The sequence below is a fragment of the Gorilla gorilla genome, chromosome 5, assembly GCF_029281585.2.
Source record: "Gorilla gorilla gorilla isolate KB3781 chromosome 5, NHGRI_mGorGor1-v2.1_pri, whole genome shotgun sequence".
NCBI lineage: Eukaryota > Metazoa > Chordata > Mammalia > Primates > Hominidae > Gorilla > Gorilla gorilla.
In genome coordinates this window covers 190297297-190441475 of record NC_073229.2, presented here as the reverse complement: position 1 = coordinate 190441475, position 144179 = coordinate 190297297, and the positions used below count along the sequence as shown (strand labels likewise).

The 144179-nt window shown below is 40.9% G+C and overlaps 2 protein-coding genes and 1 non-coding gene across 3 annotated transcripts; all 3 read right to left on the bottom strand.

Annotated features, from left to right (window-relative positions):
* Positions 1-10583: 10583 nt before the first annotated feature.
* On the bottom strand, positions 10584-10655 carry LOC115935153 (small nucleolar RNA SNORD45). The gene has a single exon (XR_004070853.2). It is a non-coding gene; the product is annotated as a small nucleolar RNA SNORD45 (small nucleolar RNA).
* A 33334-nt stretch (positions 10656-43989) lies between these two features.
* Positions 43990-93292, bottom strand: LOC101130026 (glyceraldehyde-3-phosphate dehydrogenase-like). The gene is made up of 3 exons (XM_055391032.2): positions 93033-93292; positions 51455-51776; positions 43990-45868 (listed from the first exon to the last, which is right to left on the bottom strand). The coding sequence occupies exons 1-3, from the start codon at positions 93290-93292 to the stop codon at positions 44984-44986; spliced, it is 1467 nt and encodes a 488-aa protein (XP_055247007.2). The 3' UTR covers positions 43990-44983.
* A 29543-nt stretch (positions 93293-122835) lies between these two features.
* On the bottom strand, positions 122836-124349 carry LOC101128722 (putative uncharacterized protein FLJ36797). The gene has a single exon (XM_004044935.5). The coding sequence runs from the start codon at positions 124323-124325 to the stop codon at positions 123621-123623; it is 705 nt and encodes a 234-aa protein (XP_004044983.3). The 5' UTR covers positions 124326-124349; the 3' UTR covers positions 122836-123620.
* Between the last annotated feature and the right edge of the window lie 19830 nt (positions 124350-144179).

Genomic DNA, 144179 nt, shown 5'->3' with positions numbered 1-144179 from the left:
TTGCCCAACTCAAGGTCATGAAGAGTTATTGCTATAGTTTCTTCTAAGAGTTTTATATGTTTGCCTCTTACATGTTGATTTTAGATACATTTTGAGTTGATTTTTGTGTGTGGTGTGAGGAAGTTTCCAACTTCATTCTTTTAGATGCTGATATCTTATTTTCTCAGCATCATTTGTGGAAAAGACACATTTTTCCCCATTATATTGCCTTGGCATTCTTGTTAAAATTAATCAGAAAATGTACTCAATTTCATGTAGTTTCCTCAACTTTTTACTCGCCTTCACAGTTCACCTGATTTTATGACTTTTCAGAGTCCATAAGTAGTTACCTTTTTTGTTTTGTCCAGAGGCTTAATTTTTAAACTTGACAGGAAAATAGTTACACAGTCATGTGTAGGAACCTTGCCCCTCTCTGCTCCACAAAACATCCACACAACAACCTGCCCCCAAATGCTTAGAGCCCCATTTTTAAAATAATTGCCAAAGTTTGGAAGCAACCAAGAGAGTTGTCAACGTCTGGCCCATCAGGCAGCTCCGTGGAAAAGACCCATTATCTTTAATTGCTCTGATGCAGAGCTTGCTCAGTGGTGATAGCCCTATCCTCAGAGCATTTGTCAAAACAATAAATACAGTTGTTTAATATCATAGTTGTACGAGATGGCAATACCAGTTTGGACAAAAAAGCCAAAGAAGGGGATTTCTAACTTTGCTTTTGAACTTAGACAATCTTGTTGTTAGGTCTTAGCTGTGAATGGGCAGAACCGATCCAAAGAAGCATAACAAAATATTTGAGAATGAAACTGAGATTAGAAACTCTGCCCATAAATAAACAAGACTAAAGACTAAGTTTGTGGTCAGAATCTAACTGGGCTAATTGCCTATTAAAACAAAAGCATCAATATTCTTCAGAGGATTGTAACGGGACTCAGAATCAATGTATCACTCAAATAGCTATTAAACAATCCAAAATTTTATACAAAGAATTAGAAAAAAATGTGACTAATTTTCAAGTAAAAAAACAATAAACAGATGTCAACCCCAAGATGTACAGATGTTAACATTATTAGACCAGGACTTTATAGCAACTATTGTTACTATGCTTTATAAAGTAATGGTAAATAAATTGGAATAATCAGAATGATAGTAGTGACCACAGGAAAAAACAGAAATTATTAAAAGGAGCCAAAATAAAAACTTAGACCTGAAAAACAAATAAACCAAAGTTAAAAATACACTGGATGAGTTCAATAGCAGAATGGAGAAAACAGAATAAAGTGTCAGATAATCTAAAGGTAAATCAATAAAAATAATCCAATCTGAAGGACAAAGAGAAACATTATTGAAAAACATGACAAGATGCAGGAAACAATAAGCAGATATCAAAAGGTCTAAAATATGTGTCACTGAAGTTCCTGAGGATCAGAAAAAGAGATTGGTGCAGAAAAAACATTTGAAGAAATAATGGCTAAAAATGTTCCCAATTTGGTGAAATATATACTCAAAGAAACCAATTATAATAAAATTGTTGAAATCCAAATATGAAGAAAAATTCTTTAAAGCAGCTAGAGAAAAATGGCACATCCAGGGAGATAATAATTTGAATGATTAGATGTCACATTAGGAACTGTGAAGACCAGAAGATGTTAAAACAACATATTTACTGAAAGAAAAGAACTGTCAATCCAGAATTCTATATTGAGCAAAAATATCCTTCAGGGACAAGCATGGTGGGTTATGCTTTGAGCAATGTTTTCTTAGATATGGCACCAAAAGCACAAGTAACAACAGCAAAAAAAAAATAATAATAATAAATTGTAATTCATTAAAATTTAAAACATTAGGCATCCAAAGACATCACCAAAAACATGGAAAGATAACCTATAAAATGGAAGAAACATTTGCAAATCATTTACTGCATAAGAGATTTGCATCTAGAATATATGAAGAACTCTAACAACTCAACAATAAAAGGTAGCCCGTTTTTTTTTAAGTGGCCAAAGGATTTTAACAGCACTTTGGGACGCTGAGGCAGGTGGATCACTTGAGGCTAGGAGTTCGAGACCAGCCTGGCCACCATGGCAAAACCCCGTCTCTACTAAAAACACAAAAATGAGCCAGGTGTGTCGGTGCACACTTGTAATCCCAGCTACTTGGGAGGCTGAGGCATGAGAATCACTTGAACCTGGGAGGCAGAGGTTGCAGTGAGCCGAGATTGTGCCACTGCACTCCAGCCTGGGCAACAGAGTGAGACTCTTTGTCATTCTCTCTCTCTCTCTCTTTAAGGAATTCAGGAATAAAGCAATGTCAAGATAGTCTCAGATGAAAGAAAATAAGAAAACATCACCTGCAGACCCACTCTACGAGAAACGCAAAATGAAGCTCTTCATGCTGCAGAAAAACGACACTTGAGAGAAGCTTGGCTTTTCAGTAATAAAGGGAAGTCAATGATAAATAGCTAGGATAATATTTTTTTCCTCTGAACTTCTCTCAAATACTTATGACTATTAAAAGCAAAAATTATAATACTGCCTGGTGGGGTTTTCAATGTGTGTAGACATAATCTATGATGTCTATAGCATACCGGTCAATGCGGGTGGTGGTCGTAGAGGGTCCAATATGTCTGCAAGTTTTCTTTGTTTTACTTAAAGTGAGACAAGTTAACTCTAAGTCAAATGTGAAAAATTAGTTATGCATATTTTAACCTATAGAGCAAATGCTAAAACATGTATAGGATGTAGCTGAAAAGTCCATAGATGAATTAAAATGAAATACTAAAAAAATTAAATTATCCAAAAGGAAGGAGGAAACAGGGATCCAGTAAACCAAACCGGAGGGAACAAATGGAAAATAAGTAATAAAATGGAAGTCCTAAACCAACCATATTCGTACTTACAGTAAATGTTAATAGTCTAAACATGCTAATGAAAAGCCAGAGATTGTTGGTATGGATAAAAAATAATAGCATACTATATGCTGACTACAAGAGACATGTTTAGGCCGGGCGCAGTGGCTCACACCTGTAATCCCAGCACTTCGGGAGGCCGAGGCTGGTGGATCAACTGAGGTCAGGAGTTCAAGACCAGCCTGACCAAAATGGAAAAACCCCATCTCTACTAAAAATACAAAAATTAGCTGGGCGTGGTGGCAGGTGCCTGTAATTCCAGCTACTTGGGAGGCTGAAACAGGAGAATGAGAATCACTTGAACCCTGGAGGCAGAGGTTGCAGTGAGTGCTGGGCAACAGAGTGAGACTCTGCCTCAAAAAAAAAAAAAAAAAAAAAAAAAGAAAAAAAAGAAAGTAAAAGACATGCTTTAAATATAAAGACAAAGGTAGGTTGAAAGAAATGGACCAGAAAAGACATACCATGAGCAAATGACATGGATAAAAGGCTGGAGTGGCAAATGTAGTATCAGAGCGTTACTAGAGACATTTCATTATCATAATCATAAAGTGACAATTCATCAAGAAGATTTAGCAATTAACTATGTGCATGTGCTTAATACACAGCCTTAGATACATAAAGCAAAATGAAAAGAACTAGGAAATACTGACAACTTCACAATTATAACTAAGAATTTTTTAATATATCTCTTTCTGCAACTGATAGAACAAATTGACAAAAAATCAGTAAAGACAGGGACGACCTGAACAACACAACCAACCACTTTGATCTCATTGCTATTTATAGAACACTACATTCAGCAACTGCAGAATACACATTTTTTTTTCCAATGCACGTAATACATTTGCTAACACCGACAAGCTGGTGGACATAAAACAAGCCTCATTAAAAGCACTGAAGTCCTGCAAAGTATATTTTCTGAACACAATGGAATTTATTTAGAAATTAGTAACAAGATATCTAGAAAAACCCTTTAAATATCTGACAATTAAAGAACACACTTCTAAATAGTTCATAGGCCAAAAATGAAATCAAGGGGAAACTAGCAAATATTTTGATATGCATGACAACAAAAATCCAACATATTAAAATCTGTAGGATGCAGCTGAAGCAATGTTTAGAGAGCTTTGTCACTTTAAATGCTGATATAAGGAATGTGAACTTCGGGATTGAGATTTGGAATTAGTAGTCATTTGCAGCCAGGTGTAATGGATCAACAAATACTTCACAATGAGAAAAAGCAGAAGCCAAACGTGCACCTCGAGAAACATCAGCTCTAACGAGATCACAAAGATAGCAAGATAGGTACAGGAGAAGCAGGTGAGTGCAGTAAGTCCTATCAGCCTCTGACTTCATCCCACCAGCAATCGAGGCAAACAGGTTATTATCCTCATGGTATAAATACAGCCATGAGCCTGTAGCTGCAATAGTCAAAAAGGCCACACGATGGCGCGACAACACCAGCAAAGCTGCTTATGCCTTTGCATTTTTAATTTCGCTGTGTTAGTGCACCCTCCTCTGTGTGTGCACAGAATTTATCAATTTATTAAACCGCTTACAGGTCCAACCAGTACTCACTGAGCTGCTACTACATGCCAGGTACTGTGCTACTACTGTGAACAAGACAATTGCCTTCCCAGGAGTGGGGTTGGGGTATAGAAAAAAAAAAAAAGGAAGTCAAAAGGGATAATCTCAGAGTGTGGTAAAGGGTTTGAGAAAAACAGATGGAGAAGCAGAGACCTGGACCAAGATATGGCACAACCACGTGGTCAGGACGACAAGAAGTGACTGCCCCTCACATCTTACTCATAACTGCAGTGGGACAAACTCCACGCCCACGTGGAGCACCTAGGTTCAAACTCACATTTACTGTTTCTGGTCAGCTTTCTGCACACTTCAGTAAACAACTTATTTTGCCTATCTGTGATTCTGACATTGTTTCTTATGTATGAATCCAATCTATCTATATATCTATCTACCTATCTATATACCCATCCCCCATCGATCCATCCATCCATCTATCCATCCATATCCATCCACCCATCCATGTATCCATATCCATCCATCCATGCATCTATCCATCCATCCATCCATCCACCCATCCATATCTATCCATCCATCTATCCATCCATCCAGCCAGCCTTCCAGTCAGCCACCTAAGCAGTCAGTCAGCCAGCCAGCGGCCATCAGTTTGTCACCATCGATCTATTCTATGTTAGGTAGAACACTACTTTTCCGCATTAGCTACCCAATAACTTAGCTCCTGGGACCTCATTCTAGCTGAGGACCTACCTCCACCTGAGTCTGCTCCAGAACTGGAGTGGTGAGCACTCTGCTCTATTGTGTGCGGATTCTTTGAGGCAAGCAAAATTCAGAGTTTGCGGATGGGTAAATTGGAATGGGTGCAGTGACAGAAGAGTGGAGAAAAAGAAAGCATATTTAATGAATTGCAGGTGAAGAAACTGGGCTGTTATCTGGAGAGAGGAAACCTCAGGGTTGCAGGGGGAGATCAGGGAGAGGTGAGAGCCTTCAGAGTCTGGGGTGGTGGTGCAGGGGCCAGGGAGGATCTCACAGGGCAGAGCAAAAGGAGCCATGGGAAGGCAGCGTGGATGGAATGAATAGGCGCTCCCCGACATCGGCAGCCACATAAAGGTGCGCTGAAGGGCACATGGGGCAGGAAGAGCCCACCGCCAGCACTGCAGGGCCTAGGGTGGCACCAGCCAGAGATACTGGCGGCAGTGGAGGAGACAGTGGATCGCTATTGAACCAGATAACTTTTTAGATTTCTTATGATTCTGAAATTCTCTGATTTCTTAAAAGAAATTGAGCCAGTCTGGAGAGAGTAGGAAGAAGGGTCAAGAAAAGACACCAAACAAGTTGGCAAAGTTGGAGTGAGGCAAGAAAGTACAAAATGGAGTCACGAAGCCCAGGGCAGCAGACTTGGGGGGTGCTTAGAGGTTCTTGGTGATGTCAAGGTTGACAAACAGAAGACAGAGCAATGCCTCAGCTATAGCAGTGGTCACCGGACCTCTGGGTTTCCACACAAAGGAGGGTTAGAGCCAGACTGCGAGGGCTGAAGAGAGAGAGGATGGTGCAGGGGGTAGACAGGGGCCTGCTCTTCGTTAACTTGTGCATGTGGCAAAGGAACAAGATAGACCTGGATGATGAGCTGGCAGGAAGGTGCAAAGGTGTGTTTATCTGCATGTTTGTTTGTTTGTTGTTTAAGTATTTTGCAAGCAATGTACTTAGCAGAGTAGAAAGTCAGGGAGATGTAAGTGACCACTGGAGATGCAAGCAACGTGGAAACATTCAATCTCTCAAGAAGAAGCCTGGGGATAGCATGGGGTATTATGTCAACATCAGATCTTGGCAAAGCAAAGGTCTGTCTGGGACGTTACCATGGCAAGATCGAGGGAAAAGGCAGCTGAGAAGCAAGTGAAGAATGGACTTGGAATGTAAAACAGAGCTGAGCCTGCATTTCAGCCCTGGCTCAACTTCTTCCAATTGTGGGATCTTGGACAAGTCACATAAGGAAAGGAATCTATGTTTCTTGTTTGTCAGATAATCAAATGATTGCTGCTATTTATTGTTTATTAAGTCTCAGCCCTACACAAAGTAAGTGCTTTTTATGTATCAGCTCAAGAATTCTTCTATTAACAACTCTATGGAGCTGGTGAAAGGATTTCCCAAGGTCACAAAACTGATGGATGCCTGTTCCTCTAACAACTAGGATTCAGGGCCTCCTTAGTTATTTGCCTTTCACAGTTGTTGCAAAAATTAAGAAATAACAAATATTCAAAGTTGTCATTCTTATAGTGGGATCATGGCCTTCCATAATCTGACAAATGTGCCTCTATTAATGTAGCCCAACATTTTCAGTAATTATGCTTTCTAGTAAACAACTGTTACACTTCAAGGGCATTTGGTTGATTTTAAAAAATCTATGCAACAAGTTTCTTGTAAATCACTTAAAAAAGAAAGGAAATGGAATTATTCATTATTAATGTGTGTGATGCCCTCTCACATTTTAAGCAGACTCTGAATAAAGTGCCCTTAGTGGAAAAGAGAATTTTACTACTGCTAACCTGAAATCTTACCTCAGCCTCCACCATTTTTAAAAAAATTTGTTTTGTTTTCTTTCAGTCTTCTGATAATGCAATATCTTTCTTCTAAGGTTATTCCCTGAGCCTTCATCTCTGTGTTTGAGAACTGACAACATTTAAACTTTGCCTCCTTTTCTTCCTCTTGGTACTCAAAGCTGGGATCAATATATCTCTCTCATTGACCCATGTTTTCAGAAGCCTTTGTGATCCTGAGCAGTGCACACATTATCTCAAATACTGCAAGACCTTGAAGTTGGACCATTTCTGGGTGATATAGTTTGGATGTCCCCTCCAAATCTCATGTTGAGATGTAATCCTCAGTATTGGAGGTAGGTCCTGGTGGCAGATGTTTGGGTCATGGGAGTGGATTCCTCATGAATGGCTTGGTACTATCCTCCCAAGTGTGAGTGAGTTCCTGTGAGATCTGATTGTTTAGAAGCATATGGTACCTCCCCCTCACCCTCTCTTTTGCTCCTACTCTTGCCATGTGGAACTTGTGCTCACACTTTACCTTCCACATGATTAGAAGCTTCTTGAGGCTTCTCCAGAAGCCAAGCAGATGCAATCACCATGCCTCCTGTATAGACTACAGAACCATGAGCCAATTAAACTTTTCTCTATAAATTACCCAGCTTCAGGTACTTCTTTATAGCAATGTGAGAATGGGCGAACACAGAAAATTGGTACCAAGGAGTGAGGTGTTGCTATAAAGATACCCGAAAATGTGAAAGCAACTTTGGAATTGGTTAATAGGCAGAGGATGGAAAAGTTTGGAGGGCTCAGAAGAAGAAAGGAAGATGAGGTAAAGTTTGGAACTTCTTAGAGACTGGTTAAATGGTTGTGACCAAAATGCTGATAGTGATAATAACTTGGCTGTATTGTGTTCATGCCCCAGGGATTTATGGAAGTTTGAACTTAAAAGTGATGACTTAGGGTATCTGGAGGAAGAAATTTCTAAGCAATAAAGTGTTAAACATGTGACTTGGCTGCCTCTAACCTGGCTGCTTCTAACAGCCTATGCTCAGATATGGGAGCAAAGAAATGACTTAAAGTTGTAAGTTATATTTAAAGTGGAAGCAGTGTGTAAAAGTTTGGAAAATTTGTAGCCTGGCCACATGACAGAGAAAGAAAAAGCATTATCAGGAGAGGAATCAAAGTGGGCTATGGAGCAACAACTTGCTAGAAAGATTTGCATGACTGAAAGGGAGCAAGGTGCTGACAGCCAAGACAATGGAGAAAAGGCCTCAAAGACATTTCAGAGTTGTTCTAGACAGCCCCACCTATCACAGGTCCAGAGGTCTAGGAGGGAAGAATGGTTCTGTGGGCTAGGCCCAGGACCCCAATACCCTACACAGCCTTGGGACACTGGTCCCCACATCCTGGCTGCTCTGGCTGTTGTTATAAAGGGCAGGAGCCATAAGCCTTTGTGTTTCTGTGTGGTGTTAAGCCTGAAGGCACACAGAATGTAAGACTGAAGAATGCTTGGCAGCCTCCCCTTAGATTTCAATGGAGGTATGGAAAAGTCTGGGTTCCTGGCAGAAGTCTGCTGCAGGGGTGGAGCCCTCATGGAGAGCTTTTACTAGGGTAGTGTCAAGGGGAAATGTGTGGTTGGAGACCCCACAAAGAGTCCCCACTGGAGCACTGCCTGGTGGAGCTGTGGGAAAGAGGCTCTGTACTCCAGACCCCAGTATGGTAGATCCATCAGCAGCTTGCACCCTGCACCTGGAAAAGCTGCAGGCACTCAACTCCAGCCTCTGAGAGAAGCTGTAGGGGCTATGCCCTGTAAAGATACAGGGATGGAGCTACTCAAAGCCTTGGGAGACCATCCCTTGCACCTGTGTGCCCTGGATGTGGGACATGGAGTCGAACGAGATTATTTTGGAGCTTTAAGATTTAATGACTCTCCTCCTGGCTTTTAGGCTTGTGTGGGGTCTATAGCCCTTTTCTTTCAGCCAATTTCTACCTTTTGGAACAGGAATATTTACCCAATTCTAGTACTCCCATTGTATCTCAGAAGTAAATAACTTCTTGTGATTTTACAGACTCACAGGTGGAAGGAACTCATCTGGACATGGGACTTTTCAGTTAAAGCTGGAATGAGTTAAGACTTTGGAGGACTATTGAGAAGAGATTATTTTGCAATGTGAGAAGGACCTGAGATTTGGGAGGCCAGGGGCAGAATGATATAGTTTGGATGGTCCCTCTAAATCTTATGTTGAGATGTAATCCTCAGTCTTGGATCTGGTGGAAGGTGTTTGGGTCTTAGGGGTGGATTTCTCATGAATGGTTTGGTGCTGTCCTCATGAGAATGAGTGAGCTATTGTGAGATGTAGTTGTTTAAAAGTGTGTGGCACCTGCCCCCACCCCACTCTCTCTCTTGCTCCTGCTCTCATTATATGTGAGATGTCTACTCCCCCTTTGCCTTCTGTCATGATTGTTAGCTTCCTGAGTCCCTCACCAGAAGCACATCAGATGCTGGCCCCACACTTTCTGTACAGCCTGCAGAACCATGAGCCAATTAAACCTCTGTTCTTTATAAATTACCCAGCCTCAGGTATTTCATTACAGCAATGCAAGAATACCTGAACACACTGGGTTTCTAATCCCCTTTTGTGGATTTGCTTGTGTATCTTTCTGAACGACCTTGATTATATTCTATGGCTTATTAATGGTTTACCAATTAGAACCACACTAATCTGTTTGATCATGCATGCAATGTGCCTGCTGAAAAACAAGGTTTCAGGGTTTCAAATAGAGAGACTTACTTGTCTTACCTTTTCTCACAATCAACCATCCCTATATAGGCTCTGGTGTTTCCTCCAACGTCTACAGTATGTTTGAGGAATAAAGAAAATGAAATAACAGTCAAGGAAAAATTATGAGGCATTTCTTTTTTCAAAATATGCAATTAAAGCAAAAAGTACAAAATGCAATTTTCAGATTGGTAAGGTAATTTGTGTTTCCACAGTCCAAGTGTTATAATTATTTTTTAAGCTCACACTGTAGTGCTTTTATTCATTTACTCAAACTTGTTCTGAGCCCCTAATATGTGTCAGCCACCAAGGATTACATTATTAGCAAAAACTAAATAAAAATAAAAATAGCTGGGCATGGTGGCTCATGCCTGTAATCTTAGCACTATGGGAGGCCAAGACAGGTGGATCATTTGATGAAACACAGTCTCTACAGAAAATACAAAAATCAGCCAGGCATGGTGACCCTCACCTGTAGTCCCAGCTCCTCAGGAGGCTGAGGTGGACGGATCACCTGAACCCGGGAGGTGGAGGTTGCAGTGAGCCAAGATTGTGCCACTGCACTGCAGCCTGGCTGATAGAGTGTCAAAAAAAAAAAAAAAAAAGGAAATGATGCATGTGTTCACGAAGCTCACAATCAAATGGGTGAGGCCAATTGTTAGTCAAATAATCTCTTAAAGAAATCTCACCTTGTAGCTGTGACGAGAACAGAGCAGTGGCCCAGGTCAGTGGTGACTTATCACAGTAGAAGTGGTGGCCACTCAAGGAACTGATGAAGGAACTGAAATCTGATGGATGAGCATAGCTGAGCCTTTGTTTTCCCCCAAAGTCTCAGTATAATTTTGGAACTCACATCAACTTTGGATTCAGCTAATACATGCCACGACATCACTGACCACTGATCCTTTTAGAACCTTTGCACCTCACTTTGGGCTCAGTTTTCCTGGTTTATTTCCCATGCATCTTTTCTGCAGATTACTAGTAGCTGTTTTGAAGGAAGATAAATAAAAACCAGAATCCATCTAGTTCCCCGTATTTCCCTAAAACGACTAACCATCCCTAGAGTTTTCAGCAGAACTTTTCCCTATGATTGCACTTAGAGAGTACTTTATAACGATAGTACTGTCTTTATTTTAAAGTAATGCGAACAACTTTATTTCCAATTACAAAAATCAGGGATCCCCAACATCCAGGTGACAGACTGGTACTGGTCTGTGGCCTGTTAGGAACTGGGCTGCACAGCAGGAGGTGAGTGGTGGGACAAGTGAGCGAAGCTGAGCTCCACCTCCTGTCAGACCAGTGGCAACATCAGATTCTCATAGGAGCACGAACCCTATTGTGAACTGGGCATGCAAGGAATCTAGCTTGCATGCTCCTTGTGAGAATCTAATGATAAACGTAATGTGCTTGAATCATCCTGAAACCGTCCCTCCCACTCCTGGTCCGTGGAAAAATTGTCTTTCACGAAACCTGTCCTGGTGCCCAAAAGGTTGGGGATTGCTGACATAGATGATGCATATCTATGGGGAAAATCCCAGCCTAACAGAAACTTAAAAAAAAAGAAATTAAAATCACTTCAAAACTTGTAACCCATTGTTAACACTTCAGTAAACTTCCTTTCCCAAATCTCTCTTTGCACAAGTACAGACACATCCACGTCAATCGCATCTCATTTTGCGTGGCAGCTTTCTTCATGATGTAACATGCCATGGAGTTCTTGCCACGCCAATGCAATCAGTGAACATCGTTCTCTCCATGGTTGGGTCATTTCCCTCCAGGGAAATGGACATGAATTGGCAGGTGGCCAGCCCCATGCTGATGGACATGAATTGACTTCCAATTTTCTGTTATTTCAAATAAAGCTAAGATTCAAATCTTTGCACATACACCTTTGTTTTCTTGTTTGATTATCTCTTATGGGCAAATTGCTAGATTCTTCTAATACTTAAACACATGCAAAGGAGGCAATGGGTAGGCCTCACTTCAATTCAGCCTAGTGAGACATTTCCACCCTCACTGCCTTCCCCGGCTGCCATCTATGATCCTGGGAGTACGTCCAGTGAAACTGACCCATTAGCGAAGGCTGCGTTTCAGATGCTGAGAAGTTACGAGACACATTCTCATCCCTTGAGAAGATTAAACATCGAGCGGCTCCAGGGCCTTCTTATTAGTGGATCACCAGTTTTTCTTGTTCCGCCTCTCTTTCTGTGTTGTAGCAGATATGGAATTTCATTTAGGAGAATGTTAGGAGAAAAAGAGGGGTTCCAGGAAGATGAGGATATTCGGAGTGGAGATACCTGGATATTCCAACAGGATGAGGACGTCTCTGGCCCAGGAGTTCCGCAGGCTGCCAGGTCACGGATACCCACACAGGGGTGTGTTCGCGTGGCTTCTCGCTGGGCTATGGAGATTCTTGACCCAGCCTCTCTGACCACCAGGCCTATGGGAGAAGTTGTGTTGTCTCATTCCCTGCAAGGGGTCAATTCGTAGGTGAAATGTTAGGATCGGTTACTTTATGCCACCATTTTTCTTGCAACTCTCTCTGTCCACGGTGCTTAGCTAGATCATTTACCACATCTAAGGCGGGTTCCTGCTGGCTTCTCTGGTTCGAGACGGTGTAGCTCGGAGGTCTGCACAATCCCGGAGCAGCCATCCGGGGCAGCCGCCAGAGGGAGCCCCCACTTGCCTCGGAAGTCTTGGTGTACGCGGCGAACAGCCTTAAGGTTCTACAGAATTTATTCACCAGAGCAAGCAACTTCCCTGGCTTTTTCCAAAGTTTAACATGAAGGCACCACATTATTATTATTTTTTAGTTGCAAAATTGAATTGGAAACTTCTATTTTTCAATTGTCGTAAAAGTGTTTGTTTTGGCCGGGCGCGGTGGCTCACGCCTGTAATCCCAGCACCTTGGGAGCCCGAGGTGGGTGGATCACGAGGTCAGGAGTTAAAGAGCAGCCTGGCCAAGATGGTGAAACCCCGTCTCTGCTAAAAATACAAAAATTAGCCGGGCTTGGTGGCGCGTCACTGTAATCCCAGCTGGTCGGGAGGCGGAGGCAGAGAATTGCTTGAACCCGGGAGGCGGAGGTTGCAGTGAGCTGAGATGGTGCCACTGCACTCCAGCCTGGGCGGCAGAGGGAGACTCTGTCTCAAAAAAAAAAAAAAAAAAAAAAGAAAAAAGAAAAAAGAAAAAGTGTTTGTTTTACAGAAAGGAGTTGCATACATAATTCGGTTTTAAAATGTGTGATGAAGATAGGCTGAGTTTGTTGAACTGTACTCTGTTGAAGTATGTGATGTGACTCTGTTTCTCAAATTCCCTAACATTTTAGGAGAAAAACTTATCCAGTATTTTCTAGTGGGATTGCGTCAGAATTCTAGTGCTGACTCTGTGCAGACCTTGGTCAGAATAACTGGAGATATTTTTGTTATGTTATTGGTTAAGAGCAGCGCTACAGCTGTTGTTATTTAATAGTTTGGTTTCAGATTTATAAACAACCACCCTTCTGGGAGTGACAATGCGTGTTCTGCCTATCTTCTTAATCTCTGCCTCCGTGGGGCAGTTGTGATCTCCACTGCACGGTGCGATCCCTTGGATGCAGACGTGAGAGTAACACAGTCTTCTGCACGACGGGAGGTTAGTGGATCATAACGGTCAGATAAAGCCTCCAGATTTGGCCTCATTTCTGTTGCTTCCAGTTTTGAGTAATTACGAATAATGTTGACATAAACACGCATGTCCAGGTTTTTCAGTTAAAGATAAGCTTTTCATTTCTCTGGGACAGATATGTAGAAATGGGGTCCTTAGAAGGCTGGGCCTTACATAAGCAAATATTCACCTCCATAAGAAATCATCTGCCTTCAAGACAAGAAATAAGCAAAATCAGAGGTGAACTGAAGGAAACTGGGACAAGAGAAACCACTCAAAAGATCAATAAATCCAGGAGCTGTTTTTTTTTTAAATTAATAAAGTAGATAGATCACTAGCTAGGTTAATAAAGAAGAAAAGAGAGAAGATTTAAATAAACATAATCAAAAACAAGAGGGATATTACCACTGACCTCACAGAAATACAAATAACAGAGAATATTATGAACACCTCTATGCACATAAGCCAAAAAATCTAGAAGAAATAGATAAGTTCCTGGACACATACACCCTCCCAAGACTGAACCAGGAAGAAACTGAATCCCTGAACAGAGCAATAACGAGGTCTGAAACTGATTGGTAATAAATAGCCTGCCAACCAAGAAAAGCCCAGGACCAGATGGATTCACAACTGAATTCTACCAGATGTACAAAGAAGAGCTAGCGCCATTCCTGCAGAAACTATTCTAAAAGAACTGAGCAGAAGGGATTCATCCCTAAATCATTCTATGGGCCAGCATTATCCTGATACCAAAACCTGGAAGAGACACAACAAAAAAAAAGAAAACTTCAGGCTAATATCCTTGATGAACATTGATGCAAAAATCTTCAACAAAATACTGGTAAACCAAACCGAGTAGCACATCAAAAAGTTTATCCACCATGATCAACTAAGCTTTATCCCTGGGATACAAGATTGCAATGTTCAACATAGGCAAATCAAGAAATGTGATTCATCACACAAACACAACTAAAGACAAAAAACACATGATTACCTCAATACATGCAGAAAAGGCTTTCAAAAAAATTCAACACCCCTTCATGTTAAAAACTCTCAATAAACTATGTATTGAAGGAACATACCTCAAAATAATAAGAGCCATCTATGACAAACCCACAACCAACATCATACTGAATGGACAACAGCTGGAAGCATTCCCCTTGAAAACTGGCACAAGGCAAACATGCCTTCTTTTACCACTCCTATTCAACATAGTATTAGAAGTGTTAGCCAGGGCAATCAGGCAAGAGAAAGAAGTAAATTACACCCAAAAAGGAAGAGAGAAAGCCAAACTATCCCTGTTTGCAGATGACATGATCTTTATCTATAAAACCCCCATAGTCTTGGCCCAAAAGCTCCTACAGCTGATAAACAACTTCCGCAAAGTCTCAGGATACAAAATTCATGTGCAAAAATCACTAACATTTCTATACAACAACAACAGTCAAGCTGAGAGCCAAATCAGGAGCAAACTCCCATTCACAATTGCCACACACACACAAAATAAAATACCTAGGAATACAACTAACCAGGAAGGTGAAAGATCTCTACAAGGATAACTACAAAACACTGCTCAAAGAAATCAGAGATGACACAAGTGGAAAAACAGTCCATGCTCATGGATAGGAAGAATCAATATCATTAAAATGGCCATACCACCCAAAGCAATTTACAGATTCAATGCTATTCGTACTAAACTACCATCAACATTTTTCATGGAACTAGAAAAACACTATTTTAAAATTCATTTTGAACCAAAAAAGACTCCGAATATCCAAGGCAATCCTAAGCAGAAAGAACAAAGCTAGAAGCATCATGTTACTTGACTTCAAACTATACTACAGGGCTACAGTAACCCAAACAGCATGGTAATGGTACAAAAACAGACAGATAGACCAATGAAACAGAAAAGAGAACTGAGAAATAAGCCTGCACACCTACAACCCTCTGATCTTCAACAAATGTGACAAAAACAAGCAATGGGGAAAGTATTCCCTATTCAATAAATAGTGCTGGGATAACTGGCTAGCCATATGCAGAAGATTGAAACTGAATCCCTTCCTTACACCATATACAAAAATTAAATAAATGGTGCTGGGATAAATGGCTAGCCATATGCAGAAGATTAAAACTGGATCCCTTCCTTAGACCACACACAAAAATTAACTCAAGATGGATTAAAGACTTAAACATAACACCCAAAAGTATAAAAACTTTGGAAGACCACCTAGGCATTACCATTCTGGACATAAGAATGGGCAAAGATTTCATGGCAAAGACACCAAAGCAATTGCAAAAAAGCAAAAATTGGCATATGGAATCTAATTAAACTAAAGAGTTTCTGCACAACAAACTATCAACAGAGTGCACAGACAGTCTATAGAATGGAGGAAAATTTCTGCAAACTATGCATCTTACAAAGGTCTAATATCCAGCATCTATAAAGATCTTAAACAAATTTACAAGAAAAAAGTAAACAATACCATTAAAAAGTAGGCAAAGGACATGAACAGCCATTTTTCAAAAGAAGACATACATGCAGCTAAGAAGCATATGAGAAAAAGCTCAGGTCACAGATCATTAGAGGAATGCAAATCAAAACCACAATGACATACTATCTCACACTAGTCAGAATGGCTATTGAAAAGTCAAAAAATAACAGATGTTGGCGAGGTTACAGAGAAAAAGGAATGCTTATACACTGTTGGTGTCAGTGTAAATTCGTTCAACCATTGTGAAAGATACAATAGTGTGGCAGTTCCTCGAAGACCTAAAAACAGAAATACCATTCTACCCAATGATCCCATTACTGGATATCATTACTGGGTATATATCTGAGAGCCAAATCAGGAGCAAACTCCCATTCACAACTGCCACACACACAAAATAAAATACCTAGGAATACAACTAACCGGGAAGGTGAGAGATCTCTACAAGGACAACTACAAAACACTGCTCAAAGAAATCAGAGATGACACAAATGGAAAAACATTCCATGCTCGTGAATAGGAAGAATAAATATCATTAAAATGGCCATACTGCCCAAAGCAATATAAATCATTCTATTGTAAAGACACTTGCACATGTATATTCACTGCAGCACTACTCACAAAAAGCATGGAATCAACGTAACTGTGCATCATTAGTAGACTGGATACAGAGAATATGCAGTATATACACCATAGACGGTGACGCAGCCATACAAAAGAATGAGATCATGTCCTTTCCAGGAACACGGATGGAGCTGCAGGGCATCATCCTTAGCAAACTAATGCAGGAACAGAAAACCAAATACTGCATGCTCTTACTTGTAAGAGGGAGCTAAATGATGAGAACACATGAAACAAATGGAGGGGAACAACACACACTGGGGCCTATTGTAGGATGGAGGGTGGAAGGAGGGAAATGATCAGGAAAAATAGCTATTGGATACTAGGCTTAGTACCTGGGTGAGGAAATAATCTGTACAACAAATCCCCTATGACACAAATTTTCCTATATAACACATGTACCCCTGAACTTAAAATAAAAGTTAAATTAAAAACAGAAAGAAATCATTTGCCTTCTTTAATCACACTCCATTCTTTATCAGTACTCTTTCCTTAGGTGACTTCATTAATTCCCAGAGCTGTAAATGTCATTTGCAAATTGAGAAGACTCCAATTATATCCCTAACTCAGATATTTCTTTTGAAATGAAGTCTGACTATTACATCATCTTAGGAATACCTCTTACTGGACGTTTCACAGGCAACTCAAATGTAACCTGTTTAAAATGGAATTCCTGATTCCTCCTCCCAAACTGCTTCCTCGCCATCTCAGTAAGTGGCATCACCAACCACACACCCAGTTTCTCAAACTAGATGGTCACCCCTGATTACCTTTTCCCATCATCCTATTCTTTAGTCAGTTTTGTGGTTTCAAGCTTTAAAAGATATCTTAAAACTCCCAATTTCCCCTATAGCCATTGCCACCACCTTCATCTATACCATCAGCTGAGAGCGGGCTCAGAGGAGCCTGAGTCAAGGAGAGTCTTTGTCTAAGGATAGCAGAGTGCAGAGATGTGTCCATCGGAGACCCTGAGCCTCAGATGAGCTCTCTGAGGGACCGTGTTTACCAACCCTGGAGTACACCTACCTCTGGCATTCTTGCTATGTGAGATTATAAAGCCCCTTATTATTTTATACTTTAAGTCAGCTTGAGTCAAGTTGTTATTGTTGTTGCTTTGATTGTAGTTTTTTTGTTACTTACAGACAAAAGCATTCCAACTGGTAAAACACAGCTTGCCAGAAAGTAAACAGATATAATTTTAGATAAATAAAAACATGCTCCCATATTAATGGTATTAGCACGTAAAGTTAACTTGCTGAAGAGGATTTTTTAAAATTATACATATGTGTTCCTTTAAAAAATATCAATGGCCTTTATGGATGAGATATCACATATATTGAAATGTACCAATATATATGCATAGTAGGTAAAATGTTAATATATTTTACTTTAATTGTATTACAACTGCAAAGTATTTTCCAATAACATGTTCTGTTCGATTTTCCTTACCCTATGAAGTAGGCAGTGCACGTTTTATTATTAAATATAATAATTTTTATCTACTCTTCAAATATTTATTAAGGACCTACTATGTGTCAAGCATCGTGCTAGGTGCTGGGCACAATGTTAAACAAGACAGTCTGAGCCCAACTCTAAGAGAACTTGCTCTACAGCAAACAAACAAGGCTGTCATTATAGAATGTGGGAGATGGAACTAACTTCATAGAGTGTGATGTTTTCTTAGACACAAAACATGAAAAAGGCTAGTCATACAAATTGTTTGGATAAGAGAAATCCAGACAGAGGAAACAGCTTGTATGAAGAACCCTTCAGTTAAAAAAAAATGTAGCATATGTGGCATATTCTAGGAACCAACTAAATGTCATGTGAGTGAGTTGAGGGAAAGAGTAGATTATGATGAGGTTAGAGAGATAAGATCGGTAAAAACCTGTAAGACATGCAGGGTTGTAAAAGTCATGATAAGAAATTTGGGAAATCATTGAGTAGTTTTCAGGAAAGAAAAAGAGGATAACTGAAGACACAGTAATAAGTATGGAAAGACCTGTTGGGTGTTGGCATTCATCTCCATGAAGGATGAGAGGACACGTTGGACACATGGAGACAGAACCAAGAGGAGGATTGGGATCATTCAGGAAGTTGATTGACCAGGTTTGCTTGGAATTGGATGTGAACCTGAAAACAAAGGGGGAATTTGTGTGCAATGGCTAGGTTTAACTGAATGAATGGTGCCCTGTATACTGAGGAGGGGTCTGGGTGCTGGCTGTACATTTCAAAGAGTTTCTTTTCAGAAATGCTGAGTTTGAGATGGCAGTGATATCACATCAGTTGGATATAAAAGTTTGAAGCTTGGAAGAAAGTCTGGGCTAGAGATTAACATTAGAGTTCATGGCATAAAGATGATAATTAAATTCCTAGGAAAAATGAGAAAGCTTAGGATCACAAAATATTTAGGGTTCAAAAGGGGAGGAGAATCTCACCAAGAAGACAGACGAGGAGTAACTATCCAGGTGAAAGGAAACCCAGAATAGAGCAAAATGGCAGAAGCCAGAAAGGATGGTATTTTTAGGATGGAGTCTCAGCTATGAAGACTGCTACCTGAGGTAAGATCAGGACAGAAATTTGATAAAATGGAGGCTATGCATGACAAGTGGCATATTGGGGGTGGAAGCTAAACGAAAGGATGAAGAGAAATAAACCAGTGGTGAAAAGGAAGGCAGCATTTGTAGATCAATCTTTGAAAAGCTGTGCTATGGTTTGAATGTATTCCCCAAATTTCATGTGTTGAAAATGTAATCTCCAAACTCATGTGTTGATTGCAGGTAGGGCCTTTGGAAGGTAATTAGGATTAGATGAGGTCATCAGGGTGGAGCCCCTAAGATGGGATTGATGGCTTTTTAAGGAAGGGAGGCCTGAGCTAACAGTCACCCTCTTCCCCTTTCGCCATGTGATGCCCTCTACCATGTTACGATGTAGCAAGAGGCTCTCACAAGATGCCAGTGCCATGCTCTTAGACTTCCCAGCCTCCAGAACTGTAAGAAGTACAATTCTTTTGCTTTTAAACTATTGTGGTAGTCTGTGGTATTCTGTTATAGCAATGCAAAATGGACTAAGATAGTTTGTCTATGAAGAAAACAGAAATGGGGTGTAAAATCAAGGTACAGAGTTTTAAACAGAGTTATACTGGAGATTGACTTTGTCTTGATGGGAATCATCCATTAGAAATGGAGAAATTTCTGGCCAGATACAGTGGTTCATGCCTGTAATCCCAGCACTTTGGGAGGCCAAGGCAGATGGATTGCCTGAGGTCAGGAGTTCAAGACCAGTCTGACCAACATGGTGAAACCCGATCTCTACTAAAAATACAAAAGAATTAGCCAGGCATGGTGGCCTGTGCCTGTAATCCCAGCTACGTGAACCAGGGAGGTGGAGGTTGCATTGAGCTGAGATCGCACCCCTGCACTCCAGCCTGGGTAATAGAGCAAGACTCAGTCTAAAAAAAAACAACAAAAAAAGAAATATAGAAATTTCTAATGCAGTAGAGAGCCAGGATGATCACAGAGCTGCTGTCCTTGAGAATGTGTCCATGATGGGACATAATAAATGGATGCAATTGATTATCTGCTGTTGACAACCAGCTCACTAAATCTCAATGCAATGCTGAATGAACTGTGATAATGCCCCTTTTACCAATTAAGAAACTGAGTTTTAAAGAGGTTAAATAATTTGCCCAAAGTTGTAACTTGGAAAGCAGGATTCAGAGCCAGTTTGTTCAACTCCAGTATTTTTTCCTCATTTTCCACGCAGGGGCCTGCCCTATAAACGTGAGAGCATTTTATGAACATTTGGGATGGGCACATCCGTACAAGTTTTCTCAGCAATGGTGGTGGCAGGGAAGAAGGAGAAACACCCTATTCTTGCTTATGCTTCATCCCCTGTTTCCCCAGCAGAGTGCACTGGGGCTGGGTGCTGCTGCTACCGCGTGCGACCGGAGTGAGAAAGATCAGAGTAAAGGAGAGACAGGCACACTTGGGTCCATACTGTTTTCCAGGCCACTGACTGAAGGAGCTTCTGCAGACTTCAGTGGAAGATTGTGGTGGAAACTAGAGGACCTGAAATAGAACCTTCAGCAGATTGAAAGTCCTTTGGTTATTTGAGATGGGAATGTATGGCAAGTTTTAAAGTGGAATAGCTTCAAATATACTAACAAAAGTTTGAGGTAATGCATTTTAAATTTCCCCTTGAATACTTTTCCAAGCCTACAGTGACTCTGACTTAATTCTAAGGTACTTTATACATAAACCCATGATTAGGGTTGTGTGTGTGTCATTTTTGGGTGCCCTTTAGAAAACATATCTGTACTCATGATTCCTTTCACCCTCCGTGCTTCCCTTTCCTCCTTCTTTCTCTGGCAAACAAAAGGTACACTGGGCAACTGGGTACTTTTTATCTTTTTAATCTATACCACTCTCTTGACCCATCAATTTTTTCTAGGCCTGTCTTTGTTATGAAGAGACACTCAAATTAAAAAAGGATAATTCCAAATATTTGTCAAACAAAAATATGCAAATCTGAGAGCTATATCTCAGGGTAGTCTGTGCTTCCCCTCAGCTTTTAGAAAGTGGGGAAGGCCCCCTGGGCAGGTAGCTCTGTGGTGACAGAGGAACAAAGCCAGGTACCTCAGATGGAGGCTGCCAGGTCTTTTGACTGCTCCTAGGTTTCCATGTGGTGTCTGTTCGTGGTCAAACCATTTGCTAAATTTTGGATGCTACCTGAGATTTTCCAAAAAGAGGCTGACTTACCTTGGGATATAAATTTAATTTCTACAATGAGGACCTTCCCTCCGTCCACTGGCTGAATTCCTTGAAACTCAGAGACAAAATCATCATTAGCCTGCCCATGTACTTTTTTAGAGCAAGCCTTTAGTTTCACACACAAAACCACACAGACTGAAAATATCATTAGAATCAGTTTCACCTTAAAACCTAAGCAGACGGTGGGAACTCTGTGTGAGGCACAGACAGGTCATTGTCACCTGCATTTGACCCGAAAGTCATGTCATGTAAGTTGGTGCTAAAGGAACATATTTGTGACAAAGATTCTCTTTGGAGAACCTTTAGCTCTCTCGGGCCAAATCCATTCCAATGCTAGCCACGTGGCCTTCCAGGAGCTAGAGCAGTCCCTGGGTGAGGCTCAGGAGGGGGTCTGAACAATACTCGGCCAGATAGAGATGATCTACCAAACTACAAAACAACAACAACAACAACAACAAACCATTTTGTTGTCATCAACCAATTTTTCCATATGGCTACATTTTCAGTTAGAGTTTGAAAAATAATTGAGCTTTGGTGGTAAGAGTCTTCTCTGAGTGTAACATATACATTAACTGTGACCGCCCTCTCCTGCCATTCCCGGACACACACACACAACCACGCACACCCACACACACAACCACACACACCCACACACAACCACACACACCCACACACAACCACACACACCCCCACACACAACCACACACACCCACACAACCACACACCTCACACACAACCACACACACATCCCATACCCAACCACACACCATCACATACAATACACACACACAAACCACACACAACACAAACAATCCACACACAACCCCACACACAACCACACACCCCGCACACAACCACACTCCCCCACACAACACACACACAACCACACTCACCCCCCACCCCCCCACACACACCCCTGGGGGCAGTCTAGTTGGGCCCCGGGTAATGATTCCTTCCTCATCAAGAAGCGGAGTGTTTTTGTCAGGCATGGATGGGGTGGAATGGGCCTTGGGGGAATATTCAGATTCCTAAGGTCTGAGCTGCACCTGAGACCCCCTGTATCTGCAGACTCTCCTGTACTCCTCTTCCTGGGCCTCACTCGTGGACTGCTCTAGTTCCTGGGAGGCCTTTCGGCTGTGGTGGGAATGCATTTGGTCTGAGGGAGCTAACAGTTCTCCAAAGACCCCCTTTCCCTGGGCAAGAGATGGGTCCCAAGGCCCAGCTTAGAGCCTGTCCTGAGCTCACGTTCCGCTGCCGTCCCTTCCCTTCCCTGTTGGGACTCACTCTTCAAGTCCAGTGTGTTCTTCGTTGTTTAGAGAGTTAATAATCCACCTAGTGCTAAATGGGCAGCCGGGCAGAGAGAATGCTGTGTTTCCTTCCCTCCTGGCCCTGTGTCTGGCTCTGCATGCCCTGCAGTCAGGGGAGTCATGGGGCTTGGCTCCCACCAGGAGACGAGGCGATGTCTGCCACTTTCAGGCCTGGTCTCTAAAACATCACCCAAATGCAGAGGACCCAAGGAACTTGAGACTCTAGGGAACAGAAGAGCCACTAGGAAGAAGAGAGCTGGGCCCCGAAGGACAGTGTGCAGCCCCAACTCGACGCCAGCCAGCATAAGGCGAAACCGTAGCTGTTAGAGCAGTGAGACAGCCTAAACTAACATAGTGGCCATGTTGTCTGAACCAGAACTAAGGATTTATGATCCAATAGAATGTGCTAAAAGGAGCGATGAGGCAGAACTTTAAAATGAGGGCTGTGCTCGACGATCCAGGACACAGCATCTAAATAGGTGTGAATAACACACCTCTGCTTAGTCCTCACCAGCTGAACTGAGCCAGGAGAAATGAGTTGGATGTTGGTCATCAGGAAACACATTGAAAGTAGACTGGGAACAATTACTCAAGTCTTCCCATTGTTCTATCTTGTTTCTAATAAAATATTTTAATGCACTTTGCCTTTTGATAGTCCTTATGGCATTTGGATTATATTTCACTGTAAAGTTCCTTTTCTTCAATTTATCTGACTAGGCAACCCTAGGAAGCCTAAAACACTATGCTGCCTAGGAATAGCGTTCTCCTCTATCTCCCTGCTACTCACCGTGTGGTCCCCAGAATACAGCGTCAGCATCACCAGGGAGCTGGTTAGAGGGGCAGAATATCTGATCTCACCCCAGACCTGCTGAATCAGAACCTACTTTTCAACAAGAGACTCAGGTGATTTGAATGCCAATTAAATTTGAATTTTTATTTTTTTTTTCTGTCTTACAACACCTTATAACATCATGGTATCTGGTCACCCATTTCATGGACTGAGAAATTGAGGCACTGAGAAAATATATTTTCTCCCAAGACAATGAGCTTATCCCTAGACTTAAAGTACTTTAATTTTATTATTTTTTAATAAAACACAGCTCCTGCTTTATTGGATTATATGGTTGACATAGATTTACATCAACCCTCATCATGCGTTCACATAGAAAAGCAATGGCCATAAACAATACCCAGGCAGTATGTAAGCTGGTAAGTGAGCACACGCCCAGCTGTGGCACTGCTGTAAGTCCCGCCATCACCTCATTGCCTTTCTCTGGCTCTTGGAAGCATATCTTCGACTGGCTCGAATCCACAGTAAGTTGGTTTGTGTTTCTTTTTGTGAGAGTACAGAACAGTCTGGAAACCGCCAGCGAGCCCCTGATTCCCTGAAATGTGGCTGTTGGATGACCTGTTTTGCGTGCTCCCTGTTGGCAGCTGTTGCAGGCATGGGGTCCTCCTAAAGAGCTCGCTCTGAGCGTGGTATCCCACCTGAGCTTGGGACAGAGCAGATTTCTCTGCCTTAATTCTCCTTAAAAGAAAAAGCGATCAAAAGGTTTGAACAATCGCAGGTTTCCACCTCTAAATTGTCCCTGAATGTGTATTTGGAGTCTTGTAAAAATGGCCAGTTATATGAAATGATTGGTTTGGGGGGATGCTGGAGGTATTTACTTTTCCAAGTGGAGATTCCACCTGCATTTATGAAAAAATCTAATGGCTGTGTCTCTTAAAACATACGGCCTTCTTTCTTCCACAAAAAAAGGTGTGAGTCAGCACTTTATCAACCATAACAGCTATGGGGCAGCTTACAGAGTTTTGGAAAGGTACAGCGTTTTAAAATATTGATTCTAAAACTCAGATTTTTTCAAACCTGTCTCAACAGTCAATAAAATTGGTCAGAGGAGCCTGCTAAGCAGCCCAGCAGAATTCTTAAAGAGATGTAAGGGTTTCATCATCTGTTAGAAACAGATGCAGACGAGAAAGAGAAAGCAAAATAGAAGGTTCGGGAAGACATATTACTGGAGGCTCTTCGATTTAGGATAGGACATGGAAAGGACTTTGAGGTAATAGAAGTCCCATAACAAACATGACATCAATTTTCCAGGACTAGCATTTATAATAAAATGCCTGTGTTTGTAAATAACCTTAAAATTTAGAAATTGCTCGCATATTCATTATTGTTTCTAACCCTTATTCTGGAAGTCAGCACTTGCTATTCTAAATTTACAGATGCATAAACAAATTTATGTAGGATAAGTGGCTTGCCTGTCTAATTCATAAGCAGCAGGTCTGTAGAATCACTTGTTATTTTTAAAGTGTATGTTTTGAATGATCTGTCACTTTTCTGTCAGCCATAGAATCTGCCCACTTATGAATATGAGGTATGGCTGAAAAATGTAAGGGCAGAATATACCGCATGTTTAATAGCAGTTAGATTTTTTTTTTAAAAACGCTTGATACAGGTAAAAACGCCATCTTAAAAAATCAGATGGGTATGTTACTCCATTGTTACTAAGCAGTATTAAATCTAATTCCCCCTTTCAATACAGAGAATGTGGCACGACTGAAAACAAAATTCTATTTATTGACTTTGGAAGTCTGAGAATAAATGTGTCTGTATCTGCATATGTATACTTACATAGCATATGTACAATTACACTGGATATGTATATGTGCATGCAAACACATGTGTATGTTGAATATGTACAGTCATCCCTCAGGATCTGCAGGGGATTGGCTTCAGGACTCCTTGCGGTTACCAAAATCCACAGGTGCTCACCGTCCTGATATAAAGTCGTGTAGGATTTGCATGTAATCTATGTACATCCTCTTGTATATTTTAAATAATCTCTAGATTACTTGTAATAGCTAACACAATGTGAGTGCTATGTAAATAGTTTTTATGTTGTATTGTTTTTTACATTTGTATTATTTCTTATTGTTGCATTGTTATTATTGATTGATTAATTTTTTTGATCTGCAGTTTGTCAAATTCATGGATGTGGAAACTTTGAATACAGAGGGCTGACTGTATGTGCACACTGTGTACATATATGCACATGTATATGTATGTCATATGTTTATATGTACATGTGTATTATACATGTATAGGAAACAGCAACTCATGAACTTTTTAAACTTTGTCTATTTTATTTTCTTAATTGGCAAATAGTAATTGTACATATTCTTGGGTACATAGTGATGCTTTGATGTATAATGTACAGGGATCAGATCAGGGTAATTGGCATATCCATCATCTCAAACATTTATCATTTCTTCATGTTGGGAACATTCAACATCCTCTTCCAGCTATTTGAAGCTATGACTGTTAACTCTGGTCATCCTGTAGTGGCATAGAACACTCAGACTTATTCCTCCTGTCTAGCTATGATTTTGTGTCCTTTAACAAATCTCCCCCATCCTTCCTCCCTCCATCCTTCCCAGCCTCTAGCATCCTCTGTTCTACTTTTTGCTTCTGTGAGATGCACTTTTTTTTTTTTGGCTTCCACATATAAGTGAGAACATGTGGTGTTTAATCTTCCGTTCCTCGCTTATTTCATTTAACATAATGCCTTCAGGCTCATCCATGTTGCTCCAAATCACAGGATTTTATTGTTTGTTATGGCTCAGTAGTATCCCATTGTGTATATATGCCACATTTTCTTTATCCATTCGTCTGTTGATGGACACCTAGGTTGGTTCCATATCTTGGCTATTGTGAATAGTGCTGTAATAATCATGAGGGTGCAGATATCTCTCCAATATACTGATTTTCTTTCCTTTGGGTAAATGCCCAGTAGTGGGATTGCTAGATCATAAGGTTGTTTTATTTGTAGTTTGTTGAGAAACCTCCATACTGTTCTCCATAGGGGTTGCACTGGCTTACATTTTCATCAACAGTGTGTGAGAGTTTTCTTTTCTTCACATTCTTGCCAGCATTTGTTGTTTTTTGTCTTTTTGATAACAGCCATCCTAACTGGGGTGAGATGATATCTCATTGTGGTTTTGATTTGCATTTCCCTGATGATTACTGATGTTGAACATTTTAAAATACATTTGTTGGCTATCTGTACGTCTTCTTTTGAGAAATGTTTGTTCAGCTCATTTGCCCACTTTTAAATTGAATTAATTATTTTATTAATGTTGAGATGCTTGAGCTCCTTGTATATTCTGGATATTATCCCCCTGTTGGATGTGTAATTTCCAGATATTTTCTCCCATACTGTAGGCTGTGTTTTCAGTCTGTTGATTGCAGGATACAAAATGAATATACAAAAATCAGAAGCATTGCTATACATGAACAATAAGCTAGCTGAAAAAGAAATCAAGGCTGGGTGTGGTGGCTCATGCCTGTAATCCCAGCACTTTGGGAGGCCAAGGTGGGTGGATCATGAGGTCAGGAGATCGAGATCATCCTGACCAACATGGTGAAAGCCTGTTTCTACTAAAAATACAAAAAAATTAGCCAGGCATGGTGGTGGCCACCTGTAGTCCCAGTCACTCAGGAGGCTGAGGTAGGAGAATTGCTTGAACACAGGAGGCGGAGGTTGCAGTGAGCCAAGATCGCACCACTGCACTCCAGCGAGACTCTGTCTCAAAACAAACAAACAAACAAACAAAAAATCAATAAGGCAATTGTATTTAAAATAGCTATAAAAAATAAAATCCCTAGGAACAAATTAACCAAGGAGGTGAAAATGACCTCTACAAGGAAAACTACAAAACACTGAGGAAAGAAATTCCAAAGGATACAAATGGAAAGACATCCCATGCTCTTGAATTGGAGGCATTAATATTATTAAAAAGACAATACTACCCAAAGCAATCTACAGAGTTAGTGCAATCCTTATCAGAATAACAATGGCATACTTCCCAGAAATAGAAAAAAAAAATCTAAAATTTGAATGGAACCACAAAAAAAGCCTGAAGAGCCAAAGCAATCCTAACCAAAATGAGCAAAGCTGGAAGCATCACACTACCTGACTTCAAAATATACTACAAAGCTGTAGAAACCAAAATAGCATGGTACTGGCCTAAAAACCGACACATAGACCAATGGAACAGAATAGAGAACCCAGAAGTTAATCCATGTATCTTTAGCCAACTGATTTTTGACAAAGGTGCCAAGAATACTCATTGAGGAAAGGACAGTCTTTTCATTAAATGCCAGGTAAACCTGCATACCCACACGCAGGAGAATGAAACTAGACCCCCACCTCTCACCCTGTACAAAAACTAACTCAAAATGGATCAAAGGCCTAAATGTAAGACCTGAAACTAAAACCACTGGAAGAATACACAGGTAAAATGCTTCAGAAAATTGGACTGGGAAAATATTTTATGAATAAGATGTCAAAAGTACTGTCAACAAAAGCAAAAATAAGCAAATGGGATGATATGAAACTATAAAGCTTCTGCACAGCAAAGGAAACTCATGCGCTTTTTGTGTGTGTGTGTGTGTGTGTATGTGTGTGTGTGTGTGTGTGACAGAGTCTCCCTCTATCCCCCAGGCTGGAGTGCAGTGGCATGATCTCGGCTCACTGCAACCTCCACCTCCTGGGTTCAAGTGATTCTCATGCCTCAGCCTCCAGAGTAGCTGGGATTACAGGCAACTACCACTACGCCCAGCAAATTTTTGTATTTTTAGTAGAGATGAGGTTTTGCCATGTTGGCTAGGCTGGTCTTGAACTCCTGACCTCAGGTAATCCACCTGCCTCGGCCTCCCAAAGTGCTGGGATTACAAGCATGAGCCACGGCACCCGGCGGAAACTCACGCACTTTTGTAAGGATACAAGCAGCAGGACTCTTTGCCATGGTAGCGCTCTGAAAATTTGAAATCCTTATATTAATCTTTACTATTTTAGAGATTAACTTATACAGAATTTAAAAATATAATTCAAGTGGGTAATGTAACTACTTGGTGAAGAATTCTAAGCCTAAGGAGCTTTTTGGTATATTTGCCATGGCTTCGTTTTTAGTTGGTGCCTTAAAATCTGCACTGTCCATTACTCTAAACAAGTGTGTAAGTTTCAGCAAACTATGCAGTATGGGCATTGACTTATTGGTCTGTTTAAAAACTAACAATCCACACTGCAAACTCCACTTATGACAATGTGGCATGAAGGAAACTTTTGATGTCTTCCAAGATAATTGAAGCGTGGAGTTCATGTAGTATGTGTGTTTCAGGACTCCAGACTGTCTCCAGGTAGAAGAGCTAGCCAAAAGTTAATTTTTCTTCCTTTCATGTCTTCGGATTTTTTTTCTATATTTTCCTCTTGTTTTGCTATTTAAATATCTTGATCCTTTTAGGTCAGAGATATTAGTCCTGTGACACTTTCCTCCCCAAATTTAGAGGGCTGCATTTTAAATGCATTGTCAGGATTCCAAACTAAAATAGTACTAAAGAAAAGGTCTGTGCTTCTAAAATGTTCAAGTTTCTTAAAATTGATAGGACCATGTGGTTGAGTAATATTAATTTGTTTATGAATTCAAAATATATTGAGTCCTACCACATGCTGGGAGCTGTTCTGGGGGATGTTGGCACAGGATGAATATGCAGTCTGCTTATAACGACTAATACTCTAGTGGGAGACTTACTTGCAAATGAGGCGTTGGCTGTGGACAGTGTTGCACTGGGGTGTGCAAGAAGCATCTTGGACACTACTGAGCCATCATCACTTTTACTGGCAGCTGACTCGCTGCTCAGGGAGAGAAAGGATGTGGTAGCTCCACGCATGCGTGCCACATGTGATGTGTTTCACTCCATGTGAGGCACTTGAAACTTCAAGACCTAATTTGAGTCTCCACAGTCTTGACAATTAGATGATATTTTCATCTGTGTTTATAGATTTGGGCCAAGATGATAGTGGTGTCATACAAGTCACTTAGCCAGTCAATGTGAAGTCAGTATTCAAGTCCTGGCCTAAAATGCCAAGATCAAAATTCTACTTCCTAATTTTTATTTTTAATGTTTATTTTTTCTGTTATAGAAGTAAAAGTGTTCATTTAAAAATTCAGAAAAATATGAGGAAGGAAAAAAGATACAAATTTCTACCAAATAGTCTTTTCTTACAGAATTTTAATGTGTCTATATTTTATGTTCATAACTTTTTAATTCTGGTGCCCATGTGGGCCACTTGCATTTATAGAAGTACAATCTAGTAACCAAAAATAATTTGAAAGGAAAGGAAATCCAGCATCTAATAGCTTTTCTTGAAATACTCTAAAAGAGATCAAATTCGTAGCCTGTGGCCACACTGATCCCTCCCACAACGCTTTGGAGTCTTATTTGTTAAATGCGGTTATGGTGCATGTGCTGGGTCCCCTAAAGGTGCGTTAAACATTCAAACCGTGTATTTGTGCACGGCCTAGGGCAGCCTCAAAGCTTCTGTATTCATCCATTTTCTCCTCTTTGAGAGGAGCCTAATGATGCCTAATGAGATAATGTATGAATCATGCTCGACAGTGGGGACTCAATACATGTTGTTCTATTCCTGGTTTCCTTTCACTCCTCTCAAAATGTTTCATGTCAAAAAATACTTACTGTATAATACATTGACAAAAAAAATGTAGGTCACAGCCCCTCAGGAACATTCTAGTTAGGGAGAAAATTACACACATTACACACAAGAGAGTCAAACAGCAAACCTTAAATGTCTCTGATCATGAAAGGAGGGTCAGGGTCATCCCTCGATTCATATAAGGTCCAGACATCGTCCTCTCCATTGAAGCAATTCACTGAACTCTCAGGCTCCAATGGGGTGGTTGTATGCTGAAAAAGTCCAAGCACCTGCACTTGCAATTGAAGGTTGTACTGGTTTCAAAAGTATCCCTCAAAAATTCATGTTCACCATGACCCTTAGAATGAGACCTTATTTGAAATAGGGTTTTTGAGGTATAATCGGTCAAGATATGGTGAGGTCATACTGGATTAAGGTGGGTCCTGATCCAGTGACTGGTGTACTTGTAAGAAGAGGGAGATGAGACACAGACACACAGAGGGGCACCCCAGGCAAAGACACAGAAACATACCGGGAGAGCACATTTGGCAGTGGGGGCAGAGGTTGGAGAGATGCAGTCACACACCAAGAATCACCAAGGATTTCCAGCAACACCAGAAGCTGGAAGAGGCAGGAAGGATCCTCCCCTGGAGCCTTCAGAGAGAGCATGACCCTGCGGACACCTTGATTTTGAACTTCCAGCCTCTATTCAGGTTGTGGTACTTTGTTACAGTGGCTCTAGAAACAGCTACAGAGGTGTTGTTCTCTGCCACAGTTCCAACCATGCCTCCAGCACTGCTACCCTGTCCTCCACAAGGCTACATTGTCCTGGAGCATGGACACTTCCAGGTACCTCCAGGCCTTGTTCATGGTGCTTTTTATACCTAGACGGAACTTCTCTTCCCTTGCTCTCTTCCACTCACACTTCTAGCTTTTTGATTTATTTAGGGGCTGTACACAAAACCCAGGAGAAGGAATTAAGAGCAATTTTTTCAAAAGCGAGACTCTCATTTTTGGTGGATGTATATCTTTCGTTAGGGATGTTTTGTACAGTTGTTGGAAGAACTTTTTGATCCTGTTAGCCATAAATAGCCATGATGTTCTTTAGCGTTTAACCAATGGAGAGGTAATAGCCTATATAATCCTTTATTTAGTCAGTCAGGAAGAATGGTGCTCCATGTGAGATGTTTTATTGCTTTTTACAGACTTTGGTGGGGGGATTCTTAGAAGGTGTTTGAATGCATGTGTTTTAAATGTTTCCCAAGTGTGCAGCTATTGTAGTAACGTAATGCTATTTGGCAAACTAGCCCGTATCTCAGTGCTGAAAGCAATAACCGTTGGTCACCTCCTGTTCTGTGGTATGGATGGGGCTCAGCTGGACAGTTCTGTTCACTTCACTTGTGTTACTCATGTGGCTGCAAGATGACTTCACTCACATATTTGGTGCTTCTGTTGGAATGGCTGTCATTGCTGACAGCTGGCCAAATATTTTTTCTCCACGTGGTCTCTCCAGCAGCCTAGACACTCCTCTTTACATGGTGTCAGACTTCAGTTGCTTCTTAGCGAGCAACTAAAGAGGGTTTAGGAATGCACTCATCCACACTGTTGTGTTCTTGGCCGGTCATGAATTCTCTGCACTGCTCATTTGTTGGTCTGGTAGGAAGGCCCAGTGCAAGCAACCTTGAACCAAATCTCCATTTTAGCTGGTCTTGGAACCCAAAATTGGCTTTGTGAGTTTGTCTAGTTTACTAAGCTAAAATCACCTTGGCCGCTCTCTGTGTTGTAATCAATCCAGAATTACTTTCTGAGGAAAACTTTGAATCTGTCTTTGCATACTGCCTCTGAACTCCTTCCTGGGAAAGAGAAATGCCTTGGGTTGAATTAATTTGACCCCAAATAGAATTTAATTTACTAAAATGTGTTTTGGTTATTGTACCTTAAATTGACAGTAAAGGGCACCATTTTCCATACAAGCTTTTCTTACAGTGCCAATGTTGTTATGTACCTTGTTTACTATGTGACAGGGAATCATCTCTATGTTCTGGAGAAATATATGTCAGGGCTTAGTTAAATTAATCTGTGCTTCTCTGGAACAACTAGTGTTTTTAAAAAAAAAAAACCTTTTTTTTTGTTTTGTTTTGCATTGCCAATTGGGTAATAGATTGTTTTTCCTCTTTTCTTCGGCTGGTTGCAAGTACAATTCCCAGTTTCCAAGTGTTCAGAAATATATGATACATATTTTGAGTACCGGCTGCACTCTAACTTTTATCTTACGTTTTCTCTCCTATTGTCTGATGTCCTTACATTCCTATTAGTCATTTCCAATGATATGTGTATCTTTTCTTTGTCCTTTTGTTCTTATAACTTCTTGTATAATTTCTTAGACATGGTAAATGCTTTATTGTACATGTTCATTGCCTATTAACTGCTTAATGTCTTCAACTGTCCTAGGGTGTGCTTTAAAAGTCACTTTTGTCCCAGAGATGTTCTCCTCTTGCTTGGCTACCTAGAAATGTTTAATTGCTTTTCAAATAACAGTTCAAAGATGGTGGATAACCTTCGTGAAGTTTTTGTAACTCTAAGAAAGAGACAGGTACTTCTTCTCCTGTGCTCCCTGTTTTCATTCCTCACCTCCCAGCCTAAATGCTTGACTCATAATTATTGCATAACAAATATTGTAGTGATGGCAGTGGCGGCCTGTCTCGAGCAGCGGTAGCTGGTCTCGAGCAGCTGCTACCATCACACTGGCGGCAGCAGAGAGGCATAGCCAGGGCTGCACGCTCTGTAGAGCTGGCAGGAGCCACAGACAAGTGGGAGCCCCACCCCCTCCAAGTTGGTGGGGCAGGAGCTCCCTGGGTGCAGTGGCAGCCACCCAAATCCTGGCTGCAGATTCGGGCCTCTGGCTCCACAGAGCCAGCTCCATGCCTCCTCAGCCCCCTTGGCATTTAGGGTGCCAATGAGCATAGGAGAGAAGCTGAGGGTATGCGGAGGGCAGCTTGGCACTGGCCTACAGGCGCCCCTTGGCACCTACAGCCTGGGTGCCATGAAAGGCAGCAAGAGGCAGACAAGTTCTTGGGTAGAAAGGGGCAGGTCCCTGGTGAAGCGCCACCTTCAGGCCAGGGAGAGACTGAAGACTGGGGGCTGGGCTGCTGGTCCTGCAGACTGGAGTGTGAACTTGCAGTGCTTTTTCCGCACTGCCCATGGCTATCCATGGACCAATCAGCAAGCACTTCCACCCCTCTGAGGTCCATAAAAGCTCCGGGCTCAGCCACAACTGAGCAGACATGGGAATGACCAGCTGCAGAGAGGAGCTACCCTCTCCAGGGTTTCCTCTGAGCTATTCTGTCACTCAATAAAGCTCTTCTTCACCTTGCTCACCTTCCACTTGTCTGCATACGTAGTTCTTCCTGGATGCAGGGCAAGAACTTGGGACCAGCTGAATGGCAGGGCTGAAAGAGCTATAACACAAACAGGGCTGAAACACACCCCTTGCTCGCCATGTTGTGGGTGAAGAAAAAGAGAAAAGAGCTGTGGCCCTTCAGGGACCCCAGACTTGGGAGCTCCTTAAACCAGGGCTGTGACTCCCTCTTTGGGGCCCTGTTGTTCCTGGAGTCTCCAGGCTTCTGGGCACCACTGCATTCCCTAGTGGCACCTGTGGAAGCTGCTTGTGGTGCACCTAGTCCAGCTGCAGCCTTGCAAAGAGCTGGCACCCATGCCAGCACCTGGAGCTGCCCACTGTGCTGCAGCAGCCAGAATGCCTGACTGTGCACCATGGACAGACCCCATGCTTGCTTGCTCACACACCCCTTACTGCTCCATGCCTGGCTTGCCCTTGGCAGATGTAGGACCCAGGCTGGTAGTGTGAGCTGAGCACAGCCTGCCAGGCCGAGTGGATGGGATGGGCCCAGTGGGCCTCAGCAAAACTCAGGCAAAGGTGCCACCAGCCACAGAGGTTTCCGGTGAAAAAAGCAACACCCCAAGCATCCCATAACAGTACGATGACTGACTGAGTGATCATAGTTTTTGCTGAATGTAGTTTACACATGATCTATTTCTCGCATAACTAAGAAGTGTGAGTGTTCTTTTTCCACTACTAATGGCAGCTGTTGGCTTCTTGTCTATCACTCTGCCACATCTCGTAGCAGCTCCACCTAGACTATCCCAGGGAAATTCCATACTACGTCCATATATATGTTGACACAGAAAAAGTCGGGTCTTCTGCCTAACCAAAAATGCAACTGTGGTGGTATGTTATTTGCTTTGCACACCACTGAAACTGTGAGCCAAATGACCAAAAAAGCCTTTAAAATGTATCTATTATCATTGGGATTTATAAGAAAGTTTTATAAACAGCCTCTGGATTTCTGGTTCAGTAAATTGTTCTTGGCTGTGTGGATGCTTTCCGTGCAATAAATTACTCAACAGCCAAGAGTTTCCCAAGAGCTTCAATAGTTAGTTCCGATCCCCTTACATGTGCAAATGCTGAAATTGTAGAATGTGTAATATTTGTTAAGCTAGTTATTTCCATATGGTACTGAAATATATAATACCCAGGTTAAATTCTGTAAGCTGAGACCATTTGTATGCCTGCCACATTCAGCATTTTCTTGTGTTCTCATAAAGAGTTGGTTCTCAAATATTAGAGGAGAAGAAATCCAGGAAATTGGAGATGTTTACAAAATTTGGAAATACATGTGATTCTGGTTATTTCAGCTACAGATGTTTTGCTTAGAAAAATTTGTGAGAAAAAGTGCTTGGTGACTGAAATTTTTAGCTTTCACAAACTTATGTATTTATGATTTTAATAAATATCCTCAGTTTGACAGTACTTCATAGTACCATATAGATGCACTTAGAAATTGCTTAAGAATGCATATCTGAGATCGCTTTCTAGGTAAAGAAGAAAAAACAAAGAAATGGCTTATTTTAAAAATAATGGTATTGTTGAAATTTTTAGTTTGTGTCAAAATCCTAAAAATTTTGTAGATATGAAGCTCTTCTAGAAAACTACATAAAGCAGGCATGTAGATGGACACTATTTTATAGCGAAAAAATGTGGAAAAATTACAGAAGGGTTTTATTTTTACGTCTTGGTAGAAAGAGAACCAGGCAAGCATTTGAGGACATGAGGTTAGCCTGAGCTGTGGCCTCCCAGACCCCTTCCTTCCAGAGGCAGCCATGCTCTCTGAGTTCATTTTTAATTCAGGAAATTGATTGGACATTTGTTCAGCTTTGGCACTGATACCAATGGTTCTTGCTTAACAAAGAAAGGTGCAAGAAGAGACTGAAGTCCTCTACCAGTCCTCAGGCATCTTTACCACAGTGAACCCCAGCGCTCAAGCCCATAAATTCTGGATCACTTAGCCCATGTCCAGAGCAGTTTCAGGACCCAAGGGGAATGACGCCTCTTAGCCCTAGATAGCGGCTTTTGCTCATGTTACGTGTCAGTTTGATAAACAAGTTAGCTCCTGAATGAAAGGAAGCCGCACTTGTTCTGGGGTTTAAAAATGTCACCAGGCTAACAGCAGATATTTCTCAATTTCTAGAAAAAGATACGGAAGAAGATGAAAACCTAAAGTAACAATTTGGGAAACTCTTGGTCAGATTTCTTTCTGGAGACTTGTTTATGAACCCCTTAATTGATAGCTTTGTTTTCCTCTCTTCGGGAATAAAATGAAATTAAAAAACTACATCCATACGTCTCACTATGCTTTCTGTGATAACTCAGCCACGACCCAGTGTGTCTCCTGGAGGACACCAGGGCCTCCTGGCACCTCAGACGCCGTGGGACTCGTGAGTGGAAATCGCCCCAGCCACCGCTTCTGCCTCAGGGGAGGCCATTTCCTGCCTCGGAAGCCCGATGGTCTCCCGGGTGTCAGCTGAGCACCTGGAAGAACGGCTCCTCCACCTGTCCCTGGTTGGCCAAAGGCATCATAGCCTGCATGGAGGGTGGAAAACAGAGCAGGAAAGAGGCGAGTATTGAATGCATATGGCCTCACATCCCTCCATGGGGGTCCCAGAAAGGCATGCAAGGGACTCTCACAAGCCCAGCCCCCCTCTGTGACAAGTGTGAGGGCACCGGCCCAGATGACAGCTGGCAGATGACCTATACTTAGTGTCGGTGAGAAATCTTTAATAACTGCCAAGTAGATGGAAGCCAATTAAGAAGCCTTACTTCGGCCGGGCGCGGCGCCTCAAGCCTGTAATCCCAGCTCTTTGGGAGGCCGAGGCGGGTGGTTCACGACGTCAGGAGATCGAGACCATCCTGGCTAACATGATGAAACCCTGTCTCTACTAAAAATACCAAAAAATTAGCCGGGCGTGGTGGCGGGCTCCTGTAGTCCCAGCTACACGGGAGGCTGAGGCAGGAGAATGGCGTGAACCCGGGAGGCCGAGCTTGCAGTGAGTCGAGACCGCGCCACTGCACTCCAGCGTGGGAGACAAAGCGAGACTCCGTCAAAAAAAAAAAAAAAAAGAAACAAAGAAAGAAAGAAGGATGCCACTTGAAAAGGAATGAAGATGCTGGGTTCTGTTACCACTTCTGCTCCTGATGACCCACCCCTCCAGTCGGCGGTGAAGACAGCACGCGGAGCGTGTGTTCTCAAGGTGCCCCTGGTGCAGCCTTCCAGGACTGCGTGAGTGGGAGCAGCAGGGCTGCACCAGGTGAGGTGGGAAGAAACCAGGCTTTGGCTCTGCACAGTCACCTGCCTCCTGGGTATGCACAGGGAAGGTGATTTCGCTGGCAACAGGATTCAGGAGTGTGTGCGTGCGTGTGTGTATGTGTGTGTGTGTGAGTGTGTGTGGCTGAAGGGTAAAGTGTAGACATATCTAAAAATGATGTACTCCAAGATTCAACAGAAATATTTTAGAAGTTTTGTATTGTATGTAGGAGAAGACAAATCCCATTTGAGTCAAGAGCAAGAAAGTTTTTGGAAAGAACAAATTTAGTTAAAAAGAAAGACAATGAGGTAAAAATAAAATATCAGATTTTACAATCTGCAATGAACTCCCAAGAAAGGGTTACAGCGGTTGAAAGCACAATCACATTCTTGCAATGTGTGATAGAAGCAGTGAGGAGACTGACACTGTGGGGCAGCTAGTAGGGACTGCGGAGGACGCCCTAGGAAAGCTCGTGGAAATCCGGGGGAAGTGGAAAGAAAGACGAGAGGTTAGTTAATAAACATGGGCATAGAGAGAGAAGAACCAACTTAATGAAGAAAACAAGATCAAATGAATTTGAGGTAATCGTGAGAAGAGTTTCCTGAATGGAAAAGAAGTTGAATATGCATTGAGAGGGCTCACTCACGAAGACAGAACACGAGGAAACAGACTGGAGTGTGGTGGTGCATTTGGCACTCCTCCCAAACTCCGGGAGACAGAGATAAACTAACTGATTGAGGGTCTAAATACTGTGACTAATAAGGATGATGATGTAGATACGCACATATACAGTGGAGATTTGTACCCCTCAGAGTGACTACATCCATGGAAATATTTCAGCATTCAAGAAACAGATGTTTTTAGCATCTGATACACTAGAAAGAAAAGTGCAATAAATATACAAACGCATTGGAAAGCGCACAAGAGCCACCGCCCTGTTTTCTGCATCCCTGGCGCAGACCGTGTGCACTACTGCAAGTCGAGGGAGTCTCGCAGTGAAGGAGCTCCTGGGGAGAGTCCCGTGATGAGTGGGGTGGAAACTAAGCCAAAGGAGGGAGGTAGGATGGAAAACCATGATCCTGTTTACTTAAAGGTGGTGGGCAAGATGGTTTTATGGTGGGATTGACTATAAAGAGAACGTGCCACAAAAGAAATCAATGAGCCTGAAGAAGAATCAATTACGTTGGATCAAATTCCAGTGGGATCAAAACAGCAAATCCAGGAAACAGCGCATGTGGAAACAGAGAATGCAGATAAGATTAGTATATTCCATGCTAGTCAAAGGTGTCTAGTAAAAACCCAAAGCACCACAACACAAGCAAATGAACAACTTGCTATTTTTTTCAGAGCTGGGTGTGCATGGAGACTAGTATATCCACTGCTGGGACAGCATGAGTTGGTTGCACCATCTTCTGACTATTTTTTTCCTAGTCTTTGATTATCCCCCAACACCTGTCCCATTCCTCTATTAAACACAAAGTAACGGGTGTGCATGTGTTCAGGTATAACGTTTTCTTTCATCTTCTAAGTTGTCAACTGTATGTTTTGATCAACATCAAATAAAAAGGAGCTGAGAAGAAAAATTGTTTCTTAGAAAACACAATTTTTTCTTCATAGTGACATGCTTACTCAGATTTTTATGTTGATATTTCAGGAAGTTATTTTGATCTGAATGTTTAACAGTAAAAGCAAACAAAAATAAAAACCTTGCATTTTTTATTGTATAATTTTAATATTTTGCTTTTATCATTTTTGTTTGTGCCTGTCATTTGTAGGGCCTTCTCTGTCTTTCAATAGGAGTGAATGGTTCTAACGAAACTGATCCTAGGTAAATTCTCCTTCAAGTCCAGCACATTGTTTCAGAAGTGTCTTTTGAAAAACTGTATAGGCCATACACTCTTTAAAAAATCAAGGTTGTGAAAGATAAAGAAAGACCAAGGAGATGTTTCCAATTAATGGAGGCTGAAGAAACAAGACAGCCAAGCACAGCATGAGATCCTGGTCTGCAGCCTGGACTGGAAGCCTGCCTGCTGTTAGTTTCCCTGTAGAGAGAGTTAGTGGAACACCTGGCAACGTTTGGAAAAGGTCTGTTGATTAGATACCAGTACTCTATCAAGGTTAGTTCTTGATTTTAATAATTGGACTGTGGTTACATAAGATAATATACTTGCTTTTAGAAAATGCACACTGAAGTATTTATGGGTAAAATGGCATTACATCTGTGTCATTACGTATGCAATTGTGGCAGGCAGAATTCTAAAGGCAAAGACAATCAAGGAAATAAGAAAGACTCAAATACATTATGTTAGGATTAGGGATGGCTATATAAGCAAAGGTAGAGAAGAGATTGGAAAAATTATAAGCATATATTCTGCACAACTCCCTAATAAGAAAATTAGAAAATTATGTCAAATTGTCAAATCAGTCATAAAAAAATCATAAACTGTACCCTTATGAAGCTTTGCTAGAGATTCAAAAGGCACAGATAATCACAAGACTCTGTTGAAGCAAGAATACTAAGACCACCAGTGTGATCACAAGTTCTTAATTGCCAAGATTTATCATGTAAAGCTCTAGTCACGTGCTGGGCATTGCTTTCACAAAGAAAGGATTTCAATCATGAATACATCTCCATTTTACACTATGATAATTCCACATTCGACATTAACATTTTCCAGGGGCCCCATTGCAATATAAATCTACAAATCCTGTGCTTACTTACCATATGTAACCTAGGTAGACCAGGGACAGCCTGCTAAAAGCATTCTATAGTTGAGGATGCTCCATTATCTTTCCACAAGTAATTATGAAGAAATCTGATTCATATCTTTACAAGGAGATTTGACCAGGCGGTTTCTTCAATGTTTCTTTATCTTCCGTGGGTCTCTGAGAGAAAGAACAGGTTGCAGAGCAGCGGCTAACCCTTTTCTTGCCAAAATCCACAATATCCCCTGGTTTGTCTAGGAGTATATTGTTTTATATCTGTTTTCTTTGCATCCACCTGGTTAGCATTCATTTTTACCCTCAAAAGTGCTCCACTTCAGAAAACACCTTGCCTGGTCTTTGTACTTGTAATCAATCGTAGAAGAAATTTTTAAAATGCACCAGTACTAGGTAGTTTTATGCAAATAATTTCAAAAATGTAAAGAAAATGATTATGCCCTATATACTATTTCAGAGAGTAGTAGATATGATGAAAAGCTTTCCAATAGTTTGCTTTATAACAGAAATAGTCCTAAGACTATTACAGTACAAGGACTGCACAAATAAAAATTAGTACAGATCAATCTATATTTATTGGCTTTTGTAGCATGACTGGACATAAGAAGCAATTGCTCAAATAAAAACATCCATCTCTGGTTCTGTTATTTGTGTCTGATTTTCCTCTGTGTTGGCTTCTTCCCAGGGCAGGCACTGTATTAGTCTGTTCTCACGCTGCTATAAAGAACTGCTCAAGACTGGAGAATTTATAAAGGAAAAAGGTTTAGTTGACTCACAGTCCTGCATGGCTGGGGAGATCTCAGGAAACTTACAATCACAGTGTAAGGGGAAGCAAACATGTCCTTCTTCACATGGTGGCAGGAGAGAGAAGTGCCAACCAAAGGTGGGGAAAGCCCCTTATGAAATCATCAGATCTCATGAGAGCTCACTCCCTATCATGAGAAAAGCATGGGGGAACCACCCCCATGATTTATCTAATCACCTCCCGCAGATCCCTCCCCCAACAAGTGGGGATTACAATTCAGATTACCATTCCAGATGAGATTTGGGTGGCAACACAGAGCCAGACCCTATTAGGCACTCCTCATGTGTATATCAGTTACCTAGTACATACTAGTAAGATAAGTATTTATGCTGAGAACCATCCATATCAATGTTGTCTCTCACGTTAATAATAAAACTTTAGTTTGAACCTTTTTTAGTCTGCTCATTGATCGCAACAAATATCTAATGGGTGGTAAAGACAAAGGAAAAGCCAACAGCCCCTCTGAAATCTTGGTCGATCAAAAGTTTCAATAGCAGCAATTCTCATTAAAACAAGACAGAAAGGTGAATTATAAGGAGCTTAGGAAAGGACTTTTTTTTTAATAAAGGCAGATTTATATAAAAATATTGACATGACTATCCACATTTAAATATTTTGTTCATGCCTCTATTATATTCCACACTACTTTTCATCATGGAAATTTTGTAGAAGGCTGTCAGCTCTACTGCATTTTTAGCTGTGTGAGAAAAGAGACCATGGTGTACTGCTCTTATCACTCAGAATGCCCTTCATACAGGGGCAGCCAATACGTGTTTGTGCAACAATTGATTTAATGCGTCATCATGTTCTCCAATCTCTCCTGTCTTCAAAACCTTGATATTTAAAGCTTTCTCCCATTTGACTCTTATTTCATGCAGCATCCATATGAAGATCCTGATAAGAGCTCTAATTAGGCCTTGTTGGGTTCTGCTTAAATATAGAAACAGCTTCCGGGAAAGAATGCTTTCTTATTTAATAAGTGAGGGAGGTCTGCTAAAATTATGTCATTAGCTAACAAACCAGTTGGTATCATTCTTGTTTTCACAATGCAGGTCAGTGTTTGCAGGTTTTAAAAATGTCTTCACCAGCATTTCTTAATGTTTTTGACCTATGGACCAGAAGTCAGGCAGTGGGGCAGCCACCATGACCACACTGTCTGGACCCCAGACATTCTGTTCTGCTGGCTGCTCACCCCACAAGTCCTGAGACACCCCTTTGGATCCAGCGGGAGCTCTGATTGTCTGGTCACAGCCTTATTTCCCAGCGGCTCTAGAGACCCAGGTTGCTTCCTCCACTGACTTTGCCACAATTGTGCCTTGACGTATGTCTGCTCCTGTGCCGCCCACTCCACACTAACGCTTTCTCTGTGCTCTGCCTCATGAGCTCCACCACTTGCCCTCTGCCTGCATTATGTCTGCTCCTGCCCACTGCCTTTGTACCTCTGCTATTTATATTCCCAGGGGAAGATTTCAGTGGGGGCCACTTTGGGTAATTTGGCCCCAATCCCCTGTGTAGACGTCTGCCTTTGGTTCAGGCACCAATCCTTGGTCTGGTCAGTTGTGGGAGGGTGGTAGGAAGCATGGGTTAGCGAACAGCTTTCAGGTTCTGTTAGTAACATTGTTAATCAGCAGTAGCTAGAGATGAATTACCTCTATAACCTGACACCAAGTGCACTGTTATAACTTAAAAAAGGTAAGACTCAATTCTGCCTCACATGTATTTATTAGTTGTCAGGCTCCAAAGCAGGTAGACATTGCATTTTGTGGTCCAGTGGAGTCCTGCTATGTGTCCATAGGTACAAGTGGCAAGCCCAGCAGTACTGATGCAAGGCAGGTGAACACCAAAACTGGGGCTTAGCCTGGGTGGGTGCTTGGCTTCACTCAGAAAAGAATTTAAGAGCAAGCTGGCAGTAAAAGAAAATTTGTCAGAGCAACAGTGTACAGCAAAATGGCTGTTCCACAGAGCAGGGCTATCCCATAGACTGAGCAGGGCTATCCCATAGACTGAGCAGGGCTATCCCATAGACAAAGCAGGGCTATCCCATAGACTGAGCAGGGCTATCCCATAGACTGAGCAGGGCTATCCCATAGACTGAGCAGGGCTATCCCATAGACAGAGCATTTGGTTGTCCATTGACTTAGCAGGAGGGTAACCCCTGAGTATGCGGGTACATGTCAGTGTGGATGTGTGGCAGGGCTATATCTCTCAAGTATTAGCCTCTCTGTTTTCTGTTTTCTTCTTCCTTTTTTCTCATTTGTTGGTACCTAATAAGCCCCTCTAGCCAACATCAAACTGAAAACAAAGTCCCAAAGACTCTTTAACCCCAATGTGAGTTGTCAAGACTCAGAAACTTGGTTGCTGAGCAGGTTTTTGGCCTCAAAGATTAAGTCATCCTGATATGAGGGGAAGAAAAAACAAAAACAACAGATACAAGGTTGAGAAATGAGCCACAAAGAGAAAGAGGGAGCTGTGTTCTTGATTTACAGGATTTCTGTTCCCAATGACCAGCGAGTGGTTCAGTGGCCTGAGTGTGGGTGGCCCAACCCCACATCACCTGGGGACTCCTTGCCCTCCATAGACGGGATACCTGTAGGTAAGACCCTTGGGCAGAGGCTGGCACTTGGGCAGCTTGTGAAGACATGGGGGCCCAAAGGCAAAGTTCCATCCCCCGGCCAAGGTGGGATAGACAGAACTGGCTAAAAAATTTCCCATGGGCCATGGCCGTGGTGGACTCACTAACATTGTTACAATAGCTTATTTCTAATACTTGAAGTTTAAGGTGCTAAAGGACAATTTGTATTGCGTAGAATAATTGGCATCTATTTAGAATGAGAAGAAGCAGGTAGGTCTCCCTTAGGCTTCCGGGCCAGGAAGGAGGTGAATGATAATGGGTACCCAAATTTAATCAGTTCAACCAGAAAACATCTACTATGTACCAGGCAGTGTGACTCATTCCGGGAATATGAAGAAGAGGGTGGGAAGTGAGTAGTAGAAGAGAAATAGAACCCTAAAAACAAGTTATGCCAAAATTAAGTGCTTTATTGACTCCCTTAACCAGGGTCTTTGAAATTGTTTCAACCATACTTTTAATTGGCACCCAGTACATCCATATAAATATAACACTAAAAATATCTTTCTCCTCACTAAGGCTCTAAGGCTCAGAAGGTTTTATTAATAAGTTCTACTAAACTTTTAAGAAATAATTAATTCCTGCTTTATAAAAGTTATTAAAAAAAGACCAAAACCTGCACTTTTTCTTTTGAGACAGGGTTTTATTCTGTCACCTAGGCTGGAGTGCAGTGATATGATGAGAGGTCACGGCAACCTCGACCTTCCAAGTTCAAGTGATCCTTCTGTCTCTCATCCTCCTGAGTAGCTGGAACAACAGGCACACTATGCCTGGCTAATTTTTGTATTTTTTTGTAGAGATAGGGTCTCACTATGTTGCCCAGGTTGGTCTCAAACTCCTGGACTCAAGCAATTCGCCCGCCTCTGCCTCCCAAAGTACTAGGATTACAGGTGTGAGCCACTGTGCCTGTTCCCACTTTTCATTCTATAAGTAGATAAGGTCAATCCACCCCAACAATTATAGGCATAGTTCATTTTGAACACAGATGTAAATATCTTAAATAAGATATAGTTAAGAAAATCCAACTGTATGATAAAAAGACACAATAATTAAATAAGACTCATGAATGCAAGATGATACACCATCATAAATATATCAACAGAATTTATTATATCAGCTAAGTAGAGTGTAAAATGCAGTATTATCTGAATTGATGCAGAAAAACTTCTTGATCAATTCAACACATATGTATAATAAAACTTGTTAACTGGAAATAGAAAGGAACTTCTTCAACTTGTTAAAGTTGTCTACTCTAAAAGTGATGTTAAACGTTACACAGATTAGGGGCATTTTTAATATTTTCTCTGAAATTGTAAATGATGTAAAGATGCCCATCATCACTCCTATTAATTAATATTTGTATGTAAGCTTGTGACCAATTCTATAAGGAAAAAAGAATAAGTAGGACAGGTAAGACTTGAAAGGAGATAAAACTGTTATTATTTGCAGATAATATAATCATCTGTCCAAAAAAGCTTCCAACTATTAGAACTAGTAAGAGAATTGAACAAAATTTTTAGATAAGAACAACTTAAGAAATCTTAATATCTTCTACACTGACAATACAAACTAGGAATAATAATAAAATATTATTCCAAATTCCAGTCAAAACTAGAATATTTAAGAATTGATCATTAATCCATAGAAACTTTATAGAAAAAAATTTTATGTATTTATTTTTTTGGCTGAGCACAGGCGACTTTGTTGATGGTACAAGACAAGGTGGGGCTCCCTAGGCCCCTCCCTCTTCAGGGGGTCTGCATGGAAACTGTGAGGAGGGGAGATTCTCATTGTGGCAGGGGATTGAGTGTGGCAGGGACTCCCCAGCAATGAGGGCCTCTCTTTTCCTCTTGTGCTGTCACTGGGGCTGGTGGTTCAGGGGTCTTACTCCTTAGAGGACTTGTGGGCCATGACGTCCACCACCCTGTTGCTGTAGCCAAATTCATTCTCATACCAGGAAATGAGCTTGGCACAGTGGTTGTTGAGGGCAATGCCAGCCCCAACAATAAAGGTGGAAGAATGGGTGTCGCTGTTGAAGTCGAAGGAGACAACCTGGGGCTCGGTGTTGTAGCCCAGGATGCCCTAGAGGGAGCCCTCTGATGCCTCCTTCACCACCTTCTTGATGCCATCATATTTGGTAGGTTTTTCCAGATGGTAGGTCAGGTCCACGACTGACACATTGGCAGTGGGGACACAGAAGGCCATGCCAGTGAGCTTCCCGTTCAGCTCAGGGATGACCTTGCCCACAGCCTTGGCAGTGCCAGTAGAGGCAGGGATGATGTTCTGGAGAGTCCCACCACCGTCATGCCACAGTTTCCTGGAGGGGCCATCCACAGTCTTCTGGGTGGCGGTGATGGCGTGGACTGTGGTCATGAGTCCTTCCACGATACCAAAGTTGTCATGGAGGACCTTGGCCCGGGGCGCTAAGCAGTTGGTGGTACAGGAGGCATTGCTGATGATCTTGAGGCTGTTGTCATACTTCTTATTGTTCACGCCCATTATGAACATGGAGGCATCAGCAGAGGGGGCAGAGATGATGACCCTTTTGGCTCCTCCCTGCAAGTGAGCCCCAGTCTTCTCCATGGTGGTAAAGGTGCTGGTGGGCTCCACGATGTACTCAGCACCAGCAGTGCCCCATTTGATTTTGGAGGGATCTCGCTCCTGGAAGATGGTGATGGGATTTCCATTGATGACAAGCTTCCCGTTCTCAGCCTTGATGGTGCCATGGAATTTGCCATGGGTGGAATCATACTGGAATATGTAGACCATGTACTTGAGATCAATGAAGGGGTCACTGATGGTGATAATATCCACTTTACCAGAGTTAAAATAGCCCTGCTGACCAGGCGCCCAATACGACCAAATCCACTGACTCTGACCTTCGCCTTCACCATGGTGTCTCAGGGATGTGGCTGGCGATGTGAGAGAAGATGCGGCGGCTGTCTGCTGAATCGGAGGAGGAAAGAGCTGAAAAAAAAATTAATGAGTGACACAGAAAGTTCAATGGAGAGACAACCCATGCTCTCAGGTGGGACATATTTGTATTATGAAGATGCTGGTTTTCCCCAAATCAAAGTACGAATTCAAGGCAATTTCAATAAAAATTCCAGTTGAATTTTTTTGAGGAAGGAAAATATGTTACCATAATATTTGTATGAAAGCTTACAGGTCCACATAAAAGTAAGTACAATTTGAAATAGAAGCACAAATAGATGAGACCTGCCCTACCAGTCTATGAAGACATATTATAGTGTTAAGATTTTAAAGAATTTGTATTTTACCAAGAGCAGATAAATAATCCATTGGAACAATATATTATGTTAAGAGACAGATTCATGTATTTATATAGGCATTTTGTATATAATAAACCTGGCAACCCAAATCAACAAAAGTAGATTATTCAGTAGATGGTGTTTCGAAAATTGGCTTACTACATGGAGAAAAATATGAGAGAATTTCTACTTAACACCATACTCAAAGGTGGACTTCAACTGGATTAAATACATAAATGTGCAAGATTAAACTCTAAAGTTCATAAAAGATAATGTAGGGGATTATGTTAGGCTGTTCTTGCATTGCTATCAAGAAACTTGAGACTGGGAAATTTATAAAGAAAAGAGGTTTTATTGGCTCACAGTTCTGTAGGCTGTCCAGGAAGCTTGGTGCTGGCATCTGCTCAGCTTCTAGGGAGGCCTCAGGAAGCTTACAATCATGGCAGAAGGTAAAGAGGGAGCAGGCACATCACATGGCAAAAGCAGAAGCAAGTGAGAGAGACAGTGGGGGGAGGTGCCACATGTTTTTACATGACCAGATCTCACTAGAACTCCCCATCACGAAGACAGCACCAAGCCACAAGGGCCTGCCCCCCATGACCTGACCACGTCCTGCCAGCCCCCACCCCCAGCATTGGAGGTTATAATTCAGCATGAGATTTGGGTGGGGACAAATATCCAAACTATACGAAGGATTATCTTTGTGACATAGAGCTGGGGACAAATTTCTTACATCAAATCTCAAAAACACAATCTTTAGGCAAAAACATTGATGAATTTATTACATTATAATGGTGTTACAGTCAAAGTTGACAGATCAGAAGGAAGATGTTCGTAATATCCAAAACCCTCAGTATCTAGCATAGATAGGATTTCCTTCAACTGACCAAGGAGGCAATGATAGAAGTTGCTGTCATGTAAATGTTTGTTCCTTTCAAAACTCTTGTTAAAATTCAGTTGCCTTTGTAACAGTGTTAAGATGTGGAACCTTTAAGACAAGACTATTTGTAACACTATTAAGACGTGAAACCTTTAAGACATTACTAGACCATGAAGGCTCCCCACTAATTGGTGGAATTGTTGTTTTTATAAAAGAATGAGAAGTTCAGCCCCCTTTTGATCTCCCTTGCCATCTTGCATTCCCCCAGGTGATGAAACAGCAAGAAGGCCCTTGCTAGCATCTTGATATTGGACTTACCAGTCTCCAAATCTGTGAGCCAATAAATTTCTGTTCATTATAAATTACCCAGTCCCAGGTATTCTGTTACAGCAGCACAGAGTGGACTAAGACAGAAATTGGTATAGAGAGTGGAACTGTTTTTATAACAAACACTTGAAAATGTGGAAGCAGCTTTGGAACTGGATAATGGGCAGAGGCTGGAAGAATTTTGAGCAGCAGATTAGAAAAAGACTATATTGCTGAAAATGAGAATTAAGAATGATTCTGGTGAGGGCTTAAAAGATGAGAGCTGTAGGGAAAGTCTGAAACTTCCTAGAGATTACTTAGATAATCTCTAAGTAGATGTGATCAGAATGTTGGTAGAAATATGAATGGTAAAGGCAATTCTGATGAAGTCTCAGATGGAAATAAAGAACAAGGCATTGAAAATTAGAGAAAAGGCCATCCTTGTTATAAAGTGGCAAAGAACTTGGTTGAATTCTGGTCATGTCCTAGGACTTCATGAAAGGCAGAAGTAGAGGGTGATGAATTTGGATGTCTGGCAGAAGAAATATCTAATCAGTAAAATACTCAAAATAGTGCATGGCTTCCTTTAAGTGTGTAAAGGAAAATATGAGAAGAAAGAAATGATTTAAAGATGGAATTTATAATTAAAAGGGAAACAGAATTTAGAGATCTGAAGGATTCTCAGCTTGATCCTAATAGAGAATGAAAGAGCATTTTCAGGTGAGGAAATCAAGGCTGTGGCCAAGTGGCCATTTGATAAGGAGATTAGTATGAACAGAATGAAGCCAAGGCTATTCATCAGGACAATGGAAAAATGACCCCAAAAGTACTTCAGAGACCACCAGTACTGACCCTCTTATCCCAGGTCCAGAGTGCCAAAACCTGGGGCAAGTGAAATGGCAAAAGAGAGGCTTAGAGTGCCTTCAGGAACTTGAAGTTCCCAACCGAAGGTCACCTTAAGTCTCTACTTTTGGCATTCAGGAACAGTGTTCTTTAGCAATTCAAGCTGTTGGTAAAGCAGGCCCAGATGTGGCTTGGGCCACAGCTGCAGAGCTTGCACCAGTAAACCTTGGCCATGGCCACATGGTGCTAGTTCTGCAGATTCATGGAATGCATGAGCTGTGGCAGCATGGCTTCCACCAGCTAGATTCAAAGAATGTCGCAAACAGCCTTGGGGACCAGACAGAGATGTCACAGGGATGGAACAACCACAGAGAGCCCCCACTAGAGCAACGACCAGAGGAACTGTGGGGCCTAAGCTGCCACAGAGAGTGCTCACTAGGACAATGCGTAGTGGAGCTGTGGGGTCAGGGCCACCCCTGAGACTCTAGACCTGTAGAGCTACCATTGTGAAACACCAGTGTAGGAGAGTGAAAGACACAAGACTCCAACCTGTGAGAGCTGCAGGGTGGACTGAGCCCAACAAAGTTGTTAGAATAAGGCTATCTAAAGTGCTGGGGCCCAATCCCAAACCTCCCCACCATCACTGTGTCCAGACAGCAGGACATAGAATCAAAGAAAGATTATTCTCAAGCCTTGAGATATAGTATTGTTTGCCCTAATGGATTTTGAACATGCTTACAACCTGTTACTCTTTTCTTCTTTCCTATTTCTCATGTTTGAAATGTGAATGTCCCCCTTGAAAACCAGCACAAGACAAGGATGCCCTGTTTCACCACTCCTGTTCAACATAGTATTGGAAGTTCTGGCCAGTGCAATCAGGCAAGAAAAAGAAATAAAGAGTATTTGAATAGGAAGAGAAGAAGTCAAACTGTCTCTGTTTGCAGATGACATGATCCTATATCTAGAAAAACCCCATCATGTCAGCAAAAAAGCTTCTTGAGCTGATCAGCAACTTCAGCAAAGTCTCAGGATACAGAATCAGTGTGCAAAAATTGCAAGCATTCCTGTACACCAACAACAGACAAGCAGAGAGCCAAATCATGAATGAACTCCCATTCACAATTGCTATAAAGAGACTAAAATAACTAGGAATACAGATAACAAGGGAAGCGAAGGACCTCTTCAAAGAGAACTACAAACCACTGCTCAAGGAAATTAGAGAGCTCACAAACAAATGGAAAAACATTCTGTGCTCATGGACAGGAAGAATCAATATCATGAAAATGGCCACACTGCCCAAAGAAATTTATAGATTCAATGATAGTCCCATTAAATTACCATTGACATTCTTCATATAATTAGAAAAAACTACTTTGCAATTCATATGGAACCAAAAAAGCCCATATAGCCAAGACACTGTAAGCAAAAAGAACAAATCTGGAGGCATCACACTACCTGACTTCAAACTATACCACAAGGCTACAGTAACCAAACCAGCATTGTACTGGTACAAAAACAGACACATAGACCAATGGAACAGTATAAAGAACTCAGAAATAAGACCACACATCTACAACCATCTGATCTTTGACAAATCTGACAAAAACAAGCAATGGGGAAAGGATTCTCTATTTAATAAATAGCGCTGGGAGAACTGGCTAGCCATATGCAGAAAATTGAAACAGAACCCCTTTCTCATACCTTATACAAAAATTAACTCAAGATGGATTAAAGACTTAAGTGTAAAACCCAAACCTATACAAACCCTAGAAGAAAATCTAGGCAATACCAGCACGGACAAAGATATCATGGTGAAAATATCAAAAGCAACTTCAACAAAAGCAAAAATTGACAACTGGGATCTAATTAAACTATAGAGCTTCTGCACAACAAAAGAAACTATCATCAGAGTGAAGAGACAACCTACAGAATGGGAGAAAATGTTTGCAATCTATCCATCTGACAAAGGTCTAATATCCAGAATCTATAAGAAGCTTAAACAAATTTACAAGAATAAAACAAACAACACCATTAAAAACTGGGCAAAGGACATGAACACACACTTCTCAAAAGAAGATGTTTATGAGGCCAACAAACATATAAAAAAAAGTTCAACAACACTGATCATTAGAGAAATGGAAATCCAAACCACAATGCAATACCATCTCACACCAATCAGAATGGTGATTATTAAAAAGTCAAGAAACAACAGATGCTGGTGAGGCTGTGGAGAAATAGGAACACTTTTACACTGTTGGCAGGAATATAAATTATTTCAACCATTGTGGAAGACGGTGTGGCGATTCCAGCATCAGGTTGTACTGACACTGGAGATAAAAGTCTTTTCCTTTTACTATATTAAAATCCTTAATTATTTGAAGACAGCATTAAGCTGAACATCACCAGTTTCTTTAACCTTTCCCTCACCCTGTTTGCTCACACCTGGACCTATGTGAGTTGGCCAGTGCCCTCCCACAGTAAGCCTACAGACCCTGCCACAGTTCTGGGTGAGTACATTGGGATTAACATCTCCCTTGCTTCTTGAACTTCTTTTAATGTGGTCCAAGAGCAGACTCACTTAGGTTTTTGCTCAGTGGATGATGCTAGAAATTCCTGGAAAATTTCAAAGTCTCTAAATTACAAAACCCTTCAGTTATAAAGCACTGTTAAGTAGTGGTATTGGACTTAGACCATGATTTCAGACTGCTGAAGCTTGGGTTTTTGTTGTTGTTTGCTTGTTTTTAATTCAACCTACATTTTTACTGTCTATCAGAGTTTTCTGTCTTGAATGAATGTGACCAGCAGACCATTATGTTTCAACACTCATTTCTAAGACTATATTGGAAACTCTGTGGCATTCCACTAGAGACCACCTTCCACACAGTATTGTTCCATCAATTAGTATTCTGACCTCATGGATACACCCAGTCATACAAACATCCACCCTATATAGACACGGTTTCCATTCATAGACAAGAATTGTAAATTTTAAAATATCAAATGTACTAAGAGGTAAATTTTATGATTGTTACTAAATTTAGAGTGATTTTTACTATACCTTCATGTAATTTTTCTTTCCATAGGAGTGCATGTTTGAAATGAAAATGGAAATTAGCCCAGGCACGGTGGCTCACGCCTGCAATCCCAACACTCTGGGAGGCTGAGGCGGGTGGATCATTTGAGTTGAGGAATTTGAGACCAGCCTGCCCAACATGGTGAAACCTCGTCTCTCCTAAAAACACAAATATTTACCGGGTGTGGTGGCAGGTGCCTGTAATCCCAGTTACTGGAGAGGCTGAAAGGAGAATCACTTGAGCCCAGGAGGTGGAGGCTACAGTGAGGCGAGATCATGTCACTGCACTCCAGCCTGGCCGATAGAGCAACTGCTCTCAAAAAGAAAAAAAAAAAAAAAAAAAGAAAGGAAGAAAGAAAGAAAAAAAGAAAATGAAAATTAATGGGAAAATGTGGCTGTGTATAAACTTCCACTGACAGACACATTTTCTGACAGAGCCACGTGGTGATGTGCAGGCAGGATTTGGATGAAGAGGAGCTGCTGGAAGCTGTGGAGTTGTTTCTGTGAAAAACGTTTCAGTGAGTCAGAATTTCTAGAGCTCAAGAGTGAGTGGGGGGAATTAGAAACAGAAGGTGCATTCATCAGGTTTGAGATGATAACAGAGGGGCCTGGCTGACTACTCGGCACACTGTGAGCCTAATAAATACCATTCAAATTAATGCTCCAAGAATTGTATGTGCTCCAGTTCCTTTTTCAACCAGATATAACTTGGGAGTGAATAAATGTGAGAGAATTGAGGTCAGTATTTTTTTTAAAGGAATGCAGAAGGGAGGAACGAGAGAGAGGCTGATTTAAGTCAGAGACTTCAAAGAAATGAAGGTTTGATGTGAGTGTCCTTGCAGGCTGAGAACAAAACGGGGCTGAATAAGCACAGAGGGGAGGCGAGGTTCAGGGTGAGCTCCTAATCACCTGCTGTATTTACAGGAGAGAAGACAACAGGAGAAGTTAGGGAAGATATTAATTGTATACCCAAGTTAAAAATTAGTAAATATCTGTCAAATTCCAAGAATAGAGTGAGCATGAGGGAATATGAGGAAATTGAAGGAGAAATTGAAAGGTGTCAAATTGTCATTTAGAATATGGGCAAAATAATTCCTACAGGTGGAATATTCCATACTTTAGCAGCACAGAAAGGCTGAGAACATAAAGACTCAGAACTTGGCCTGGTCAGCAATGTGGCTTTTTGCTCTTCCTTTTTCTGCTTCTATTTTTGGAGACGTAGAATGGCTCTCATATCCTATCATTACATTAGGTGGCCAACAAAACAGGAGAAATTTCAGATTACAGTAAATGCTAGCATAAATGAGATGTTTTATTTTCAGAAAACATTTTCTATTTATATCATGAATTGTACTCATTTTGTTTTTTCCACCCAACTGTATACAAAAATACCACTAGTTTTGTTATGGAATTTTTCTATTTGATTTACTTGCACACTATAGCGGCAAAGAGGTGTCCTGTTTAATGAGCCTAACTGAGGTAATGATTTGTCTTCACACACAAACTGCAAAACAAAAGATTAATTCACAGACCTTGGCATGCAAGTAAAGAGAACTGGTAAATCAATCGTCACCATGTCTGTAATCAATTGCTTTTTACTGCTTGGGCAGCTCTTCTGTGCAAACATCTTCATCTTCCTTTTGGATAAAGAAATGTAAAACCATAACAGAGTCCATTCAGACATTTACAGAAATTAACATTAATATATTGAGAAATAAAAATATAACTAAAAGTATCAATTAGAATAAGGCACTCTTAATTCCTGTATTTTCTGTTGGTATGGTTATAGGTTGAGAATAACATGACCAAAGACTCTGTAAAGGCCACAGATTTCTTTATGGAGAAAACTGTAGAAGATGAATACTGAGAAGGAAAAGTGAGTTGATAACACTGGATGGAAGAGAGAGGAGCGTGTGGGAGTAGGCTGACTGGGAGCTCCTTCCAGACTGGGCTCTGCCAATTGACGTCAGCCTGCCATGAGCCTCCCCCAGATTCTGCAGACCAGCTGGGCTGGCCAACTGTGCAGGCTGTGGAATTGGTGTTAAAATATTTGGATATGGTCATGGGGAGTGAATTGACTCTTAGAATCACAGACTGTTTTCAGTGCTAGCAGAAGCCTTGGAGATTAAACTCCTATGAGAAAGGATAGTTTCGTGAATTCATTTTTGTCATTTATATAAGCCAGAAGAATTTATAATTTTAAATCAGATTTGAATTTAGTAATCAGATAAATGAGTTAACAGCTTTTGAAAATAAACTATTTTGTAAGTTCATATTGTAGGGCTCAAGAATATGACACTCAGTACATGGAGCAGAACCAGGAGATTTTTTAAAACTGGGAATAACATTTGGAGAAAGGGGAACTTAAAGCTCAGCCACCTAGACTCGAAGTCAGTCATCGATGGATCCAGCCAATAATTATTGGGCACTTTCTGTGGGCCAGGCCATGTTCTAGGCACTGGAACAAACTCAGTGCCACAAAAGAAAACAAATAGAACTCTTTGCACTCATGAGACTGATAGCCTAGTAGAAGAGACAGAAAATAAGAAAATAGACATAAATAAGTAAATTGTTTAGTCTAAGATGGGAACAGTGTTGTTGAAAAAGCAGTGTGAGAGTATTTGGAAGAGGTGATGGGGGGCTGGGAGACAGGTGGCAATTTTAACAGAATGGTATTCAGTATCGGTCTTCTTGGGAGATAGTTATTTGGGCAATGACTTGAAGAAGGTGAAGGACTGAGCTGAGCAGACATTCGAAGGAAGTGCTTTCCAGCAGGGGAGCAGCTGCTGCAAATGCCCCAGGGCTGAACCACACTCAGGGGATTCAACAATGAAGGGCAGTGTTGCTGTAGCAGGGAGCTAGGGCAGAAAAGTGGGAGACGGGATAAGGGAGAGCGCTGAGAAAACCCATCAGAACCTGAGGCCATTGTAAAGCCTTATCCTTTACTCAGAATAAAATGGAGAACGATTAGAGAGTTTGAAGCAAAGAAGCCAGAGTGGGGTGATCCGATTTACAGGGCAGCAGCAGAGAAGGGAAAGAAGGTCCAGACTCTGAATATATTGCATCTTGAAGGTGGCATCAACTGGACAAGGTGAAGGAAAGAATGTGAGATGTCACAGAAAAAGATGTGTTAAGCATGACCTGATGTTTTTGGCCGGAGCTACGAGAGAGATGTTTCCATCAGCAGAAGTAGGGATTAAAGGATTATTCTGTCACCTACTGTGTGCTAAGCCCAGGGCCAGGTGCTAAATCCCTAAGCATGAGCCAGGTCAGTATTTTTTCATCTCCAGGTCATGACCAATTTGGTTTATACAAGTTAGTGATTCTTAACTAGAATTTTAAAAAATCAAATGGAATAATGTTGTGGATACTTTGGTGCCGTACCAAGACAACTGAAGTGCTGCTGGGAATATCTGTTGCTGCTGGCTCATGGCTGCACTTTTCATTGGCTATCACCTGTGACCACAGTGAACCATTTGCCTTAAAGAGAAGCACAGTCAGTGCCTGACTGATGTGGGTACAAGGTCGAACCTCTTGAGTTCAGTTTGGTAAGAATCAGGAGAATCAACCCAGTTCCAGGGCTCCCCAGATGATGGGCTGAGGCCTCAGCATCTTCTACTTCTGGAAATGAGGCAAATATCAAGGGCCAAATCCTATTGAAGTCATGATGACATGCTGAGCTTGCCAAGACAATAGAGGCAATGTGTGCACAAAGAGGAGCAACAAGATCAAGAAAATACCTTTTGGTGGGTCCTGTGGCCTGTGCAAACCAGGGAAGGGTCTGCTAGGTCAAATGAGTCTCCTTAGGTCACATTTCCATATGGTGCTGGCCAGGGTAGTAGGTGAGGCCTCTGAGTGAGGTGAGGGTTATCTCACACAACAGGAGGCATTGGATGTTAGGAAATATCTCCATTTTATACCCAGATAGATAGTTGCATGGCTTATGTGACATTTTTCAAGGAGCTATGCACCATAAATCCATAGCTTCTAGGTTTGTTTATGTTAAGCCAAAATCCTTCAATAGATGAGGACTCTTCTGGAAAATGTACTTATCAGGAGGTCCAGTTATAAATATGTTCAAAAAGAGATCAGACACAGTCGCCTACCTATTTTCTTTCCTGGGAGTGTCTCCCTGCTGATCTTATACTTTCCCAGGAACTCTTTCCCCTTAGACAAAATTTAATATCCTGGCAAGAACTCTGGAAGATAATGCAAACATAAAGCCAGGCTGACTTGGGACTTTGGAAGTGATTGCTTTTTCTATTAAGTGAAATAGGAATCCCAGAACTTCCATGATAGATGGTGAAGGGAGAGATCTTAGAAAAGTGGTCACAAGTGAATATACAGCCTAAGTCCAGAAAACCCACAAACTGACTATGTTTTGAGGAATGCCCATAGGACACCCTGTTTACTCTATTAATATAGAATGCTCAAAGAACTTCCACTTCCAGCCCAGATAAAGTAACAAGGGACTGCATTTACCCTTCCACTTTAATAACTATAAGAACAGACAAAATACATAAAACCATGGTTTACAGACACTGGACCACAGGCAGGGTAGGAATGAGATCCCAGAAAGAAGGGAGACAAATGAAGTGAGCTCTATGATTGCCTCAGCACATGGTCTGGAGGCAGTTCCCAGACTGCAGGGCAGGGAGGAAAAACCAACGAGAGCCTGGCAGTCCTAACAACTTTAGGAGACATATATTGAACTTCAGGAAGGTCAAGGAGGCTAGAATGTGCAAGTGCAAAATATAAGAAATGATGGAATTACAGAGACAAAGTAAGAGTTTCAGAGATTTGCAGAGGGGTTCCCCTGAGTCACTGAGTGAATACTGATCTGTACATACATGAAAGGCAATTATCTATGGCCAAAATCAAAACAATCGCCAATAAAAAGAGTAGATACTACAATTTTTGTAGCTCACACAGGACTTGGACTAGTTAATATACCCACTAATGAGACTGAAAGACCTCTTAATACATGAAGCATCAGACAGATCTTCATAAGGGCCCCACTTTAATACTGGGGCTATATTTCAGCCCTAGATTAATGACTGTTATGGACTTACTCTAATACAGCTTTAAAGATAGCTTCAAAAGGATACAACTAATTGTAATTTTATAAATGAAAAAATTCAACAGTTTTTAGAAAAATAGAATAAAATCCAGAAACCAACAATTTAAAATGGATGATATCCAGGAGATAATATAAAGCTAACTGGCAGGCAAAAAACAAAGAGAGACTTAAAAGATATTACAAATATACTGCATATATCCATGAAGGTAGAGGTAAATATGAACATGCTGTAGAAATAGGAGATATTAAAAAAATCAAAACTGAACTCTAGAGATAAAAATTCAATATATGAAATTCATTATATATTGGATGGGATTAATGCTACATCCTGCTGGTATTAAAAAACAGTAAAGTTGAGAACACAGCAATAGAAACTATCTAAACCGAAACACACAGAGAATTAAAAAGCTGAAAAATGGTGAGCAGAGCATCACCGGCCAATGAAAAATATCAAGCAGTTTAGGCAGGGAGGGAGAATAAAAAGTATTTAAAAAAATAATGACAAAGCAATTTACAAATTTAAGAAAAACTTTAAACCTACAAATTCCAGAAACCCAGTGAGCTCTAAGCAACCAAGAAAGAAAACAAAAAGTAAGAAGAAAATAAAACCAAACAAAGCCATGTCAAGATATGTTATTAAATTTCTAAAAAACCAGAGATAAGGAGAAAATCTTACCAGTAGCCGGAAAAATAAAACATTGCACACAGGGGAATTATGTTAAGGATGACATCAGACTTCTTATCAGAAACTATGCAAGCCAGAAAACAATGGAATTGTGAAAATCATTTAAAACCATTACAATAAAGTTAAAATAATTAGAAAAAATTAAGAGTAAAAGTAATTTTTCAAAAATTAAAGTTAAAAACTTTTTTTTCCAGAGAAACAAGATGATAGAATTTATAATCAGCAGAGCAGGAATTCAAGAAATCTTAAAAGAAGATTTTCAAGCAAAAGAAAAATAGTTCCAGATACAGAGTTGATCTAAACAAAGAAATAAAGAGTATTGCAAATGATAAATAGGTAAACATATGTAAACTTTTTTCTTATTTTTATTTCTTTAAAATATAATTGATGGCTTAAAGCAAAACTAACAATAATACATTGAAGGATGTATAACATATGGAGAAGTAAAATGTATGAAAAGAATGGCCCAAAGAACAGAAGGATTTAATGTAAGTAGACTGTTGTTGGGTTCTTACGTAGTACATAAGGTAAGATAATGTTATTTGAATGTAGATTGTGAGAAGTTCAATGCATATGTTGTAAATCCTAGAGCAACTATAAAAAAAAACACAGAAAAGTATAGCTAACAAGCCAATAGTGAAAATAAAATGAAATTATTAACAAAACTCATTTAATCTGAAAGGAATAGAGAGGAGATAGGACAGATAGAAAATAGACAGCAAAGTGGTCATTTTCAATATATCCATGTTGATAATTACATGAAATAAAAATGGCCTAAATGCTAAAATTAAATGTCAGAGACTGTCAGACTGGATATAAAAGCAAGATATAACTATAGGCTGTCTATAAGAAACCCATTTTAGATATAAAACCAGAAATTAAAAGGAAAAGGATGAAAATAATATCTCATGAAAACACTAATCAAAAGAAAGTTTGAATGGCTATCTTAATGACAGTCAAAGTAAATATCAAGACAAGTAATATTACCGGAGACAAAAATCTACATTTTACAATAAGGAAAGGAGAAATTCATCAAGAGAAATGATAGTCTAAAATGTGTTAACAGGGGTACAAATAACAAAGGTACAAAATACATAAAGCAAGAACTGATAGAACTGGAAGGAAGAAAAGAACCCACATCTAAAGTTATAGTTGGAAACATCTACATTTCTCCCTCAGTGATGAAATAAATATGAGTCAGGATGTAGATGATTTGAACAACATTATTGTGCTAGTTTCCCATGGCTGCTATAACAAATCACTACAAACTTGGCCATTTAAAACATAGCAAATTAGTTTCATCAGCTGTCACAAGTATGCCACTCTGGTGGGGGATGTTGATAAGGGAGGAGGCTATACATGTGTGGGGCAGGGAATATATGGGAACTCTCTGTATCCTCATTTCAATTTTGTCTGTGAACCTAAAACTGCCCTAAAGAATGAAGTATTAAAAAAATCAATTGGCCAAGAGATGGTCAACAGGTTAGTGACTGCTGGGGTTAGGGATGGTGTGGGGTGTGGGAGGGTAGGAAGAAGCAGATGGATGTGACCATGAGGGCAGCATAAGGAGATCTTTGTGGTGATTCATGGAATAATTTTTTTTAAATCTTCTTTATTTTTATTTTTTGAGACAGGGTCTTGCTCTTTTACTCAGGCTAGAGTGTGGTAGTAGGAACATCACTCAATGTAGCCTTGGATTCCTGGATTCGAGCCATCCTCCTGCTTCAGTCTCCAGGATAGCTGGGACTTACAGGCATGTGCCACCATACCCAGCTACTTTTAAATTTTTATTTATTTATTTATTTTTGTAGAGATAAGAGTCTTGCTATGTTGCCTAGACTGGCCTCATAGTTCCGTATCTTGGATGTGGTGGTGGTGGTTATGTGAATCTACACATGAGGTAAAATGACACAGAAATAAAACTATACGCAGGCCAATTTCCTGGTTTTGCTATTGTACTGTATTATATAAGACGTATTGTATATCGTATTGTATTGTATTACACAATTGCTATTATATTACATTATACAAGACATAACCACTGGGGGAAGCTGGGGAAGTGTACAAAGGATCTCTTTGTACTATCTTTCCAATTTCCTTTGAATCTATAACAATTTCCAAATAAATCGTTTTTAAAAATTATTCTCTTAGATTTCTGGAGGTCAGAATTCTGAAATGAGTTTCACTAGGTTGAGAGCAAGGTGTTAGCAGGACCACCTCCCGCGGAGGCTCTAGTGAGCATTCATTTCCTTGCCTTTTCCACTTTCTAAAGCTGCATTCTTTGCATTCCTTGGCTCAGGATTCCTTTCTCCATCTTCAAGACTAGCAGGGTATCATCTTCACATCTCTCTCTGCTGTCTTCATATAGCCTTTTCCTTCTGTTTGCCAGTCTCTCTGTTCCTGACTCTTACAAGGATTCCTATGATTACATTTAGGGCTCAGATAATCCAAGATAATCTCCTTATGTCAAAGTCCTTAATTTAACCACGCCTTCAAAGTTCCTGATATTATATAAGGGAACACTCATAGGTTTCAGGGATTAGGACCTGGATATGGTTATGGGCTGTTATTCAGCCTGCTACCACTATCATACAACTTGCTGTAATTGACTTTTATAGCACACTCATCCAATACAGCAGACAACATATTATTTTCAAGTACAAATATTTATCAAGATAGATTATATTCTGGGCTGTAAAGGAAATCCACTAAATAAACTTAAGAGGGCTGAAAGCATAAACATGTGTTCTTCCTTCACAACTAAAAATCAGGCCAGGCTTGGTGGCTCACACCTGTAATCCCAGCACTTTGGGAGGCCGAGGTGGGTGGATCACTTGAGGTCGAGTGTTCAAAACCAGCCTGAACAACATGGTGAAACCCTGTTTCTACTAAAAGTAAAAAAATTAGCCGGGCATGGTGGTGCATGCCTGTGATCCTAGTTACTTGGGAGGCTGAGATGAGAATCACTTGAACCCAGGAGGCAGAGGCTGCAGTGAGGCAATATTGTGCCACTGCACTCTAGCTTAGGTGACAGAATGAAAGAAAGAAAGAAAGAAAGAAAGAAAGAAAGAAAGAAAGAAAGAAAGAAAGAAAGAGAGAGAGAGAAAGAAAGAAAGAAAAGAAAGTAAGAAAGAAGAATAAATTAAACCTCTCCAAGATGAAGGAAAAAATATTAAAAATAAAATAATAAATCAATGAAATAGAAAACAGAAAACCAGTAAAGAAAAATGAATAAATCAGAACTGTGTTATTTGAAAAAGTCAATAAAATTAATGAACTATAATCAGACTGATCAGAGTAAAGTTGGGAAGACAAAACTTACCAAAGTCAGCTAAAAGAGAGGGCCATCACTACAGATTCTGTTAGCACTGAGAGGATAATAAGCAAATATTATGGATCACTTTATTTCACAGAAATGAATATGTTAGTGTAGATGAAATAGACATATTCATTAAAGACATGAACTAGCAAACTTAAGAAGAAATGAATAACCCAAATAGCACTATATCCATAAAGTAATTGAATTCTAATTAAAAATGTTCCAGCAAACAAACAAATGAAACCCTCCAGGCCCAGATAACTTCATTGGTAAAGTCTATCATACACTTAGGGAAGAAATAGTACCAATTGTACATAAACCCTTTCAGGAAAAAAAAAGATGGAATACTTCCCAACTCAATTTATGAGGTCATATGACCATAATATCAAAAGTAGATTAATATATCTCATTATCAGAGATGCGAATATCTATAAAAAATATTTATAGAACAAATCTTGCCTAATTTAAATAATAATACATCATAAATATGTCGGTATAATCTAATGATAATAAGGATTGATTTAACATTTGAAAACTAACCAAAGTAATTGACCATATCCACAGACCGAAAGGGAATCACCATAAGATCATCTCAACAGATACAGGAAAGACATTTGACAAAATTCAGCGTTCATTTTTGATAAGTTCTTGGAAAACAAGGCATATAAATAAATTTTATCAACAAGATAAAGTACATCATTAAAAAGCCTACAGCCAACATTGTACGTAGTGTCAAAAGATTGCATGCTTTCCCCCTAAGATCTGAAACAAGGCAAGAATGTTCACTTTTGTCACTTCTGTTCAAGGTCATATTGAGATCCTACACAATGCCACAAGGCAAGGAAAAGAAATAAAAGCATACAGATTGAAAAGGCAAAATTAAAGTTGACTTTATCCACATACTACATGTTGTCTACATAGAAAAATTCCTAAGAATTTATGTAAAATTACTAGAACTGTTAAATGATTTTAGCAAGCTGGCAGGTCCGTAATCAATACACAGAATTCACATATTTCTATGTACTAGCAGTGATTGATTGGAAATTAAAATTTAAACAATACCATTTACAAGAGCATCAAAAACAGGAAATATTGGGGATAAATTTAACAAAATACACTGAAGAAGTCTATACAGTAAACCGAAAAAAACCAAACCAACATTATTGAAAATGATCAAAGACCAAATAAATGTAGAGAGATACCATACTCATGGAATAGGGAAATCAATACTATCAGGATGTTTCCTTGCTCCAAATTGACCTATATCTTCAATGCAATCCCAATAAAAATCCCAGCAGGCATTTTTATAGAAATTGACAAGCTGATTTTAAACTGTATTTGCAAATGCAGTGACCTAGAACATCCAAGACAGTTTTGAAAACTTATGACAAAGCTGAAGGAATTGTGCTACCTAATTTCAGGGTTATTATAAATAAATTGTGGCAAATGCATGTCACAGAATACTATCACGGAGTAAAAAGGAGCATATCACATATTGTGTGATATACACAACAATATGGCTGAATCTCAAAGCAGTATGCAAAGTCAAATAAGCCAAATGTGAAAGATGGCATACTGTATGATTCTGTTTTTGTGAAATTCTAGGAGAAGCTAAACTCTAGGGACGGAGATCAGATTAATGGTTGCCATGGCCCAGGTTTGCAGGAGTGCACAGAATGAAAAGTGATATGAGGGAACCTTTTGAGGTAATACAATTCTGCGCCATGATAACACTCAATTCTACACTTAAACTGCTGAATTTTATTGCATGTAAACTACATGCAATTATTTTTTTATTTAAAAAAATAAAAAATGCAATGGTAAGAGAAGCATCATTATTACTGAGAGTCTCTGCCTTAATCAGTAACTGTTACGTGGTGCTATGTTTCCAAGTGTGATATATGGGTCTAGGAAACAAGGGGGTGGAAGAGAATGAGGTGTTACCTCGCATCACCACAGAGAACCCAATGAATGTCCCAATCAATCACCCAAGGATGATGTGTGCTTTCAACTTTAGGTTTTGCAATTCTAGAGGTCCTGGTTCTCAGAGGGCAAATGTTTCCATATTTCCATGTGGAGACACAGTAAGAGTCCCATTAGATTTCAAGCTATGGCTCTTGCCCAGTCAGTTCAGGATCCTTGTGTCAAGAGACCAGCAGGCAAGGAAAGAGGACTCATGTTGGCTTGGGCAATGGACTGACTTTCAGAAGAGCTGGGCCTGTCACTTTACATGGGGGAGAAAAGAATATGTTTATTGTTCAGGTGACCCACTAGTGGTCCTATGCTCGACTTCTAAATTGGAAAAAATGGAATAATCTCAAACTTACAAATAAGTTGCAACTAAGAAAATACAAAGGATTTTTTTCAGTTGAATCTTTTGAGAGTAATTTGCCAAAATGATGTTCTGTTGCCCACTAACACTTCAGTGTGTATTTTTAAAATATGGGTAAATTGTCCTACATAACCACAAAGGAACCATTAGCACCAAGAAATGAAATGACACTGCTATCTAATCTGCAGACACCATTCAAGTTCTGCCAATGGAAGCTGTGCAGCTGTGTCAACATTGCTGGTGACAGTTTCAGCCCCTGGTATGGTGGCATTTCAGTGGCACATCCAGAACCAACTGTGACAGCATCTCCAACAATGCAGGGCAGTGGTGGGCTCAGGGACTCCATCCCAGGGGCATTAGCTTTGTGGCCTCTGGGAATCACTTGTTCATTTATATCTTCCAACCTTCTCCTCCCTTTTCCTCTTTCAGTTCTTCCAACACTGTATCACTAATCAATTTCCTCTAGAGCTGAAGTACTTAATTTCTGTTTTCTGGCCTGGATCCTGGGTGATACACAGAACACAGTGGAGGACAGAGCAAAGGCTTCATTGTGACTCTTGGTGATACTCTTGAGGCCCTACAATGTCTGTCTAGGCCTAGACAGATATCTTATCTTCATTTGCTCTGGGCTTCTCATCAGGTTGATTCATGAATATTCCAGTTCTCCTCTCTTGCCAGGTACAGTAGGTGGAGCTGCACTTTCCACCCACTTTGAAGTTAAGAATAACCATGTCGCTTGCTTGGCTAAGAGACACCTCAAGGAGGAAGTCTTAAAAACCAGGGCACAATCTCTCCCTTGGCTATGGTGGAAGCATGTCTTCATGGGAGCCCTCAGTCTGGTTCTTAAAAGACCACAATGAATAAAGACTTTCTACACACAATGAACATGAAGCATGAGCAGGAAATTGATACTGTTGTTTCCAGCCACTTCGCTATGGGAGCTCTTTGTCACATTAGCATAACCAAGGCTAACCTGACTCATATGCTAACAATGGACTTGAAACTTCCTAAGGATTGCTCATCTCCAGAGCGGCAGTGTGTTTGGACTAGGCTGCAGAATCACTTTCTTATATAAACATGTTATTTCTGTAAAGTTAACACATACTTGCTTCCTGCCCTTCCAACTTGGCTCACAGGAGGTGGATTTTTTTGGGACCCATTATATGCATAGTGCTTGCATTTCTTAAAGACATGCAGAAGTTCAAGCTGTCGACATTGGGAATAGCAAGTGACCATCTCCAAGGCAGTTGCTTCTCCCTGTGTCATCACATCAGAGGGTTGTGTGAAATAATCTTTTATTTATAAGATGAAATTCATAACATTCAGAGGTCTGCCTCTTTCTTCTTTGCATTCCTGGCCTGCACACTGGCATCAAAAGAAACCTGCACATTTGAGGACAACTTCAGGAGAGTGATTGATTTCACTGAGGCCAGAGTTTAGAGGCCTTTCATGGGACATTGCAGACATACGGCTTTCCTTGTCATTCAGAGAGATTGTGTTACTTATTTCAGGGGATTTTTAATTATTAATTTTTTTAAAACTCAGAATTTAGGAATGCATCATGCCATGAAATAATCAATGATCCATAATCCCAGTCTTCATTTAATTACACATGTTTACTCTGGCTTTGTATTTATGACAAGTTTAACTTGTCAAGTCAGCAAATTGGCTCTAGTTAAAATCATTTATAAAACACATAGACAAGAATGCAGTCATGTTGAACACATCAAGCTCCCTCCTCCCCCAGGTTTCTGAGTACAAGGAATTATCTGGGACGCTATTTCTCCTGTTTTTCTTCTGGCTAACTCCTATACAGATAAAATCTCCTTTCTCAGAGAACTTAATGAACCAACATCCAATGTAGGTTCTCTTATTGTATTCTGTATTTTTGTTCTTAATCTTACTTAACAAATTGGTAATAGTATACTTTATTTCATAGTTCTATGTTGATGTCTGCATCTCTGCTACATTATAGGCACCAAGAGGATAAGGACCACTCTAGAAGAAGACAGCTCACCATCACATTGCATCATCTAGAACACTTCTTGGCACAAAATAATGACTCAACTTATATTTTGTTGAATGATCTAACTGGTTAATAAAAAGGCAGAACATACGCATCCCCTGTGCCTTTGCTCATCACTTAACCTTGCAGTACCAACTTAATAGCTGTGTGGCCTTGGATAAATTACAGAGCCGCTCTGAGCCTAGGTTTCCTCATCTCTAAGATGTGAATAAAAATAGTACCTACAGGTAATCAACTTAGTCTATTTTTCCCCTGCCCAGGATATGAATCCTGTTGGAGACCAATGCCTCATTGTGGGATGCTTGATGGAAGGTGACCCACCTCCCACTGGAGGGAAGCCCAAGGTGACAAATCAGCCTTCTCCCTGCAGCCCCAGCAGCTAAGACATGAGAGTATGACTGAAGTTTAACTAATCAGTTGACCTTCTGGGACATTAATCCCAAGGGAGTGTTACAAAGAAGAGAGGATACTTAGGAGGTTGTTGGTCATGGCTGGGGCAGCTCAGGCAGTATAGGGTCAGTAGCGGGGGGTCCTAACCAGATGGCTCTTGGAGATGACTGTGAGCTGTGCCCTATAACTTAACTTCCCTCTCCTCATTGCCTGAGCCTTGTCCTCTAATCCTCTAACACCAATTTTATGGGATACATGAGAGGCATCCAAAATATTCCATTTCTATGCATTAGCCTTTGGTTTCTGTGAGTAGCCACTAGGAACCCTGACTATATAAAATGTTTATGAGGATTAAATGATTAAATAATGCATTTCAAGAGCACTAGAACTTGGTGCTTGAGAAATGCTCAATGAGCGTTCACTTTTGTGCTGCGCTCATGTGCTTCTGCCTATTTACCCTTTCCGGTTATAAATAAATGAAGAGGATAATATTATATATATTGTCTAATGTTCAATTATACAAATAAAACAAAATAATATGACTAAGACACAACAGGTTCTCTGTATAGCTTCAGAACCACAATAAACATTCAATTATCTGTTTGTTCATTTACTTAATCTGTCATTCAACAAATATTTACAGGACAACTTCTATGTGCGGCACCCTGTGCTAAACACTAGAAATACTGAGCACTGGACATACTATGAAGTAAACAGAAAATCAAGACAAGAAGACAAGATAAAAAGATGAAAAGTAAGACAAAAAGCTGCAGAGAAGATTGAGGAAACAACTAACTACATGTCCTGGGAGGGGCCTGTATTGCCCCAGCGGATTCTAGCCACACCTACCCAGTGGCAACTGCCTCGTTACTTGATGACGTTTGGTCTGGGGAACAAAGCCCTGGACTCGGAAGCATGTCTTGAGTCTGGTCCTAGATCACCACCACCTTGGGCCCCACTTCCTTCCTTTACATCTGTAGAATGTAATCACCTAGCCCATTTCCCCACAGGGATTTGATGAGAAAACATTAAGATAATAAATACATAATTACTTGAAAATTCTCAAGTTATTGAGACTTCTGTTAGGTCAGCCATGATTATCATTGTTACTAATATACTAGTGATTTACACTTCTGACATTTCAAAATTTGACATTTTTGCTTTAGCCTCAAGTTGCACAGTTCTAACGTTCTGACAAATGTTGAAGAAAAAGTTTCTTCCCCTTCTAAACAAAATGTAATGGACATGAAATATACCTTGCCATTTTATGGTGGATTTTAAGAATTTCTATTAAAAGCCTTTTGCTTTTGGGAAAATCGAGGATGAAGGAGAATATGTTTAGGTTGTTTTCTGTCCTGAGAAAAGGAAGATTCTTACAGGTAGCCTCCAGTTCAGATTTCAGCACTTTATTGAATCCTCATGAAAAGACACCCAATATCTCTCCAAGTGTCACTGCCCAGGACTTCAGATTCTTGGTGTGCTAGATGATGCCCAGTGTCTTAGACCTGGTTACCAAAACGGTAATTCACTGTGACACAACAGCATGGGCTTACTTTAGCTTAATCTAAAACAAAGAGGAAATGCTATCTGGAAGGAGGAAAGAACCTTCAACATGATAGGGTCCAGCAGCTTCATTTTACAGACCAGGAAACCAAAGTCTAAAGAAAACAGGTGGCTCCTCCAAGTACCAGTCATAGCAGCCCCCTCCTCTCCTCACTTCTCTTCACTCCCTCCCTCCCCAGCCTCTCCACCCCTCCTCATCTCCCTGACTTTTACTCCTGTTATTTACATTTCTTTCCCTCTCAGTGGAACCAAGTTGCCCCACAGAAAATGCCCTGTGGAAAACACATAGGATTTTAGGGTTTATCATGCGTGAGTTTGGTTCGACTCATTCCTTTCCTCACCATTCCTTTTTTAATTTATTTTATTTTATTTTATTTTTGAGACGGAGCCTCGCTCTGTCACCCAGGCTGGAGTGCAGTGGTGCAATATCGGCTCAATGCAACCTCCACCTCCCAGGTTCAAGCGATTCTCCTGTCTCAGCCTCCAGAGTAGCTGTGACTACAGGTATGTGACACCACACCCTTATAATTTTTGTATTTTAGTAGAGACGGGGTTTCACCATATTAGTCAGGCTTGTCTCGAACTCCTGACCTCAGGTGATCCACCTGCCTCCGCCTCCCAAAGTGCTGGGATTACAGACGTGAGCCACCACACTCAGCCCTCATCATTCCTTTTATAACAGGTGGGCATTAATCTTTATATTGCTACCACAGTGCCCTAAGTCCTTCTCAATTTTAAATATCAAATCCGCTTCCCTGGTCTTTTTTGGGGGTGGCTGGTGGGAAACGCATGTACCAAGACACCGGATGGATCTGAGACTCTCCGCTGTCCCTGTTGTACTTTGAGTTCTGCCGCTGACCTACGAGGGTAGAACACCTCTAGCATTAGACACGGAAAAGGACCTATCAGACCCCTTGCTTAGTTGACCCTTACTTCTAAAACAATGCAAGCGTTCTCATGTCTGTAATTGTTTTAGAAAAACAGCTTCTGCAGTCATCAATGGTCTTAAAGTAATTTAATGAGAAAGAATTTGAGAAAGACTGCCTCAAACATGGCTGATACACAGGAGATGGAAGACAAGTCCTTATTGGGGACCTAGGAAAAGGAAATTCTCTATGCAGTTCACCAGGAAAAAGAAAAAAAGAATTTCTCTGCTAAACCCTTTATTGTCGACACTTTTTCCAGTTTCTTTTGAGTCTTTTTCCTTAGATGCTAAGCTTCTTTCTAGACTGAACAGTCAGTTCTCTGGGCTCACCCAGGACAGTGTCCTCTGTGTATACCAGAAAACAAGGGTCCCTTAACATGTGGTTGAGGGAGCAAGAAAAACAAGTGATAAATTTTCAGTTAAAGGTGTTATTACTGGGGAAAGAATACACACAGACCTTCAAATTATGAGGTTTTTTTCTGCCTATGAAAACTGCATGTCATGTGACCCAGTTTTTCCACTTTTAGATATCTGTCCTAGAAACACGTTTCCACACAGGGGGTAGAAAGTTGTAAAGATTGGCATTCTCACCTTAGTAATAAGAAGAACTTGGATAATCTGCAGAATCATAACTTCTCTTGAGCTTATTGTCAAGCTGACAGCTATCTTTGCAAGGTTGCCAAGTAATCCAGATTCCAAAGACTGACAAAGTGCTCCCAGGAGAGGTGGAGTGTTTCCCTTTAGCATAGCACAGGAGAAAGAGTTGTTTATAGAAAGTGTAAGGAGAAATCACCAAAATTTCATCGAATTATTAAAGCATGGGCTAGTGGGTCCTTTTGGAATGGCTGGGAGGGGGGTCTCTAGCACAAAAGGAGTTTGCACTCCCTTGCAACCTCCTTTGCATGAGTCCCATTGGGTGCTCACAAGACAAACTGGAGTAGGAGGCCAGTAAGAGCCCCCACCGGTGGTACAGATGCACATCAACTTCTGGCCCCGACCTGAGTCCTGGCTCCCACCTGAGTCCTGGCTGCCACCTGCTGGCCTTCACCTCTGACCTGTGGGGATTAAGGGTAGAAGAGAACCTTGCCTCCTCTGTCAGAGCTGTGGGGTGTGGAGGGGATTCCTCCAGAGAGGAAGAGAGTGTCTGGCTTGGAGATGAGCACCAAAACCCAAACTGACTTGATTGACTCACCTCTACACTAATGTCTTCTCCATTTCCACGTATAAATAATGATCTCCTCAGTTTCCACTCTTTCACACAGTGTCCAGTATTCAGTTTTGACATAAGACAATTTTCTTTAAGAAGATTATGAAATACAAAATAGAGCAAGTTAAATATTTTTCAAGAGATAAAGCAATCAGCAAAGCTGGACTCAGATAACCCAGAAGATGAAACTGTTATACAACCAAACTGGAGTCTCCTCACCTGGTGCATTAAACCAGATATCCACACGGAGGTTTTGCAGAGACAGAAAGGAAACCATTTATCTGCAGGGCACCAAACAGGGAGGACCAAGTGGTTAATGCTCATATCCCACCTTCCCCAATGGCTTGCAGGTTAGGGCTTTTAAAGGCATGCGTAAATTTCAGGAAGGCAGAAGCTACAGGCAAAATTGTACATTGATACATGGAGGGTATACACTGGTTTTGGCCTAAGAGGGGCAAGATGTCTTGAAGTAGGGGCTTATAGGTCGTGGGTCGATTCCAATATTTTCTGATTTGCAATTGGTTAAGAAAAAGAAGCTTTGTTTAAAAATTTGGGGGTCACCAGAAAAGAACCTCAGCTCTGGCTTATGGGTGTGACTTTCTCCAGGTCCCTCAGGACGAAATTTAGAACAAAGAGCAGTGGTCAGAGTTTAGTCTTCAGTTCCCCCTTATCTGAGGTCTATGTGCCAGTGGGTGGTGGGGGTCCTTGGTGGGGATCCGGGTTTCTGAAAGACAACTCAGGGACATATGTTAAGATGCTATCTTCAGTTTCCATAGGGAAAGCAAACACCTCTGGAGTCTAACTTCCTTGACTATCGTTTTAGGCTACCTTGCTTATCAAGTTACTTCCTTACTTCTCAGGGCTAGCTAGATACCTGGAATTTCCCTTGAAGGAATTCAGGGTTTTCCTTCGTTTTCATGCTTGGGGGCCCGCTAGACAACTTTAAGGTAACTATTTATTAATGTGTTAAATGCTGTGATGGAAAAGGTGGATGGCATACATGAAGTTTATATCAAACCAATGGGTAAGGGTTGATTATTCAGCATACATTGCTGGAAAAATTCTTTATTCAAAAAACTTTTTAGAGCTGTATCTCACTAAATGTATCAAAATTAATATAATCTGGATTAAAGAAATTAAGTATAAAAATAATCGATGTAAACTAGAAAAATAACAGAATATTTTAAACTATTGGATAAGGAAGGAGATTTTAAATAGAAAACAATGAAAGAAATAAAATAAAATATTTTTTATGTAATAACATAAAATGTACAACTTTTATTCCTCAAATAACATTGTAAGTAATATTATAAGCAAGTAAATTGAGAACCTCTGCTGCAATGTGATGCAGCCTGCTGTCTTCAGGAGACTCACTTAACACATAAGCCCTCACGTACTTAAAGTAAAGGGGTGAGAAAAGATGTTCCATGCTAATGGACACCAAAAGTGAGCAGGAGTAGCTGTTCTTATATCAGGCAAAACAAACTTTAAAGCAACAGTAGTTAAAAAAGACAAAGAGCGACATTATATAATGATAAAAGAACTACTCCAACAGGAAAATATCACATTTCTAAATACAAATGCACCCAACACCAGAACTCCCACATTTACAAAACAATTACTGCTAGACCTAAGAAATGAGATAGACAGCAACACAATAATAGTGGGGGACTTCAATACTCCACTGACAGCACTAGGCAGGTCATCAAGACAGAAAGTCAACAAAGAAACAATAGACTTAAACTATACCCTACAAAAAAATGGACTTAACGTATTTACAGAACATTCTACCCAAAAACTGCAGAATATACATTCTATTCATCAGCACATAGAACCTTCTCCAAGATAGACTATATAATGGGCCACAAAACAAGTCTTAGTAAATTTAAGAAAATCAAAATTATATCAAGTACTCTGTCAGACCACAGTGTAATAAAATCGGAAATCAACTCCAAAAAAAATCCCTCAAAACCATGCAGAATACATGGAAATTAAATAACCTGCTCCTGATGATTGTTGGGTTAACAATGAAATCAAGATGTAAATTAAAAAATTCTTTTTAAAAATTCTTCTAAACTGAATGATAATAGCCACATAGCCTATCAGAACCTCTGGGATACAGCAAAGTGGTGCTAAGAGGAAAGTTCATAGCATTAAATGCCTACATCAAAAAGTCTAAAAGAGCTCATATAGATAACCTAAGGTCACACCTCATGGAACTGGAGAAACAAAATACATTCAAATCCAAACCTAGCAGAAGAAAAGATATAACAAAGATCAGAGCAGAACTAAATTAAATTGAAACAAGAAAAAAACATTACAAAAGATAAATGAAACAAAAAACTGGTTATTTGAAAGATAAATGAAATTGATAGACCATTTGCGAGATTAACCAGGAAGAGCGAAGATTCAAATAAGCTCAATTAGAAATGAAACGGGAGATGTTACAACTGATAACACAGAAATACAAAAGATTATTTAAGGCTACTATGAACACCTTTATGTGTATAAGCTAGAAAACTTAGAGGAGATGGATAAACTCCTGGAAATATACAACCCTCCTAGATTAAGCCAGGAAGGTTAGAAACTCTGAACAGACCAATAACAAGCAGCAAGACTGAAATGCTAATTTAAAAAATTACCAACAAAAAAAGTCCAGGACCAGATGGATTCACAGCTGAATTCTATCAGACATTCAAAGAAGAATTAGTACCAATACTATTGACATTATTCCAAAAGATAGAGAAAGAGAGAATCCTCCCTACATCATTCTATGAAGTCAATATCACCCTAATACCAAAACCGAGGAAGGACATAACAAAAAAAGAAAACTATAGACCAAAATCCCTGATGAACGTAGACGCAAAAATCCTCCACAAAATACTAGTAAACCAAATCCAACAGCATATCAAAAAGATAATCCACCATGATCAAATGGGTTTGCATACCAGGGAAGCAGGGATGGTTTAACATACACAAGTCAATAAATGTGATACACCACTTAAACAGAATCAAAAACAAAAATTACATGATCATCTCAATAGATATGGAAAAAGCATTTGCCAAAATCCAGCATCGTTTTATGATTAAAACCCTTAGCAAAATTGGCATAGAAGGAACATACCTGAAGATAATAAAAACCAACTATGACAAACCCACAGCCAACATTATACTGAACAGGGAAAAGTTGAAAGCATTCCCCCTGAGAACTGGAACAAGACAAAGATGCCCACTTTCACCACTTCTATTCAACATAGTACTGGAAGTCCTAGCCATAGCAATCAGACAAGAGAAAAAAATAAAGGGCCTCCAAATTGGTAGAGGAAGCCCAACTCCTGCTGTTTGCTGATGATATGATTGTATACCTAGAAAACCCTAAAGACTCCTCCACAAAGCTCCCAGAACTGGTAAATGAATTCAGCAAAGTTTCAGGATACAAAATTAATGTACACAAATCAGTAGCCATTCTATACACCAACAGTGACCAAGCTAAGAATTGAATCAAGAACTCAACCCCTTTTACAATAGCTGCTAAAAAATAAAATACTTATGAATATACCTAACCAAAAAGATGAAAGACCTCTACAAAACACTGCTGAAAGAAATCACAGAAGACACAAACAAATGGAAACACATCCCATGCTCATGGATGGGTGGAATCAATATTGTGAAACTGACCATATTGCCAAAAGCAATCTGCAAATTCAATGCAACTCCCATCAAATATGAACTCAAACAAATCAGCAAGAAAAAAAAATAGACGATCCCATCAAAAAGTGGGCTAAGGACATGATTAGACAGTTCTCATAGGAAGATACACAAATGGCCAATGAGCATATGGAAAAATGCTCAACATCACTGATAATCAGGGAAACGCAAATCAAAATCACAATGTGATACCACCTTACTCTTGCAAGAATGGCCATAATAAAAAAATAAAAAATAATAGATATTGGTGTGAATGTGGTGAAAAGGGAACACTTTAACACTGTTGGTGGGAATGTATACTAGTACAACCACTATGGAAAACAGTGTGGAGATTCCTTTAACAACTAAAAGTAGATCTACCGTTTGATCCAGCAATCCTACTACTTGTTATCCACCCAGAAGAAAAGAGGTCATTATACAAAAAAGATACTTGTACATGCTTGTTTACAGCAGCACAATTTGCTATTGCAAAAATATGGAACAAGCCCATATGCCCATCAATCAATGAGTGGATAAAGAAAATGTAGTATATATATACCACGCAATACTACTCAGCCATAAAAAGGAAAGAAATAGTGGCATTTGCAGCCACCTGGATGTAACTGAAGACTATTTATTATTCTATGAGACGTAACTCAGGAATGAAAAGCTAAACATTGTATGTTCTCACTCATAAGTGGGAGCTAAGCTATGAGGATGCAAAGGCATAAGAATGACACATCGGAATCTGGGGACTTGGGGGAAAAGGGTGAGAGTGGGGTGAGGGAAAAAAGACTACACATTGGGTATAATGTACATTGCTCATGTGATGGGTGCATCAAAGTCTTATAAATCACCACTAAAGAACTTATTCATGTAACCAACCACCACCTGCTCCCTAAACAACGTATTGAAATAAAAAATAAATTAATAACATAAAACATGCTACACATATTTTATTCATTTTCATCCTTCCAGACCTTGGCGTTATGAGTTGAACTGTGACCCTCCAAAAGATATGTCAAAGTCCTAACATCGAGTACCTCAAAAGATTACGTTATTTGGAAATAGGGTTGCTGCAGATGTAATTACTCAAGATGAAGTCACCTGGAGTCAGACGGGCCCTTAACCCAATGTATCTGGTGTCCTTTTAAGAGAGATGGCATCTGAAGACACAGAGACACACAGGGAGAAGACAGCCATATGATACTGGGAGCAGAAGTTAGGGTGATGCTTCTGCAGGCTAAGAAACACCAAAGGTTGCCAGCAAACCCCAGAAGCTGGAAGAGATAAGAAAGAATTCTTGCTAAAAATTAAACAGAAGGAACATGGTAGGTACTCAATAAATTGAGAAGGTTTCAGAAGGAGCATAGTAGGTACTTGATAAATAGTTATCAGATAAATGGCTAGATGTTCTCTCACATCTAAAAGTTATTTTCAGAACCTATGCCACAGGAAGCTTTTAATATAAACTTAATTTGTACAAGCAATATGATATAACTCTCAAACATAAAAGAGAGACATCTGAGAATGGTATGGTGCTTTCGAGTTTTCTATTATTAGTTTTTGATTGAAATGTTAGTGAATATGTTGGTTTATCTCAGACCGTAAAGAATGGAAGAAATATAGACAAATGGGAGTAATGTCTTTTATTCAGGGACAGAAATATAACCAGCAATGACTCTGCTACTGTTCTTAATTGGCTCATAAAACAAGCTTAGGACACTCAAGGTAGTTCTCTAGAAACAAGACTCTGAGATATTGAAAGCAGAACATCTGCAGGTCCTGGGTCTATGAAGGAAGCCAGGACCCTGCCCACAATGCAGACCCCCAACTGTAGGTGCCTATGCCTTTGCACCATGTAGCCCTGGTCTCTCTGATGTCTTTCCTGCTTTGAATCCTTATTCCTCAATAGCTGGTTTTTCAAAAACTGGTTTAAACTGTGAAATATAGAAGGATCAAATAATCTGAAGAGGTAGAAGGAAGCTTGTCTCGATCACAGCAAATCCTTAGTATTCAAAACTCTTTCAAGACAATAAAACATCCTAAGGAGAAACAATCTTATGGGGGATAAGAAGCTGAGACTGCACAGACTTTTCCATGGGGCAAAACTTTTCCAGTGAATGTAGGTTTTACTTTTTCTTTTCTTTTCTTTCTTTCTCTCTCTCTCTTTTTTTTTTTTTTTTTTTGGTGACAGGATCTCTCTGTCACCCAGGCTGGAGTGAAGTGGTGCAGTCACAGCTTACTGAAGCCTCTTGACCTCCCACACTCAAGTGTCTCTCCTGCCTCAGCTTCCCAAGTAGCTGGGAGTGCAGGTACGTGCCACCATGCCCGGCTATTTTTATTTTTTGTAGAGACAGGGTCTCACTATGTTACCCAGGCCGATCTTGAACTCATAGCCTTAAGCAATCCTCCTACCTTAGTCTCTCAAAGTGCTAGGATCAGAGATGTGAGCCACTGCACCCTGCCCTGTAGGTATTTTCCTCATCTCTTACAAAAATAAATACTTTCTGTATTTGCACAATTATGTGAAGGACAGTAGGGATATAAAAGATAATGACTTCTTTGTTTAAAAAAATACTGATGTCTTTCTGCTCCAAATATTCTCTCCATGTCTAGAGGGGAAACAAAGAGTTTTTGGCAATCAAGAGTTGCTAATTTGTATAAAGTTTAATTCTTAAAATTATATTTTTAACCAAAATTTGAAGAATTTTGAGATGCATTTTAAGGTTAAGTTTTTCATTGATTTTAAGAAACCATAGTTTTGTATTTAATAAATAATTTGAGAGTCTAGAAAGATATGTATCTCTATTAGTCCATGCTCGTGCTACTATAAGGACATATCTGAGACCAGGTAATTTATAAAGGAAAGAGGTTTAATTGACTCACAGTTCCACAGGGCTGAGGAGGCCTCAGGAAACTTACAATCATGGCAGAAGGGGAAGCAAACGCATCCTTCTACACAGTGTCAGGAAGGAGAAGAATGAGAGCCGAGCAAAGGGGGGAGCCACTTAAAAACCATCGGATCTCATGAGAACTTACTCACTATCATGAGAATAGCATGGGGGAAACTGCCCCCATAATTCAATTACCTTACCAGGTCCCTCCCACCGCACATAGGGATTATGGGAACTATAATTCCAGATGAGATTTGGCTGGTGACACAGCCAAACCATATCAGTATCTACATGTTAACTTTCAATGTAACTGGGAAAATTAGTTGTTGATATGGAAGAAAAATGAAATTTGATCCATACCTTACACCATAAACAAAAATCTACTCCAGAGGGATAAAGAACTTAAATGTTAAAAGCAAGACTTTAATCCTCCGTCCCAGTCCCTTGCCTGTTTTCTCTCAGATCAGTTCCCTCCTCTTTCCAAGTTCTGCTCTGTAGCTCAGAGGGTTGACCTTGGAAACTAATTTCCCAGGCTCCCTGATCCCTGACTTCCAAGTAAGATGAGCCAATAGAAGGCACCGGCAGACACTTGAAGGGAAAAAGAGAATCCAGGGCATTTCCTTCTTTCTCAGCTTCTAGTGGTGTCTGGGGAAGGGCTGTGTATCCTCCAAGGTGTCACTTCCGCGGAGATCCCCTGCCCCCAGGTCCCAGCTCCCAGCAGGTGCTCCTGATTAATGGGCTTTGGTAACATCATACCCTCCTTTGTTCCCCAGGCCTGGGGATGTTGGTGGACTTCCACGTTGCTGACCTCTGGGCTGTCCTGCCATCCTCATGGTCTTTTCAGCTCTTCGAACACCTTTGTAACAAGTTCCCCTCTTAAACCTCTCTCTGCAGAGCTACCTCTTGTGCATTCTTTTTTTACTAACTCCACCTGACCGACACAACCTCTAAAAAGAAAAAATAAGAGAATATCATTATGTTAAAATTAAGAAAGTGAAGATGAACCCCAAACTGGGAGAATCTATTTGTAAAGTGTAACGGACAAGGAATTGATATGAAGAGCATTTAAAACTCATGCTAATGAATAAGATTTGAAATTTTTAAAAAGTATCAAATAGAAATTCTGGAGTTGAAAAACATAGCTGTTGATGGCTTTTTACCCCTGAGTATGGATCACATTTTGCTGTTTCTTTGTTTGCTCCATAATTTTCTGGTTGAAAACTGTGCAGTTCAAAAAATACGATAGACTTATCCAATATTTAGGTAAATATATGTGTATATTCATATATATAATTTAGCAACTATGAATTCTGATTTTTCTTCTTGTAGGTTATACAGCTGTTGCTGATTTTTTGCTTGTTTAGTACTTGTCTAGAGTAAATTTATGAGGTCTGTTTCTCCTATAGTGTGTGACCACTGATGTCTCTGCTCAGTTTTTAAATTCTTGTTTTCATTTTTAAGTATGGTTTCTACGGGTCACCCATGTGTCTGCATAGCTTAGTGTTCAGCCAATGATTGCCCAGAGGCTGTGCTCAAACAGCCTGAGCCTATAGGTCAGTACGTGGTTCGGGGAGAGTGTTCCAAGTTCAGGCAGCTTCCAAGCCTGTCCTGGCTTGAACTTTCAGCTGCGTCCTGCTGCATCTCCTCTGTGTATGTATCTGTGCAGGCTCATGGCCAGCCAGTGGGCGGCTCAGGCTCTCTCCAGTCTCTCCATGTGGCTGATCAGTGGTATCCAAGCAGTCTCATTTCCTGGACATGGTTAATTTTCTGGCTAGTCTGCTGCTCTGTTTCTTGTCCCAGTCAGGACTGCAACCTCAGGCTAGCTGAGCCACTGAGACGGCTGCTGTTACAGACAGTGCCACTGGGGGTAGGATTTTGTTGTTTGTTTGTTTGTTTTGCATTCTACTCCAAATCAAGTTAGCTCCCTCTGGCAGCAAAGTTTACTGGTTTCTAGGACTAGCCCCAAACTAGTAGAACTGCCTCACCAACAGAGCTAGAGGGATGGGGTCAGGCGCAGGCAAGAATCCTAGGGTCTCCCACTGTCTTACCTGAAGTTCCACAAGTTTCCATGAGTCACATCTTCTAAATCTGTTGTGTGCTTCAGGCCAATTTCCAGGGCCCTGAAATGAGTGGTTTTTTTTTTCTTTTTAAATAGTTATGTACAATGTCGCTGGGGTTTTTTGGCCGGGGAAGGGGATTTGTTGAGCTGCTCACTCTGCCTTACCAGAAGCCCTACCCCATTACTTAGTTTTCTTAATATATAAGTTTCAGTAGTTGATTAGAAACATTTTTTTCTACTATAAGCATTTGATGTTATAAATTTTCCTTTAAGAGCTGTTTTAGCTGCATCTCACACATTTTGATATGCAGTTTTTATATTTTTATCAGAATCAAAATATTTCTTAATTTCCCTTTTGATTTCGTATGCAGAGAAATTAGAATTTAGAAGAGCATTTAGAAGAGTGTTATTCAATTTCCAACTATTTGGAGGATTTACCACATAATATATTTCTGTTATTGACTTCTAATTTAATTCCATTTTTTTCGGAGAATATGCTTTGTATAATTTCATCTCTTCTAAATTATGAACACTTATTTTTCTGGCCCTGAGTGTGGTCTGTCTTGGTAAATATTCCATGTGGACTTGAAATAAATGTGTAGTTTGCAACTGGGGGTGGTTTTCCGGGTGCCAAGGAAGACGAGTCGACGTTTAGTGCTTCTCAAGTCTTCTAACTTTATTACTCTTTCGCCTCTTTGTTCTATTAACTATTGAGAGAGATGAGTTGCAAGCTCCAATTATACTTGGAATTTATATACTTTTTTGTTTTATCAGTTTTTGCTTCAAGAAGTTTGAAAACCTGTTAAGTACATACCAATTTAGGATTGTTATGTTTTTATGGTGAATTGACTCCTATATCATTAAAAAATGATCTGTATTCACAGTAAAATTCTTTGCTCTGAAATCTACTTTGTCTAATGTTAACCTTGCCACTTCAGCATTATTTTGATTGGTGTTCTAATAATGCATGGTTTTTTCCCAATATTTTACTGTTAGCCTCTCAGTGTCTTTATTTACATATCTCTATCTCACTAGCTACATAGATGTTTTGATTTGCTTTTTGACTAGACTGTTTAGACCAGAAGTCAGCAAACTATGGCCCCTGGGCCATATCCTGCCACCTGGTTGTATAAATAAGTTTTATGAAAACACAGTTTTGTCTATTCATTTGTGAAATGTCTATAACTGATATTTTTACAACAGCAGAATTATATTGTTATAATATATAATTATATAAATATATTTACATAATACATTTAAATATATTTACATATATTTAATATTATTAAATATATTTAATTAATTAATGTATTTCTATATTATATTATATATTTACATATATTTATATGTTATATTATAAAATATATTTATTTATGTTTATATTTATATATTTAATTTTATAAAAATATGTATACATTATAAGTATTTTAATATATAAATATATTATATAAATATATACATTACAAATATATTTATAACTATAACTGACTTTTTATAACAGCAGAATTATACATTTATAATATTTAATTCTAATATATAATTATATATTTAATATATTATGTATAATTTATAACTAATATATACTTATAATATATATTATTATATATAATTATTATATATTATACATACATATTTATATAAAATATATTATATATTTTTATGTATATAAACATGACATATTATATGATGATATAAATATATTTAAATATATCATAAATAGAACACATAATATATTTATACATAATATAAATATATAAATATTATATGTTATGTATTTCTATCATATATAACATAAATATATTATATAGCTCTATAATATATTTATATATTAATAAATATATTTATTATATTATATATTAATAAATATATTTATTATATTTATATATTAATAAATATATTTATTATATTTACATATTAATAAATATATTTATTATAGTTATATATTAATAAATATATTTATTATATTATATACTAATAAATATATTGTATATTAAATATATAATATAATATATAATATATAATATAATATAATACAATATATTATTTATATTATATATAATATATTATAATATATAATATATAATATAATATAATATAAAATATATAATATAATATAATATATAATATATAATGTTATATTATATTTACTATATATAATATATAAATATATAATATATTTATATATTAATAAATATATTCATATATTATGTAATACATTTATATATTGATAATATATTCATATATTATGTAATATATTCATATTTAACGTAATATTAATATATTAGATATAATATATACATATACATATATACATATATTTTGATATAATGTAATATTAATATATATTAATATATAATATAATATATAAATATATTATAAGTATATATTTTGATTAGAAATATATTTATAAATAACACATATTTATAAATAACATATCTATAAATTATATAACATGTATTATAAATATGTATTACATATTATATATACATTATATATTATAAATAGGTAATGATTATATATTGCTGCTATTGCAGCAGCACAGGTTACATTGCATGCAAGGCGTAACTGTTTATACTATCTGACCCTTGGTAGAAATAACTGATGTAGACCATTTACATTTACTCTGGTTATCAATATGTTTGGGTTTAAATCTACTATCTTGTTATTTGCTCTTCGTTTGTTTCATCTGTTATTTCACTATTCCTCTCTTTTCCTGTCTTCTTTTACCTTGACTTGTTTTTAAGAATTTAATTATATTGCTATAATTGGTTTGTTAGCCATATAGCTTTTGTTTATATGCACAGCTGCTCTGAGAGCACCTATTATATCTTATTTATCTTAAATTTACCAAATCTACCTTGCAATAGTATCAAGTATGTTATAGTATGTTGTTATGATAGTATGATATTAGGCATATGGAAGAAACTTAATTTACTCTCATTTTCTTCCTCTTTGTCCTTTTTGCTTGTATTCTGAGATATTTTCCTTTTTCATAAGTTGTTAACCTTACCATATATTGTATTATTTTTGCTTTAAGCAATCAATAGCTTTTAAATTCATTTTTAAATGAGAAATGTACGTTTTTCAACTTTTCAGTTTTCTGGGTTGAAGGGTAAATCTAGTCTCTTTTTCCCAGTGTGATCATTAATATAAATTTTTATGACATTTCAAATTCAAAATCCACAAATGAAAATGGAGTGACTGTAATATCCAGGTGCCGTCTGGGTGTTCCCACGTGTGACATCACAGGCAAAGCTCCTATGAGGATTATACCATTATCTATATTTATAAATCAGGAGGTGAAGGATCAAAGTGTTAAACAACATACAGCATCAGTCTCACAAGGGCACTGCTATTTGAAAACTTACGAAGAATAGGAAACCTATGAATCATTATGGCTGTAATTTCAGTGATTCCCAGAGGTGTGCTGTGAAAATTCAACTTTCAGTCAAGAAGGGTGAAGGGTCTGGGACTTTCCCTACTTGCAGGCTCACAAACCAGCCTGCGTATTTCCACAGATGCTCGCTGAGAGGAAGGACAGTTTCTTACTCACAGCATTCGAGGTAGCCAGCAGCTCATCCCCCACAACCCAAATCCCAGAAACCAAGACAAAAGAATTAACTTGCCGTTATTTGCAATACAGGAGCAGAACCCTGATTTAGGAAATGTCACGTGTTTACAATGGGCATGCGTGTCATTTGCCCTGGGGGGGACTCTATTACAGTGGGCAGTAAGCATGCCTACCCGTCGCCCAGGAAGGAGTGTCTTCTACACGAATATCCTTGAAAAGGTAGTTCAGAACCAAGGCTGTCAGTGTCTCGTGTGCAAGACATTCAGAAACCCGAAGGACCAAGGCAGAATTGTCTCTCAGCATCCAGCCTATTATAAATTTAAGGTCCTGCAGGGATTACATTTTTTTCATTATTCTGGCTTTAGGATTCTTTTCTATGTGTAAATAGTGGATTGTTTACATATTGCAGGCATCTGTTTTAAGGTTTAAGGAAAGGATCTAGATCTACATGAGTCAGATATTATATTTTATTTCCACGTTTGTTACAGTTGCCTGCTTTTTATAAAACTCTGACCTTTTTAGTTGAATTTTATTTTCTATTTTCCATCAATAAAGAAATAACTTTCTCAAGATAAGAGTGGTATTTTAGAAGTGGGAAGGGGACTCGGTTTGTTGTAATCCACAGCTTCAACCATGATGTGACGTACACGGAAGCCCACAGCTGGTGAGCGATAGAGGGAAGATGCCATCCCCAGTCAGCCCTCTTAGCCATGTCCTCTTTCCCTGATACTCTACTGCCTCTTTTCTGTGTATCCGTGGGGGATAATTTGTTGTTATCTGAGAGCAACACTCCCTGGGCTGTTTATCTCCACCAAGGAGTGGCAGAAGAATATTATTAGCCATCAGATACGGGAATCAGAGAAGACAGTTAACTACAAATTCTCCATTTCTTAAAATCTTACACATCCAACTTGGTGTCTGCATTGACAAGATTAATAGGATAAGAGTTAAATCTGGACTTCTCATCTTGTTACTCAGACCTGCTTATAAAATCCACCTGTGAAAAACAGACCTGCACTTTGAGTTACTGCAGATGAAGTAACCAGTATCAAACCCAACCTGAGCATTTTATAGGAATTTGGAAAATGCATGAAACCAATTCCTGTTCTGCTTTTCTGATCTTCCACCTGAGAATGTCAGGAGAAATCACATGTAGCTTGTGGGATATTCAACAGTATAATAAACAGATAATTCCTATCAGACAAGACATTTCATTTTAGGGGAATAATTATCAATCTAGAGATAATGTCTTAACAGCTCACGCAAAGCCCTGAGGTTTTCATTATGCTTGTTTTCTATAGCAAATGTAGCAGGCTGAATGCAGGGAAACATTTTTACAAGACCTTTTAGTGCCCAGGCTCTTAATTTTTCATTCGTACGTGGAAAGGTTTCAAAGAGGAGTGTTCACAAGACTTAACTCACACGCCCCTCAGTATGGACGCCAAGAAATGCCTGGCTTCTACCTTTTCTCGTCCAGCCCTTGCTATTAGAAACAATCTCTACTGCCCACTCTACAAACCATCTCTATGTGCCCAGTGCCTGGAGAGATAGAAGCTCTCTTTCTTTCATTGTAGACAATTTGGAGCATATAAAGATGTGTAAAGTAAAAAGCACACACACACACACACACACACACACAATCTTCCTGTCCTGAAAGAACCATGACTAACACTCGATGTGTTACAGGAAGTTGTTCTTTCTGGTGAAAAGTGTGAGAGGGAGGAAGATGAGGGATTTACCCATGGTCACCTCCTGAACCCAGGAAAGGAACAGAATCCATTTCTTTGACTTTCTCACTGAAGCTTGAGTATCCACATCTATCTGGGGATGTCTGAGGACCCAGCCTAGAGGCTGCCAGGACTTTATTTGCATGACGAGCCTCCCTAGAGAGACTGACCTGGTGCTAAGACCTTACATCGCAGGAGGTGTGGGAAATGCTGAGAACATTGTCACTCGGATAAATGCGCCCCCTTACCTCTCCAGGATCACATCTGCCTTGGTCTGATAAAAAGACCCAAAAAGATGTTTCACTAAAACTGCACCATTTAGGCTCACACAACCTCTGCTTTACAAAGTGTATTACAAAGGGGAGAGAGGGTCTCCCTGCAACCAAAAACTCTGGCTCTCGGGCTCTCGGGAGCATTGGGAATGTGGCTCCAGCACCCAGCTATGACAGGGATGTGTGATGTGGGCATCACCCCACCAAGGGCAACAGTGTGGAGTGGAGCCTGCTTGCTCCACGTGGTAGCTAGCCTGGGCATGGCAGAGCAAGGGGTGGTGAGAAACACCGTGCAGACACTCATTCGTGGGCAAGAGTCAGAGCCTGTGAAACACTAGCTGAAATTTAGCGCGTCTCAAACTTCACTGCAATTGGAGCCCCGGGGAAGCGCCTAGAAATTACCTTTGCCTTGGGGGTGGTTCCTGGAAATCTGTAGCGGTAAAAGGTCTGCACTTGGTGGGGCAGCCATCTAAGAACTGGCTTTAGGAACCAGAGCTCTCCTCACAGTGTGGTCCTCACATCTGCAGCTCTGGGGAGTAGGCGCTGTGGGTGTTCACGTCCCCTTTCCTAGGCCAGGGCAGCTGTGAGTGACCATGTGAATGGCTCACAGCTGCACTTCTGGGGAGAATTGCCCAGCGGGGTCTGAGAGCTCTCAGACTCTGCCTCCAGGCAGGACCAGCCTTGAGGTGGGATGCTGGTTCCAAGCCTCGCCTTGAGCCAGGCCACAGCGAGTCTCCAGCTGCTCTCACATCTTGACTTCACTCCCCTCCTGGCCTCTCCTGCTCCCCACTCCCTGGCAGCTTCCCCTGGGAGCCCTTCCTCAGTTAAGTAAGCAAGAAGCTAGGAGGAGGCAAGAGCTCAGCCTGGAGGCAGGAGCCTGCCTGGAAGGAGCCCAGCTTAAGACCACAGCACTGCCGGGGCACTGGTTAGAAAGCAGAGCCTTGGACTCTTCCTGTGCATGCAATGGGTGCCCAGCCGTCTGTGTACGCTGGGAGCAGGGGCTGAGAGGCTACTCATCAGCACAGGGGTGTGCAGCCAGGGCTGGAGAACACGCCCACCCTCCCACACCTCCGCCATACCCCAAAGCTCTCTGGCTCTTTTCACGGGAGCTCCCTTTCAATGAAGTCGAAGCTTTCAAAAAAAAAAAAAAAAAAAAGGCTAAGCAGGAAGCCAGAGGCCTGTATGTGGCAAGGAAAGACCAGAGACCATTTTCCATTTTACAGATGAGGCATGGTCGGTAGAGAAACCCTGCTATCCCAGAGTTTTTGAGGTTTTTAGGAACCTACATTGGAAAAAAGTTGGTTCTAATTTGTGGGTGGGAAAACTTGAAATAAATAAATGTTTAACTAAATGCCAACAAAATATAACATGGCAATTGGTTACCTGCAATTTAACTCAACCCATATATATTTAATTGTATTTAATGTGGGCTGTGGCCAAGTTTGAATATGTTTGCTCTTTAGTGGCTTGAGGTCTCTATGACTCTACCCAACGCTATGAGGAAAGAGAAGGGATATGGAAGCAGGGGCAGCCAGGCCAGCTTAGCCTCAGAGGGGATGCCGGGCTGGTAGAACACGGAACGGGTAGACTCCTTACCCGCCTCTGGGGCTCACAGCTGGGAGGGGCCCCAAGCAAAGGGCAGACTCGGGTGTGCGGCTGAGGGATGGGGAGAAACAGGCCCCACACCAATGCTTTGCTCTCCACGGCCTTGCTATTTCATTTCTCCTAAAATCTGCATAGTGCCAAGTAGAACGCATAGGACAGAGAACTAGGATGAGGATGGGGTCCTCTGGCTGCCGGCTAACTGGTGTCTCCCTTCTCTTTTATTGGAGATTGATTTCAGTGTGACCTGGAAGAGCCTGCGATTGTTTTTTCCAAGCACTTCCAGTTGAAGTGCTCAGTACTAGGCTGCCCTGGCTTTGGGCCAGCCCTCCCAGAAGCATACCCTAACCGGGCCCGAAGGCATGTCACCTGGCGCGTTACTTAGAGCCTGGCTTAGTGACTTAGGCTGTTTACTGTCACTTATTTTCTTTTCAAAATAAGTCCATCAACTTGAGTTTAACTTTGGGAAAATATAATTTGCACACATGGAAACACACCCCACTGAAGTGTACATTTGAATTAGTTTTGACAAAAGCCTACCTCAGTGTAATCACACCATAATCCAGTTATAGAATATTTCCCTGGTCCCAGAAAGTTCCATTGCAATCAGCTCTCCACTTCGGGCGAGGATGGGTCAGCTTTTGGTGGTTGGAATGCTCCTCTCTAGCATTTTTGATAATGGAATCATACACTTTGGAATTTGTTGGGTCAGGCTTCTGTGGCAACACGGAATGTTTTTGAGATTTATCCATTGCTATGGCCTGAGTGTTTGTGTCTCCCTCAAATTCATAGCTTGAAGCCCAGCCCCCAAGGTGATGGTATTGATAGAGGCAGGAGGCAGAGAAAGTCTAGGCAGACAGGGGTGGGTCCCCAGTGAAACCCCACCTTCAAGCCAAAAAGCCTGATACCCACAGCCCAAAGTGGGAACTTCTATTCCTGTTTGCCCATTCTTTTCCAGTTGGTTCTTTCTGGATAATGCCTTTTGCCAATCAAATGTTGCCTTTCCCCAAACTACCTATGACCAGCCCCACCCCCATCCTGTGTCTATAAAGACCCCAGACTCAGTCGGTAGAGGGGAGAGAAGCAGCTTGACTGGAGAGAGAAGCAGCTTGACTGGAAAGAGACAACTTGACTTCAAAGAGACAGCTGGACTTCACAGGAGAGATGGCTTGACTTCAGGGAAGAACTAGCCTGACTTTGGGGGAAGATGACCTGCCTGTCCCACCCCCTCTCCAGCTCCCCTCTCTGCTGAGAGCCATTTCCATTGCTAAATAAAATTCTCCACCTTCACCACCCTTCAAGTGTCCACATGACCTCATTCTTCTTGGATGCTGGACAAGAGCTCAGGACCCACCGAGTATAGATACACAAAAAAGGCTGTCACACTGGCCCTTTGCCTTTGCTGGCAGAGGGCAGCTGCCCCAAAGAATGAGGCAAAGAGCCAACTGAACTGATAATACACTACCATCCATGGATGTCAGAAGTAAGAGAGGGCTGTAACATGCCCTCAGGGGCTTTGGGGTCGCAGGCACCTGCCTCCCCTACCTGGGCGCTGCTGCACAGAGCTTGCTCCTGCCGGGTCCCAGAGCAGCTGGCTGGGTCCTGCACTCACTTGCTCACATGCTCCTTCCTGCAAGGGATTGAGCACGGTGGGCCGCGTAAACGTTTGCTCCCCTCATGAGTACAATGAAGGGATTGAGAAAAATCCTGCATCATTATCAGGTGGTGGAGCCTTCGGGAGGTAACTAGGTCTTGGGGATGAAATGTAAAAGGGGAGGAGTCACAAGGTCTCCTTCTCCCTCTCCCTGTCCCCCACCTCACTCCTTCCCCATCTGCCTCCCTCTCCCCCTATTTCTCTCTCTCTCTCTCTTTCTCTCTCTCCCTCCCTCTACTGTCCATCCTGCAAGAAAATAATAAGATGGTGGCTGTCAGAAATCCAGGAAACAGCGCTTACCAAACATTGAATCTGCAAGCACCTTAATCTTGGATTTCCAGTTCCAGAACTGTGACAAATAAACGTGTGTTGTTTAAGTCCCCTGGTCTATGGTATTTCTATTACAGCAGCCTAAACTAAGATGTCCATAATGTCGTGTTTATAAGCAATTTGCTCCTGATCGCAGTGGAAGCTGACTGGTGTTCCACTATATGCAGGGACCACACCCCTTCACGGACACTTGGGTTGATTCTACTTTGGGGCTGATTATGAAGGAAGCTGCTGCAAACATGTAACTGTACATGTGCTTTCATTTCTCCTGGGGAAATACCAAGGAGTGGAATTGCTGGGTCATAGGAGCGTATGCTAGTCTCCTATTTTCTGAAAAAGTTTACGGTATATTGGTGTTATTTTTTCCCCGAAATATTTGATAAACTTCACTGTTGGAGTCTTTTGGGCCTGAAGTTTTCTTTGTGGGAAGTATTTTTAAAATAGCTTTATTGAAAAATAATTTACAGGTTGTGGAGCTTCCCCATGCTTAGTGTACAGTCTCATGAGTTTTGGGAAATGTGCACAGCATTGCAGTGACGTCATGCCTCCCTGCAGTCACGACCCTCACCAGGCTCCAGGCCACCACTGATCCACCTACTGTTGTGTTGATTTCACTTCTTGAACATTTCCTGCTAATATAGAGGACGTTCTCTTGTGTCTAGCTTCTTCTAGTGACTATGTTTTTGAGATTCATTCATACTGTTGTGGTTATCACTGTTTTATATATATATAAATATATAAATTTATATATAAATAAAATATATAAATTATGTTTATAAATTTATATATTTGTAAATATATATTTTATTTACGTATTTATATAGATGTATATTTATATATAAATTATATATAATATATATGTTATATATTTATATATTATTATAATTATATAATATATATGTTATATATTTATATATTATTATAATTATATAATATATTATATTTATTTACACATTATATAAATATATATAATGTATAAATTATATGATATATAACATATATTATACATTATATATAAATATATTATTTTATTTCTTTGTTAATATAAATAAATATTAAATTAAAAAATGTATATATTTATAAATATATACATTTATATATTTATAAATACATATTTTATTTGTACATTTATATGTAATATAATGCATAATATATAATTATATACTTATATATAATATATATAAATTATATATACATTATATATAATTTTATACAAATTTTATATATTAGTTATATATAAATATAAATTATATATAATTATATATAAATTATATATAATTTATATATAATTATACATAAATATAAATTATATATAAATATGAATTATATATAAATATAAAATGTATATAAATTATATATAAATATAAATTATATATAAATATATCTTTATATTAATGTATATATTTATATTTTATATAAATTAATATAAATATATATTTATATTAAAGTATATATTTATATTTTATATAAATATATATTTATAAATATATATTCATATAAATATATATTTATAAATATATATTCATATAAATATATGTTTATAAATATATATTCATATAAATATATATTTTATAAATATATATTCATATAAATATACATTTTATAAATATATATCCATATAAATATATATTTTATAAATATATATTCATATAAATATATATTTTATAAATATATATTCATATAAACATATATATTTATATTATATATAATATATATTTATATAATATAATATAAATCATATAGATACATATGTTTATATAAATTACATATAAATATATAAAAATATATATAATATATAATATATAAAAATACATATTTAATATATATAGCATATATAATATATTAAGTATATATTTATACGTAAATATATTCAATATATATATAATGTACATAAATATATTTACATAATGTAACTATATTAAATATATATTTATACATAAATAAAATATATAAATTTATAAACATAATTTATATATTTTATTTATATATATTTATATATATAAAAAACAGTGATAACCACAGCAGTATGAATGAATCTCAAAATCATCATAGTTACTGGAAGAAGTTAGTCACAAGAGAATGTCTTCTATATTAGTATGAAATGTTCAAGAAGTGAAACCAACACAACAGTAGGTGGATCAGTGGATAAATTTGTATATAATTTATATATTATATATTTATATATAGATATAATATATAAATTTATAAAATATAAATTTATAAATAAATACAATATATAGATAATAAAAATATAAAATATATAAATATAAATATATATAGAACTGTTTTATATATATACCAAATTAACATTCCATTGAATGGATTTACCACAGTCTTATTTATCCATTTAATAGCTGATACACATTTGAATTATATCTTTTTTTGGCTTTTATGAGTAATGCTGTTATTAACACATATAAGTCTTTGGGCAGAAACATGTTTTAATTTCTTTAGAAGTGGAACTGCTGGGCTGTGTAAATAATGTATGTTTAATTTTAAAATAAATTGCTACACTGTTTTCCAAAGTGTCTGTATGGTTTTCCATTCTCACATGCACCGTGTGAAGGTCCTAATAGCTCAGCATCCTCATCAATATTTGGTATTGACAGTCTTTTTGACTTTATGCCAGTGAGTGTGTAGTGTTATTTCATGGTATATTTGCTTTGAGCTGTTCTGATCACCACGTTGAGCATCTTTTGATGTGAATGTTAATAGTCCAAATATCTTTTTTTATGGATTCCACTGAAATCTTTTGCTCAGTTGTTTGTCTTATCATTATTTAATTGTTCTTTCTACAATCTGGATATAGGTAAGTGCAAAAGTAATTGTGGTTTTTCTATTGAAAGTCATGGCAAAAACCGCAATTACTTTTGCACCAACCTAATATGTAATTTCTCAAGTACTTTCCTACTTTGTCAGATTTATGTTTTACAAGCATTTTTTTCAGTCTTTGGCTTGCATTTTATTTTCTTAACAGTGTTACATGATAAGCAAATGCTTAAAATTTTGGTAAAGTTCAATTTTCCATTTTTCTTCTATGATTTGTGCTTTTTCTGTCCTAAGAAATAATTATCTACCTAAAGATTGTGAAGATTTTCTTTTGTTTCCTTCCAGATGTTTTATGGTTTTAGTTCTTACATTTAAGTCTATGATCCATTAGTAATTAATTTCTGTGTATGGTTTAAGGTAAGAGTCTATGTTTTTTTTTATACAGGTATTTATTTAATCTAGAATCATGTATTGAAAAGATTTTCTGTTACTTGTTGAATTATCTTGCCCTCTTTGTTCAAAATAAATGCACCATGTTAAATATGAGTTTGTTTATGTATTAGTCAGGGTTCTCCAGAGGGACAAAACCATTATATATATATATATATATATATATATATATCCCCTAATATATATATATCCTTATATATATATCCTTATATATATATATCCTTATATATATATCCTTATATATATATATCCTTATATATATCCTTATATATATATCCTTATATATATATCCTTATATATATATATCCCCTAATATATATATATCCTTATATATATATCCTTATATATATATATCCTTATATATATATCCTTATATATATATATCCTTATATATATATCCTTATATATATATATCCTTATATATATCCTTATATATATATATCCTTATATATATATCCTTATATATATATCCTTATATATATATCCTTATATATATATATCCTTATATATATATCCTTATATATATATATCCTTATATATATATCCTTATATATATATCCTTATATATATATCCTTATATATATATATCCTTATATATATATCCTTATATATATCCTTATATATATATCCTTATATATATATATCCTTATATATATATATCCTTATATATATATATCCTTATATATATATATCCTTATATATATATATCCTTATATATATATATCCTTATATATATATATCCTTATATATATATATCCTTATATATATATATCCTTATATATATATATCCTTATATATATATATCCTTATATATATATATCCTTATATATATATATCCTTATATATATATATCCTTATATATATATATCCTTATATATATATATCCTTATATATATATATCCTTATATATATATATCCTTATATATATATATCCTTACATATATATATCCTTATATATATATATCCTTACATATATATATCCTTATATATATATATCCTTACATATATATATCCTTATATATATATCCTTACATATATATATCCTTATATATATATCCTTACATATATATATCCTTATATATATATCCTTACATATATATATCCTTATATATATATCCTTACATATATATATCCTTATATATATATCCTTACATATATATATCCTTATATATATATCCTTATATATATATATCCTTATATATATATCCTTATATATATATATCCTTATATATATATCCTTATATATATATCCTTATATATATATATCCTTATATATATATCCTTATATATATATCCTTATATATATATCCTTATATATATATATCCTTATATATATATATCCTTATATATATATCCTCATATATATATCCTTATATATATATCCTCATATATATATCCTTATATATATCCTTATATATATATCCTTATTTATATATATCCTTATATATATATATCCTTATATATATCCTTATATATATATCCTTATATATATATCCTTATATATATATCCTTATATATATATATCCTTATATATATATATCCTTATATATATATCCTTATATATATATATCCTTATATATATATCCTTATATATATATCCTTATATATATATATCCTTATATATATATCCTTATATATATATATCCTTATATATATATCCTTATATATATATCCTTATATATATCTATCCTTATATATATCCTTATATATATATCCATATATATATATATATATATATATATATATATATATATATATACATGAAAGGGAGTTTATTAGGGAGAATTGGCTCATGCGATCACAAGGCGAAGCATCATGATAAGCTGTCTGCAAGCTGAGGAGGTAGGAAGCCAGTAGTGGCCCAGTTCAAGTCCAAAAGCCTCAAAAGCAGGGAAGACAACAGTGCAGACTTCAGTCTGTGGCTGAAGGCCAGAGAACCCCTGGCAAACCACTGGTGTAAATCTAAGAGTCCAAAGGCTGAAGAACCTGGAGTCTGATGTCCAAGGGCAGAAGGAATGGAAGGAAGCATCCAGCAGGGGAGAAAGATGAAGGCCAGAAGACTCAGCAAGCCAACTTATTCCACCTTCTTCTGCCTGCTTTGTTCTAGCTGCGCTGGCAGCCAGTTGGAAGGTGCCCACCCACACTGAGGGTGGGTCTACCTCTCCCAGTTCACTGACTCAAATGTCAGTCTCCTCTGGCAGCATCCTCACAGACACACCCAGAAACACCACTTTACCAGCCACCTAGGCATCTTCCATCTAGTCAAATTGACACCTAATATTAACCATCACAATTTATAAATTATTAATTCTGTTCCATTGATTTATGTGTCTATCCTTATACCAGTACCACATTATCTTGTTTATTGTTGCTTTACTACGTGTCTTAAAATCAGGTATTATAAGTTTTTCAACTTCGTTCTTTTTTTTGAAAACTGCTCTGTTTCTCCAGGTCCCTTGCATACTCACATACACTTTAGAATTGATTTGTCAATTTCCAAAAAAGTATGCTGGGAGTTGGATTGGAATTGTTTTGACCAGTATAGGAGAATTATCATGTCAATATTGAATTTACCAATCCAAAACCATACATATAAATGGAGGTATTCTTTGAGTCCTCTCAGAAGTAGTCTGTAATTTTCAGTGTTCAAGTCTTGCACATTTTTGCACGCTTTTCTTTTTTTTGCTATTGTAATCATGGATTTTTAAAAATTTCATTTTCCAAATGTTCACTGTTAGTATATAAAAATGCATTTGATTTCTTATATTGACCAGATTGTAATGAATTCTTACAATTTTTATGTTTCCTTGGCATCCATTTTGAATGCAAATTTAACTTTCTCATCCAGAGGAAGGACTCAGCACAGTTTCCGTTCTATACCACACCCAAATGGCTTAAGCCAGTGGCCGGAGATGAGAACTTAGAGGCATCTCTCCTGCCTAGCAGACTGGGCTCCCACTTTCCCGCTGTTTCCTTTAAACAAACTAATCAGGCATTTGCCAGTAATCTTAAAGTGATCCACACCCTATTCCCTTATAGACACTGCTGATTGCCACAGGCTTTCCTTTCTCTCTGCCTGGCCCTCCATTCCTTCCTGGAGTGACCTGGGGATGGAGGACTGCACTCTGGACTCATTACATCCTCCGTGCCCAGGATCTGTAAGTAAACTCTTTGAACTAGTTTCTTATTGTGGTGGTGAATTGAGTTTGCACCTTCCATCTGAAGAAAGCACTCGGGGCTGCCCGAGGCTGGGGTTTTCCCTGGACACCGGGGAGAACAGAAGGTTAGGCTTCCGGTACCAGAGCAACTGGACACTAATCAGACAAGAGCCCAGGGCAGGCATAAACTGGACACTGGTCAGACAAGAGCCACAGGGCGTTTGCCAGTATAAACAAGCTTCCCACGTGAGGGATCCCGTTAGTAACGGGCGGAACAGCTGGGCATTAGGCTCTCCACCAGGTAACAGTGCCATGTGAAAGGCACCCTGAAAACGCTATGTCCAGTTCCCCTTCATTTCCCATTAGGGCACGGTTTCCAGATGCCCTGGAACCCCAATTTAGCTGGGGGCTCTCAAAATACAAGTAACCTACAGCTTTGAAATAGTCACTTATTAGGTCCAGAAGATTTTTTTTGTCAACATCGTAGAATTTTCTAAGTAGACAATCATGTTTTCTGAGAGAAACATTTCTTGCAAGGCATGTCTATTATCTGATAATCCCAACATACCTGCAACATAAGACTCTAGTTCAATTTCTACAAATTGTGTTTTTTTTGCCTTTTAGTATGTTTTCTAGTTTTTTGTTAAAAGGTGAATATGATGTACTAGGTAAAAGGAACAACAGTAAATAGGCTTTTAGTAATGAGGTGGTAAGGTGTAGGGAGAGGGGAAATATTCTATAGTCCTATGATTAGGTCTGTTTTTTAGTGAGCCTGTGCCATGGACAGTAAGGTTTACCAGTATTTCTTAGTAACTCCCCTTATGTGGGACAGGGTACTGGTGGGGGCTGGAGTTGCATATGTTTCTCTCCCAAGGTAGGGTAGGCTCTGATAAAATGCCAAAAGGTTATGCTCTGATTAAATAGTTTCTCCTGAGGGCAGGCCTTTTTGAGAAAAAGAGAAGGCTCTGGTATGTTACAAAAGGATTACATTTTCCCTCCACCTGCATGGGGCAATATTTCTCCAATATTCATTGTGATGACCTGGTGGGACCCCTAGAGATAAAACTCACTAAAGTGTGAAGGCCCTCTATGACTGTCTCCCCTGGAGTTCTTAACTCTCATACTTGTCCACAGCGAACCTCCAGCATCTCATTAATAATACAGTTTTTCTTAACAGCACTAGTTCCCATGAAGTTTCCGCTCCAGTAAGTTGTGATTTCTGTATACATTTGTCTATCTCTCCAAACTGTGGGGAAGCAAATTGCCCTGCAATTTCACTTAAATTCTCTGATGGACCTAAGAAGAATTGTTGATTTTTCAATTTGTTCAGTTCTTTATTTGTTGTTAGGATTTCTAAGCTACTTACACATCAGACCAGAAATTGGAAGTGCTTATTATTTTTAAAGGATTTTGCACCTATAGTCAAGAAATATACTAATATTTAGTATATGATAGTGTTTGAGTGTTTGTGTTTGAGTGTGAAAGTGAGAGAGAGAGGACTCACACTATTGGTATTAGAAGTGTTCCTTTCTCTTCGGTTTTATACAAGAGCTATATAAAAGTGCTATTATTTCTTTCTTAATTGTTTGATAGAATGAATGACGAAGCCATTCAGAATCAGACTTTTCTTTGTGGAAAGATTTTAAATAATTAATTCAACTTACATGTTATAGATCTATTCGAATCTTCTACCTCATGCTTAATTTTTAGTTCATTTATTTGAGAACTTGAAATTCTCACAAGTTGTCCTTTTATTTTGTTATTTGTACCTGGAAATTGTTCCTAACATGTCACAGAATAAATGTTAGTGTCAACTTTGATTATTTATGTCTTTCAAAGAATTTTTCTACTTTATAAAAATCATCAAATTTGTTTGTGTAGGGTTGTTTATAACATGCCTTTGTCATCCTTTTAATGTCTGTAGAATCTGTAGTGGTACTCCTTTTTCATTTCTGGTATTGATAATATCTTAATTATTTTCCTTCTCTTTCATCAGTTTAGGTAAATGTTTATCACTTTCACGTGATTTTTTTTCAAAGAACCAGTTTGGCTAAATTGACTTCTACTCCTGTTTGTTTATTTTATAATCTCTAAGAATAGTCCTAGTTTTATATTCTATATTGTCTGGCTTTAATGTTGTCATTCCAGCTTTTTTACGCTTACTGTTTACATGGTGTGTCTTTTTCTAATCTCTCTCTGTGTGTGTGTGTGTGTGTTTAAATTTGAAGTGCATCTCTTGTAGAACACATACAATTGGATCTTCCTATTATAGCCAGTCTGATAATCTCTGCCATTTGACTAGAGTATTTAGGCCATTTACATTTAATGCAATAATTAATATGTTTGTATTTAGATCTGCCATTTTGCTATTTGTTTTTGGTCTATCTCATTGAGTTTTGCTTTTCCTATTTTTGTGTGTGTGTTAAACATCATTTGTAATATATAATCTTAATACATTTATTGAAATTTTTCTATATTTTGTGTTATTATTTTAGTACTTTTTCTAGGGATTAAAATATGCAATTTGCGTAAATCAAATAGCCTCTAATTTCACATTGACCTTGTTCTAGTAAAATATAGAAACTTTGTGCCAATATAGTAGAATCCCTACTACCTCCTTTGTGCTAATGTTGTCATATATAAAGCCTCTATCCACTTTATAACCTTAACAATACAGTGATTAACTGCTTTTTAAATATATGTCTTTCAAAGAAATGAAGAGAAACACATGCTCGTAAACAGACACACCGTTCTTATCTTTTATATTTACTTAATGATTATCATCTGGTGTTATTTCATTTTAGCCTGAGTAATTTATTCTAGAATTTGTTATACCATTGGTATTCTATTAGCAAATCCTCTCAGTTTTTATTTATTTAGAAATGTCTTTTTTTCACCTTCATGTTTGATGGAGAGTTTCATTATATATGCAATTCTTAGTAGTCTGTATTTTATTTCAACCCTTAGAATAAGTTATTCCAATGTCTTCTGGCCTCCCTTATTTCTGATGAGAAGTTAGTCATTGACTGTATTATTTTCCCACTGTACGTGATGGGTTATTTACCCTTGCTAATTTAATATTTTCTCTTTGGCTTTTTCTTTCAGCAGTTTGATTACCACACATCTTTGTAAGCTGCGTTTCTCTTACTTGGGGTTTGGTGTGCTTCTTGGATGTACGATTTAATGTTTTGTTTTGCTTTCTCAAATCTAAGAAGTTTTTGGCTATTATATTTTCCAGTAATTTTTTTAACCATTTTGTATTTGTCTGCTTTTTCTGGGAATACAATCATACCTAAGTACGTTTGATTTTGTCCCATGAATCCCTGGAACTTTATCCATTTATCTTCAGTCTTTTATGACTGTTCTTCAGGTTGGATAATTTCTAATGATTTTTCTTTAAATTCATTGGGGTTTTTTTTCTGTCATTTCTAGTGTGCTGTTTTAATTTTATTTTAGTTATCATTCTTGTCAGTCCTAGGATTTCTGTTGTTAATAGTTTCCATTTCTATGTTGAGATTGTCTGTTACTTCACTGATTTTACATTTTGTTTTAATTCCGTGAACTTGTTTACAATGCTTGCATTGAAGTTTTTCTCTGCTCTGTTCAACACATCATCAAAACCAGATATAGATAATATGTTCCTTCAGCTCTGGATTCTGTTTTGCTCTTCTGAAGGTTATTGGGTTCTTTAAGTAGGCAATTAACTTACCTGGAATTGAACTGTGAAATATGTCACCCATGCATTGTGCAGTCCCTAATATCTCTGATAAGTTATTTTTTAGCCTAGCTTCCTAGTTGTGAACTGATCATGTGCAATAGAAACACGTACTGTGTATGATATTTTAAGGTTAATCAGTCAACAGTAACTAAATAGTATATAAAAATCTAAGAATATTTGAGCATTTATTTTCTCTTATAACTTTTATTTTTACAATCACTTTAATCTTAATTGTATTAGTCAGGGTTCTCTAGAGGGACAGGACTAATAGGACATATGTATATGTGAAAGGGAGTTTATTAAGAAGAATTGACTCACACCATCATAAGGTAAAGTCCCACCGTAGGCCATCTGCAAGTTGAGGAGTAAGGAAGCCAGTGGTGGATCAGTCCAAGTCCCAAAACCTCAAAAGTAGGGAAGACCACAGCGCAGCCTTCAGTCTGTGGCCAAAGGCTCAAGGGTCCCTGGCAAACCACTTGTGTAAGTCCTAGAGTCCAAAAGCTGAAGAACTTGGAGTCTGATGTTCGAGGGCAGGAAGCGTCCAGCACCGGAGAAAGATGAAGGCTGGAAGACTCAGCCAGTAAGCTTTATTCTAGCCATGCTGGCTCGAATAGATTGAGGGTGGGTCTGCCTTTCTCAGTCCACTTATTCAAATGTTAATTTCCTTTGGCAGCGGGCAGCAGACACACTCAGGAACAATAGTTTGCATCCTTCAATTCAATCAAGTTGACACTCAATATTAACCATCACATTAACCAAGCCAAATTTTTAAATTTATACTTTAATATTATTATCTAGATTAGAGAAGTAAAATTCGTATTTCTTCTTTTTTTCCCTAATGTATTGATGGTAGAACCAGGTTTGCTAGCCTTTTGTTGTTGTTGTTTGTTAGTTATCAAGTCCAGTGAATCTTTCCTAAATGTGGTAGTATAGTGTAAATGTAACGATATTGATGAAAGTGATTCTAAAGAAATAAAGGCCAAAAGTTTCACAGCTTTATTTGGAAGTATGATCTTTTCATATGCTGTCATCAGTTTTGTAGCCAAATCAGTGGTAAAATGCTAAAGTCAGAGAATGTTATTTGCAGAGATGCACTAGGTAATAGAGCAATGAAATCACCAAAACTCTGGTGGTGGCATCTATATATAAAACATAAAAAGTTAAGTTTAAAAAGGCCAAACGGAATTCTCTGAAGAGTTGCTGAAAGAAAAGCCCAACAGAAGCAGATGTTCAGTATTTTACAAATAAACATTGGCACATTATGGGGCTTCTTATAAAGGAGCAATTTAGGTGCGTAAGACTACAATATCATATGCAACTACTGAGATACTGGGGAAAGACTGCATCAAGGATGATTACTGGAAATGTGGGAGGAGTCTGTACCAAACAAGGTAGCTCATGCCCCACTTTCCAATGATAACATTGTCCCATGTACTGTGGAACCGGCCAATGCCGTCAAAACCCAACTACAGAAAAAGAATCGTTCTAAACAAGATTTTTTATTGCAACCTGACAACAGCATCCTTTAGTCTGAGAGTGCTTAAGGATGCATGGGGTAATATTTAAATAATACTTCTGGGTGGATGCCTTTGAAAGCAAATTGAAATTACCCCTATTTCCCACTTAAAGGTTTCCACCTTCAGGTGTTCCTTATGATAAGACAGAATGCATCCATATCTAATCACACCCTTATGCTAATCAATAGCTTTATCCTTGCCCAGACACTCAAATGGACCTTACAATACTTTTAATTTCATTTACCCTGATCTCAACTTGCATAGTATTATCCTGATGAGTTTTAATGCTGTATTTTAAACTCAAAATACGTTATTGTTTTTGTACTATGACGTGAAAGTTAACTTAGACTTACTCATATATTTCTTTATTTGCTTTACCTTCCAGCATCTTTGCCTCCATCTAGGGTCGCTTTCCCTTGCTAAGGTGGAAATCTGGGGGGAGTCTGTACCAAACAAGGTAGCTCAGGCGCCACATTCCAATGATAACATAGTCCCATCTTCTAGAAGGTCCCTTAGTGTGAGTCTGTGATGATAAACCATTTCAGTCACTGTTTGAATGACAGTGTCTTTCTTTCACTTCATTATTGAGTATTGACCATTATTTCAGCACCTTCTTTGACGATGTCCGTCCTCTGTCTTCTGGCTTCCTTTCTCATTTTTTGAGAATTCATCAGTCAGTGTTTTCTTCTTTGGAGATAGTTCATTTTTTTCAACTCTGCCTACTCTCTTTTTGTATGATGTGTTTAGGTCAGGATATCTTTTTATTTATCCTGCTAAAGATTCACTGGGCTTTCTGAATGTGTGAGTTGGTTTTTCATCAGTTCTGGGAAATTATTAGCCGTTATCTCTTCAATTGTTGCCTCTACCCTATTTGATAATTTCGGTTTTTCTGGCATTTTTGGTAAACCAATTTAGACCCTTTTAATATCTCTTATGTTTTGTGATATTCCCCATATTTGGTCACTATGTGTTCTAGTCTGAGTAGTTTATCCTGATACACTTTCTTATTGAATAATTTCTCTTCGCTGTGTCTGTGCATTGGCTTTAAACTTTAGACTCATCCACTGGCTTCTTACTTTTGATTATGGCATTTTCCAAATCTAGAATAGACTTTTGGTTCGTTTTCAAATTAATGTGTTACTGTTAAAATTATTTATTTATTATTTTAGAGACAGTGTCTGGCTCTGTCGTCCAGGCTGGGGTGCAGTGGCACAATCATAGCTCACTGCAACCTTGATCCTGGGCCCAAGAGATCCTCCCACCTCAGCCTCCTGAGTAGCTGGGACTACAGGCACACACCACCATGTCAGCTAAGTTTTAAGAAAAATTGTTGTAGACACAGGATCTGTAATGTTACCTAGGCTAGTCTCAAACTCCTGCCTTCAAGTGATCCTCCTGCTTCAGCCTCCCAAAGCGCTGGGATTACAAATGTCAGCCATTGTGTCCAGCAGTGTGTTACTTTTCATATTGTTCAGTTCCTTGCTAAAATGTTTGCTATGGTCTGAATGTATGTGTCCCTCTCAAATTCATATGTTGAAATCCTAACCCCCAAAGTGATGGTATTAAGTGGTTGGGACTTTGTGAGGTGATTATAATGGGGTTAATGCCCTTAGAAAGAGGCTTGAGAGAGCCTGTTTTTCCCTTCCATTTCATCTGCCATGTGAGGACAGAGCAACAAGGCATCATCTATGAAGCAAAGAGGCCCTACCAGACCTTGAACCTCCTGGTGCCTTGATCATAGACTTCTCAGTCTCCAGAACTGTGAGCAATATCTGTTGTTTATAAATTACCTGGTCTAAAGTATTTGTTGTAGCTGCCCAAGTGGACTAGAAAAATGTTCAAGCTTAGCTTTCATTTCTTCAAAGTCATTCCTGACTCCTCTATTTCATGATGTGCCAGAGGACATCCCATTAGCTTCACCTTCAAAATAGACTCAGAATATGACATCATTTTACCATTCCCACTGTTACCGCCTTGCTCTGAGCAAACATCATGCCTCGCTTGGTTTCCTTCAGTAGCCTCCTCCTGGGTCTCCCTGCTTCCCACCTGCCCCTCCAGTCCATTTTCCTCCCTGTGGTCAGAGACATCCTTCTATAATGTGTGTCATACCATGTCATGCTTTGCACCACCAAGGAATGGCTGGCCCTCCGTTTCACTCAGAGTAAAATCCAAAATCCTTGGAAGCACCTGCAGGGCTTGCTGTCTGCCTCAGGTGCTGGCCTCTACTTCTTGCCCCCTCTGCCTCGGCCGCTCTGGCCTCCTTGCTGTTTCTCCAACACGCTGGGCATACTCTCACCATCAAGCCATCACAGCAGCTCATCCCTCGGCCCAGAACCTTCTTTACACAGACACCACATTACAAACTCCTTCACCAGTTCCAACTCTGCTGAATGCCTCGTCTCCATGGAGCGTGCCCTCATGGCCCTAGTCTCCCATCATCCTGCTGTGTTTGCTTTTTCTCAGAGCAATAGGTCACCTTCTATCATCGTAGTACCTATTTTTTTCATTTATTGTCATTAATTATATGCTGCTTACCCAACAGAATGGTAGTTCCACACTTGCAGGAATTACTATTAATTTCTTTTGTGGGTATGTATCCTAGTAGTACCTGAAGCACAGGGATCTACATTTTTTTGTTTTTTTTGAGATAGTGTCTTGCTCTGTCACCCAGGCTAGAGTGCAGTGGCACAATCTCGGCTCACTGCAACCTCTGCCTCCCAGGTTCAAGCAATTCTCCTGCCTCAGCCTACCTAGTAGCTGGGATTACAGGCATGCGCCACCACACCTGGTTAATTTTTTGTATTTTTGGTAGAGATGGGGGTCTCACCATGTTGGCCAGGCTGGTCTCGAACTCCTGACCTCAGGTGATCCACCCACCTCGGCCTCCCAAATAGCTGGGATTACAGGCGTGAGCCACTGTGCCCGGCCCACATATTTGTTGAATTAATAAATGTATTATTTAATTTGTTCAATCATTTCCCCAAAGGAAACCCCTTACAACATTTACACACACAGCAAATATACAGAAATGAAGAAGACAAAATGTTTATTTTTGACAGTGTTCCCTCAGTTTTGCAGTATTTTGGTTTGAGCGCTAGGATCCTGTGGAATACAGCTGGAAATCACTGGCCCGGCTGTGCTTTAACTGTGAGTTATTGTTATAAGCTAACACCCATCGTAGCTACCCGTGAAGTCCCGACACAATGCATCACACATAGGGCTGTAATGAAAGGTTCGGTAAATCCACAATCCCTTCCATTAATTTGGTGCTTCATTATGTGGACGTCCATTCTTGCTTCCCCAGACCTCGTCACTGAAGAAGGACAGGAGAAACGGGTACAAGAAAAGCAGTGGGCTGGGGTCCCCATCTGGGGGAACACTAGGCCCTAAAGACCGACAACATCCCTTCCTTTCCCTGGCATGGGCCCTGCAGCTCCTGGTGTTTTTCTCGGCGGCCTGAGAGCCACCACCCTCACCACCATAAATCTGCCCTGTCGACGCCCCTCCAGTCCTGGCTCCGGTCAGCTTTCCCTCCAGCTGCTAATGCCGACCTGCTAATGCCATCAGCCACGGAACACTGTAATGCCGGACGGTGTGGAAACTCTGGCCCAGTTCCCTCTGTTACTCTTCATCACCTCTTTTGAGAAACTCAGGACAAGTTCCTCATTGACTGAGGCAGAGGCACAATCCCAAAACATCTGTTGTGGGTCCAGTTGTGTCCTTTGAAAAGGTGGGCACCTGTCCATATGACCTTCTTTATAAAATAAGGTCTCTGCAGATGCAATCAAGTTAAGGTGAGGTCATTTGGGCAGGTCCCAATCCAATACAACTGGTGTCCCCTTAAGAGGACAAGAGTCAGAGATAGAGACACTCAGGAAGAAGACAGCCTTGACAGCAGAGGCAGGGATTAGTGATGAGCTGTGAGCCGAGTAATGCCAGGATGGCTGGCCAGGACCAGGAGCTGGAAGAAGCTGGCAGGAATCCACCCAGGGTCTCAGAGGGAGCCTGGCCCTGCTGACACCTTCATTTCAGATTTCCAGGCTTCAGACTGTAAGAGAAGATGTTTCTTTTGTTTTGAGCCTCCCAGTTTTGTAGGACTTTGTTAGGGCAACCCTAGCAAACTGGCATAACGTCCACTCTCTGTCAGGTGCTAATGCTGTCCCAAGATAGAACCCCACCATTCTCCTTCTACAGTGGTTTCCCCATGTTGGCATTGCCACCCCCAAACCCTCCTTGAGGTCCCAGGACATTCTGCTGCTTCTACTCATGCAAGAGCATTAATATTGGGATACCCAGGCCCAGTGACAGTTCTCAAAGTGGAATCTACAGTTACTTCTAGGCCTGCCCGGTGCCCCTGCAGAGTGACCCCAGCAGCTCGCCAGCAAATCAGCACTCTAGGGGGCTGCCTGCCAACCCGTGAGAACTATGTAAATATTAATTATGGTACACTTGTAACGATCTTCCTGCCTCATTCACATCTCTCATGACCTCAACACAAGACAATACACTAAAAAGCAAATGTCATCACACTGAAAGTGCAGTGATGAGGCCCTGCAAAAATAATTGAGAGGGATGAAATCTAAGAATTGACATCACATTAAAGTATTTTTTCCTCAAATTTTAAACAGTAATAATATACAAAGAGAAGTAGAACAATCAAAAGATTTATGTCTTCTGGAAAAGAAATATGACGCAATTTCACAGAACTGAATTTGGCTGTTCATTTAGCAAAAGCATCAACATCTGCAGCCATGAAGTCTCTAATCCTACTGTCTCAACCTTCCACCTGGAAAAATAAGCATTTAAAAATTTGTAAAATCTTTTCATGTTTCCTTTGCATTCTTTTCCCTCCTTAGTCCTTCCTTTCAATTAATAAAATTAAAATACATTGACTAGCTAGCTAGCTGGAGTCACAGTATGGCTGAGGATTTTCCTAACCAGCAGTGCATATATATTACAGCAAAGATGCAGTGATCATGCCATCAGTCTGATGTATTGCAGCAGAGCCAAGCGCGGAGGTGCAGACATCAGTGGCGCTTGAGCGGAGGCTTCCTAATGCACAAATTACATCTTCCGCGCCTGCGTTCCGTGCCTGCGTTCCCTCCCTGCACACATCCAGGAGCCTGATAAAAACGAAGCGCGCGGAGGACACGGAAATATCTAGAAGGCACAGAGACAGCCGAGAAAAATGACGGGCAGTACATGTTTTCTAGACTCATAATCTTTATACAGGATTACTGTATGTTTCTGTGAGTTTCTATGTACCGGGGGTGTGCTTACGTATGTGCGCGCGCCACACACACGCACGCATATACGCATATACGCATATATGCACACACACATGCACACACGCACATACACACATGCACACACAGGCACATACACACATGAGCGCGCGCGGGCACTCACACACACACACACACACACACTGTGCGGTCCTCCTTAAGGGGACGAATGGAGTGCGCATACTGAGCTTCCCTCTTGGAGAACGCACACAGCACAACCTCCGATGGGTTTTCCTCTCCTGGGGGCAGCGCTACGCAGGACGCGGATGGTCACTGGTCTGTCCCGGGACCCACCCCGCCGGCGCCCCGCAGGCTTCCCGGGCTCTCCACGGGAGCAGCCCCTGTCTGCACGGCTCCCTCGCGTCTCTCCACCGGGTGGACGTCTCCGAGTCCGGCTCCTGGGCGCGAGGGTGGGCCGGTGGCTCCCCGGGCCAGGATCCGCCGCTGCGCTGATGACTCGCACCCCGGAGAGGCAGGGGCGGAGTCGGCCACCGGCAGGCGCCCACCCCATCCTGTCCTTGGCGAATGTCAGCAGCGCGACCCGCTCCTCCGCCCCCGCTTGGGCGCATCTCCTCTCCTCAAAACGGGACCTGGCCTCCCGTTTCTCCCCACTGACATCGACATCCATCCACTTCTCTATTTGTACAAATTTCCACAGTGTATCATTTCACCCCCTTGGATGTAAAAAGTGAGCTAATAATTTTCTAGCAGCATTCCTTATGTCAGCCTCTCTAATTTTGTATAAGAAATCATTTTGCAATGGGACCAATGTTAACTCATTTATGCAATATATCGGTTGCTAAAATGAAGTATTCCACTGAAGTCCATCGATCAACATGGGAATACAGGTCTTATGTTTATTGCACCTAATCTACTTTTACTTAGCATAGTTATTACTCATATCAGAATATGGGTCTAGATGTGAATGACGGAAGTTATATTCGAAATCGTGTCTTAAAGCTAGATATGCTCATGCCCATTTCTTTTTCATTGCACACCCAAAATTGCCAGTACCATGTTCAGTATAAAATACATCATCCTTTGCACCCATGGGTCACCCCAAATGAGGCACACAAGTGAAGATGCAAATATTCATCTTTTTTCTCACGGATCCTCCCTGCCCGGCCCCCCCCCCCCCCCCCCGCTTCCACCTTGCAGTGCCTTCCTGGCTCCTTCTTTGCTGGGATGGAAGAATATGGGGGTGGGGGGTGGGGTTTGGTGCTTCTTAAAAACACATAAGCTGCCTCTCTCATCTGGCAATCATTGACTTATTAACTCTTATTTAAAAAGTTCACACAAATCCAGAGAACTTGTCCTGCTTTAAGAATGCAGTGAGAACTAGACGAGGCGTGGAAGCCGTCCAACTGCGCAGGGCAATGATGCTAGGCTGTGGCTACAGGCAGACACGTGCGCCCCCGCGGCAGCTCCCAGCCTGGGTCTGCAGCTCCAAGCGCTGCTGTTTTCACTGGACCCTAAGAAAACCATGACTCAAGACCAGAAAGGTCTGGAATTAGAAAGAACAGACCCAACAACTCTGCTCCTGGGCGTCATATATGTCCTTTGAAGACATCTGGGGAAATGCAGAACACAGGCTGGGAAGAGGAAATTAAAATGATCATGAATATATACAAAATATCAGGCCACTATCCTTGTAGCCACTTTACCCTAAAGCGGTAGCCCTCTGCCCACCTGACATGTGGTCCAGGCTTTTAATTGAAGACCGTGCCTTGAGCTCTGTGAAGTTTTGATCTGAGCCAGCAGAGGCTGTCCCAAAGGTTCCGAGAACACTCCCCCATCACAGGCAGGACAATTTCATCAGGGAAGCTCTGGAGACCTGGCTTCAGAGTGACCAGATGATGGGCTTGCAGACCTTTCACAGTTCCCTATAGACGACCCCCTCAATATATATGGCTTCGCACAAGAGGCAATTCCCAAGAGTGGAACATATTTTTCTGTGTCCAACTTTGGAAGCTGGGACCTCCCTCTCTGAGGGTCCTTGCCCCAACGCCTTAGTCCCTGGACCCCTTTTGACTTTGCTCCGCTTCCACACTCTGGTTGAGTCTCTGACCAAAATGAGGAAGGGGCTGCACTGAGATTCCTTTGTGGGTTAACCTGGCTTCCTACCTCCCATGGCTAATAAGTGCTATCCAGTGGCTTGTTGGAGGACAACCATTAATTAGATACACCAGTGCCGATTTATCTTATTAGAAATCTGCATGCAAGTAGCCATGAGAATGCAGAAGCTTTCAGGATTCCTGGCGCTCCAGATCGCCTTAGTTGCTGACGTCTTTGCTCCTTGATTTGCATTCATAGCTGGGGTTTTGTTTTGTGTCAGTAGCACAAGCATCAGGGCAGGGCTGCTCCAAAGTCTGTGCCCACAACCCCCTCTGATACAATGTTTAATCGATTTGTGTTGCAGTAGCTTGAAATATCTGTGGGTTCCCTCTAACCAACCGATTTGCCTGCAAACCCCATTTTTTACCCTTGTATTGTTTGCAAAACCAACAACTTTGCAAAACCATTTCCAGGGAACGGGAGGACCAGCTCTGCATCCATGTAGAGCTGCAGCAGCCACAGCAAGCCGAGCTCTGTGCATTACTGCGATTTTGAAAATATAAAGATAAAATATTTGAAGTTTTTCTTGAAAAGGGGAAAACGCAGCTCTAGCCCTCTCCGTTTGCCGCGGGGGTTGGGGGTGTTGTCCACGTGCCAGACGTGACGGCCTAACGGTTTGATTTATGAGTCTGATAATAAAAATCCCATTAGGCTCCTCTCATTGAGAAAAAGGAGCAGAAGAAAAAAAGCTGTGTGTGTCACCGAGCAGCATTGACGCAGGCAGCTCTGACGGCAGCAGCCGCGGGCGGGCGGGGGGCCCGGGGGGCCCGCGAGGGGCGCGCGAGGGCCGGCAGCTCCTGCGCAGGGTCCCTTAGCCACCCCCGCGCCTTTTCAGCTCCCGCCCCCGCTGTCGCCATCCCCACGACCCCCACGCACCGCTGCACTCGTCCCCGCACGGCTCCCGCGACTCTTCGAGTCCGCCAGGCACCCCAGCCCCCGCTACTGCAACCCTGCACCCCTCTGTAGTGACGGGTGCCACCCTATGTGATCCCCCTGCCCCTGTGGACCCCTAGTCCTCCGAGGGGAGAGTGAAAGAGGGAGGGACCTGGGAGGGGGCAGTTCACAGCCCCCCAGGAAGGGGGTCACAGCCCTCCCCTCCCTCCGAGGAAGGAGGTAGGGCTGGGAGCCTGGGGTCCTGTGTTCCAAGCCCCCGGGGAGTTGCAGTCACGGGAACCTCCCCACAGGCCCAAGCTGCCTGCAGACAGGGCCCGCAGCCGCTTGTCCAGCAAATACCCATTGTTCATGGGCTGAGAACATGCTAGAGTCAGGGTTATTTTTCTATTTAAAGTCATCTGGGCAGGAAAAAAAGAGTAATGCGCTGTGCTCGGAGTGCGCAAGTGTGATCCAAGGCCCGGTGCCCGCACCCACGCGTGGTTCCCCTTGGACAGAGCCAGGCCTCAGCCTGGAGTTGCGGCCACTGCTCCCGGGCAGTAGGAGGACCTGGGCTCCGGGCCAGCCCCGAAGATGGTGCGGGGACAAATGCCACTGCTGGACCCATGCACAAATGCTGCTTCTGATATCCAGGCAAAACAAGCCAAGGACGGCATAGAACATCTGGGCTTCCAGACCGGTGGTTTTCTCACGGTCTCAGAACAGAATGACCGGCAAGATGTCCCCCTAAGGACACTAGAAAAGTAATTGTATCGGCTAGCCCTGATTCAGCCCTCCAGCCTTAAATTTTTACACGTCTGCTCGAAATGTAGCGAGATCGAGAAGGAATTAGAGAGACTGATAAACAAAAAACAGGCCTTAAAATTCCATTACTAATTATCAAAAATTAGTAATGGCACGTGGCACGTCTGGCACGTGGACATCAAAAAAACTAAAAAACTCAAGTACGTCCAACCCTCGCAATTCCAAGTCCATAAGTCATTCTATAAACATTTTAATCAGCCAGTGCCTAAACTTCCCCCACCAATCCCGCTACACTACATCCACTTGGGGAGGGAGATGTGCCATTCATAATGTCCCAGGGACATGGAGCTTTCAAACCCCCTGGGGCAGAAGGCACCCCATGTCCCTGGAACTAAAAACGGGAATGTCTGATGCTTGTGCACCAGGATTCACAACAGCCATAGCCAGTATTCACCATAGTCAAGAGGAGGGACCAGCCCAGTGCCCCTCAACCGATGAAGGAATACACAAAACATGGTGCATCCATGCAATGGAGCGTCAGCCTTAAGGAAGGGAGCACTGACCCGTGCCGCAACCTGGATAAGAACATTGTGCTCAGTGAAACGAGCCAGTCACAGAAGGACAAACCCTGCAGGATCCCACTTACAGGAAGTCCCTGGAGTAGACAAATTCATAGAGACAGGAAGTAGAGTGGTGGTTGCAAGGAGCTGGGGGAGGGGTGTCGGGAGTTATTGTTCGATAGGTAGAATATTGTTCTGTTGGGGATGATGAAAAGTGTTGGAAATAGACCATGGCGCTCATATCACAACGTCATGAATTTAATCAATGCCACTGAATTGTATCCTTAAAGGTGGCGACAATGGAAAATTTATATATATATATTTTATATATATGTACATATATATGTGTGTACACACACACACACATATATATAACCACAACAAAACAAAACAAACAAACAAACATGAATGTCTGTTAGCACAGATGCTTCACCCAGGTTTCCTCTTCAAATTGCCTTCTGGGAACAGCACCCCCAGGCATGGTGTCAGCACCCTCAGGCACCCCCAGCTTGAAATGGACCCTCTGCCTCCTTAAAAACAAAGTGAGATAAGATACCAAAAACCACTAGAGTTCTCTTGCTCATTTACATCTTTTAAAAAGATCACCCTGTCTATTTGAGAATTTGGGGGAGCAGACTACATTCTTACATCATTTGGCTCTTCCCTTCGATAGTGCCTCACCACGTGCACTGCCGAACATAGAATGGATTTTGTGAAGAAAAGTAATTTCAGTGTTTTTGGTTACTGCTAACCTAAGTGTATTAGTTTTCTATTGCTGCTGTAATAAATTACTACAAATGTGGTAGCTTAGAACTGCAAAAATCTATGATTTATGGTCTTACAGTTCTGCAGGTCAGAAGTGTAAACTGAAATGAAGTTGTGGGCGGGCTCTGTTCCCCTGCAGGCTCTCGGGGAATCCCTCTCCTGGCCCCTGCCTGCATTCCTCTGCTCACAGCCCCTTCCTCCATGGTCAGAGCCTGCCAGGCTCCCTCTCCCTCTGAACAGCTGAGGAAGGAATTCCTCTTTTCAGGATTCACACGATTAAATTGGGCAGGCTCACCTGGATCATTTAGGTTGGCCTCTCCATCTCAAGCTCCATGCCCTTGACATCCGCAAAAATCCCCTTTGTAATGTCAGGTGACAGTCACAGGCTGTGGGGATTAGGACATGGACATCCTGGGGCCATCTTTCTGTCTACTCTAAGGAACCTGTTCTAGTTTATGATTTTATATTAAGGAATATTGCTTATGGGAACTCAGAGTCATTTAAACCAGCTTGCTCACAATTTATAAAAATTCAGGGTAGAAATTAACTAAGGCTCTCCTGCAGTGAGTTTTACTTCTTTTTTTTTTTTTTTTTTTTTTTTTAGTGGCTTTGATCCCATCCTAGAGTCCTGGGGAGGTTGCTCTGCTGTCTCCCTTTTCCCCTGAGTGAGTTATGCTTTTTGGAGGGGGGTTTTTGGTCCCTCCTGTCATACTGGTGGTGCTCCTCCAATGACTGTGAACCTGGATTCAGGGCTCCTCTTTGCAGCTGAGGCCATGGACATTCACAGGCTCCTGGGTGCAGCCTGCTGGGGGATGGGGCAGCTGCACAGGCAGGAGCTCATTGTTTCAGGATAGTAGAGGGTGGGACAGGCCTGTGTCCTGGGCCTTGGCCTGTGTGGTCTCTTAGGAACTTTTACTCAGTAGTGTCTCGGGCTTGCTTATTACTTGGCTGTCACCTTTTTGAAATTCTGAATAATTTTTGAATAAGGGGCCCTGCATTTTCATTTTGCACTGGACCCTGCAAATCACATAGCCAGCGCTGGGTGAATGAGATGTGCTACCCAGCTGGGGGGTCTCCGCAGACGGGTTCTCCATTCTGAGCATCACTCACCACTGGGAGCTCTGCCCTGAGCACACTTGAGCCTAGACACAGTGGTTATTCCAGGTTCCTGCCATGAATGCACCACTGGGGGTGAGGAGGATGCAGGCCTGGCTGCTCCTCTGCTCTCTTTAGTCAGCAAGAACGGCTCTGCTGCTGTAACGAGTGACCCCACAATAAAGTGACTCAATGACAAAGGGAGTTCTTGCCTGCGTTACAGTCCTGAGTCCTGGGAGCCCGGGTTTCCAAGGCTGCACTTGTCCTGGCTTACCAGGCTGCAAGGAGAGGAAGGAGGGTACAACAGACAACTGGGCTTGGGCAGGGGCACAGCAACTTCACTCCCATTATTCAAGCAAAGGTAACCCATGCTGGCCACATCTAACGGCAAAGGAGCCTGGGAAATGCATGGCCTGTGTTGGGCTCTAATTGTTTGGGCGCAGACAGGAAGGTGGGTTTTGTGAAGGATCTCCACCACACCAACAGCTTCCCTGTTGGTCTCCCTTCACCCCCTCCAACTCCCCCATGGTTCCCCATCCTCTGATTCCTTTCTCATTCCCACTGGCTTTGCCTCTCCAGAGTCCTCACAGTCTCCCCCTTTGAGTGCAGCCATAATTAAACATTTTTTTAAAAAGGTGTTTTCTCATTTTCTAGATTTTGGTGCAGGGCCAGGAGACAGCCATGCATTCTCAGTTTACTGTCCTTCTAAAAGCTTGCAAAGGTAGTGTGGGATGGATTGCATGGCTAGGGGAGAAGGGAAACTGCTGGCCTTTTGCAAAAGAGAGAGCAAATTGTCCCCTTCTTGCTTAAAACTCTTTGATGACCACCCACTGCCTTAGGATAAACCCAAGTCTGAGTGTCGATCCCAAGGCCCCATGTTATCTGCTCCTTTCCTTCCCTTGCTGCCTTGTGCACCTCCCTGTCTCTCAGTCTCCAGAAGGCTCTTTCTGTCCTGAGCAACCTCACATGCTGTTCCTTCCACCTAGGTCCTCCTTTCCCTCACCTCTCTCCTGGCTGCGGTTCATACTGTTTTGAGGCTCTACCAGAAACGTCACGTCAAAGAGATCTTCTCTTCCTATTTTCCATCCCAACCCCAAACACGCGGCTTTATTGTGATCTATGATTACATGGTGTAATTTTCCTTCCCAGCACATATTACAACTTGTAGTTATGTACTGACTTATATATTATTCCCTTCGCTCTGTCCCTGTCTTCCCAGCCCCCAACCCTGCAAACTCTGGCAGGCACTGGCTGTGCTGTTTGCTTTCAGCCTGTGCTCCGTGCCCAGCACGTGGGCAATGCTCAGGAAGTGTGCTTTCTATAACTCAACAATGACAGAAAGGGATCCTAGGCCCTTAGGCTGAGCTACACCAGGCAACAGGAGAGCGCTTACTTGTAGGTCTGAATTCAGATTCCCACTCTTTATTCCCAGTGATGGCTACTACGAAGCTGAGGACTAGGACCAGGGTTGACCCTACAGTCTCGTCCTATGGGCTGCTGCAATAACTGGCCACACTTCTGATTTTCTTTCTGCTTCTTCATTTTTCAACCCATATGCAGCATGTTTCCCATTTTCTATCATCTATGAACACTGCTAATTATATCTTTTCCTTTTACAATTACTTGCTGTTGAAATATTTTATTAGCTATTTTCAGAATGTATTTAAGATAATTGGGTCTCAAGATATAAAAGACAATTGTTAGATGCAAGCATTTTTTTTTTTAAAAAAGAGACTTAGCGACATTGAAATAAATTAAAGATGTTCATTGCAACCCTTCCTCAATTTGTATAGAATTTCCTCAGATACACGGTTATATAAGATTTTCCATCTTTGATCTTTGTTCAAGCTGAGCATGTGCACATATACGCCATAATAATTCTCTTACAGCATTCATTGTATATGTTTATTTTTTTTAATATTGCTATGGTTACCAAAAGAAGTAATCAAAAAAAATTTTTGGATCAAAGATCAAATTATAAATGGGTTACATGCCGTGGCAACGTGTTCTTTTACTTGTACATTAGTCAAAAACTTAGCATTTCTTTATGGAAATTTCCAGATTTGCAAGAGAATCCCTAACATTTAAAGCCTTAGTGTGTTGAGAAATGCCTCAAATCTGAGAGAAGAAACTTCACAACTTTCAATGCGATATTATTTATTTTTCACATAAGGAAACCCTCGTGTTGCATTGTCACAGATAGCATGGGGGAGGAAGAGTTGGAAGACAAACACTTAATAAGAAACAGCAGCGAAGCACATTCCCAAACAGCTCCGATTTTCAGTGCAGCTCACTAGTGTGTGCTGTCTACATATAAAAAAATTAATTCCCAAAGCATACATAGTTGAACATAGGCTGTCCAATTTAACTTTGAGCAAAATTCTGCATTTTGTAATTTATAAGAAGACAATTTTTTATGTTCGCATTTAGTTGGGCCTAGCAATTCTTTTACCTTTTTTTTTTTTAAACAACTCTTTTGTCTGTTCCTTAAAGACATTTGGCCTCTAATTGATCAGTGCTGTCTCTGTTATTGCATATCAGTTACTGTTCTAAAGTCAAGATGTTTCGATATATAATAGCTCTTTTTTTCACAAATTGGCCCACATCTGTAGTCACTAATGGGGAGCAAGAGTGAAATCTCACAAGAAAATGGAAGTAGTTGAACAAAATACTTTATACCAAATCAAAACATGTTCAGTATGATGAGCACAGCGCCTACTGTATTTATTCATGTTATTCATGCTAAGGCAGATGAAAACTTAAGTGATAAACCAGAAGCCCCTTTGACTTCTGCTTGATTTTTATTTGTGAGCCAGGCGCCTGCCAAATGCTGGAGACTGAGAGCAGGGAGGGACATGGACCTGTCGTGGGGTTCAGGGAGAAAGCTGAGTGATTGCATTTCCAAATTCTGTTCTCCCTTCTCCTTTCTAACAGATCCCTGGTTCTGTTGGGGTTGGGGGAGCTGCATGCTTTGCCCACATGACACAGTCATGTTAATCTTCTGCTCTTGGAAGAGGTGGTCTGTGACACAGTCCTGGCTGATGAGGTGTGAGCCGTCTGCTGGAGGTTTGTGGAAAAGGTTTTATTTTTCCTGACGACATCAACAACGATGTCGGTTGATGTCAACCTCTCTTCCCTCATTTTCATGCCTTGGACACAAAATGGCGCCTGGATCTCCACAGGGAATCTTGTCCATGAAAGGAACAGTGAGAGGAAGAGAGCCAGTGGCACTGCCAAAGGGCCAGCTCTGGCGTTGCTGGGCCTCTGACTGGCAGCAGCAACCACCCCCTTTCAGAACGTACTGTTCTGTGAGAACAAGAGGCTAGGGTTTCTATTCTAGATCACGTCTCTTACCACACACAGGCACACGCAGATACCGCACACACACCCCCGACTGCCATAATACAATGGGATAAAGTGTGCCCTGGTATAGGTTATTCTGAGGAGCTATCCAGCTTCCTCCCAAGGTGGAGGACAAAGGGTGAGAGCTTCCAGGAGCAAGTGGAGTGGAGCACAGCCGAGGGAGCACAGCCAGCCCGGCGGACCTTGACCTGGGAAAGGAGCCCAGGCAAGATGTCCTGGCAGAGGACTGAGCATTAGTAAAAGAGAGAAGCATGAAGGAGCTGGCATGCTGGGAGCTCCAGGTGTTTATGTGATTGGAGAAGAAGGAGGCCTCGGCCAGTGGAGGAGGACAGAGCTGGAAGAGTGGGCAGGGTCCCGCCCTGAAGGGCTCCCTGGGCTCACCTGGGCTGGGGCTGTGTACTGAGGAGAGTTTCTGGATGCTGTTAAGCTGCTCATATTTCCATTTCACACAGTTATAATGAAGGCTGGGACAGAGGGAAAACTGAGGAAGGGGACGTGTCAGTTGGCCTCCATGGGGTCTCAGTGGAAGAAAATGAGAAGGGCCTAACGCCAGCCACTGGGAATGGAGAGAAGGAGGGCTCGAGTGATGCCTGGCTGAGGACAGTGATGCAGCATCTGCAAAGGGTTGGAGGCAGGTGGAAGACAAAGGCACACTCGACCTTGGTGGCTTCCAGGGTGGGGAAAGGGTGGGAAGCACAAGGAGGCTTTCACAGGAGCCCCTGCGACGATGAATGAGAAAGCAGGATGGCACTCGGGGCCTGGCTGGGGTTGGAGATTGTGTCAGTCCTACATCCCAGGGGCTGTGAGTGAAACACCACAGGGGCCTTAAAGCAAGAGACTGGGCACTACGTCACCCAGGGAACAGTGACATGGACTCGACGGACTTGGCCAGCATAGCCAGGCCGATCCTCTTCCAGAAGACGAAGCACTTTTAGAATCAGAGCTTCAAAGTCCTTGATGGAGGTAAATTTTATAAAGTACACATCAGCCATATTGATACATTCTCTTTCCTTTCCACCTGCACTCTTCATTTCCCTCCTACCAGGGGGAGGATTCCCTTTTATTTCCTGGTCACTGAGTTGGGCACAGAATGTGTTAGGAGTGGACATACGTAATATCCTCTCCTCTCCTCTTCTTTCTTCCTCCTTCCTTCCTTCTTTGCTTTCTCTCTCTCCCTTTCTCTTTCTTTTCTTTTCTTTCTTTCTTTCTTTTCTTTCTTTCTCTCTTTCTTTCTTTCTTTCTTCTCTCTTTTATCTTCCTTTCTTCTTTCTTTCTTCCTTTTTCTTCTCCTCTCCCTCCCTTCTTTCCTCCCTCCCTTCCATTCTTCCTTTTCAGCCTTTGTTTGTTAGCCAACTACACCCAAAATTCAAAATCTCGAGATTCCGAACTCAAAAATTACACTAAAAAATTCGAAATCTTATGGAAAGGCAAGAAAAAAATCTAAATACTTTCCACTGAATCAAAGGTGGCTGGTCTCACACCTCCTAGGTGGAAAATGTGATCTTCAAAATGACTTTAGGGAGCTGTACTAGTTCTCTTTTTTTAAAGTTTCATTTTTAAATAATTTATTTTTACTGAGGATCTTCAAACATGGGGAGTGAAATTCTTTTCCACTCTCGTAGTGCACTCACCACCAACCTAACATAGGTTACATGAAGAATCAAAATGTTTTAGGACCAGAAAGAATCTTACAGATCAACCAGTTTAGCCCTTTCATTTTACAGATGTAGAAGATAAGATTCAGAAAGGTGAAATAACATTTCTAGAATTAAACAGTGAGTTTACAGTGGTTAGGATAAAAATGAACAAAAAAACCCAGGCTTCCCAAATTTTAGTTAAATTTTTTTTATCTTCTCACTATCTTGAAAGGGAGATGTTTCAAAGACTATAGAGATATAGAGATATGGGTAGATGAGAGATAGATAGATAGATACATAGATAGAACTTTGCGATTATGCCTATAAATGACACACACACTAGATTCTTAAACTCATTATGTAATTATGAAAATTATTATTTTCCCTCCTTTTACAGACAAGGAAACAGAGGCTTAGTAGCATTAAATGACTTTCCCAAATTCACAGAACAAGAACATGTCAGAATTGAGAACAGAAATCACATTTGGTTCTAATCAATTTATTTCATAGATAGATAGATAGATAAATAGATAGATAGATGAAATCTCGCTCTGTTGCCCAGGCTGGAGTACAGTGGCACAATCTCTGCTCTCTGCAACTTCCGCCTCTCACATTCAAGTGATTTTCTTGCCTCAGCCTCCCTAGTAGCTGGGATCACAGGAACACACTGCCATGCCTGGCTAATTTTTGTATTTTTAGTGCAGACCGGGTTTCATCATGTTGGCCAGGCTGGTCTCGAACTTCTCACCTCAGGTGATCTGCCTGCCTTGGCCTACCCAAGTGTTGGAATTACAGGCATGAGCCACTGCACCCGGGCTATTTCTAGTATATTTTATTATATAACATGGAGGATACCAGATGGAAAATGTATATGCTGAGTTTAGTAGACCAGTATTATAGAAACATGCTTTTGTATTCCATACTCTCAAGTTCGCCAGAGCCCAAATTGTCTGAGGGTGAAGTAGGCCTTAGATCCTAACCATTCCAGCTGGGAGAACCAAATTACTTCCTTAAAATGCATTAAATATTTTTAAATTAATGCAGATTGATATGGTTTGGCTCTGTGTTCCCACCCAAATCTCCTGTTGAATTGTAATCTTCAGTGTTGGAGGAGGGGCCTGAGGGGAGGTAATTGGATCATGGGGGCCGACTTCCTCCTTGCTGTTCTAGAGATAGTGAGTGAGTTCTCACAAGATCTGGTTTTGTAAAAGTATGTAGTGCTTCCCCCTTTGCTCTCTGTCTCCTGCTCCACCATGTGAAGATGTGCGTGCTTCCCCTTCACCTTCTGCCATGATCGTTAAGTTTCCTGAGGCCTCCCCAGTCCTGCTTCTTGTTCAGCCTGTGGAACACTGAGTCAATTAAACTTCTTTTCTGCCTAAATTATCCAGTCTCAGGTAGTTCCACACAGCAATAGGAGAACAGACTAATACACAGCTCTATCACCCCTTGGAAGTTTTATTTATTGTTCTTTAAAAAAGAAAATGATTAGTAAATTAGAAACTGGTACAAAACCTTTGAAGAATAATTTCACAGTATCTAATAAAACTGTTTGCAGTTACCTGTGCTCCAGCAAACCTGCTTCTAGTTCTATACCATGAAGTTATACCTCTCATAGAATAAACATCTACATGTGCAAAGTAACTCATTGCGGCATTATTTGTAATTGTAAAGTGTTAGAAATTACCTAAATATAAGTGTGTAAAGTAACTAATTGCAGCGTTATTTGTAAATGTAGAATATTGGAAATTAGCTAAATGTTCAAGCACAGGATACTGGCTGAATGAACTGTAGTACATACACACTGTAGAGTTCTATACAGCTGTTGAAAAAAGGATGAGGATGATACTGATAAACTGATATGGAGTGATTTCTAGAAAATATTATTAGGTGAAAGCAGCAAATTGCAAAAGAGCATATATAGTACACTGAGTTGTATGAAGCAAAAAGAGAAAATAAGAAAATAAATTTTTACCTGCTCACCTTTACAACAGGAGACAAAATTCAGATAAACCTGAATACAATGAAATTTGCTTCCTATAGAGTCTGGGGGTGGGAGGGAGATGGAGTGGAAGGAATACAGCGGGAAGGACTCTTCTGCCTGTATTTCTTAAAGTGTAGTTTTGGCTTGTGAAAGCATATTCAAAAAATATTCAAACAATAAAATTAAATCAGTAAGAATGGAAAGAGAGAAAAGCCCTAAAACTGAAAGGAAATTAAAACAAATGAACTCAACCATGTTTCCAGTGAAAGGCAATAAAAGGGAAATCAACTGGAAAGAACAAATACAAATAACGATGAACACAGAATTTAAGTATAGATCCTCCAGATTCTGTACTGAGTGGTGAAAGAAATTAGGGGGAGGAGTTGCGAACACGTCCTGACCTTTACTGAGTAGTGTGTTTTGTTGTGGTGGCATGGGCGAGCGATGAGGAAACTACTCTAGATGCACTGCACGATTCAGCAAGTGAGTAAATACATTGATGTTTTTGGGAACCAGGGATTTCACTGTGATGAAAGAGACATAGACAAATGAATGGCTCCTGATTGCTAAAATAAGTACATGTATGTATATGTGCACATGCATGTGTTTGTGTGTGTATGTGTGCATGCATGTACATGCACTTATTGCTTAGATCTGTCTGCTGCAAGGGCCAGGAGGAAAAGACGCCCCAGCAGCAATGAGCACACCTAGTACCTGTGTCTTGGTCTATAATTCCATTAAAAGGAACCAGTGTTCTGAGAAATGGCTGACCCCAGGGCCTGGAACAAAGTAGGTACAAATGAGCCCAAAACACCTTATTAAGCCAGAAAGTAAGGAAGTGTTTAGAAGTGATGGGGGCATGCCATCAGGATGCAGGAGCCAGGTTGAGGGGACTCTCATTGGCCCTTTTAATGGATCAAATATGAACATCAAAATAATATATAAAGGAATGAATTATGAGCGATTAAATATAGGAATTCATGAGTCCAAGATACTTGTGCTATGAATAAATAGGTACAGACGTTAGTCACTGAGGCATAAGGAAGTGTTTTTGCCTGCCTGAGGGCTGATGTGGAAGAAGTACTGAGCTTGAACATCACCGAAGCAGTAGACCAAGCAGGAGTCAGGAGTGGATGCTGAGTTAGGGAACTGAATTGAGGAGCAGGATACTCGCCTTGTCTTCTCAGCTGCCCAAAGGCTGCTTATTGGTTGTACCTGAAACAAAGAGAGTAATTATACAATGGGAAAGTCAGATCATGCCTCAGTCAGAATTCACATCACCCTGGGACATAAGTGCCTCCAGATATGAAATTCTGAAACAGACACCACCTCATCTCCATAGCAGTCCAGCTGAGATGGCAGAACCCTAACCCATGCTGAGAAATGTTTTATTAAAAATAGAAGGAAGACGCCAGGCATGGTGGTTCATTCCTATAATCCCAGCACTTTGGGAGCCCGAGGTGGGAGGATTGCTTGAGCTCAGGAGTTCAAGACCAGCCTGGGCAATATGGCAAAACCCCAGATCTACCAAAAAGTAAAAAAAAATAGCTGGGCATGGTGGCACATGGCTGTAGTCCCAGCTACTTGGCAGGCTGAGGTGGGAGGATCCCTTGAGCCATGCAGGTTGAAGATACAGTGAGCTGAGATTGCACCACTGCACTCCAGCATGAGTGACACAGCGAGACCCTGTCTCAAAAAAAGAAAAAAAATGAGAGGAGGGTCTGTATTATTCAAAAATGTCTATGTCATAAAAGACAAAGAAAAATTCCAGAAATTCTCCAGATTGAAGGGCTATAAGAAATAGGGCAGATAAATGCCATCCTTGAGCCCTAGACTGTATGCTGTGTGGGACAGGAGGATGGGCAGAACATCATAAAAGACATTATTGCATCAATTTACAAAACTGGGATGTGGGTGATAGATTCGATAAAAGCATTGTAGTAATGATGTTAATTTAGTACTGTTGATACCAGTACTATATCTATATAAGAAATTCTCTTATAGGAAGTACACACTGAAGCCTTTGGGGGTCAAGGACCTAGAGATACATAATTCACCTTTTGCTGCTTTATAAAGCAAAGGATGAGGGTGCACGTGATAGACTAAGTGGGATAAGATGCTAACAAGAAGTGAATCTGGGTAACAGGTGTTATAGGTGCTTTTGGTATTATTTTTATTCTTGCAACTTTTCTGTAAATTTGGAATTATTTCCAAATAAAAGAATAAAACTGTGGGTGATGGAATTTAAATAAATGAACATATATAGAATAACTAAACTATGCCACTTATGGAAGAAGAACAGATATGATATAATATTTCTGCAATTATATGATTAGTTTAAAATCCAAGCATAATGCATAGCTATAATGTCCTTCTTCCCAAAAAAGTTACTTTAAGGCCTACAACAAATGTTCTATGTCATATTATTTGCTCTCCTTTTCCTCATTTATAACAGAGTATTTTGGGGCTGGAGAATTAGCCTTCTTAGATAACTTACTGTTTCTTGTAGCTCTAAAAATCAATGATTACATTCTGAATGTTTTTAGATCTAACCCATTTGCAACTTTAAGTAAGCTTCTTCCAGACTTTCTGTGTTTCCTGTACTTATTTTAAAATAGTTTCCCATAAGTTAGAAATTTTTTTCCGCATAGAAATTGTTGTGCTCAATTGGTCAACGTAGTGGGGTGTCTTAGTCTGTTTTGTGCTGCTATAACAGAATACCTCAGACTGAGTAATTCATAAAGCACAGAAATGTATTTCTCATGGTTGTGGAGGCTGGGAAGTCCAAGATCAAGTTGTTGCCAGCCTCTGGTGAGGGCTTTCTTGCTCATCACCACATGGCAGAAGGAGGCAGAAGGGATTAACCCTCTCCTTAAGCCCTTTTATAGTGCTGTTCATTCGTTCATGAAGGCAGAGCCATCAGGACCTAAACCTCTCACTAGGCCCCACCTTCCAACACTGTTGAGATGGGGATTAAGTTTCAAACACATGAGTTTTGGATGGCACATTCAGACTACAGCATGAGGGAAGTATCAGTTTGTCTAATGGTGGGTTCTTATAAAGTAGTCTGTAAGCTACTTTGGTTTTGCTCATTTTTTCTGCACTATTCCTTGGAAGTGGACAGAATTAACACTCCATTTATCTGAAGGTCTCTCTTCTTCTCAGAATGAGAAGAACCTAAAAACGCCCTTCCAAGAAAAGGGAAAATGAAAAGGTCTGACTATGTGAAGCAGCTCTCACACTAAAGCTAAGGCCGTCCACATGTCAGAAGTGCTGAAGCCTTGCACAGGGCATTTTTGTTCTTAAAGAACCTCCTTAAGGTCTTATGGGTCATTGTGGAAGCAGTAACACAGGGATGAGGAAGCAAGGCCACTGACAGTCAAGTGGACACCTGGCATGGAACGAATTGGGGAAGCATCCTTAGAGAATTGCACTGCATTTCCTAGGCTCACATGACAAATGTATTGCCCTTACTATAGCTTAGATGAAATTTGCCCTGTAATTTGATCAGTTATAACTTTGATATGGGTAGAGGTGGCCAGAGGAAAGGAAAAGAGTATTCTAGTGCTCACAAAGACTAATTGCCCACTGTAGAGTAACAAGGTGGCTTCTGGCTCCTACATCAATCTCTCGTGAGTCTTCATCTAAGCTCCTTTGACATTGATCTGTTCAGGTTAAGTTGGTGACACGGAGTTTCCAGATGTGCAGGATAGGTGACGGATTATAAACTGCACTCATACCACCAAAGTGGTGCCCAGCTAAGAGGGCGGGCATGAAGCAGCATCTGCCCCCTCGACACCAATGACCCTGTAATCCTCAGCAAACTCTAACTTATTTTCAGGTCCTTCTGCAGAAGGTGGGCACTTACATGTGCACTGGAAGTGTGGGCCTCCACGTCCTCTCATCCCACATGGCCAACTCATCTCCTTTAGCGCCTTACCCCGGAATAGCCTCTTCTAGCTGTTCCTCCTGCCTCTGATTTCACCTCCTGATCCACTCATCAACTTTCCGACTCAAACATGTAGGACACCATTTTTTCTCTTTCATAAAGCCCTTCAGGATGCAGGCTCAACTCTTCAGCGTAGGCTGAAGGCCCTTCATGGTCTGTTCACCCTCCATCCCGATACTGGCACCCAAACCACTCTGATGCCCAGCATTCCAACCATCCCACTCACTCCTGCCTCTGGGGCTTGCACAGCTGCCTCCACTGTCGAGCTCCCCCAAGGCCTGCAAACCCATCTTGGATGCACCTCCCCCTGTGGTCCTCTCTCCCACCTTTCCGGTGACCTGGACTCCAGGAACTCCTGCACTGGCTGCCTTCACCAGTGCCCTTGTCGTGCTGGCTGCCTTCACCAGCACCCTCGTCCCACTGGCTGCCTTCATCAGCACCCTCGTCGCACTGGCTGCCTTCGTCAGCACCCTTGTCAGCACCTTGATGCCTTGATAGTGTGCCTGTCCCTCTCCTCCACTGGATTAGGACAGCCTTGAGGGGAGATCCCAGGACTTCATTCTGGAGCCCTAGAGCTCAGCAGTTATTAAATGACTCAAATGTTTGACATCTAATTTGGGTACTCCAAAGCTCTAGAAACAGGGATATATTTCCTTGCTGATGAGAAGGGATGTGAATGCATTGAAACAGGATGGATGGGAAGGAGCAGGCGGCTTTGAGAACACAGGTAAGCCTGAAGGTCCCCTTTACCTCCTTGGTGGCCAAGGGCTAGGTGGGCATGCCCCTTGGTGCCCATGGGAGGCTTAAGGCAGAAAAGAAAAGAAGACTAATGGAGAGAAAAGAAAGAAATAGGGGAAGGCAAAGAAAGGATTGAAGAAGAAAGTGAGGAAGGTAGAGAGATTGCATTTCTCAGGAATCACCAGAGGTGTGACAGTGGTCTTGGGCAGATACACACACACACACACACACAAGCTCACACACACACATTTAATGTGAGAGATCACTATGACAGAGAAATGGCCTTTGCCAACCTCCAAGCTCACTTTCTTCTATGTTCTAAGAGATGAATCAGGAGCTCCTGAATGTGTGGTGACAGGTAAAGAAAGTTTGATGAGGTTATGTAGTTTTTATGCAATTATAAGCAAAGGCAAAATTCCTGCCATTAGGAAGCTGACATTTTACTGGGGAAATAGACTAAACGAGGCAGATAAGTCAACCACAAGCAATGCATGGAGGAAGTAAAGCAAAGAAAGGTGGGAATAAGTGCTGGGAGAGGTGGTGTAGCAGTGTGTGGTGGGATGGACTCTGGAGGCTTCTTGAAGAGGTGCAAGAGGAAAAAATGTGAAAGAGGAAGAGAATGTGCCCTGCAGATATTCAGGACATTGGGCAGAGGAGTTCCTGGAGAGGAATCAGCAGCTGCAAAGGCTCTGAGTTGGGAAGGTGCCTGGTGGGTTCTAGGAAGGCCCATGTGGCGGAGAATAGAGTGAAGGAGGCGTGGGCAGAGTGAGAGCTGAGGGAGGTGGCAACAGCTATAACCCAGACATGATGGGTGTGGGCTTTCCATTCACCAAGGTGGAAAAACTGTGGGAAGAGCAGGTTTGTGATGGGGGTAAAACCAACAGCTCAGTAACAGCCATGTTAGGTTTCAGATACCTTCTAGATGCCCCAGTGGAGCTGGTAGCTAGATACATGAACCTAGAGTTTAGGGGAGGGGTCTGGGCTAAACATATAAGTGCAAGCGTCATTAGTATTCAGATTTAAACCCATGAGGCTGAGCGAGATCACCAAGGGAGCAGGGAGTGATGGAAAATAAAAGGTCCACAGATGAGCCTTGGGACACTGCAACACGAAGACAGTGGGGAGATGAGGAGTTCAGCAAATGTGACTAAGGGGGAATGTCCAGAAAGGTGGGACACAAATCAGCAGAGTGGAGCATCTGGAAAGCTGAGTCAAGGTTGTATTCTAAGGAGGCAGGAATGAAGAATTCTGTCCACTGCCATGGGTAAGTCATCTAAGATGTCTAAGAATGGACTCTTGGGTAGAGAGTTTTGGGTTGAATGGTGACCTCAGTAAAAGTGAGATATTGCAGGACAGCAGAAGTAGAACTCTTAAGAAAGTGTTTTGGAACGATTCAAGACCCAGAGAGAGTAGAGAGACCAGAGCCACCATCTAGACAGCTGCATTCTTTTGTAAAGGGAAACAGAGAACCTGGGTAGAGATGGAGGGAGAAGGTGGAGAGTCAAGAAAGTTCTTATTTATTTTTCCCTGGAGAAATGACATTATGTGTGTGCGTAATGGGAAGGACCCAGGAGACGATTTAGGGGGGAGTGCCAACGCAGTTGTGCAGGCTTCCCTCTCATGGCACAAGGGGTTGGGATCTAGTGACCCAGTGGCCTTTTCTGGGGCACGAGCACTAGGGCAGAAATGTAAGACAGTGGCATCTTCTTGCAACCTTCTCGGACAGGTTGAACCACCAGGGACTCTGCGTAGGTGTCACCACACTCCCAGACGTCTGTTGTCACCTGGCGCGAAGCCGGGGTCTTGGGGTAGCAAACTTCCTTAGGTTCACTTCAGCGACATCTGTGCCGTCTGTCCATGGAAGCTTTTGGGTGCATTTATGAAGCTGCGCCCCGTGCCTGGCGCCTCAGAACTCAGCCCTTTAAGTTCCTCCCACCCAGGGTCGGGAACGGGCCTCACCATCCGGCTGCTCCTGCAGCAGCTTTTTCTGGCGAGTGCAAGCCCACGGATTCCCCGCGAGCCGGGTGCGGATGGGGAATCCGCGCAGCAGTCCCCTGCAAGCACCCTCCCGCCGTGCCCTCCTTCCCTGCGCAGTGCATCCCTGGGTGCTCAGGAAGGGAGAGCGCACAGTCCTGGGCCGCCAGCGGTACTCAGGGGGAGGCAACAGGCTTGGCTTCAGCCACAGCGTTGCGCCACTTGGGCGCTCCCCTCTCTGTTGCTACCGTCCGTGCTGGTCTCGGTCCCCATCTGGACTCTTCATGGTGCGGAGACTGAGCGCAGTTCCCTACGTTTTGCGTCCCAACTTCTCCGGGGCAGAAAAGACCCCTGGTGTGTGTTGGGGAGAAGGGGGAGAGCAGGCCTTTGGCCTCTTAAGGGTCTTTTGGGGTCCCCCCACACTGCGCCTAGGCGAGGGCGCCTGTCCCCACGCGGGATGAGCGCCCCTAGCGCTGGCGACATCTCTGCGGACCTGGTGGTCCCAGCGCGCGGGCATCCATCCATTCATTGCGACTCCCGGCGCGGCGGCCCTAGGACTCCAACAGAAATGTATGAATGGGAAGAGGAAAGAGAACCAATGTCTGTTTGCACTCCCTGCTTCCCCGCACCCCAGCCTCCCTCCAGGCAGAGCGAGCCCGACACGTAGTGACAAGGGGCGGGGGTCGGGTTGGGGGGACTGCGGGGGCTTGCAAGACTGGGAGAGAGTCTGGCTGGAGACTGCACTATTTATATACTCCGGTGCTCCAGGACAAAGAGGGCAGATCCGAGTCATCCCCCTCCCCCAGCCCCAGCACCTCCCCGGGCCCCTCCTCTGGTGGCTTTGATTTCGTGACCACCCCCCGGGGGGGCGGGCTGGCATGTGCGGGGGTGGGAGCCGTCTCCGCGGGAGCAGCCTTGCCAAAGGTCCGGCTGCTGACGTCCGAGCGCCCGCTCCTGTCAATGAACGGCAGCGGCAGCCTGGGGACTGTTCTGGCAACGAGGCTACAGACGTCATCGCCTCCTGTTGGACGCGGGGGGGTGTCCGAGCAGTATCTCCGGCTTAAAGGGAAACTCTCTTAAGTTCCGGGCAGCCGGGAGAGTCGTTCCTGAGAGCACATGCACCCCCAAATGTCAAGTGCACTCGGACACACACACACACACGCACGCACACACAAGCACTCATGTTCTAGAGAGAGAGGTCGGAGTCCGAAGTTGCTGCTGCTGGGAGCTTGAGCTGAGATGGACTGGTCTTCATGGGCGCCCAAGGCGCTGGGTGCAGCTTTCCCCGAGACCCCCAGATGGAAAGGAGGGAAGGAGGAACCCCACACATTCGCCTTTTGCGAGAAGATCGGCGCGCACCCCAGAGTGCCCCAAGCCTTTGGAATCTGCCTGCTGAGCGGAGCGCGCGAGCGTGGTGGACAGGTCCCGAATTTGGCCAGCGGGCTTTCTTGGCAACTTGCTTTGCGCAGTTCTCCGTGGAACCCTGGACCCACTGTGCTCCCGGCGCCTTGCCTTTTTTTTTTCTTTTTCTTTCTCTCACTGTCTCTTTTTAAATTTATGAACTCGAAATGAAGCGGAAAGCAGATATGCGCGTCAGCATACTTTGGCGGGTAAGTTGACAGTTCTTTTACCTATTATTTAACCCTTGAGAGTCCAGAAAAACTTAGTCCCAATCTTTGTGTGTGTGTGCGTGTACTTAAAAAAACTTCCTGTCCTTTCCCTCCACCCTTTTTGGCAATAAGAAAACGTGTGCGCGTGTGTGGTGTGTTGTGTTTGTGGACCTGACTGTTTGGGGGAAAGGGTGATGAGTGGACTCGAGAAAGAAGAAAAGGGAGTTTATAAAGCCGAAGACTCAAGGGTTTGCAGAGGAGGGGAGAGAGACTGCAGCCCGCCCCAGCGCCAACTGACAGCCTCGGGGCTAACGCTTGATCCGAGGAGTTTGAGAGCTCCAAGTTCCCAGCGAGGGCTGCGCGCCAGCTGCAAACCGCAGCGGCTGCCGCGCCAGACCCGCAGGTGCCTCCCGAGGCGGCCTGGAGAAGGGATGGTGTGTGCACCGCAACTTCCTTCCTCCCGAGCCAGCCGCCCTTCTCCAGTTCTCAGTGGGGACAGGACCCCCTGCTCTTTTGATCCTCGCCTCTGCCGCCACTCTCTTCTCTCCCCCCACCTCCCCCAGTCTCTTCTGCAAAAGATCCTGTGATGTCATAGGGGAGGAGGGGGTCCGGAGTCCCCAGCACCTGAAAGCATCACTAGATTGCATTCTGCAGCATTTTATTTTCTTCATGCCACCCAATTTTCCTTGCAACCCATTGAAATTGCATCCTCACCAAACACTGCAAACACTGTCCCGCCCCCCTCCCCCCAAGCCAAGCCAAGCCCAACCATAAGACACCACTCCTTCATAGCTAGACAGGCCCAGGAGTCCTCATAGCACCCCACCCCATCGCCCCCCCAAATGGGGAAGAAATCCGCTGAGGCACCCAAGGAGCCTCTCCTTTCTGGTTTGATCTCTCCTCCCTTCTCGGCTCACCCTTCTAGTTGAAGGAAAAGGAGGAAGGAGGAAGGAGAGAGAGACTGAGAGAGGGAGAGGGAGAGGGAGAGGCAGAGAGAGAGAGAGAGAGAGAGAGACAGAGAGAGAGAGGCGCAACACCAGCAAACAGTCTCCTAGACGTAGGGCTACATTGATGGACCGGATTGTAGGATTTCTGCACTGAGTCCCTGCCCCTCTGCCTTTCCTGCCACCCCAAGTCCCTTCCCCTCCTGAAGCAGCAATCTCTTCCATCTCCCTCTCTGGTCTCTTCTCCCCACCCCTTTCCTCTGCATCTAACCCCCTCCCCTCCATCTAACCCCACCTTCACTCTCCTCTCCGAGGGGGGAGGGCCAGGGGGTGGGGAAAGAAAACCCCCAAATCCCCAGCCCTGGGCAGAGATGTCGAAGAAACGCAAAGCCCTCGAGGGTGGAGGAGGTGGCGGAGAACCCCAGCTCCCAGAGGAGGAACCCACTGCCTGGTTTGGGGACAGCAGCGAGGAGCAAGGTAGGGGGCGGGGAGGGGGAGGAGAAAAAGGAACAGGAGCACATGCAGGAAGACGTTTGGGAGTTGAGATCCCTCCGCAGGAATGCCCTCGCCACGCTTCATCACAGCTCCCTATAGCAAGACAACTTGAGTAGACTTTTCCCCCACAGATGGGATTTTACGTGTTTCTTCAGGATACGGGGAGTGGGGTGGGAGTGAGCTGATTAGATAATGCTGGAGACCCAGATCTGCGTGGACTTGAAGCTGTGTGGGGAAGAAGGGAGGGTGGGGTGGGAAGGAAAGAGGCCAAGAGGTATTGACTGGGGACAGCTGACTGTTTTCCCTCATGCCTGCCTGGCTGTCATGTGCATTGGTGTGGACACACCGTACTGGGGATGGAGAGCCTACATGAATGCCTGTGTGCAGGACACCTGTGTCCAGAGGGCAGGGGTGCCGGTGAGATCCCCCTCGGGCTCGTTGCTGATGAGGGACAGCAGGGAGGGACGTTTACTTCTTCCATGCTTCTCCAGTCCAGGGATGCTTAGGGCTGCGTCATGTGAAATCTTCATCCTCTGCACAGGCATGGCCCTGTGCCTCCTCCTGAAGTTGGAGGTGAGGTTTTTGAAGCAAATGGGGTGATGTGCTGTGATTTCAAGGAGAGACGTGGTGGTGAAAGCAGTTGGGTACTTCTTTGCCTAGAATAACACCAATGAAAAACTGAAGATGGAAAATTTCCTATGGAAACACAAGTGATACTTGGATATCTGATTTCCACATAAAAGAAACCCAGGCAGACACCTTTTATTTCCCTTAAAGCTTTCTGGATTTGGTTTAAAGTAGGCCCCAATGAACTAGTCAGGCTTTTTCTGGGCTGCAGTTAAAATGCAAAGGAAAAATGAACCAGATGGAGATGTTTTGTTGTTGGCTAAGCTGTGGAAAATTAGGTGAACAGGCATGTTGGGGGAGAATCTGAGTCTGGATAGGTAGGCAGCTAGGTAGAGGGGTTGTTTGTGTGACCGATTCCTTCCTGCAGCCCAGCTCTGTGGCCTCGGCTGTGGCAGGGGCCGAGCTGGGCAGAGTATCCAGAGAGACTGGCTTGGGCTCCTGTCTCCAAAATGGAGGCAATGGCTCTCCTCCTTTGACGTCACAAGAAACACCAAGTCACAGAAGTCCTTCCACCCAGAAAACATGAGTCTTTGTGTGCACTGGGAACCTTCGGCATGGCTTGCGTCCGTTTCCAAACAAAGGACGCGTTCCGGCCATGCCCGGAAAGTGCATTTTGGTTGCACTGGAAGGAGTTGAGAAGAATCCCACCGCTTACCTCAAAAGGGGTATTTCAGTAACTGCAGGCTTTGACTTTCTCTGCTCAGTTATGATTTTAGAGCAAAGCTAGGGCATTTCTTAAGTTACTTTTACTGAAAAAAAATGGCACCTGGTAAGAAATTCAAGCACTGCAGGTGACTTCATTTGTATGGTTGTATTTTTCCATCTTTGGGGGAAATAATTCAATATCACCATGAGTGTCTGGCAAATTCATCAGCTCCATACGCAGCATTTGGTTTTGACCTCGGGTCACTCTGTAAAGGTACATAGGCTTTTCTTTTGGTTAAGAGCAGACGAAGTCTATGGGAACTGAAACCATTATTATGGTAAATAACAACCTTAATATTTTTAATGCTATTTTAATAATTAATAAGTGTATGACTGTCAGCTATGAAAAGAAACAAGAATTGTATTTCAGCAAACATTTTTCATCTCTTTGGTGGAAATATTTGGTATTAGGATTTTTAAAAATCTATGCTATGGAAGTCTGTACTACCAGTAGCAAGTAATTCCCACATTCCCCAGGTAATAAGAGTCTACAGAGGATATTTTGCAAGTCAGAATAGTCAACAGTAAGTACCTATATCCATAGTACTCAGAGATTATCATAATTTCAAAATGATTTGTTGTACAGTTGTTTTTTTTAGCATAAAAATGTCTAAAGATTTTATTATATCTTTTGTATTTGGCAAACTAAAAATGCTACTTGGTAATTGTCTGAGAATATGTAACTGTAGAAACCATTGAAGGGTGAACACTCCACTACCATGGAGTTGGGAATATATTTCTTTGGGAAATGGAAACCACTGCCCATGCCTGCAGTGGCGGGAGCACATCTGTGCATTTCTGGTGGATGTCTGTGGTATATGGCTATATGAATACACGGCTGTGCACGCTTTCACAATGGGAAACTGGGAGGCCAGGTAGCTGGCAGTGTTTGAGTGACAGCTGTTCACGACACATAACACCTTACCCATGATTAAGAAACTGCATTTTCTCTGCCTCTCAAACTCAGTGCTGTTGTTTTTTACCCCTTTGGGCCTCTAAGCCAAATGTGACTGTACACACACTGTAAAACAGAGAAAAGTATATATGTTGGTGTTGCTGACCTGGATGGAACATCAGAGGGGTCATCTTTTAAGTTCCAACAACTTGGAAGGTTTATGTGTTTGCTCATTTCAACCGTTGAGAGTATATTATAGCATGTATGAAATGAAGGCAACTGGAAATTAACTTTCAGTGGTAGTCAATGATTTTAAGATGGCATGTTGGCAGGCTGGTTTGACTTGAAGTTTTAAATAGCTGATAGGCATATAGGCTGCCTAGAGAGGAGTGTGGTGGGAACTTTGAACATGAGAACTAAAGCCCTTCAGTCCTGTTCACCTCCTTCCCTACCACCAATCCATGCCAGAGTGCTCATGGTCTCTGGCCACAACTGCTAAGTGCTCATTTCAGGTCCTGTGCTGATACTTCCTGGCTATTGTGCTGTGTGGCCCCTCTATTGTTAATAGTTTCTCTTTAGAAGATTCCTTATACTGATGAACGTAGGATAGTAAATGGGTCATTGTGTACACACTCAGATGGTTTTGGTTTCCTCCCTGACCTTAATAGATCCAGCCTGCTTAATTAACTAGGCAAAAGGAAAGATGAAGTACATTATCCTAGCTTAGACTGAATGTTTCCTTGGATGTCCATTGAAGTTATTTGACACATGTACTCGTGTGTGTGTGTCTGTAAAATTGTGATTAGGATACATTCCTCTTGTGGGCAGCAGCTGGCTCCGTGTCCAACATGTGTGCGGTCTATACTGATGGAAGATATTAGCATAAAATGTTAAACTTATAAACATTTTTCCTTTGTAACTTAAAGAAAATTGGTGTGCAAATGGACCATGCCAATGACAATTTTTGTTTTGTTTTGTTTTGTTTCTTCTTTTCTTAATTGCTTTGAACTTGGACATAAGATTGTGTTACAATGTTTGGTTGATTATAACTGAATGGACATGTGGAAAGCTGTATGGGAGGACTCTTTGATGAAAACCCCGAATAGTTGTATTTATTGATCTTATAACTAATAAGAAAGTACTTCAAAATTTTTTTCATTCTCTTCACATTCTTTTTATATTAGTCTTTTTTCAAAGAATTAGTATTTACTTAAAGAGTTTGGTTTAATCACAAGATATCTTATTAGTTACTGTACACTGAAGAAGTAATACTGACTGTATTTTTCCAGTTACACTGTAGTTAGAAACCTGTTCTCTTAGTACCTGTAGCTTCTCTGAAATCCATCTCTATTCTCCCCTCTCCCCAATGTCACCCTAATTGGACTATCTTGCTTTGTCTTCTAGTTTTAACCTCCATGTCTTTCAAGATAGTTTTAGGTTAGGAAATTACATAAGTGGTATACTATTACATTAAATTAATCTCATGAGTGTTTTAAAAGTAAGTAGTTTCTGTTTTGGATGAAATTGGTCAAGATCCTCCCCAGCCCAGTTTTCTGGGTTCTTGCCTTAGTAGTGCTTAAAACCACCCAAAGGGGAGACTCTGGGACTGAATGAATATAGGGGACATTTGGGCATGACCGACTCACGCGTTCCTTGAATTTCTGGAGCCATAGTGAAATATGGGTAGCTATTATGTGGTCAGATGAAACAGTGACTGAGTGAACATATGGTTTTCAGTAACCACATACCTCTACCTCTCTGACATTACAATAACACCAAGATTTTGTAGCTTTCCTGTATTAATAATGGGTAGTTAGCATTGGGAGAGCCTGAAACTGGGTATGGGAAATAGCATCAATTTTATGTCTCTAAAACTAGTGAAAAGTGAATGTGTATGTTGTTAACTGACCTACATCTACCTAACCCCCACCATCAGCTGGATTGATCCTTCCAACAGATTAATGTTTCTAATAGAATTACTCAGCTATCTCTAAAATAGCTTACAAAAATATCTCTCAAAGGGTGATTTACATCGATATTAAAAAATGGGCATGACCCTCGGAAGAGGAAATCAATGTTAAAGACAAACAAACAGTCATACAAGCATGCATTTTTACAGAAGTTTGATGGCAAAGGTGGTTATCGTTTAGACATTTTTTAAAGTTCTTGTGTTAGTTTCTTTGGCTTCAAACCAGAAAGGCCATTACCATCCAGTGGGCCAAAGAAGGTGGAGGAGGGGACTTTGAGGAGAAAAGGAGCTCAAGAATGAAGCCTGCAGAATGGAATAGAGGCCTCAGTCCTCACTCATCTTTGGACCTGCCCCTGCCTTTTTGATTCAAGTGGGAAAGAAAATGACCGACATCTGAAAGACAAAGTCACCCCATGTGCCTCTCTCCTCCCCTCAGGTTGAATTAGATGGCCTTGGTGGTCCAATTTCTGTGACTTTGATGATGACTTTGGGAAGAAATGAACTCAAACCATAACTAGACTCCAATCTAAATGATAACTGACAAAGGAACCAAATGAGGGGTAATTACTAATCTGAAAGTGTGGGGAGAGGAAGTTACCTAAAAACTGGATTGTTTGAGAAGTCACTAACTGGGAGGATACTCTCTTTTTAGAACTGGCAGAAGCTCTGAGCATCACAGTTCAATAATGTAGAGCACCTTTTGATCTAGAGTACAGCAGGGACTCTTCTTTATGTTGTAAATGGCCTATATTTATCTACACTTATATGTCTGTTTGCCAACTCTTGCTCCCCAACAAACATGCACCTGACCCTCCCCTCCAGGGGAAAACAGAATTGCAAATAAACAGAGGTGAAAGTTATGTAACAATGCCACCTCCTGTCACTTCTATGGCTAGCTTAAATAATACAGATGGAACAAATGTTTCTCAGGCAAGCAGAAATTATCTTCACCTGTTAGCAGGAGGAGCACTTTTAATAAAAAGAGCCGCCCAACCGTGACATGAAATTCTTAAGAGCTCTTTGACTTTCCCTTTCCTTCCTTGAAGAATACAAGGTAGCAATCACAATGACCAATATCTTGATATTATATATTGCATGTATCATATGGATACATGCATGTATATTATACACACATGGCAACAATAGTCAATGGTCATGAGAAGATGTACAGTAAGTCCTCCTCCAACCCCAAATGTCACCTACGTGACCCTGGTTCTTATGAAGCCAACCAGAAATTTCCTGAGCACATACAGGATGATATATGTAACATCCCTTTCATATACAGACACAAGTATCCTGTTAAACTGTTCTCCTTATACTTTGCTTTATCCACTTACCTGTGTCCTGGAAATGTATCAGCATATATAAAACTACCTTCATTGCCTGTATAATATTCCGTGGTACAATGTGCCGTAATTGATTTAACTAAACCCTATTGAATGACATTCAAAATACTAGTCTCTTGCTTTTATAAATAAATAAAGCTTTCATAAGCAACCACACAGTACTTTTTCAACACGTGTATACATGAATATGTTGGTAAATTCCTAGATATGGAAGTTGAGTCAAAGAAATGATAACTATTTGAACTCTACGGAAGGCTATTTGCCCATACCTGCTGTAATTTTCTTATGCAGTTTGATCTGTCATGAGTACAGACACTACGTTTTGAAAATCCCAAGTTGGGATATTTGGTAAATATAAGCATATTCCTCAAAACAGTGGGATAGAGTATTTGAAATGTAGAAAGTCCCAGATGTAGGGTGATTACACCTATGATGGATTTTAGGATTCATAAGACAACTTTTTTTCTTCTCCTGCTCTCTGCTTAAGGTGGATGTTGGGATGGGCGGTGTTGCATTACATCCATCTCAGTAACAATACATAGGCGCAGGTTTGTGATTTTGCTGTAGAATAAACATTGAGGAATTTAAGTAGTGACAGAGAATGAATTGTGTTATTTTAAAATGTGTATTATTTTAAAATAGGACATGAATGTTCTTTCTGAGGAGATTTGTGAAAATTGTAATTGGTATATGTATTACTCTTGAGTTCTCATAACCACAATGGTAACTCTGAGTGTCGTGACTTTCGCACACTTTATATATTTCGAGATTCTTCAATTTGTCAGTCAGAATGTTGGCTCTCAAAGAGTGGGAGTGGTGGTGTCTTAACTGTGACATTTCCACCATGTGGGAGCTGATAACCCCTGCCTTGTACCCTGTTTTGTCCCTGCTCCTACCAGTGTTCCTGGCACCTAATGGGCATGCGAGCATTTCTTGTTGAGTGACATCATGAATGTTTTTGTAAGTGAGGCAACTTGAATTAACAAGTATCTTATTTAATAGAAACTATAATATTTCTACTTGTAAATGACTATAGACAAGAATACATATTTATATTCAGTTGTGAAAGTTTTTTATTCATGAAATAAAATCTGCTATGAGATTAAACATGCCACAGCAGCACATATTTGTAAAAGCATTTTTCCTCAGGACATAATTTTAAGGTGCCAATGCCTGGTATGAATGGGTCAGAGAGAAGCAGAAACATGTTCCCCTTCCCCTTCTGCTTCATACCTGGGCCAGCTGGGGAGAAAGCCCACGTGCTCCTTCCCTTGGTGCTAATGGGGAGTTCAGCCCACACGAGTCTTGGCCAATGAACAAGAACCCTTACCCAGCTCCAGCTCCCAACCACAGCAGGCCCCAAGCCTGTATCCCTGCCTTCAAGCCATTTTCAGACACGCTCGGAGCTAGCCCTCCTCTGCGTAGAAAGCCTCACTCTGAGTAATAAACCGGTTTATGTCCTCTTGGTGCGTGTGTCATCAGAGTTGACATCTGAATGAAATTTTGGGTGGGAGATCCATCTCACTCTCATGGAATACCCATCACAAACATGTTGTTACATTTTCTTTTTCTCCTCCTCCACCTCCTCCTCCTTGTCTTATTCTTCTCTGGCACACATAATTATTATTATTCTTGGCTGAAGTACTTCAGAGTTATTTATAAACATTTTGATAATCTAAATACTTTAGATTTATTTTCTAAGGGCAAGATATTCCTGTACATGACCACAATTCAACACCTATACTAAGAATGCTTAACATTGATATAACGTTATTATCTAGTGGGAGCACATATTCAAATGTCCCCAGTAATAGCCTAGCTGGTTTCTCAATCCGGGATCCAATCGGGAATCACACACATGTTGAGTCGTCATTTTTTTAATCTAAAAAAGCTCCATGACATTGACATTTTTGAAGCATCTAGGCCACTTATCTTTCAGAAATCCCAAATTTGGATTCGTATGATGCTTCTTAGTGATTAGACTCAAGTTAAATATTTTGGACAAAGATACCACATAGGTGGCACTGTGCCATTCTCGATGCATCCCATTAGAAAGCACCTGATGTCAGCAGGTCCTGTCGTGGTGACATTAAGTTTGATCGCTTGGTTAAGAAAATTTCTGCTAGACTTCTCCACTGTAAAGAGAAATAGTAATAAACTCTGATTATTCTTCCCTTATGCCATGGCAAAATGTCTGCCTAAAGGTGCAAAATGTTGACAACTAAAATCCTTATTTTAATATCATTCATAATTATATAAATTTGGATTTTATTTACATGCCAACATTTTTCTTTTTCATTGAGGTGTAATGATTTTAGAAAGGGCCCTTTCTGAGCTAAACAGCTTAGGTGAATTTTACAGGAAGAGCTCGGTGGATTTTAACATAGATAAACACCAAGATGTAAGCCATTTCCAGCATTCCAGAAGGCTTCCTGTGCCCCTTGCCTCATCAGGTCCCTTCCCACAGGTAACCATTGTTCACCCTTCTGACCTCTGTCATCAATTCATTTGCCTGCTCTAGGACTCTTCTGTAGGAATGGAAAAGCACATCTTCCTTACCTGGGTTCTTTTCTTCAAACTTCAATCTGTGGGATTCAGCTTCATTGTTGCAGTAGCTTGCTCTTTTTAAGTGCTAAGTAATATTCTGTTGTATCACTATTCCACAATTTACTTGCTTTTTCTACTATTGATGGACATTTGAGTAGTTTCAACTTTGGGGCTACTCTGAATAAAACTGCTATGCAACATTTTTGTACATGCCTTTAGTGGACATAGACCCTCATTTATCTGAGGCACAAATCCTACAGACCACTTTTTATTTTAATAATTTGTTTAATGTTCTTTATTAGTCATTGGAACTCATCAATGAAGGTGTTTGATTTTCTATAAATATGTCTGAATATCACAAACCTTATACTCATAAAAAATTCAGGTGCCTTCATGGGAACACTTAAAATTCAGATATAGAATCTTGACAAATGAACTAGATTTTACCCATAATAGAAGTCTGTGCTTAATTTTGACTCACAAATATAATTATCCCTCTCTACCATGGATGTTGAATTTGGTGCTTGTTCATTTAAGTGGTGTATTGTGCTTCTTTGAGGACGCTGAAGGAGACGGTATTAAGAAGAAAGATGGACCATCACCAAGTTATACCGTCCTGAGGTACAGTTTGCTGGTAGTGTGGGTTTCTTTACTTCTGTTTGAGAAAATCTTACCAGATTGAGAAATCTCTGCCTAGGAAAGTCCGTAAGTTCAGCTCAAGAAGAGAAGGAATCTGCTGTTTCCCAAACTGCTTTTTCGTGCTATTGTGATTTTGATTTCCAACCTTCTTTATTTTTCTGCATCAAAGTGGCATAATGACATCCACTTGCTGGTCTTATTTGGGGCTGGCCTGGAGTAACTGTGAAGTAGAAAGGGACAAGTGTAACTTTATGTCACCCTCTTGCCACAGAATGATAAATCTCATCTTAAAGTAACAGGTTCTGTAACAAGATAGAGAACTCTCAGTTACCTTCACATTTGGCTCCAGCCTATCTCTCACCAAGGGAACTATCTGTTTGGGACAATGCTTCGATGTGTGCTGACAGCAGAGGGTGCGATTCCAAGGCTTCCGGTGCACAGGGTTTGATTGCTCCAGGAGAGCGTGTGGGGAAGGTGGGGACAGGAGGATGGCATGGCGCACAGCCCGAGGAGGGCCCTGCTGCAGGGTGGCTGGTGGGGACTGCAGAGCCCAGGAACAGCTACCAGTTATTGTGAGCTGGTGTGCTGTGTGGTGGAAGACGTGACTCTCTGTGTGAGTCTAGTGCTCTGTCAAGTTTACCAAATTCTTGAGTGATTCAGAGAGGCTTTGTAAATGAAAAACCCGTGAAGGGTCTGAGTTTCACATATGGGCTTTGGTGGCATAAACCAGAGTGAGTGAGTGTGAAGTGGTAGCCAGAGTCAGGCAAGTCCAGGAAGACTCAGGTCCTAGAATATTCTTTGAAACATTGGCAAAGGCTCTGGTGTCTCCAGGCAGGAATATGTTGCGATTCAAGGCAAATCACCCTACCCCAAGGGTTAGCAAACTCTTGGCTTTGAGCTATATTGAAGCCATTTTTTTCTTAACTTGAAGTGAATTGGAACATTTTGATTGTAGTCACAGCCTAGTCTCCTGTTTTCAATGTGGCATCACCTGTGGCTTGAGATTTAGGTAAAGATTACAAAGATGGTGAGAGGCCTGGTTTTACTCAGGGCCCAACAGATTTTAGTGATTCAGCCTAAAATCACTGGGGCTGAGTCAACATCAGCTGTTATCTTACACGATAATAATAATAATTAACATATCCACATAACAGTAACTTAAAAGGAGTCTTTTTTAGCTTCATTATGAATGTCAAAATGTATATGGAGAAGATAAATTTGTCATGGCATACAAGAAAAATCTATAACTAACTGACAACATGCTAATTTTATCCATACCCCTCTATGCTTAATAGCAGGTTCTTTATTTGCCTACTTACTCCCATTTTTGTTGTTCAGTCTCTGATTCTAAGATTTGTAAGATCATCATTATTTGATTGTCTAAAATACAATGCAAAAGAATTACAACATGGAAGTGAAATGTTGTCAATTACAAGATTTCATTAAATCCGAGAGAGGTGCTGGGAACAGCTCTACCCACACGCAATGTCATTAAAAAACAAGTTAGACTTCGAACTTAAAAAGGAAAATCCGTGAGGGTTATCCTGTGTCCCTACTACCAAATATTTCTATTCTATTCTATTCTAGACATCAAAAATGTGCCAAGTATCCACTAAGCTAAGTGCTGGACACATGGTGTCTCAGGAACAGGCATAGCCTTGCTAGTCATAGTGAGGGTGTTTCATTTAACTCATAGAACAAAGTGTCATCTGATAATTTCTTATTTTGCTTACTTTTATTGTCTGCCTCTCCCCATGAAAATATATTCTCATTAAAGTTGGAAACTTCTTTGTGCTTTCTTCCTGTGTACCTCTAGCAGTTGGACTAAAGCCTGGCAAATGTTAAGTGCTCTTAAACTTTTTGTTGAATGAATGTGTGACTGAATGATTGAGTTCCCCTTTAAAAAATTTTTTTAATAGAGATGAGGTCTCCCTATGTTGCCCAGGCTGGTCTCGAACTCTTGAGCCCAACTAATCACCCACTTCTGTCTCCCAAAATGCTGGGATTACAGGCATGAGCCACTGCACCTGGAATAAATTGTCTTTTTAATGGAACTTTTCCCTTGAGTTAGGGTGAATCAAAAGCTTTATAGAAAAAGGCTAAGGGGGACTTTTAGAAGAGCTCCCCAGATAGCCTGAATACCTCCCGGCTCTCAGTCAGTCTCAGTTGCAAGTGGCAACACGCAAAGAGAATAAACTTAAGTGAAAGGCGGTTTATCAGCAAGTCCTGGGGAGAGGCCACAGCAGAGGAGTGTACAGAAAGCAGCCACCTCCAGGGTCTGGACCCGGGCTCCTTCTCCTGCCTCCATTGTTCTCCCAGACAATGAGATGAAGGGCAGCTCAAGGTCACACCCTCACAATCCCTGCGCAGCCAGGAAAGAATACCTTGTCCCGGTTAACCCAGCCAAAATATCCCAAAGGCAGACACTCACATTTCTATAGATAGGGCAGGTGTGTTCCTAGAAGAAAGTTCAAGAGAAAACTGTGCAGAAAGGCATGACAGTCACCCTCTGTTCCTCCTGCCAGATCCCTCTCACTGAGTAAAGGTGGCACCATTGCTGTCCTTTCTGGCTGTAGGGAACTTGCCAATGTTTCTTTTATTGTCTAGTAAAATTTAGTACAAATGTTCTCCTTCAGCAATAGAATCTAGCATACTGTGGTCCCAGAGAAGGTACCAATGAGATGTAAAACAGATGTGCAATGCTCTATCAACTGGTAAAGTCCTAATATCTTATGTCCATCAGGTTCTGCACTGTTTATCACTCAGCAAAATTGATACTTACTTTTAATTATTGCTTATGATATCTTCTCTTCCAGAACTCCCATTCTCCACTATGTCTTTGTGTAGGCCTTAAGCATCCTTGGAGGCCCTTGTGAATTTCTACCTTCTCCAGGAAGCATGGCCATCCCCACAAGGGGCAGACAGGTTCTTTCCTCCAGAACTCCAGGGCTCTGGGTGGTGTGCCAGGCACTTACTATACCCCCTGGTGCATGAGGATTGTTCCAGTCATTTTTAGATCCCTCTTTCTCCCATTAGCCTGAAGGATTCTAGAGAAGAGATTTGTTTCATGCACATTCTTGCAGTCGTTGGAGTCACTATTTGTGTAGAAGGCCCATGACCATTTTCTAATGGAATAGAGACATACATTTGTGAAAGTTGCCACTTGTCAAAAATGTATGGATGAAAGAGGAGGAAAGATGTAAAGAAATAAAACTCTACATATATGCATTGATAAGAAGCTCTCCTCTAGCTACTAGTGATATCAGTATACAGTATGAGAAGGCAATTTCAAACTTGTAATTGATATGTTTAGCACTATTTAACGTGAATTTAATAATTTAATGGACTGATTCAAATGGTACTTTGTAGATGATAGAAAATATAAGGATAAAACTATCTTGCTTCAGACAATCACTGGTGCACAAGGTGGGTAATTTTTATGCAAAATGCTTTAGTTTTGTTAAGAAATTCTGCATGTTATTGAAGAAAGAAATTGCCCAAGTATCAAAGAAGATGAATTGTGATAAAGGAATAAAAAAACTTTACATGCAAAGCTACATTACTGTATTCATAAATGAACACTGCTGCGGTCCAACCATTTCACATCTGTCTGGATATTCCTGCGACGTCCTGACCTCACCCCTTGTTTGGGATGGGCCAGTCTGGGGCCCACGCGGCGGTGCTTCTCATCTGTCTGCCTCTTCCCTGGGGCCTCTTCAGCGATCACAGGCATCTTCAGACTGCCAGGAACAACTGAGTCTTTCTTCAGAATTTTTTTTTTCATAAAAAAGATTTTAAGCTTTTGTTAATGTAATACATTCCTTAGTCAATCTCAACTAACTTCAATAAAACTTCCTTTTATCTTTCACTCACAAAACATATGCAGGGATCCTAAGAGACCTCAATTCCGTCACTTTTTTATTTTATTTTTATTTTTTTTGAGGCGGAATTTCACTCTTTTCACCCAGGCTGGAGTGCAATGATGCAGTCTTGGCTCACTGCCACCTCTGCCTCCCGGGTTCAAGTGGTTCTCCTGCCTCCCAAGTAGCTGGGATTACAGGCATCTGCCACCATGCCTGGCTAATTTTTACATTTTTATCAGAGACAGGGTTTTGCCATGTTGGCCAGGCTGGTCTCGAACTCCTGACCTCATGTGATCTGCCAGCCTCGGCCTCCTAAAATGCTGGGATTACAGGCATGAACCACTGTGCCCAGCCTCCATCACATTTTGGATTGGGCTCAACCAGTATTTTTTTGAATTATGGAGAGCAACCTATTTGTGAGCTATGAAATCAATTTATTTTTAGTGAGTCCTAACTATGTTTTTAAGCAGCTGAATGGAATGGAAGAGAAGGGGAGGGAGACGGTGAGGGGAAGGGGAGAAGAGAGAAGGAGAGAGGGTGGGAATGGAGGGGAGAGGGGAATGAGCTGGTGTTGTACAGGGACTTGTGTGTGTGTGTATTTGGTACTCTTGTCAAACACATTTTTTATTGTGAGTGAAAACACTAATAAAATCCCTGGCCGAGACCATATTTTACAGGTATCTTGGTCACAATAAACAGAGCACCAATGCCAGAATTGTTCTGGCCTCTTGGCGAGAAATAATACATTATTTAATTAATTGAAGCCAGTTGCTTTGGATGAAGGGTTGTCCCTTAAAGGGCTCTCAGCCTCCTTTGTTCACTGAAGGGGCACGCACCCCCATCTCAGCACCCGAGCCTCAGTGCCACTGGAGCCTCCTGTCATCACTGTCCCTGCTGGCTGACAGTGTCTAAAGCTGCTTGGGTGTGCTGTGTCTCCCCAGCTGGATTGAACACATTTTAAGGGTACAACCAACTCTTTGTCTCAGTTATTCTTTGGGGAATAAGTGGAGTAGGTGTTTCACAAATAATTTTTTTTCGTGACAGAGACTGGGACACATCTCAGCCATAGGTCATACCACCTGGCAGGGTGGGGTGAGAGGAGAGGAAGACAAGAGAGCCATACTGGGTGCCCGTGGCTGGCAGAGAGAGTGTGGAGGACCCAGGGGCAGAATCCCCGTCTACCTGCGCAGGTGGCCACCCTGCTGGTACCACGAGTTCTTACTTCCCAGCAGCTCCATCCCAGCCAGCAGAACAGAATGCTCCCCACCTTCTACCACAGAGTGAAAGGTGCACTCTCCTTTCTAAAATCATTTTTATGCTCTTAAAACTTTTCACACCTAATTCTCAATCCTTATGCCAATGTGCTTGGGGAGTAATTATGTATTTTCTTTAAGTGAGATTCTTTCAGGCTTCCTTTGTTACAGCGTGTACCTTTTCTTTCACCCCCTCACACCCCAGGAGGCTGGACTGCAGCCTCTGTTATTTATGCCGTGATTGCTACTGTGTCAGGTATCACTCCTTATTCTATACTTTAACAGGTTTAAAGTGAAGCCCAAGTCAACGCCATGGGTACATACAGTTCTTTATTTTCCCCTTCAAGAGTGAAATCTGGGTAGTCTAGATTTGATAGGTACTGAGGTAAAAATAATAAAATAAATAAATAAAAGCTCTGTGGCTGCCAAAATGCTAGTTTTCAAAATTAATGCCAAGTTATCTTTGGAAATGTCTGGAACGGTTGTGGTTTGCAGTACCGCTTCCAATCCCAGGCCTGAAGATTTAAACTTTTGCATTCTCTTTTGAAAAATCAGAAGCAGTAAGTTACTATTGTTTTGCTTCTTCTTTTTCTCCCATCTTCAGTAAAATACGTACGTAAAACTTGGTTCTTAATTGGCAAGACACTTTTGACAGTCTGGGCCTGAGTTTGGACCAAGAGAGAAATGAAAATGAAACGTACGGTCACACAGTCACATGTTTCCTGTGTGCAAAGACCCAGAGAGTGGCAATGGGTGATGGGCACGAGTTTATTTTCCCAGCCCTGAAGGAATTTTCAGTCTTATAGGAAGGTAAGAATGTGTGGCATGAGCCCTTAAGTGAGGTCGTCCAGTGTGTTGCAGAGGTTTCTGGAAGGGAGTGAATCATTTCTCCTAAGCTTGACTGAATTGAATCATGGATGGCCTCGAACTTCCAGCTTGAGGTGCTCACGAGTCAATGAGGGGTCTCCATCATGTTCAATCATGTATTTAACAATCAGAATCCATTTCTGTGCCATTAAAAAAAAATTTAACAGTGATTTCTTTATAGCAATTTCTCCTAGGTTCAAAAAGCAAATTGGAAGTTTTCTTTTTTTTTTGTCTCCCTCTGTTGCCTAGGCTGGAGTGCAATGGTGCAATCTAGGCTCACTGCAACCTCTGCCTCCCAGGTTCAAGAGATTCTCCTGCCTCTGCCTTCCGAGTAATTGGGATTACAGGTGCCGGCCACCACACCCAGCTAATTTTTGTATTTTTAGTAGAGACGGGGCTTTGCCATGTTGGTCAGGCTGGGTCTCGAATTCCTGATCTCAGGTAATCCACCTGCCTTGGCCTCCCAATTTTTTTCATTATCAGAATAATGGGGTCCAATTCATGTTCTGATAATACTTTCTCCAACGCACTGTTTTTGTTGTTGTAATTCTATTCATTTATTCTTAAATAAAAAATAAATGCAATTGGCAAAAATTCAAAAGACAAAAAGATATATAACAAGAAATAAATCTTTTGTTTAATTCGGTAGTGTTTCAAAGTTTTCTTCATATAGATATGGCTTCTTTCCTCTAAGTTTATTTTTAGCTATGTTTACCTTTTTATTGAACTTATAAATGGAGTCATTTCTTCTATTAAATCTTTTAAACAGTTTTTTATATATGATAACCATTATGGATATTTTTAAAAACAGATATTTAAATTTTGAAATGATCTCAAACTTATATAAAACCTGCATGTACGGTAGAAATTTTTTTTTCTGAACCATTACCCCAAATAATTTAGTGTGCATTTTCTACACACCAAGACATTCTCTTACATTGATCACCTTACAACTACCAAAATCAGGAAAATAATCGTGATACATCTCTACCATCTAATCTTCAAATCTCATTCAGGTTTTGTCAGTTGTTCTAATAACATCTTTGATAGCAAAAAGATCTGTTCCAGAACCACACATAGCATTTGTCTCTTTGGTTTCCTTCAGTCTGGAGCAACTTCTCAGTCTTTCGTGGGCTTCCATGACTTGTGTTTTTGAAGATTTTGAGCAAATGATTTTAAAGATTGTCTCTTGGTCTGAGTCTGTTTTGGTATATACTCATGGTTAGATCGAAGTGATGCCTGCTGGAGGAAATATCATAAAAATGATGCTGTGTCCATTTGTCCTATTACTGACGGTGTTTACTTTGACCACTTGGTCACTAGCTTAAGTTAGTGTCTTCCAACAGTCTCCACTGTAAAATTACACTCTTTCCCTTTGTCATTATGAAGGAATTTGGGAGTAGCTACTCTGAAATCATGTAAACATTTTCTTTTTCTCCAAACTTCTTCAATTATTCACTTGCTGATTTACATGAGTATGGACTTATGGTTTCCTATTTTATTCAATGGTTTATAACACATTGTTTAATTTACTTTGAAGCTTAAATTGTCCCAGGTTTGGGCAGTGGGAGCTCCTTCAGGGTGGCTTCTGTGTCTTTCGATGTATACATCTCTATCTCGATCTCTCTCTGTTTAGAGATGAGACATATATACATATACAAATGCATTTATAGCTGTATTTTTTTCTGTATTTAATCTATTAGGTTGGTGCAAAAGTAATTCCGGTTTTTGTCATTAATGGCAAAAACCGCAATTACTTTTGCGCCAGCCTAATATAGTCAAAACCAGGAATTCGTATCAACACCTTCATTTCACCCAGTACCACTGGGCTACCTCTAGTTTCTCCTTGTTAGTGTTTGTACCTCTCTTCTCCTCCATCGCTATAGCTACAGCTGTGTCTTATTTGAACAATTGTCTGGAAGTAGCCAATCTCCCATAACCGCTGCCACGCCCTCCCCAGTGAGGACACTGTCCCTACCCCCTCCAGGCTGTGACACCTGAGCCACCACCACCCTCCTCTATCTTTGGCAGAGCTGCTTATCTTGTCAGGGGAAGAGGAATAAGAAGAGGAAGTTTGAAAGCTAATTTGTACTCCGCCACCTTATTGATTTCTGTTACTTACATTTGTTCTTCATATTATTTTCTCAGGTACCTCAGGTAGTTCTTCATAACATGATTTGCAGAAGGGTAATTTTACTTTCCTTTTCCAAACATTACACCTCATATCGTTCTCATCTGATGGCATTGTCAAATGCTTCCAGAATGTCATTAAATGAGGACAATGATGAAGAATTTATGGGAATGCTTCTTTTGTTTTTCACTCATCATAGTGCTGGCTTTGGGTAGAGACAGGGAGGTTTCATCAGGGTGATGATTCTTAAGTGCAAACCTGGTACCAACAGAGTGCTGCATTCAACCTTAAGATGGATTCCCATTGACCACAGGGTGCAGGTTCAAGCCCGCAGTGTGGTCAGTGGGGCCCTACAGTCTCTGCCTTCTGCCTTCTCTGTCTTTGCCTCAGGACTTTACTGATCATTTTCCTTTTAATCAAGAGTAGATGTTAGAGATAAAAATTTATCACATGTCTTTTTTGCTCATAGATATAATTTTATGTGTTTTCCTTTTTGATCTGTTAATCATCTTCAAAACATTTTAAAATCCCTTGTTTACAAGGAAGCCCCAGTTAGACACAACTGAAGTTTTCCATGTCACTTGGTCAGGGTAGGTCACTTAAAGAATCACATGAAATCTCTCTCTGTCTGAGTCATGACGCCTCACATGGTGAACATTTTGGAGCTGCATGTCTGATTTTGTTCCTCCTTGGTCAAAAGAAAATTAGCGTGTTGAAAATGTTTGGCCCATTTTCTAGAAATCCACGTAGGTAAGAGACCCCCATTGTGATAGTGGGTGGTAGTGGTGGCTTCATGGTGACATTGTTTTAAAATGGCACTAAGGCGAGCTGCTTGTGTTACAGCAAATGTGAGTGACACCATCCACCACAGTCCGATGGGTTTGATGTCAATACTGTGTAAAATACAATGACCTGCGTTGGTTTCATTTAAACCTGACATTTTGCATAGGCATGCTGGTGAATCCTGCACAATACTCC

Bases quoted from the DNA above. Each gene is read 5' to 3' on its own strand.
- LOC101130026 (XM_055391032.2), bottom strand. From the start codon at position 93,292: ATGGCACTGTTACCTGGTGGAGAGCCTAATGCCCAGCTGTTCCGCCCG. The intron at 51,777-93,032 runs GTGCAAACTCAA...CGTTTTTCACAG, and splicing joins GTGCTTTCTTCAGATGGAAG to AAACAACTCCACAGCTTCCA. The intron at 45,869-51,454 runs GTAAATATTTGT...TTTTTTTTTCAG, and splicing joins GGCACCTGCCACCACACCCG to CTCTTTCCTCCTCCGATTCA.
- LOC101128722 (XM_004044935.5), bottom strand. From the start codon at position 124,325: ATGACGTCTGTAGCCTCGTTGCCAGAACAGTCCCCAGGCTGCCGCTGC.